The sequence below is a fragment of the Nomascus leucogenys genome, chromosome 9 (assembly GCF_006542625.1).
Source record: "Nomascus leucogenys isolate Asia chromosome 9, Asia_NLE_v1, whole genome shotgun sequence".
NCBI classification, from domain to species: domain Eukaryota; kingdom Metazoa; phylum Chordata; class Mammalia; order Primates; family Hylobatidae; genus Nomascus; species Nomascus leucogenys.
This window is the reverse complement of record NC_044389.1, coordinates 84,599,686-84,743,864: the sequence shown is the minus strand read 5'-3', so window position 1 is coordinate 84,743,864 and position 144,179 is coordinate 84,599,686. Positions and strand designations below refer to the sequence as shown.

At 39.3% G+C, this 144,179-nt stretch overlaps 1 protein-coding gene across 1 annotated transcript; it reads left to right on the top strand.

The window, feature by feature from the left end:
- The first annotated feature begins 31,410 nt into the window (after positions 1 to 31,410).
- Positions 31,411 to 122,917, top strand: SLC39A8 (solute carrier family 39 member 8). The gene is made up of 9 exons (XM_030819172.1): positions 31,411 to 31,560; positions 31,992 to 32,463; positions 67,356 to 67,518; positions 75,497 to 75,666; positions 77,990 to 78,112; positions 78,611 to 78,775; positions 117,429 to 117,636; positions 117,830 to 118,014; positions 121,383 to 122,917. The coding sequence occupies exons 2-9, from the start codon at positions 32,245 to 32,247 to the stop codon at positions 121,530 to 121,532; spliced, it is 1,383 nt and encodes a 460-aa protein (XP_030675032.1). The 5' UTR covers positions 31,411 to 31,560; positions 31,992 to 32,244; the 3' UTR covers positions 121,533 to 122,917.
- Positions 122,918 to 144,179: the final 21,262 nt, after the last annotated feature.

Below are 144,179 nucleotides of genomic sequence, written 5' to 3'. Positions count from 1 at the left end.
TGCATCAACTAACGAGCAAAATAACCAGCTAACCTCATAATGATAGGATCAAATTCACACATAACAATATTAACCTTAAATGTAAATGGGTTAAATGCTCCAATTAAAAGACACAGACTGGCAAATTGGATAAAGAGTCAAGACCTATCAAGGTGCCGTATTCAGGAAACCCATCTCACATACAGAGACACACATAGGCTCAAAATAAAGGGATGTAGGAAGATCTACCGAGCAAATGGAAAACAAAAAAAGGCAGGGGTTGCAATCCTAGTCTCTAATAAAATAGACTTTAAACCAACAAAGATCAAAAGAGACAAAGAAGGCCATTACATAATGGTAAAGGGATCAATTAAACAAGAAGAGCTAAGTATCCTAAATATATATGCACCCAATAGAGGAGCACCCACATTCATAAAGCAAGTCCTTAAAGACCTACAAAGAGACTTAAACTCCCACACAATAATAATGGGAGACTTTAACACCCCACTATCAACATTAGACAGATCAATGAGACAGAAAGTTAACAAGGATATCCAGGAATTGAACTCAGCTCTGCACCAAGCAGACCTAATAGACATCTACAGAACTCTCCACCCCAAATCAACAGAATATACATTCTTCTCAGCACCACACCGCACTTATTCCAAAATTGACCACATAGTTGGAAGTAAAGCACTCCTCAGAAAATGTAAAAGAATAGAAATTATAACAAACTGTCTCTCAGACCACAGTGCAATCAAACTAGAACTCAGGATTAAGAAACTCACTCAAAACTGCTCAACTACATGGAAACTAAACAACCTGCTCCTGAATGACTACTGGGTACATAACGAAATGAAGGCAGAAATAAAGATGTTCTTTGAAACCAATGAGAACAAAGACACAATATACCAGAATCTCTGGGACACATTCAAAACAGTGTGTAGAGGGAAATTTATAGCAATAAATGCCCACAAGAGAAAGCAGGAAAGATCTAAAATTGAAACCCTAACATCACAATTAAAAGAACTAGAGAAGCAAGAGCAAACACATTCAAAAGCTAGCAGAAGGCAAGAAATAATAAAATCAGAGCAGAACTGAAGGAAATAGAGACACAAAAATCCCTTCAAAAAATCAATGAATCCAGGAGCTGGTTTTTTGAAAAGATTAACAAAATTGATAGACCACTAGCAAGACTAATAAAGAAGAAAAGAGAGAAGAATCAAATAGATGCAATAAAAAATGATAAAGGGGATATCACCACTGATCCCACAGAAATACAGACTACCATCAGGGAATACTATAAACACCTCTATGCAAATAAACTAGAAAATCTAGAAGAAATGGATAAATTCCTCGACACATACACCCTCCCAAGACTAAACCAGGAAGAAGTTGAATCTCTGAATAGACCAATAACAGGCTCTGAAATTGAGGCAATAATTAATAGCTTACCAACCAAAAAAAGTTCAGGACCAGATGGATTCACAGCCAAATTCTACCAGAGGTACAAGGAGGAACTGGTACCATTCCGTCTGAAACTATTCCAATCAATAGAAAAAGAGGGAATTCTCCCTAACTCATTTTATGAGGCCAGCATCATCCTGATACTAAAGCCTGGCAGAGACACAACAAAAAAAGAGAATTTTAGACCAATATCCCTGATGAACTTCGATGCAAAAATCCTTAATTAAATGCTGGCAAACCGAATCCAGCAGCACATCAAAAAGCTGATCCACCATGATCAAGTGGGCTTCATCCCTGGGATGCAAGGCTGGTTCAACATACACAAATCAATAAATGTAATCCAGCATATAAACAGAACCAATGCCAAAAACCATATGATTATCTCAATAGATGCAGAAAAGGCCTTTGACAAAATTCAACAACCCTTTATGCTAAAAACTCTCAATAAATTAGGTATCGATGGGACGTATCTCAAAATAATAAGAGCTATCTATGACAAACCCACAGCCAATATCATACTGAATGAGCAAAAACTGGAAGCATTCCCTTTGAAAACTGGAACAAAAAAGGGATGCCCTCTCTCATCACTCCTATTCGACATAATGTTGGAAGTTCTGGCCACGGCAATCAGGCAGGAGAAAGAAATAAAGGGTATTCAATTAGGAAAAGAGGAAGTCAAGTTGTCCCTGTTTGCAGATGACATGATTGTATATCTAGAAATCCCCATTGTCTCAGCCCAAAATCTCCTTAAGCCGATAAGCAACTTCAGCTTTGATGAGTTGAGAGAAGAAGGCTTCAGACAATCAAACTACTCCAAGCATTTCTTTTTATTCTTTTTTCTCTAAACTTCTCTTCTAGCTTCATTTCATTCATTTGATCTTCCATCACTGATACCCTTTCTTCCAGTTGATCGAATCGGCTACTGAGGCTTGTGCATTCGTCGCATAGTTCTCGTGCCTTGGTTTTCAGCTCCGTCAGGTCCTTTAAGGACTTCTCTGCATTGGTTATTCTAGTTAGCCAAGCATTCTTGTACACCAATCAAGACAAACAGAGAGCCAAATCATGAGTGAACTCCCATTCACAATTGCATCAAAGAGAATAAAATACCTAGGAATCCAACTTACAAGGGATGTGAAGGACCTCTTCAAGGAGAACTACAAACCACTGCTCAATGAAATAAAAGAGGATACAAATAAATGGAAGAACATTCCATGCTCATGGATAGGAAGAATCAATATCGTGAAAATGGCCATACTGCCCAAGGTAGTTTATAGCTTCAATGCCATCCCCATCAAGCTACCAATGACTTTCTTCACAGAATTGGAAAAAACTACTTTAAAGTTCATATGGAACCAAAAAAGAGTCCGCACGCTACCTGACTTCAAACTATACTACAAGGCTACAGTAACCAAAACAGCATAGTACTGATACCAAAACAGAGATATAGACCAATGGAACAGAACAGAGCCCTCAGAAATAATGCCACATATCTACAACTATCTGATCTTTGACAAACCTGACAAAAACAAGAAATGGGGAAAGGATTCCCTGTTTAATAAATGGTGCTGGGAAAACTGGCTAGCCATATGTAGAAAGCTGAAACTGGATCCCTTCCATACACCTTATACAAAAATTAATTCAAAATGGATTAAAGATTTAAATGTTAGACCTAAAACCATAAGAACCCTAGAAGAAAACCTAGGCAATACCATTCAGGACATAGGCATGGGCAAGGACTTCATGTCTAAAACACCAAAAGCAATGGTACAAAAGCCAAAATTGACAAATGGGATCTAATTAAAGTAAAGAGCTTCTGCACAGCAAAAGAAACTACCATCAGAGTGAACAGGCAACCTACAGAATGGGAGAAAATTTTTGCAATCTACTCATTTGACAAAGGGCTAATATCCAGAATCTACAATGAACTCCAACAAATTTACAAGAAAAAAACAACTCCATCAACAAGTGGGTGAAGGATATGAACAGACACTTCTCAAAAGGAGACATTTATGCAGCCAAAAGACACATGAAAATATGCTCATCATCACTGGCCATCAGAGAAATGCAAATCAAAACCACAATGAGATACCATCTTACACCAGTTAGAATGGCCATTGTTAAAAAGTCAGGAAACAACAGGTGCTGGAGAGGATGTGAAGAAACAGGAACACTTTTACACTGTTGGTGGGACTGTAAACTAGTTCAACCATTGTGGAAGTCAGTGTGGTGGTTCCTCAGAGATCTAGAACTAGAAATACCATTTGACCCAGCCATCCCATTACTGGGTATATACCCAAAAGATTATAAATCATGCTGCTATAAAGACACATGCACACATATGTTTATTGTGGCACTGTTCACAATAGCAAAGACTTGGAACCAACCTAAATGTCCAACAATGATAGACTGGATTAAGAACATGTGGCATGGCCGGGCATGGTGGCTCACGCTTGTAATCCCAGCACTTTGGGAGGCCGAGGTGGGTGGATCATGAAGTCAGGAGATCGAGACCACGGTGGAACCCCATCTCTACTAAAAATACAAAAAATTAGCTGGGCGTGGTGGCGGATGCCTGTAGTCCCAGCTACTCGGAGAGGCCGAGGCAGGAGAATGGCGTGAACCCGGGAGGTGGAGCTTGCAGTGAGCTGAGATTGCACCACTGCACTCCAGCCTGGGCGACAGAGCGAGACTCCATCTCAAAAAAAAAAAAAAAGAAAAAAAGAAAATGTGGCACATATACACCATGGAATACTATGCAGTCATAAAAAATGATGAGTTCATGTCCTTTGTAGGGACCTGGATGAAGCTGGAAACCATCATTCTCAGCAAACTATCACAAGGACAAAAAATCAAACACCGCATGTTCTCACTCATAGGTGGGAATTGAACAATGAGAACACATGGACACAGGAAGGGGAACATCACACACCGGGGCCTGTTGTGGGGTGGGGGGATGGGGCGGGATAGCATTAGGAGATATACCTAATGTTAAATGACGAAATAATGGGTGCAGCACACCAACATGGCACATGTATACATATGTAACAAACCTGCACACTGTGCACATGTACCCTAAAACTTAAAGTATAATAAAAAGAAAAAGAAAAAGAGAAAAATCAAATAGACACAACAAAAAATGATAAAGGAGATATCACCACTGATCCCACAGAAGTACAGACTACCATCAGAGAATACTGTAAATACCTCTATGCAAATAAACTAGAAAATCTAGAAGAAACGAATAAATTCCTGGACACCTACATCCCCTCAAGAGCAAACCAGGAAGAAATTGAATCCTTGAATAGACCAATAACAAGTTCTGAAATTGAGGCAGTAATTAATAGCCTACCAATCAAAAAAAGCCCAGGACCAGATGGATTTATAGCCGAATTCTACCAGAGGTACAAAGAGGAGCTGGTGCCATTACTTCTGAAACTATTCCAAATAATAGAAAAAGAGGGACTCCTCCCAATCATCCTGATACCAAAACCTGGCAGGGACACAACAAAAAAAGAAAATTTGAAGTCAATATCCCTGATGAACATTGACGCAAAAATCCTCAATAAAATACTGGCAAACTGAATCCAGCAGCACATCAAAAAGCTTATCCACCATGATCAAATCCGCTTCATCCCTGGGATGCAATGCTGGATCAAGGTACACAAATCAATAAAGGTAACCCATCATATAAACAGAACCAATGATAAAAACCACACGATTGCCTCCATAGGTGCAGAAAAGGCCTTTGATAAAATTCATCATCCCTCATGCTAAAAGCTCTCAATAAACTGGGTATTGATGAAACATATCTAAAAATAATAAGAGCTATCTATGACAAACCCATAGCCAATATTATACCGAATGGGCAAAAGCTGGAAGCATTTCCTTTGAAAACCAGCACAAGACAAGGATGGCCTCTCTCACCACTCCTATTTAACATAATATTGGAAGTTCTGACCAGGGCAATCAGGCAAGAAAAAGAAATAAAGGTATTCAAATAGGAAGAGAGGAAGTCAAACTATCTCTGTTTGCAGATGACATCTTTGTATATTTTAGAAAACCCCATTGTTGGCTGGGCATGGTGGCTCACACCTGCAATCCCAGCACTTTGGGAGGCCAAGGCAGGCTGCTCACCTGAGGTCAGGAGTTCAAGACCACCCTGAACAACATGGAGAAACCCCATCTCTACTAAAAATACAAAATTAGCCGGTCGTGGTTGCGCTTGCCTGTAATCCCAGCTACACAGGAGGCTGAGGCAGGAGAATTGCTCGAACCCGGGAGACAGAGGTTGTGGTAAGCCAAGATTGCACCATTGCACTCCAGCCTGGGCAACAAGAGCAAAACTTCATCTCAAAAACAAACAAACCCATTGTCTCAGCCCCACAACTCCTTCTCTCAGCCCCAAAACTCCTAAAGCTGATAAGCAACTTCAGCATAGTCTTAGGATATAAAATCAATGTGCAAAAATCACAAGCATTCCTATACACCAATAATAGACAAGCAGAGAGCCAAATCATGAGTGAACTCCCATTCACAATCACTACAAAGAGAATAAAATACCTAGGAATCCAACTTACAAGGGATGTGAAGGACCTCTTCAAGGAGAATGACAAACCACTGCTCAAGGAAATAAGAGAGGACACAAACAAATGGAAAAAAATTTCCTGCTCTTGGATAGGAAAAATCAATATCATGACAATGGCCACACTGCCCAAAGTAATTTTTATAGATTCACTGCTATTCCCATCAAGCTACCATTGCCTTTCTTTGCAGAATTTGAAAAACTAAATTTCATGTGGAACCAAAGGAGCCTGTATAACCAAGACAATCCTAAGCAAAAATAACAAAGCTGGAGGCATCATGCTACCTGACTTCAAACTATACTACAAGACTACAGTAACCAGAACAACGTGGTACGGGAACCAAAACAGACATATAGACCAAAGGGGAGACAGAACAGAGGCCTCAGAAGTAACACCACACGTTTACAATCATCTGATCTTCAACAAACCTGACAAAAACAAGCAATGGGGAAATGATTCCCATTTAATAAATGGTGCTGGGAAAACTGGCTAGCCATATGCAGAAAACTAAAACTGGACCCCTTCCTTACACCTTATACAAAAATTAACTCAAAATGGATTAAAGACTTAAACCTAAAACCATAAAAACCCTAGAAGAAAACCTAGGTAATACCATTCAAAACATAGGCATGGGCAAAGACTTCATGACTAAGACACCAAAAGCAATGGCAACAAAAGCCAAAATTGACAAATGGGATCTAATTAAAGAGCTTCTGCACAGCAAAATAAACTATCATCAGAGTAACAGGTAACCCACAGAGTGGGAGAAAATTTTTGCAATCTATCCATCTGATAAAGATCTAATATCCAGAATCTATGAGGAACTTAAACAAATTTACAAGAAAAAATCAAACAACCTCATCAAAAAGTGTTGGAAGGATATGAACAGACCCTTCTCAGAAGAAGACATTTATGTGGCCAATAAACATATGAAAAAAAGCTCATCATCACTGGTCATTAGAGAAATGCAAATCAAAGCCGGGTGCGGTGGCTCACGCCTGTAATCCCAGCACTTTGGGAGGCCGAGGCAGGCAGATCACGAGGTCAGGAGATCAAGACCATCCTGGCTAACATAGTGAAACCCTGTCTCTACTAAAAATACAAAAAAAATTAGCCGGGCATGCTGGTGGGTGCCGGTAGTCCCAGCTACTCGGGAGGCTGAGGCAGAAGAATGGCGTGAACCTGGGAGATGGAGGTGGCAGTGAGCCAGGATCACGCCACTGCACTCCAGCCTGGGTGACAGAGTGAGACTTCATCTCAAAAAAAAAAAAAAAGAGAAATGAAAATCAAAACCATAATGAGATACCATCTCACACCAGTTAGAATGGCAGAATCACTAAAAAGTCGGGAAACAACATATGCTGGCAAGGTGCTGGAGAAATAGGAACACTTACGCTATTAGTGGGAGTGTGAACTAGTTCAACCATTGTGGAAGACAGTGTGGGGATTCCTCAAAGATCTATAACCAGAAATACCGTTTGACTCAGCAATCCCATTACTGTGTCTATACCCAAAAGATTATAAATCATTCTGCTTTAAAGACACATGCACACATATGTTTATTGCAGCACTATTTACAATAGCAAAGACTTGGAACCAACCCCAATGCCCATCAATGATAGACTGGATAAGGAAAATGTGGCACATATACACCATGGAATACTATGCAGCTATAAAAAAAGGATGAGTTCATGTCTTTGCAGGAACATGGATCTAGCTGGAAACCATCATTCTCAGCAAAGTAACACAGGAATAGAAAATCAAACATCGCATATTTTCACTCATAAGTGGGAGTTGAACAATGAGAACACATGGACACAGGGAGCAGAACATCACACACTGGGGCCTGTTGGGGGGTGGGGGGCAAGGGGAAGGAGAGCATTAGGACAAATACCTAATGCATGCAGGGCTTAAAAACCTAGATGATGGGTTAATAGGTGAAGCAAACCACCATGGCACATGTATACCTATATAACAAACCTGCACATTCTGCACATGTATCCCAGAACTTAAAGTAAAATAATAAAATAAAATATAATAAAATACACCTACTATAGAATTAAGCCATTCCACTCCTAGGTAATTACCCCAAAAACAAAAAACGAAAAACAAAAAAGAAAGCATGCATCCACACAAAGACTTGTATATGAATGTTAATAACCATTTCATTTGCACCAGCCAAAAATAGAAAAAAACCTAAATGGTCTCTTTTGCTGTTGCCCAGATAAAAAAATTGTTGGATATCCAAACAATGGAATACTATTAAGCAATAAAAACAGTGAACTTCTGATACATACAACAAAAATGAATTGTGTAATAATTATGCTAAATAAAAAAAGCCATAAAGAGTTTAAAAAAATCATACTCTTAATTTTTATGTGATAAAATGTCCTTCTCCTTAATGGAATACTGTGAAGAGAGATTATTTCTTATGGAATATTGTCTGGTTATATGTGTGTGTGTGTGTGTGTGTGTGTGTGTGTGCAGATACACATGTGTATGTTTAGTGTGCTTACTTGGCAAAGGAGGAGTGGAAAACTCTTAGTCTTCTCCCCTTAACCTTTTAAGGAAAATTTTATTGTTTCTAAAGTTCCAAAATCTGGGAATCACTGTTTTGTTCAGTATTAATCATAATCCTAAAATACATAGTCCCAAATATTGAAATCCTGAAAACTCAAAATCTGTAAAAATCGCTAATATCTAAATCGCTAATAACTAAAATCTTGAAAATTATACCCCTGAAAGATTAAATTCCAAATGTTTAAATCCTGAAAGCTGAATTCTAAGGAAGGAATTCGTGTGTTTTTGATTTTATGCAAGATAGATGCATTATGCTCGTTGCATCATGTTAGGCAGAACTATTACCTCGTTACTGTTGTTATTTGGAAATTAAGTATGGTTTAAGGAGATGCATATGGGTGCCAAGTTTTGTGGATTTAATTTTAGGTGTTAACTTGAATGGATTAAGGGATACCTAGAAACCTGGTAGGGCATTATTTTGGGTATGTGTGTGAAGGTGTTTCTGGAGAAGATCAGTGTGTGAGTCTGAATGGACTAGGTGGGGAAATCCTTCCCTCTGTGCTGGTGGACACCCTCTAATCGGCAGGGGGCACAGAGTGAACAAATATAGAAGGAGAATTGGTCTCTCTCTGAGAGCTGAGACACTTTTCTTTTTGTTTTTTTTTTGAGACAGAGTCTTACTCTGTCCCTTAGGGTGGAGTGCAGTGGTGCAATCTTGGCTCACTGCAACCTCCGCCCCCCAGGTTCAAGTGATTCTCCATGCCTCAGCCTCCTAAGTAGCTGGAATTACAGGCATGAGCCACCACGCCGGCTAATTTTTGTATTTTTTGGTAGAGACAGGGTTTCACCATGTTGGCCAGGCTGGTCTTGAACTCCTGAGCTCAAGTGATGCTTCTGTCTTGGCCTCCCAAAGTGCTGGGATGACAGCTGTGAGCCACTGTGCCTGACCTGGGACAGACTTTTCTTCTGCCTTGAACATCAGAACTCCTGGCTTGCTGACCGTTGGACTCCAGAGCTTACACCAGTGGTCCCCCAGCTTCTGACATTTTTGGCCTCAGACGAAGTTATAACATTGGCTTTCCTGGTTCTGAGGCCTTCTGAGTTGGACTAAGCCGCATTACTCACATTCCAGGGTCTCCAGCTTACAGACTGTTGGACTTCTCAGCCACCATAAATGCATGAGCCAATTCCACTATTAGATTCCCTGTCATGTATCTATATACATATCTTATTGGTTCTGTTACTCTGGTGAACCCTAACACAGATTCGATACTGGGAAAGCCAAATATTATTCCTTCTTACTGCATTTCTTGAAACACAAAGGAAGAGATCTGGGAAATTATCCCCATGCAAAAAGACTGTAATAAATTAAGTGTGCAAAGCTACTTAACTATGAAAGATATGAGTTTGAAAATTAATTATTATTGGTGTTGTGAAAGTAGAAAATTGTTTAATTGCAATGGCCAAGCAATAACCAGATTTTCAAATGGACAGCATATACTTACAAAATTTATAGGTTACAACCACTCTCTAAACACAAGTGCAGCAAGTATTTCGATCATAGAAGTGAAAACACAGAAGAAATCTCTTCTGCCAAATTATTCAATCACATATGACTTCTGCCACTTCCACATGGTGTCAATTTGCTATGCTACGTATCTTATCTTTGCATCATTTCCAATACTGGAGGTATAAATTGTGTAAAAACTTTTAGAGAGTGCTAATTTATTTTATGCATTTTTTTTTGCAAATTTGACTCCACAAAAGTGCATTGTCACAAGGTTCTTTCCATGTAAGCATGGTGTATGTACATAGAAATGTTGAAACTTCCTCAGTAAATGAAGAGATGTCCCTTTTGTATGTCTGCATTCGTGAAAGATAAAATTCTGAAGCTCTCAACTCTTTGGGTGACTGCATATGTGGTGATGACCCCATCATGGTCTTTGATTGATCTTATTAAAAGAATTAGGTTAGGGGCCAGGCACGGTGGCTCACGCCTGTAATCCCAGCACTTTGGGAGGTGGAGGTTGGTGGATCACGAGGTCAGGAGTTCAAGACCAGCCTGATCAACATGGTGAAACCCCGTCTCTACTAAAAATACAAAAATTATCTAGGCATGATGGCGCACGCCTGTAGCCCCAGCTACTCAGGAGGCTAAGGCACGAGAATCGCTTGAACCCAGGAAACGGAGGTTGCAGTGAGCCGAGATCATGCCACTGCACTCCAGCCTGGGCAACAGAGTGAGACTCCGTCTCAAAAAGAAAAAAAAAAAAGAATTAGGTTGTCTGATATGGTATTTCAGATGACTGCAGTTATAAAGCTGGGAGCTCACAACTACCAACCATAGTTACATGGGTTTATACATTTTGCTTTTGGCATATTTCTTTTTTAAAAAATAAACTTTTATTTTATGTTCAGAGGTACATGTGCAGATTTGTTATATATATATAAACACGTGTCATGGGGGTTTACTGTACAGATTATTTTGTCACCCGGGTACTAAGCCTAGTACCCAATAGTTATTTTTTTCTGATCCTCTCCCTCTTCCCACCCTGGCTCCACTCTCAACTAGGCCCCAGTGTCTGTTGTTCCCCTTTTTGTGTCTATGTGTTCTTATCATTTAGCTCCCACTTATAAGTGAGAACATGCAGTATTTGTTTCTGTTCCTGCATTAGTTTGCTAAGGATAATCATCTCCAGCTCCATCTATGTTCTGGGAAAAGACAAGAGCTTTTTTTATGGCTGCATAGTATTCCATGGTATATATTTACCATATTTTCTTTATCCAGTCTACCATTGATGGGAATTTAGGTTGATTCTATATCTTCACAATTGTGAATAGTGATGCAATGAACATTCAAGTGCATGTGTGTTTATGACAGAATGATTTATATTCCTTTGGATATATACCCAGTAATGGGATTGTTGGGTTGAATGGTAGTTCTGTTTTTAGCTCTTTGAGGAATCACTACACTGCTTTCTACAATGGTTGAACTAATTTACACTCTCACTAACAGTGTACAAGCATTCCCTTTTCTCTGCAACCTTGCCAGCATCTCTTATTTTTTGACTGTTTAATAATAGTCATTCTGACTGGTATGAGATGGTATCTCATTATGGCTTTGGTTTGCATTTCTCTAATGATCATGATATTGAGCGTTTTTTTTATATGCTTGTTGGCCTCATGTATGTCTTCTTTTGAAAAGTGTCTATTCATGTCCTTTGCCCACTTTTTTATGGGGATGTTTGTTTTCTGTCTTGAAAATTTATTTAAGTTTCTTATAGATGCTGGATATTAGGCCTTTGTCAGATGCATAATTTGCAGATATTTTCTCCCATTCTGTATGTTTGTTTCTGTATGTTTGCTTACTCTGTCGATAGTTTCTTTTGCTGTACAGAAGCTCTTAAGTTTGATTAGATCCCATTTGTCAATTTTTGCTTTTGTTGCAATTGCTTTTGTCATCTTAGTCATGAAATCTTTGCAGTTCTTATGTCCAGAATGGTATTGCCTAGGTTGTCTTCCAGGGTTTTTTTAGTTTTGGGTTTTACATTCAAGTCTTTAATGCATCTTAGTTGATTTTTGTATATGATATAAAAAAGGGGTCCAATTTCAGTCTTCTGCATATGGCTAGCCAATTATCCCAGTGCCGTTTATTGAATAGGGAGTCTTTTCCCCATTGCTTGTTTTTGTCAGCTTTGTCAAAGATCAGATCATTGTAGGTGTGCAGGTTTATTTCTGTGTTCTCTATTCTGTTTCACTGGTTTGTGTATCTGTTTTTGTACCAGTACCATGCTGTTTTGGTTACTGTAGCCCTGTAGTATAGTTTGAAGTTGGGAAATGTGATGCTTCCTGGTTTGTTCTTTTTGCTTAGGATTGTCTTGGCTATTAGGGCTCTTTTTTGGTTCCATACGAATTTTAAAATAGTGTTTTTCTAGTTCTGTGCAGAATGTCATTGGTAGTTTGATAGGTATTGCACTGAATCTGTAAATTGCTTTTGGCAGTATGGTCATTTTAATGATATTGATTCTTCCTATCTATGAGAATGGAATGTTTTTCCATTTGTTTGTGTCATCTCTGATTTCTTTGAGTAGTGTTTGTAATTCTCATTGTAGAGAACTTTCACCTCCCTAGTTAATGATATTCCTAGGTATTTTATTCTTTTTGTGGCAGTTATGAATGGAATTACATTCCTGATTTGGTTCTTGGCTTGGCTGTTGTTAATGTATAGGAATGCTAGTGATTTTTATGTGCTCATTTTGTATCCTGAAACTTTGCTGAAATTGTTTATCAATTAAAGGGCTTTGGGGCTGAGACTATGGGGTTTCTAGATATAGAAATATGTTGTCTGCAAACAGGGATAGTTTGACTTCCTCTCTTCCTATTTGGATGCCTTTTATTTCTTTCTCTTGCTTGGGCTTCCAATACTATGTTGAATAGAAGTGGTGAGAGAGGGCATCCTTGTCTTGTGCTGGATTTCAAGGGGAATGCGTTCAGCTTTTCCCCAAGACATATTTCTGTATGAATACAGTTTGTCTGTGTGTCTGTTTGTTATTTGTTTTTTGAGATGGAATCTCGCTGTGTCGCCCAGGCTAGAGTGTAGTGGTGCCATCTCAGCTCACTGCAAACTCCGCCTCCTGGCTTCAAGTGATTCTCCTGCCTCAGCCTCCTGAGTAGCTGGGATTACAGGTGCCCCAGCACCACGCCCAGCTAATTTTTGTATTTTTAGTAGAGACAGAGTTTCACCATGTTGGTCAGGCTGGTCTTGAACCCTGACCTCAGGTGATCCACCCATCTTGGCCTCCCAAAGTGTTGGGATTACAGGCGTGAGCCACTGCACCCAGCCAGTTTGTCTGCTTATAACTGCCACACTTGTGCAACTGTTGTTAGTATACCTGAATTCTATTCTTGCAAAAATATGTCATTATCATTGCCTATTTTATTTGCAAAAAGTGGCATATGAAGTGTTCAGCCATGTTTTTATGTGTTTCTCAAGTAAGTTTCCTTTTAAAAATGTAGGCTGGGTGCGGTGGCTCATGCCTATAATCACAACACTTTGGGAGGCCAAGGTGAGTGGATCACTTGAGGTCAGGAGTTTCAGACCAGTCTGGCCAAAATAGCGAAACCCCATCTCTACTAAAAATACAAAAAATTAGCTGGGCATGGTGGTGTGTGCCTGTACTTCTGGGAGTTTGAGGCACGAGAATCGCTTGTACCGGGAGGCAGAAGTTTCAGTGAACCAAGATTGAGTCACTGCACTCCAGCCTGAGTGACAAAGTGACTCTGTCTCCAATAATAATAATAAATAATAAAAATAAAAATGTAAACAAATGTCTTTTAAATAATTTTTTAAATTTATTTTTTCCAGAGTTTTATGTTTGGAATTTTGACTTTTCCGGATGGTGATTTTTGGGATTTTAAGGATTTTGATCTTTTGGGATTTCAACATTTGGGATTATGGCCTTCAGGACTGTGTCTTTTGGGGTTACGGCCTAAACCTGTATTATCCATGGGTTGAATCCTATACCAATGGAAAGTCAAAGTGAGAGAGTTCATCTTAGCCTATTACTTAAAAAATTAATAAATTCTATTTTAGAGCAGTTTTAGGTTGACAGAAAAATGAGCAGAGAGTTGCCGTAAACCTCCTTGTATCCCTCTACAAGTTTCTCTTAGTAACATTTTGCATTAGTGCAATATATTTGTTGCAGTTGATGAGCCAATATTGATACATTATTATTAACTAAGGCCCACTCTTTACATTAAGCTTCGCTCTTGGTGCTGTACATCAGGGTTTGATAATATATAATATATATCCACCACTACGGTGTATACTGAATAGTAGTACTGTCCTAAAATGCTCTGTGTTGTACCTGTTAAGCATCCCTGCCTCCCCTTGGCCTTTTGGCAACTGCTGATCGTTTGACTGTTGCCATAGTTTTGCCTTCCCTGGAAGGTCACATAGTTGGAATCATACAGTATGTAGCCCTTGCAGATTGACTTCTTTCATTTATCGATATGCACTTAAATTTCTCCATGTCTTTTTGTGGCTCGATAGTTTATTTCTTTTTATAATATTCCATTGTATGCCTATACTACCGTATAATATTCCATTGTATGCCTATACTACTGTTTATTTTTACATTCACCTACTGAAGGAGATCTTGGTTGCCTCCAAGTTTTGGCAATGATGAACGAAGTGGCATCTTACCCTTTTTTTTGCATTTAAAGATACATGATGTAGTATTAATTTGCTACCTATAATGTATTCATTATGAAATCTTAGAAAGCTCAGGAAGTATTTTAAAAAATACTATTGGTAATCTCATCCCAAATACAACACTAGTAGCTGTTATGTATATCTATGTTTTCTTTTCTTTTCCTAAATCAATATCTATGTCTGAAAGCTTATTTATGCCTATATATGCCTCAATTAATTGTTCTTATAAGCTCGAGTATTATACTCTGTAGTTTTGTATCCTTGTTTTTTTCTCCCCACTTAATATTATATGTACATCATGGAAGATGGGGTATTTACTCCCTCAAGCATTTATCCTTTGTGTTGCAATCTAATTATATTCTTCTAGTTATTTTTAAATGTGCAATTAAATTATTATTGATGATAGTCACCCTGTTGTGCTGTCAGATACTAGGACTTATTCATTAATTTTAAATTTTTTTTGTACCTATTAACCATTCCCTCTCCCTCTCCTCCCCACCCCCTGGCAACCTGTTTTGTTCATCGATGATTCTTCAGTACACAGAAGAGTGTCTACTAGGCACCCCAAAAATATCTGTTGAATAAGTGAAGGAATTGTATTTTTGAAATTTGCATGATCTCATTAGCTATTCCTTAGAATCAAACCAGAACTTACTTGTAGTAAAAGTTATTGCCTGTTAAAATGAGGATCAAAATAATCATGCAGTCTTACAGTGTTTTTAAGGACCTGATTTCTATAGTGGCTTTCTCATATAGTTAGTGATGACAATGTTTTTACCAGCTCATCATTAGCACATTGTGCAACTTGAGGGTTTTTCAGTGTTGGGGTAATATTGTTCCTGCCCTGCCCTTTCTCTTGAGAATAATGGCACACTGTTGCTAAGAGGCTGGTAAGGATTAAGCATTCTCTTGAGCAAAACAACACTGGTTTATGCTGGAAATAACTTTAACTTGGTGGTAGCAATGGGCTGCTGACAGGGTCCCAGCTAGAACATGCATTCCTCACCATCTTGAGGCTTCCTGGATGAGAACCACTCACTGAGAGCAGTTTGTAAGGTTCATCAAGGCTGTGCCTTGCCCTCCATATATTTCCTGTAGATTTCCTGGGAAACCAATCTCTTCACTTCAGCTGACCTGAAATCCCCACAGGTCCGCTCAAATGCTGTATTTGTTTGCATCCAACAAAGTGGAAGTACAGGGAGTGTCAGTGATAACATACTGTTTACATGGGTGATAGCTGGGAAGAGAAGTTCACCAGGAAATCCTGGTGAGACTCTTACATTCACCAAGGTGTGTGGCAGTGGGTAGACTCAGGAGTCTTCAGATTTCAGAGCAAGGACCTGCAGCATAAGCAGGAAGAGGAGAAAGGGTGCTGTCAGGATGAGAAATTATGGAGTCAAAGGCCTGGAACAGATGTTATGTACTTATCAGTCTTAGTGAAGGCTAGCCCTGTTCAACACCTTGCAGTTCTATTGGGCGAGTTCATAAATTAAAGCCATCTCCATAAAATGCCATTCCAGAGTAACGTATGGGACTGACTTAATTTTTCTATTTAAAAATGCCTGCTTTATAGTATAAGCTTTAAAATTGCTTTCTAAGTAATGGATTTAAAAAAATCTGAGTAGGCGTGTATCCATGGTTATAGCAATGATGACAGCAAAGATTTCTGAAGATAGAGTTTTTGTCCTAGATTTTTATAGGGTTTCTATTTATCAACCTTGCTTCTGTTTTCCTTCAGCTCTTTCTATATGATTTGAAAATTTGTTTGCCAGTTTTTTTGTTGTTAAAAAATTTAACATTATTTAACATTTTTATTTTACCCGTTAATTCATTTATTCTATCAGTATTTATTGAATACCTAAAATATGTGGAGTATTTTAGACACAATGGGAAATAGAAAACTTCAAACACTCTAATTGAATAGATGACATAAACAAATCTAGACAGGTAATTAAAATTCAGTGTAATGTTTTAAGAACACATAGGAGGGGCACCTAACCAAAAATTAACATGAGAAGATTTTCAAGAGTAAATGCAGTCTAAACTAGAAGCAGTAAGAAGCTGGAAGTGGAGATGAGGAATGAAGAAGAGCATTTCAAGAGAAGGAGGCAGCATGTGCAAAGGTCCTAAGGGGACAGACCACATGGCTGCTCAGAGACCTGAGAGTAAGTAGCTCAGTGTGATTAGTGTATCAAGTGAGAAGTAGGAATGGTGAGAGATGTGACTGTGGAAGAAAACTAGGTCTTTATTAGGACATACCTCAAAAATCATATTAAGGCACTCATATTAAAGACAATGGGAAATAATTGAAGGTTATTATGAGTGAGTAGGATTAGATAGTCCATTTAGAAAGCACACATTGACTTCCCCATGGAGAATAACTTGGTAAGGGACAATTTGCAAGGCAGGGAGACAGAAGATGGCAAATTATCCAGGTAAGAGTTGATGATAGCCTATCTTAGGATAAAGGCAGTGGACTTAAAGGGAGTAGATCAATTTGAAAACCATAGTAGAATTACTATTATTTGATAATTGATGGCCAGAGAGGGTATATAAAGGAGAAAGATAAGGGAATGATATCGACTCTCTTAGTGTGGTTTCTCCCTAAAAGCAAGTCTGTGTCAATAACTGGGATGCAGGAAGTTTATTTTAGAGATGATCCCAAGAAATAAGAGTGAGAGAATGAGGAGAGTGTGTTAGGGAGGGAGAAAATCTAATTCAGGGAAGGAAGGAAGCCAGTAAAGCGTGCATTATTGAACTATTTGTTGCTGTTAAAACCCTGGGGCACATATTGTAGGAATTCCCTGAGAAACCATCTTGAAAGCTTTTCAGAAGTCACCCTTTGAAAGACTGAAGACTGAGCCTTTCTTCTCTGACTCTTTGGTTTAGGGTTGCCTCCAGGGATGTTAACTCCTCTATGCTTTAAAGCTGCTGAGCAGGTTATTAGAATTCTAAAGAAAACCTGAGGTAAAAAATACGAGAGAATGACTTGTAGTGAAACTACAATTAGAGGTGGGCTAAGAGGATATGGTGTGGGGCACAAGTAGGGTCTAATACAGTGACCATGTTTCTGGCACAGGTAACTGGATAAGCCAGCATATGTTGAATTCTTGAAATAGTTTTGAGACATCCATGTGGTGAGATCTAGTAGGTAGAGGGATACAGTCTGGCATTCAGAGCTGGCACCACAGAAATGAGTTTAGGAGCCACAGTCTAATCAGAGGGAGTGTGTTAGTTTTCCAGGGCTGCCCTAACAAAATACCACAGGCTGGATGGCTTTAAAAACAGAAACATATTGCCTTCCAGTTCTGGAGGCTGCTGACAGGATTGATTTCTTCTCAGGTCTCTCCCACTGGCTTGTGGATGGCCATCTTCTCCCTCTGTCTTTACATAGTCTTTCCTCTGTGTGTGTCTGAATTTCGCCTTTTTATAAGAATGCCAATCATACTGCATTAGGGCCCACCCACGTGACTTCATTTTACCTTAATTACCTCTTTAAAGGCCTTATCTCCAAACAGAGTCACATTCTGAGGTACTGGGGGTTAGGAATTCAGCATATCAATTTTTTTTGTGTTGGGGGGGTGGGACACAACTAAGCCCATAACAGGTAGTAATCGACATAAAGGGAATACATAAGGTGTTCAAGAAGCAGGTGTAGAATGAGGGAAAGAACAAGGTTTGAAGGGATACCAACATTTAAAACGACTGGCATTTAACACTAACAAAACAATACAAAAAATGGAAGGAAAACTGGGAAAGTGAAGGCTGGTCTTGCAAGAAAGCATGGAAAATTCATTTGCTGTAACAGAAAAGAAGGCAGAGTTTAAGAATTCAGATAAGGTTGGGTTGTAGATTTTATGATGGCAAAATTTCTCTTTTCAGTGTTTGTATTTTTTAGTAAAGAAGAAATAAATTTCCTTCCTTCCTTCCTTCCCTTTCTTGCTCTCTCTTTTCTTTCCCTTTCTTTCTTTCTTTCTTTCTTTCTTTCTTTCTTTCTTTCTTTCTTTCTTTCTTTCTTTCTTTCTCTCTCTCTCTCTCTCTCTCTTTCTTTCTTTCTTTCTTTCTTTCTTTTCCCTTCCTTCCTTCCTTCCTTCCTTCCTTCCTTCCTTCCTTCCTTCCTTCCTTCTCTCTCCCTCCCTCCCTGCTCACACTCTCTCTCTCCTTCCTTCCTTCCTTCCCTTTCTTGCTCTCTCTTTCTTTTCTTTCATTCTTTCATTCTTTCTTTTTCTTTCTTTCTTTCTTGCTTGCTTTCTTTCTTGCTTTCTTGCTTTCCTTCTCTCTCTCTCCCTCCCTCCCTGCTCATGCTCTCTCCTTCCTTCCTTCCTTTCTCTCTCTCTCTCCCTTCCTTTTTCTTTCTTTCCCTCCTTCCTTCCTTCCTTCCTTCCTTCCTTCCTTCCTTCCTTCCTCTTTTTTCTTTCTTTCTTTCTTTCTTTCTTTCTTTCTTTCTTTCTTTCTTTCTTTCTTTCTTTTTCTTTCTTCTTTTCTCCTCTCCTTCCTTCCTTCCTTCCTTCCTTCCTTCCTTCCTTCCTTCCTTCCTTCTCTTTCATCTCTCTCCTTTATCTTTTTTTCTTTTTTTGTGATAGGATCTCTCTCTATTGCCAAAGTTGTAGTGTAGTGATACAATCTCAGCTCACTGCAGCCTCAGCTTTCTGGGCTCAAGCCATCCTCCCCACTCAGCCTCCTCAGCAGCTGGGATTACAGACGTGTGCTACCATGCCTGGCTAATTTTTTAAAAAAGCTTTTTGTAGAGATGACATCTCACTATGTTGTTCTGGCTAGTCTAGAACTCCTGGCTCAAGCAATCCTCCAGCCTCGATCTCTCAAAGTGTTGGGATTATAGGCGTGAGCCAGAAACCACAAATGTTTCTGATATGTAATTCAGACCAATGTCATCATCATCATTAGTATTCTTTTAGGGCATTGTGGGATATACTGGAAAAGGAAAGAAGTATATGAAAGTACAGCACCATGCTTGAGATACACATGCACATACTTTTATACATTTTGCATTTACTGAGCCTCTGCTATGTGGTTTTATGCTTGACACTTTATATATACTATCCACTTTAATCCTCACAATATTTCTTAATGGCATTCCCTGGCCAAAAAATCCCTCTTTTTCCATATATACTTATACTATCTAAATATTAAATAAGTTCACGTCATAGGCCAGAGGCTGATAGCACACAGTCACGTGAACAGGGCCTTTGAAGGTTGTTATGTAGTCAGCACAAAGTTGAGAATCATAGAGTTTTACAACTTTTTAAAAAGAAATATTTAGGCTATAGATTAAAGACCAATTAAAAAATAAAAAAGCAAGTATTTTAACAACTTAAAAATAATTGAAGGTAAAAATACACTGTGACCAAGCACACCTAGGTTCTTCATAACAAACTTCACGAGCTGATCAAACACTGCAGTCTCTTTGTACTTTAACCTAGGCTCTTGGCGAGAAGCCCGGTCAGTAGGCATTTTTTTGTTTGTTTGTTTCTCAAATGTAGATCAGCTTATTAATAGGTAATGGTCTTGATCATCTCTATCAATATTTATATCAAAAGATTATAAATTTGAAATATGTATTGCTTATGATTTTAAATTTTGACCTTTGTTTTAAATGAATCGACATTTTAAAACAAATTTGTTTTTCTGTATTTTGTCTATCTTTGATTTAAGTTCACTCCTAATATTTAAGAATATAGACCATATGCAAAGTGTTCTTGTCTGGTTAAGGCAATAAATTAATTTTCTACATATTCACATACCAGAATTGATATGTCAGATAGCAAGTCAAGCAGTTTATACAAGGAAATGAACATCTGTAAGAAAATGATGGCCTTTAGCCGATGACATGTTAATCTGAATGGTACAGTGAGAATACTGTTATCTTCAAAATAGGCTTCAATCAGTTCTGCCCCATAGACCTAATTGCTCCAGAGTGATTATGTCATCATAATAACTGTGGATTAGAGAGGATGATTATAGATATTATTTTTGTTGACGGTATTATTTCTATAGTCATAAACATTGAGTTCTACAGTGTCAACAGGGACATAGATGAGTTAAAAAAATATCAGTGATAAACATTCTCTATTTATCTCAAAACCCAGGCATCTCTGAACTAACTCTGCAAACAGGTTTGATATGATTTGTTCTGTGATGATGCCCAACTCCATTCTTCAGTTCTGTACCTATCACATAGGCCAGGTGTAGTGTTTGCAGACAGTAATTCTAAACATCCTGCTTCCTTTTCTAGTCCCATTTTTCTAATCTTACTCTCCAGCATTGGCTAAGATGGAGGACTTACAGGCTTCCCTTCAGATAAAAGAGCAGAAAGGACATTTGAGCTTATCGGCTTTGACTTTCTGTCTTACTCTCTGGATGGCAAATTTATTTTGGCTCCATGTTTGTTCCAAGATTTTTCTGAGTATTTTTAAAAGATTCAAATCCCAGAATCAGAAAATGATGAAGAACAAAACAGGCAGTGACCTAAAAGACATAATTTTGCATTTTAAAGATTGAAAACTTTGACATAACATTGGTAAAAGTTTTCTTTCTATTAAATCTCAGTAGTCTAAGTAGGAAGAAACAACTTGGAGAAGTTGCATTTTATTCCTATTTTAGATACTCATATGAAATATTTTTGGTGATTTTATTTTAGATTAAATATTTAAAGTTTATTTAGACATTTAGTAGCATTTTAGATTAAAACTCTCTAACTTAATTACTATCTCTATGAAATATTTTAGATGAAAATTCTGTAATGTGGTAGCTATCCAGAATTTATTAGGTCACCTATTACTCATTTGGATTTTAAGGTTTTAGTCTAAATTTTCCCTTTACATGTGGGAGGGTGCAGTTGCAGTTGGCAAGTTTTATGGAGCATAATAATTCTGGCCTTGGGGAATTTCTTTTCCTGCTAAATATAGGGTTTGCTTACTTAGTTCTTGCTTTTACAGCAGTAGGATTACAGTTCAAATATATAATAAGCCCTCTAGGTAGTTTGAAAATAAAAGTTTGAAAATTACAGTTTGAACATATGATTACACCTTTAATAATAAAACAAATCGGGAAATGTCAAAGGAAAGAAGAACTTAATTCAATATATAAAACATATTGTCAAACTCATCCTGTTATAGGATATCTCTTTTACCCTCCTTATTTCTTTCTCTCTTTCCCCCTCAAATTCACAAATGATAAATAATAAAATATTGAAAACGAATCCATATGAACTCCCTATTTTGCTGGAATTAACTCCATCGTAGCAATTTATTCTTCTTTTAGATGAGAGGAATGTACGCAATTAGGCAAATGGGACTTTGGAACAAAGCAAAGCACCTACTTATTCCTGTTTGTTGTTAACCTTAAAAAGACTCATGTACTTTTGTCTGAGTAAAGTTTTGCACTTCTTTTAACATAAAAAAATTGTTTCAAATCTAAATTAGTTCCAAAACTGCAGTGGAAAGTATATTTTTCATTTTTAGAAAGATAATAAACATGTTATGGTTAACTTGAATCAATGACTGAATTGTAGGGTTCACAGAAGACATACAAGGTCCATATGTTGCCCACAGACTTTGAGAAATACATATTTACCAAAGAAGGCAAAGTATAGTGTTTGGAGACTTCATAAGTCTGCAAGAATTAGGTCCTGGAACATAAAAATCATTGGACATTAGTAAATCTGTCATTTTTTCCATGGCACCAGACTTTATGTCTTGCGAATGTTTCTTCTATCTCAAATACAAATTGAACATTTCCTTATGGTTCTTAGGATATTAGGTATATTATTTTTGGACTGTAAGTTTCTTGTGTATTTAAACCATTATCTTTTCCTGTAATATCTATCCTTAGTTTTAGTTTATTTTTGTGTAAATCATACTTTATTTCAAGTGCATTGATCCTCATTAAGGCTTTAATACAAGAATGTCTTATATATAAATGTAAAACCACTGGTACCAAATATTGGTTTGTCATTTGTGCCCTCCCCAAAATTTTTTCTCTTCCTAACGCGTACCAACCAAAAGTATCAGAACAGGAAATAGAACTGGAAAATATTAAAACAGTCCATGGTAAAATGAAAAATTCCACACAGGTTTAAAAAAAAAAAGAGAGAGAGCAGTGTTGTCTGCAGTGGGTTCCCTAGACCTGCAGAGAACTAATTTTCCGTTCTAGAGGGGATGTGCTACCTAGCTTGTTTGATGTTGTTATGTGTGTACAGACGAACAAGTAGTGTCACAATGCTGTAAATCATGTTCAAAATGACTTCTCAACCTGGTTTGGCCAGTTTGAAATTTTAGATTTTCTCAAATATATAGCTTATAAAATGCTTTGATTTATGTCATCTTAACTAATTCTCGTAATAACCTCCTGAGATACACAGAATTGTTAAGGGACTCAAACTATGAATACTACAAAGCTGTTCACGTTGTTTCAGTTAGAATCAGAACTCAAATCTTCATTCTTATTTCACTGCTCTTTCCACAATACTGTGCTGCCAGGAAACCTTGGGTTAGGATAGTTGATGCTCATTCCTTAGAGAACATAAACCTCTTTCAAACAGGGCTTTATGATTTAACCACAAGTTACAGATGAGTACCTAGTAACAGTGAGAGTAAACACATCATTTCACAAAGGTGTTCTGCAGCAAGAATGTGATGTGAATAAATATCTGGAAAAGACTGAAACTAATCAAGAAAATTCTTATATAGATTTAAGCTCCTAGTAGTGCATATACTGAAAAGAGAAGACTTTCTCTGTTTGCTTTTTAAATTTCCAATAGTCTCACTTAAATTCTTAAGTTAAAGGTATTTGCAAATTACATAAACCAAGGATATCATTAACAAAAATAAAAAATAAAAAATGCAAATAGAGCTTCATCAGTTATCATTTTTGTTCTTAATTTTTAATATTTTAGCATGCGTAAAGTTACTGAGGTTAGGAGATTTGAAGGAAAAGAAGGGAAGGGAAGAAAGGGAAGAGAAGAGGCTGTAGGTTCCTGGTACTAAGGGGTTGAGAACCCAGGGGAGAAGAGTTCCTTGTCATAGTTTCATTTCATAAGTTTGTCTAAGGCTAGGCTTTGTACTAAGCTCTTATCTTGAAAGCAAAATTTTTAATTGTTCTCACATGATTACATTTCCCAGCAGCTCAATTTCAGTCAGGCTTTCGGACTCTGATCCTTAAGATTTGGGAGAGTGGAGATATGGGAAGTACTCTCGTGGAGAATTGTTCATGCCTGCTGTTCAGCTTACCCCATGCCGCATCAAAGACTTGGCGTTATGGAGAATTCGGAGTGAAAGGAGTTGGAGGCTTTTCAGGGCTTGGTAGAACATTTATTTTAAATAAATCTCTGCTTTTTGGTTAGCTTTCGGTGATAAAGAAGCATGCCAGCCATGCAGCATGGGATCTTCCTGTTTGCTGCTCAGGACTCTCTTCTCATCAGGTACGGGGAGACAATCTACTGAGCCTTACTCTCTCTGTCCGCATTTAGAGTCTACTCAAACTTCTTCCATCATCTACATTTTGATAACTTTTTATTCCTTTAAGTAAAACATGCCTTTTGAAAAAATGTTAAGTACCGGCTGGGTGCGGTGGCTCACACCTGTAACCCAACACTTTGGGAGGCTGAGGAGGGTGGGTCACCTGAGTCCAGGAGTTCAAGACCAGCCTGGCCAACATGGTGAAACCCTGTCTCTACTAAAAATACAAAAATTAGCTGGGCATGGTGGCACATGCCTGTAGTCCCAGCTACTTGGGAGGCCGAGGCAGGAGGATCGCTTGAACCTGGGAGGTGGAGGTCACAGTGAGCCGAGATCGTGCCCACTGCACTCCAGCCTGGGTGACAGAGTGAGCCTCTGTCTCAAAAAAAAAAAAAAAAAAGAAAAAAAAAGTAGGATATAAAGGAAAACAACACATTTTTCTCCACAGACAAAGGTATTGTTCTTTCCCCTTTGAATCACCTGTCCTCAGACCTACTTCTTAAAAGGAAAACATTGTAAACAACTTGGCACATATTCCTCAGACCTTTGTTAATGTACACACAAATACGCATGCACACAGCTGTTTACATTGTTTTAAAACATGTTCTGCCTCATATTTTTTTCATTAATTTACTCAGTATATTTCCATGTTAATATATATAAATTTTCCCAACATTCTAATAATAATTTTAAAATTTATAGAATTATAAAGCACAAAAACCATGCTAAGATAATACTGGGTGAGCTCAGGTGAAACAGCAGCGTAAAGGGTGGGGACACTTTCATTAGAAAATAATTAAAGAAAAGGGATGAGGAAGAAGAACTAGGAAGAACATAGGTTAGTAAAATTTCCAATTTCACTTTCTCAATCACATTAAAGTCATAAGGGTGTTATCCTTGAAACATTGACTGGCGTTTATTTTGTGATGGTGAAATGGAAAAAGACAAGTTTGGGCTTCTGTTCCGGTCTAAATGTGTTACTTGGCCATACTGCTTAACTCTCCTGAGCATTCTTTTCCTTATCCCCTAAATGACAAGATTAGACTTGGTGTAATTTATGGATCTTTCCATTTCTGATTAGCACTTTAATTTCCTAGAAAAAATCTGAGTTTTGTAAGGTATAAAGTAGTCTTTGTTCTGAGATATTCTTGATTGTTCTTGTCCGTTTCCCATTGGCCCTTTGCTAGGCCTATTACACGGGTCATGTTACCCTACCATTCCAGCATATATTAACACCTGCATTCTGCTTTACAGTTGATAAAGAGATTTCACATACTTTATCACATCTGATTTTCACAATTATTCAGTGAGGTAAATTGAGCAGGTATTATTTTAATCCCCATCTTAGAGATTAAGAATTAAGTTAAGAGGGGCCTTGCAGAAATCTGATTCCTACCTATACTGTTTCTGGTATGGATGGCTGAATAGACATAGATGGTCCAGATAGAATCATTATCTTGGTCTTATTTGAGCATTTTAGGTATGGCTTCTTTGTAATAATGAGGACTAAATATTGATACTGATAATACAGGATAAAGAGATTTAAATTCACTGAAGAGATTTTGTTGTTGTTGCCTCAGATGATCATAAGGAACCTTTGGGGACATCATTAGACAAAGACTTGGAACTTTGAGACTTTTCCTGATTCTGCCAGATGCTGCCTTTCTATTCCAGATTCTCCAATTCCAAGAAACCCCTTGCAGTTCTCTTTATTCTCTCAGGCCTCTCAGGGCATTTTATTTTACATTTTCTCGTCTTGGAATGTTCTTCCATTTTTTTTTTTTGTCTTTCTGTCAAACTTCTACTTATCCTTAAAGCTCAGGGTTTACTCACTCTGTAAACTATTTGCTCACTATCATCCCCAGACACTGGTGCTCCTATCTGTCTCCACCGCAACATTTAAAGTCTTCATTACAGCAACCATCTTTCACCTTTCTCCAACCTGTAACTACAAGCTACTTAAGAGTAAAATAAGGAGCATCTTTTCATTCTTGTATTCCAGACACAATGGACTGTGATGCTAAATGCTAAAAATATGTATTAATGAGTAAATTAATTTCACTGAAAATTATACTTTTTGTAAAATTTTAGATTTAATTTTAATGTAATTTTTTGCAGGAACTTTCTCCTTTCCTCATTAGTATTCAATGTTTAAATTTTAAAATTATGAGGTAGTTACAGAAAAGTGGCCAGCACGGTAAAAATACTTTTATTCCTTCTGATCCATTTTAGAGTAAGTTGCTAATCTCATGTTATCCTGGAATAATGTAACATGCATTTCTGCATTTTTGGACCATTCCCTTGCTTTCAGGCACAAGGTGATATTCCAGGTTCATCCTGTTCTTTGTTTGTCTGCTTCTGGAATCAGCCCTTTTTCTAAGGGGCTCTGGTTCCGTTTAGTAGAGAACAGTAATATTTAGAAGCCAAGCTCAGTGCCCTAGTTATGTTCTTTGCTATTAGTGTCATTGTTCTCAGACCCTGTCACTGGACAGAGCTGGTAATTATTTACAACTCTCTCTCTCTCTATATATATATACATATACACACACACACATATATATATCTGTTTCTACACTGCAAACCATGAATTGATACTGGTCTCTCCAATTCCAACCTAAGACCAGAGGGTTCGTTCATTCTAGTTTTCTCCCTCTCCATATTTGCAACTCCCTTCTGTGATAACGTGAAAACTGGCTATTATAATCTAATATATTTACTTATTTAATGAATCCCCTTATGTATCACTAATGTATTTCTGCTGCCATCCTCTTCCCCCTGATTCTTTCCTTATCCTCTTCGGGTTCTGACACACCATGCCAGGCTGCCATACTCACTGCACAGACTCCAATACCTCATGCTACTGCTCTTCAGGGTCACCTTCCTCCCCCTTGCCCATCTCTGACATTCTGTTATGGCCACCATCAGGCCTGACTGCCTTCATCACCTTCTCAGGCTCTGACTCACCACACTAGCTGACTCTTTCTTTCTCCCCTAGATCCATGGATCCTTCCTAGCTGTGCTCAGTCTCTGGCACCCAACACCTGGCCACTACTTTGGTGGGCACCCTACTCTTCCAGCTTGGGCTCCGACGGATCATGCTGGGAAGGATGCTCTGCTGATCATACTTGGGTCTGATAGTCAGTGCTTGTGCACATGCATACATCCTTATCCCATTAGTGATGCAGCTCTGATTTCCCATGTCTGTTCTCAAATCTGGACACCTTCAGGACCCTACTTGGGCTCTTACTGTCCACGCTATGTTCTCTCCTACTTAGATATCCTTTTTTTCTTGTTCAAGCTCCAACACCCCTCTTTGGGCCACTATGGCTCCCCTCCACGCAGACACTGCTATACTCTACCTAACGACTTCTAGGCTGGACGGTAAGGAAGAGAAGGGAAGAAGAAGAAGAGAAAGGGATGTGCCATCTTTTAGATTTCCTTATTAGTCCTTCGACAGAGAAGATGCATGCGTGAAAATGTTTAGAAGAGGCCAGTTTGCTTCATATTTGCAATAGTCACAAAAGATCTGAACTGAGAAAAAATGGAAACGATTAGAGAAAGTTAGGTTTGAAGTTAACTGTCCTTTCACTTGGGCAAGTGAAGTCTTATTTCTTTTTTAGGTGTTTCATGTTTTGTTCTGACAAGTGACTTCCAAATTAGACACTTAGAAATAAAAAGGCTGGAATGAAGACTTGATATTCTTCTGTCCCAATTATCTTGTTTTACAGACGAGCGAATTCATCCTGGTGAGGTCAAATGACTTTCCCAGGTTTCCTAAGTGCCTGAGTCAGAAACATGACATTTTTCAACACTCTGGCCAGTGTTCTTGGCATGCTACTCTCATTATCATTTAAAAGTATTCAACCTTTAAGGCAAATTTCTGAGAAAAATATATTTTATACATTGTACATTATATTTTAAATTGGAAGTATTTTTCTTTTGTAATAATATTACTTATAGAATGCCATATTCAGGGCCCTAAAGTTTATCTGGCTGGGTGCAGTGGCACAGGCCTGTAATCCCAGCTATTGAGGAGGCTGAGGTGGGAGGATCACTTGAGCCCAGGAGTTCTGGGATGTAGTGGGCTGTGCCAATCACTAAGTTTGGCATCAGTATGATGACCTTCAGGAGTGGGGTGGTGGTGACTGGGGACCACCAGGTTGTCTGAGGAGGTGTGAACTGGCTCAGGTCTGAATGGAGTAGGTCAAAACTCCGTGGTGGTCAGTAGTTGGATTGTGCCTGTGAATAGCCACTGCATCCCAGCTTGAGCAACATAGTGAGATCCTGCCTCTTAAAAAATAAATAAGTAAATGAAACATTAGTTGGTTATGAGTTGATTTGAAATGCTTGGGACCAGAAGTGTTTCAAATTTGGATAATTAAAGATTTCTGAATATTTACATATATATAATCAGATATTTTGGGGATGGGACCCAAGTCTAAACACAAAATTCATTTATGTTTCATATACACTCTATAAACATAGGCTGAAGGTAATTCTATGTAATATTTCCAATAATTTTGTGCACCTGTCAAATGAGGTCAGGTGTAGAATTTTCCACTGGTGTCATTTCAGTACTCAAAAAGTTTCATATTTTGCGGTATTTTGGATTTGGAATTTTTGAATTAGAGATGCCTAACCTGTAGTTCTTTTGTGATTATAGTTTATTAGACTGGATGATCTAGAAATTAGCCTTACCTATTTGGTAGTTAGTAACTTGAAATTTTCTGAGTACTTTCTCTTAATTGCATTATGTTAACTGGGCTTAGTAAAGTTGGCACGCAGGTTGGTCATTTATTTTACTGTTTCTTGTTTTGTGGAGTTGATGGGCTGGCAAAATGTATGTGAATAGACATGAATGACTGATAAATAGATAAATTATATATTCTAAAAATCCACAATGTAAGATTTGTATTTGTATTATTTTCTTTTTTGAGGCAGAGTCTCACTCTGTCACCCAGGCTGGACTGCAGTGTCCTGATCTTGGCTCACTGCAACCTCTGTCTCCTAGGTTCAGGCTATTTTCATGCCTCAGCCTCCCGAGTAGCAGGGATTACATGCACGCGCCACCATGCCTGGCTAATTTTTGTACTTTTAGTAGACACAAGGTTTTTCCATGTTGGCCAGGTTGGTCTGAACTCCTGATCTCAATCTATCTGCCCACTTTATTCTCCCAAATTGCTGAGATTACAGGCGTGAGCCACAGTGCCCAGCCAAGATTTGTATTTTTAAAAACCTTTTGTATTTGTTAAAATCTAACACTTTATGAACAAATTTAGTTTTACAAAAACTGGAAATAAACAACTTGCTGGGTATAGATTAGCCATTCAGAGCATTCATTAATTTCCAAAAATCATTTTGCATCACGGAGGTCCAAAGGAAAAATAGGCGACAAACTATATTTTAAAATCCAATGAAAGGCTTGAAGAGTCCCATGAGCTGGGTGATTTAAGAGCACAACTGTGATATTAACTTACTTCTGGCCCTTAGGTGAAATATTTGCCCTTTTAGCATCAACATAATTCTGTAAATTATTATTAACAAATGTGTAGATTTTATAATTGGAAAGAGCACAGTATTAAGATCATTTAGTTCATCTCCCTTCAGGCATGAATCCTCCTACCACGTACTATAGGCGGTCACCCAGGATCTGTTGATTTGAATCACTTTTGATCATGGAAAAATCACTATCTTCCAAGGCAGCCATGCCTTATAATTCCTCAGAAACCTTCCTCTAGGTGACTTTGCCCCATGACTGCTGCCTTCTGTCCTCTAAGTTAGATATATTATAGTTAACCCTTCTTCCATATGACAATCCTTCAGCTTCATCTGCCTAGAACCTTACCCTCTGGGAATGTTCTCTACCTGTCTCTTTCTTCCGCAGTTACGGCTTTAGGTTCCTCTTGTAAGATTAAGATTTTTTCCCTTTCCCCATCTTTTTTCCCCTTTGTCTAGACTTAATGTCTCTTTAAAATGTGCTATTTTAGGAGGCTGTGCATTCTCCTGATGAAAGGCAAGAACAGCACCTTGAATTCTTTTTATTGTCTGTAGTCACGTGAATGCAAAATATCGGAGACAGGTCTCAGTCAATTCAGAAAGTTTATTTTGGCAAGGTTAAGGATGTGCCCCTGACACAGCCTCAGGAAGTCCTGAGACATGTGCCCAAGGTGGTCGGGGGTACAGTTTGCTTTTATATATTTTAGAGAGACATGAGACATCAATCAATATGTGTAAGATGTACATTGGTTCAGTCCAGAAAGGTGAGACAACTGGAAGTGGGGGCTTCCAGGTTAGAAGTATATGAGACAAGAGACAAAAGGTTGCATTCTTTTGAGGCCATGATCAGCCTTCCACTGAATAGACAGTTTAGTCTGGCCCAGTGAATCTGCATTTTTTGCATAAACAATGGAGAAGAGAAAGCAATCAGATAGGCATTTATCTCAGGTGAGCCTCAGAGGGATGAATTTGAATAGAATGGCAGGCAGGTTTGCCCTAAGCTGGTCCCTGCTTGATGTTTCCCTTTAGCTTGGTGATTTTGGAGTCTCAAGATTTATTTTCCTTTCACAGCCACTAACAGTGAAGCATGGTTTCACTTTACACCCGAACCACTATATCCACCAGATACAAACTTTGCCTCAAACACCACACTCACTTTACAGAAACCTGTTGACATCACACCTAAGTCAGCTTTTCTTGAGCCCCCATATGAACAAATAAACATTCCTCTGATCTGCGGATATCCCGCCAGGAAGGGCCGGCTTGGGCAGTGCTGGCTCAGCTAGCCCGCCACCGCTACCATTGGATTTCCTCTTTCTCCTCTGATTTTAAGAAGTGAGAAAAAAAGCAATTCCTGTTAATCATGTAGACAATGCAAGGGTCTCCAGGCTCCATTTCAGGAAGCTGGTTTCATCAAGGTTACGAAAAAGTGCATGCGTCCCGGAGACCAGAGAGGAGTTAGGGACCCTGACACGGAGGTGGCATCAGGTAACCCTCAGGGGTGAGGGTGGGGAAGAGGGCACGGCTGATGCTGGGAATGAGCAGCGCCCGCGGAGGGAAGGCCGGCGGTCCTGCGCCCCGGCGTGGACGCGCGCGGGAGTTCAGGCTGGGGAAATGGGTCACCACGTGCTACGGAGGCGGGGACACGGCCCTCCTCCCCTTATTTGTAAAGAGCGCCAGAGCGGATCGCGGAGTTTCACCGCGGACCTGTCAGAGATACAGAGGTTGTGGGGGCGGGAGACAGAAAGAGAGAGATCCAGAGACCGAGTCTCACGTTGACACGCAGAGAGAAAGACGCAGAGACAGAAACAAACAGATAGGAGAGGTGAGAGGCCAGCGAGTGCTTCCGATTAACTTGCCAAGCCCAGAGAAGAGATCCGGGGAGAGGGAGGGTCCCGTTTAGACGCGCAATCCCCAGGACTCCGGAAGAGCCCTTTTCTGCAGCTCCTTGGGGACTGCACGTCTCACTTCTAAGTTTGCGGCGGAGAGAATAAAGCAGAAAGACAGGAAGAGGAGGTGGAGTTCTACAGTTAGTGTGGTTTTAGTTTTTCCTAAGAAGTGGCGTGGTTTAGGGCTTTATATCCGGGAGGAGCATATGTACGCAAATCCTGGGGCATTTGCAAACCCGGATCCGGGGCGTCTGGCCCCATGCCCGGCGGGGCGTTTGAGGGCTACTGCCACGCAGCGTTTCTGGAGCCGGCCGGCTGGTGCCCTGGTGGCCTTTATCTCTGTCCCCCTTTGTCCTCTTTATCTCAGGCTCTCCAGGAGACCGGGGGGCCCACTCCGCCTATCGCTCCCCGCGGCTACGCTGCCACTTCAATGCCCCGCAGGTCGCGAGCTGCTGTTCTTTCGAAGGCGTCGGAGAACCAGGGGCGTCCCGCGCCACCTCTGACTCGGAGCAGCGCCGAGCACTGACGCTCGCGCCCTTGGGCACGGACGCCAGTGCGCCCGCGCACGTCCCTCTGCGCGGCAGCCCGTCGCGGGCCCTCAAGGGGAAGCCCAGGCCAGGATGGCCCCGGGCCGGGCGGTGGCCGGGCTCCTGCTGCTGGCGGCCGCCGGCCTCGGAGGAGTGGCGGAGGGGCCAGGGCTCGCCTTCAGCGAGGATGTGCTGAGCGTGTTCGGCGCGAATCTGAGCCTGTCGGCGGCGCAGCTCCAGCACTTGCTGGAGCAGATGGGAGCCGCCTCCCGCGTGGGCGTCCCGGAGCCTGGCCAGCTGCACTTCAACCAGGTAAGGCCGCCAGGCCCGGGCGGCCCTCCGTACTGTGGGTGTCCCTAGACTTCACTTTGTATATGGGCCGTTTTTATTTGGGAAAAGTGCAGGAGAAAGAATCTTGTTAGGTTTCTCAAGTAGAAGGCGGTTCTGGTGACACTTGCTTTTCACTAGACGAGGCTGAAGGATTAAAAGGTTAACGTTGTTAAGGGATTTGGCAGCTAGAAACTGCAGTTTTACGCCTGATGAACTGAGAGGTCCGACTCTGGTGATTATAACATTTTATAGAAAAGTTTATGAAGTAGTTGAGGGTGTGACGCCACTTTAACAGATGCTTTTTAGATAGGAATGAGTTACTTAAATCTTCCCAGAGAGATAACGGCTCGGCTCGCACACTTCCTACAAGGTTAGCAAGGAAGATTATCACATGCCACCCTGGTTAACAGTTGCCCAGTGGGTAACCAGTGCTATTTGAAAACGAGATATAATGTAGTTCTGGCTCCTGTGTACATTACATGAGGCATTCAGGGCTGAAACAGGGGCGGCCTTGAGATCAAGATTCTAATTTGGTCATCCAGATGGTGGTAGACTAGGCTTATATTGTTAGTTCCTTGTCATATGTCAGGTCAAATATTTGATTCTAGTATTTATCCAAAATGATTTAAAAAAACAGTTTTTCAGTGCATAAACAGGGTACTACTAGGCATTTGGCAATACCTTGGGTTTAAGAACAAGCTTCGAACTACGTAGGAGCAATTAAACATCATACCTGTTTGTAAACATAAAATCAAATTATTCCTAATTATTTCTATAATAAATACTCTGTGATTGGGTAGTTCTTAAAATTGTGAAGTAGGCAAAGTGTAGTTTCTGCATCCTTCCAAAATTACTCTCCTTCTTTTAAAACTCAGTTAACTCAGTGCTTTGACTTGTTTTCCTTTACTCCTATCCCACTGACAACTGATACTGGAGGGCAGAATACAGTATTTTCCATATTGTTTGTCATTTTTGGACGATGTTAGTTTGTTACAAGAAGTTTTTGGGGTCCAAGATGTTTGGGAAATGCTGCATATTATACTCTGCTCTTGGAAATTTGGCGTTTCCTAATGAATATGACTTTAGATTACAGTTAGGGAAACTGTAATCAAATAAATTCCATGTTAATAACATTATAGGTAGATTGATATTCTTTTTGTTAGAAATATCTTACCACAATTAAAGTATACGGCTCTTAAGAAAAAGTAGAACTTTCTGATGCCATGGCATATCAGAGATGGTCTCTCTTTGACCTAGAAGGGTTTTGTGGTTCCCTTATGCATGTTCTTTAGTAAATTGTCTATAGTTCCAGTTCTGGGCATGGTATTATATTTGGGGTAATATCTGACAAATGATGTGTTGGAAAAATGGAAATACCCACAAATTATGCTAATATTTAAGAAAATAAAGTATTTGCTGGCTAGTTGCATTCTTTTCTTATCAAATAGGGGAAACAGCTGAGCTGACTCCAGTATTTCCAGGTAGGTATGGTCACGTGCTTGGAAAGAAGCTTAGAGGATTGACTTGAAGCTGCGTATCTGTAGCCCACACATTGTTTTGACGTGCATGACCTCCTTATCTTGCAGTGTCTGGAGGTGTTGATGAATTTTAAAGAGGCAAAAGACCTCCCCACACCACCTTTGCAAAGACATTGGAAAACATGCCTAAATTATTTAGGAAAATTGGTTAAGTGTACCAGTAATATGATGCTCTGTTTATTAGCAGGTAGGATGTCTCAATAGGTAAAATTATATGTATCTTGACACCTGTTTTCTCATTCGCATGTTTGCATATTTAACTGCCCTTATTATGGCCTCTGTGGGCATTAAAAAGAGACAGGAAGAAGCCCATAATTACCTTGGAAAGAAAAGGAAGCCAAGGAAAATTTACCACTTAATAAACTTAACAAACATCTCTTTGATGTTCTCTTTTTTTTTTTTTTTTTTTTGAGACTGAGTTTTACTCTTGTTGCTCAGGCTGGAGTGCAATGGCACGATCTCGGTTCACCACAACCTCCGCCTCCCGGGTTCAAGCAATTCTCCTGCCTCAGCCTCCCAAGTAGCTGGGATTACAGGTGTGTGCCACCACACCTGCCTAATTTGTATTTTTAGTAGAGATGGGGTTTCTCCCTGTTGGTCAGTCTGGTCTCAAACTCCCGACCTCAGATGATCCGCCAGCCTCAGCCTCCCAAAGGGCTGGGATTACAGGCATGAGTCACGGCGCCCTGCCTGATGTTCTAAAAAGTCTTAATGATAACAATAATCATTGGTTAAACGATGACAAATGAAATACCAATCCAAAAGAATCCATTGATTTGCTGGTAATTGATGGACTTGAGCCCACAGCATTCATGTATGCTCCAGTGTGAAACCACCCAATTCTGGAGTAAAATTTTAGGGTCATTAATGCTTACATATCCTAAGGAATACAACTTCAGTTTCCTCACAGGGTGGAATAAACAATGCACATGTCTATTGTGAGACACCGGTTTTTGGCTTTGAAAAAGGCTAAGAAGATAAAATTTGTTTCAGGGTCCAAGAATTTATTGAATCTTCTGCAAGACTTAGTTTTCAAATAACGTTGTTCTTTTGGTTGAGGGCTGTGATATTTATTAGGTCAGCTTTTCTCAGGTAATAGACTAATGAACTCTGGAGATTTGTTAGACAATTTTGGAAGGTTTTCTAAATATTTTTCTTCTGTATCCTTAAGTAAGTAGTATTAAATTGACTTGTTGCTTTGGGATATCAAAGAGGTCTGAGTTCAAACTGTAGACAGTAGAACAATTGAGCTAATAGTTTTGCTTCTTATAGCTACTGACAGTGCAAAGAGTTAGGTAGAAGCAGTGACCCAAACAACAAAGAGGAGGGAGCCCTTTTAGCCAAGTGGGTCTCTGGGGCCCTCATTTCTGGATAAAGGTCTGATCTATTGAGGGGAATTCCTAGAATACACAGGGAAGCCCCAAATATCTGGATACCCCTGGGTTATTAATCTAGGACATTTAAGAATGTCCTCAGTGCTGCCTTTTGTTTGTTCAGGTGTTCCTTTCTCATTCTTCAAATGTTCCTTTTCCTCATTTCCTCTTTCAAACACTGTATTCTGAAGTTCTTGTGTGTAGATAGTGGTTAAACAGCCTGATAAAAGGAAGATCCTATTTTCTAAATTATCACACTGAGCTGCTGGAAATGCCTCCATTCAGAGAGTTTCTTCTTCTGATATGTATTTTTTGATATATATATCTTGCAGCCCATCCCCTGTATTGCACATAGTTTTTTTCTTCTCACATTTCTACTGGCAGCCAAGTACTGTTTTTAACCTTTTTCAATTCATATTCAGTCTTCTCAAAGCAACACTCTTTCTTTCAAAAAGCCTCCATGAACTGTCTCTTAGCTGACAAACTCTAAATCTGGAGCCTAGCATTTAAGGCCTGATCCTCCTGTGTCAACCTACCTCTCCAGACCTAGCACCCACTAAACTAAAGTACTCACTGCTCTATGGATTCCCATAAGCTTTTGTTCAACCACTTCTTAGCTCATTATCTTCCTTGGACCCTTCCTGCCTTTGACCAAAATGTTCTTCTTTTCCTTGAATTGCCCTGTGAAAATCTATTCTCTTAAGCCCAGTTAAACTTCACCATAAAACCTTTCTGGGGTATCACAGCCAGCACTGATTTACTGATTTCTCTATTTTCTGAATTCCTGAAATATTTTTTACCGTGCTGATGTCACTTAACTATTCATGTGTTCAACAGACATTTTAAATGACTGCTGCACTCTAATTTGAATGGTTATTTAAAAATACAAATCTGAGCGTATCATTCATCCTGTTAAACAATTCAGTGACTTTTAGATAAACTACGAACACTTATAGTGGCTTCAAAGTCCTTTTCTGATTTGGTCCCTGTATGTTTCTTAAACCATATCCTTTGTCACAGTTCCAATCTTAATGGACCATTTACACTGCCTGGTTCTCTAGAAATACCTGATTATGCTCTGGTATCAGTTTAGACATTACTTCTTCTGAGAAGCCTTTCTTGATCTTCTCAAGAGTGTAGTCGAAGTCCCTTCAATGCAATCCTGTATTTCTTGGTGCTTGTGCAATTATAACATATTATATATTGCAATTATATTATAACATGTAAATTATTTTATATGTATTACAGTTTTCTGCTTATGTGGCTATAACCCCTGCTTCCTCCCTCTACCCTCCAAAAGATTTTTAACAAGTTGAAGGGCATGGTCTGACTCCTCTCTCTAGGGACTAGTGTAGTGCCTGGTTTATAACGTGTATTCATTATAATTTTTTTGAATAGATGGGTGAAGGTGGTTTAAGATGAGTTTGATAATTTGAGTCCCACATGACTTTACAGTCTATTGAAGGAGATATGACATATGCACATATAATTATAATGCACGATACAGTGATATGTCTGATTAAGGAACTAACCCATTTATGCCTGAGGTTGCAATTTTTTGAATTTTTGCAATCAGACCTTGGCAATGACCTTGAGCAGTGGGATATAAATAACTCCCACATGCTTAGTGTTCCAATAAGGGAACACTAGGAATAAATGTGTGTAAAAACCAAAGTGAGATAAGACCTGTGTTTTCAGAACATTAATCTGACATGGGAGTGTGGAATGTATTGGAGTGGGTCAAGGTGGGAGCTAAGGAGCCATCTGCAGTGGATTTCATGAGATGTAAGGACCACTTGAATCTGGAGAAAGTCAGAAGGTAATATAAAGGCTTTGCCTTCAGAGACTTCAAGAACAGCAGGCATGGCTGAAGAGTATGCAAAAGGCCCCAGAGATAAGCCTTTTCTATTTCAATATTTTGTCTGTAATTGTTATTTATTTAAGTGTTGTTAGATCTCTTCCTTCATTATCTTCTGGCCCTGTGATGCCAGAGGGAGAAAGGATAACTCTGGGCTCATATTAATGGATGGCCAGGCTAGTGGTATGTAGCAAAAAGGAGTGTATGTATATGTGTGGATACTGCAAATATGTTTTTTGCATTGCCTGTTGTCATCTACTGCGCTTTTTCCTGGGGTGGGGGTAATGATGGGTTAGATGAGGGTGTTTCTGGGAAGCACTGACTGTGGACAGAAGAGATAAAGAACATTTGTTCTTTTTTTTCCCCCTTTATGTGCTGAGAAATGGTGGGGGTAAACCTTCTAGGAATGCCTTCTAACCTGCTTGTTCAGGTGAGAAACTGGAAGGGCAGGACAGAGGGTGAGGTTACCTGGGTCTCTTGTCAAGAATCCTCCAAGACAATGGCCCCATTCTGATCTATTAGATCACTCTCACATAAGTTGATTGTGTACAGTATGTTGATTGTATTTCAAGGCTTTGGGAAAATGAGGGACATCCGTAATTCATTTGACTGTGATGTCAAGAGCTTAGTTTGCCTTGATGCCAGGTGTGATTGGGATCCATTAGGAAAATGCTTTTCATTCCTTTCATATCTAACTCCCAAAATCACATCTTTACCCACTATTTTAGGAGTCATATGAACCCTTTTATATGTAATATAATAATTATAGCTAGGATTTATTAATCTTTTACTGTGTGGCATTACTCCCTTAACCAATTTATTTGTATTATCGCATTTCATACTCATACCAACTCTATGATAAAGTTCCCATTATTATCTTCATTTTATGCATAAGAAAAATGTGGCACAGAGAGGTTAAGTAACTGGACCAACGTCACGAAAATAAGTGGTAGAACCTCAGGCAATCTTACACACTATGCTATAGTGCATTTTTTGAATTACAATCTAGAAAACCATACTTTCTCTAGCTAGAGCAACCATGACCTTAGATTTTGAACTACAGACAGAAGTTACTAGTCATCGACTGCCTATCTGGCTACATTGCTTAGTCACATTAAGGAAATGGTACTAGAGCTGTGGAGGCTACAATGATGATGACTTGTCATTGTCCTCAGAGATCTTATAATTAAGAAACAAGATGGAGGTTGGGCGCGGTGGCTAACGCCTGTAATCCCAGCACTTTGGGAGGCTGAGGGGGGCAGATCACGAGGTTAGGAGATTGAGACCATCCTGGTTAACATGGTGAAACCCCATCTCTACTAAAAATACAAAAAATTAGCCGGGCGTGGTGGTGGGTGCCTGTAGTCCCAGCTACTCAGGAGGCTGAGGCAGGAGAATGGCGTGAACCTGGGAGGCAGAGCTTGCAGTGAGCCGAGATGGTGCCACTGCACTCCAGCCTGGGTGACAGAGCGAGACTCCGTCTCAAAAAAAAAAAAAAAAAAAAAGAAATAAGATGGAAACTGTGAAAAGTGACTATGGAAGGCAAAGCTGCAGTAATCACGAAAGCAGACACTGTAAAACATATCACAAGGCCATATATGATTGTCACATGGATACTAGAAAACATCTGCTACTAGTTTAGAAAGGTGAGGGGTTTTTTGGGGTTGGAAATGCCTCATGGAAAAGTTATAACTCAGTCAATTCAACTTATCTGGTTTGGTTTTTTAAAAATTTGTTGATTGAACTCTTGCTTATACCAAATGTGATGAATTTTCATGTGAATTACATGAATTCTTTTTTAGAGGATGAAAATTTCTTTTATTGTTTCATATATAATGAATTTTTTTAAAGGACTATATTTTGAGCAACAATAGTACTTTCTTCTATGGATAGACTTCAGGCATGTCTAGTATGAAACCTTTCAGTCTATTTCTCACTTTTGTGCTAGAAGTTTTCTGCCAGTGAATCCACTGTCTCTTCTGGCAGTTTAGAATGGAAATCTTCCCTTATGATGCCTCTGAAGCAATTGCATTCTTAAGTGCACAACACTGGAGAAAGTGGTTTGTGCATAGGTGTTGGGGAATGAGTTGAAGCAAAGAGGGAAGAGTAGGTGAGCCGAGCCAAGTACTTCAACAGAATCACTGACTCTTAACTATAGGTAAGACAGTGCTGCTAGGAGGCAGTTTGAGCTTTCTCACAGTTATCAGGTGAACTTTCCATAATTGGGATAGATCTTTATTTCTCTCTAGGGATGTTCCCTCATCTGGGTGGGAGATTTGCAGCTGTTATGCTTTCCATGATTTATTCTTATCTTGGGATATATTGAGGGGCAGGGACTTAGTTTTCTGCTTCCTAGTCATAAAAACCCATTACTTTTCAACCATAATAATTGTTTAAAGGTGTTTTCTTTAAATTTAATATACTTTTGATTTTTTTTTTTTTTGAGAAAAGTGAATTCCTTTTGGTGGTAGTAGGGATTGGGGGAGGGAAATAGGAATATAAATAGAAATGGAAAATAAGGCCTGAAGTTGAGAAGGATCAGTGATCCTCAGGAAAAGAAAAGCAACCTCTAATGAAGGCAGTTTAATGTGGCTGGTAATGGGTTTGCAAGTTATTTGTATTCCAAGTGGTGTTTCCTCAAGGGATGTACACATTACTAAGTGCAAACAGCTAGTATTAGGGTCATTTACAATGCAATTTATTTTAAAAAAAGAATGTTACTAAACTCTAGACTACCTAAAAATCTACGTAATTTTCAGAATTTTCCCATTTCCAACTTTATATAACAGTAGATTCCTGTTTGTAATCAAAACTAATTAATTTGTTCTCAAACTATTCCCAATTTTCTGTTTCAGTAGTCTTGAGATTTATTTTATAAAGAAATGAACCTTTCATCGAATTGCCTTTGTGTTGATAGGATTTGGGAGCATAGAAAACATTCGGAATGGGGCCTTGTTTAATTTGGCTTCCGTCTCTTTCTAAAGATACTCTGTTGTTTTTCTTGGCCTGAAATTTAAGGAGAATAAAAACAAAAATCTGTTGAGTCTAGATTAAAGGTGAACCTGAAATGTAGCATTGTGCCCTCCAAGGCCAAATATTTAACACCTTGACTTTTTTTCTTTAAATAACTAATTGAATAGCTAGAGAAAAAAATCAAGTGAGCATTGATAATGCCTCTAAGTCTTTAATTCTTTGAACCTAATTAAAAAATAATCCATAATTGTAAACAATTTATTTGGTGAGCTTCTTAGACCTTTAACTATCTTAGAGAATACAGCATAATGGTTTACAATCTGGCTTCTGGAGTCAGGCAAGCTTGTGCTGAAATTCTAATTCTCTTGTTTACCACCAGGGAAATCACAGCCAAGTGACTTACCCTCTTTTTGTAATCCTTAGTTTTCACATCTGTGAACTGAGAAAAAAAGAGCCTTACTCATACGACAGTTTTTTGGACTAGAAAATAAGAACAATATTAACATTTATTGAGCATTTAATATATTTCGGACACTTATATATTTAGTATGTTATATGTGCCAACTCAACAAAGATATAAGACTTTTTTCCATTACCTATATTGCTTCCAATAATACATAATACAAAAGACAATTTATGTAAAATACTTAGCATTGGGCCTGGCTCAAATTATGTGCTCAATACATAGTTATTATCATCATAATACTATGTTACTCGATATAGCTACATTATCCTTAACAAAATTGTCTTCCATTGAAGATCTGAACACCCAAGGGTCTGTCAACTTAAAGAAGAAAGCACAGCCATGAAAAGACAGCAAGAATTAATTGAAAAAAAAGATCAGTGAGAAATAAGTCAGTCCAGTGCCTTTGATTTCAGTCTTGGTTTCCATGGTGACTCACCTTCAGAAAGGCTTTTACGGTTTACCTCCACTTCCCTTTCACCAAACACTGGTAGTAAATTCTTGAAAATGTAAACCTTAGGAGTAGAGACTAATAAAATAATTTGAGTACTTCAATATGCATTGAAATTATTACCTCCCTTCCAGAGGACTTCTGATGCTACATTTAGGAGTTGGCTCTATTTTATTATTTTTGCCCCAGATTGGCATCACCATTGAAATGTGAATGTTTGGGGAGCCATATAATACTTCCAGAAATGGATAGAATTGTGGTTTTAAATTGAGATCTACTTCTAAATCTGTATGGACCTCTATATGGGTTTTGCAAGCCAAAGAATCCAGGACCCTCTGCACATTTAGCTGAACCCTGTTGGATAGAAAACAGATAAGAGAATGAGAATTATTTTGATCTAACTGGAAGAAGTGAGAGATGTATCTCTTCAGGGGCAGGGAAACAGAAAGTTAGCCCAAACTTCAGCGAACAGTAAAATAAGTAGACTGATTCTGAGCTTCGCAAAAGTTCATGCTTTATATAAATATTCATCATATGTTCTATAAAACATGCAGTCCCTTATGTTAAGAGATGCATGCTATGATGGTACCAGGTAATAGAGTTTGAATGTTAAATCATAATGCTCTACAGTTTTCTTCAGGAGCAGAGTTCCCCAGAATGTAAGTATATTATTTGGTTACTTCACCTACACATTAGCATGAACAGCTAGACACTGGCTCTGTCTCTAGTCTTGGGATGAACACTGTTTAAGTAAATGTTGTGGGTAGGGCCTTTACTATGGCAGAGGAAAAAGGTCCTGTCCTAGTAAGAATATTTACTAACAATTATGGAGCACTTCTTGTGTTCCAGGCATCCTGCTCAGTTTTTCCTTATACACCATTCTGTTAAACCTCCTGATCTCATGGAGTAAACACTCTTGTTATTCCCTTGAGGAAACTCAACCTTAGGTGGGTTAAGTACCTCACTTTAAGTCAGATGACTCATATTGGCAGAGCACATGTTCCATTCCAGGGTGACTGGATTCTATAACCGATGCACTTTCTGCTGTTGCCTCTCATGCTGAAGAGTATCATCCCACAGAAGGACTTATTTTCCAAAAAGCCAGTGTCTCTTGTGTCATCCAAGTGCCTGGATGTCAAGGTAGAACTAATGCCATTTTCTTGAAGCCACTGGGAACTGTACAATCATTTATTTAAAGCAGGAATATGTTCTCTGCTGATGTTCTTCTCTTGTTTGAGTGAAAAGAGGGAAAAAAATGTCTTTTCTTCCCCTTGTTAAAGTTGTACTTGCAATAGTCAGGGCCGGCCCTAAAACTCATTATTACTTCCTCTACAAACTAGTTTTTAACCTTGCAAAGTTATTTCCTGACAATTAACATTTGGTACTCAAAACAATATTGTGAGAAAATTGGGACATATCAGTTCCCCCAGAAACTGAGATACGAATAAGTCATTTGGTAAAAGTTAGACAAAGTGCCCAAATTTTTCTGGGAGACCAGACATTCCAATTTTGAATCCTCAGTTCTTTTCCCTTGGGCTAACTTTAATCAGATGCTGTATTAGCAAGGCCACTGTGCTCTGACTAACCTGAATATTCCATGATCTTTGTGCTTCGTTTTCTGTGTATAACTAGACCACAGACAGGTGCGAATGCCTGTTCTGTTTTCTCACCTCTCAGTCACTATTCAAACCATTGGTTCTGGCTTTTTTCTTTCCCCACCACTTCCCTGAAATTTATACCAAGTCACATGGAACCACCTTATTGTTAGGTTCAGTGGGTGCTTCTCAGGCCTCACCGCTCTGATAATTTTGTTGGTGTTGATTACATCCTACTTGAAACACATTCTTACCTTGCTTGCAGCTGTTTGTGCCATGTTTTTCTTACTTCTCTGGCCGCTTCTTTTCAATTTTGATTTCCTTTGCTCATTCTTTAAGTATTAGTGCTCCTCAGTTTTCCATCTTGAGCCTGCTTTATTTTGATGTCTCACACTCTTTCTGTATATCTTCAAGGACTCATATGGCTGTGATTATCTATCTGTAGATGCTTTCTATGTGAGTTGGCTTACTTCAGATTTCTCTCTTGAGATTCAGCCTTGCGCACCCAGCTGACAATTGATGTCTAACTCTTTTCTTTTCCCCAACTCAACAGGTCTAAACTTGTCTCAAACTAAACTCATCAACTCCATCTCTTTCTCCATCAGAACCTTTTGGTATTCCTGTTTTGCCCATCTTAGTGATAGGTATTACTATCTGCTCACTGAACTAAGCTGAGAAACTGGATGTTAATATTGACTTCTCACTTTTTCTTTCCCTTTCCCGTATCAAATGCACATAAGTCTTGTCATAATAACTTACAAATATCTCTTAGTTAATCTCTTGAAGCTCCAACATCCTCTTTGTGTAATGGGGAAAATTGTACCTACCTTATGGGATTGTAGTAGAGATGAAATCAGATAGTATGTCTAGCCACTCTGTCTTTTGCCTGGCATGCTGTTAAGTATTCAATACACATACACTCTGTTATTGCTGCCGCCCTCTGCATCCAGTCTTGCCTCACAGATCTCTTTCCTCTACATTTCTGCCAGTCTTGAATATGTATATATATATATATATATATATATATATATATATACACTTTTTATTAGACTTCAAGTTCTGGGATACATGTGCAGAACATGCAGGTTTGTTATATAGGTATACACGTGACATGGTGGTTTGCTGCACTCATCAACCCGTCATCTACATTAGGTATTTCTCCTAATGCTATCCCTCCCCTAGCCCCCCACCCCCTGACAGACCACGGTGTGTGATGTGCCCTTCCTGTGTCCATGTGTTCTCATTGTTCAATTCCCACTTATGAGTGAGAACATGCGGTGTTTGGTTTTCTGTTTCTGTGTTAGTTTGCTGAGGATGATGGTTTCCAGCTTCATCTATGTCCCTACAAAGGACATGAACTCATCCTTTTTTAGGGCTGCATAGTATTCTGTGGTGTATATGTGCCACATTTTCTTTATCCAGTCTATCATTGATGGGCATTTGGGTTGGTTCCAAGTCTTTGCTATTGTGAAAGTGCTGCAATAAACATATGTGTTCATGTGTCTTTAAAGTAGAATGATTTATAATCCTTTGGGTATATACCCAGTAATGGGACTGCAAACTATCAATTGGTATTTCTGGTTCTAGATTCTTGAGGAATTGCCACACTGCCTTTCACAATGGTTGAACTAATTTATACTCCCACCAACAGTGTAAAAGCTTTCCTATTTCTCCACATCCTCTCCAGCATCTGTTGTTTGCTGACTTTTTACTGATCACCATTCTAACTGAGATGGTATCTCAGTGTGGTTTTGATTTGCATTTCTCTTTTCTTTTCTTTTTTTTTTTTTGAGACGGAGTCTCGCTCCGTTGCCCAGGCTGGAGCGCAGTGGCGCAATCTCGGCTCACTGCAAGCTCCGCCTCCCGGGTTCACGCCATTCTCCTGCCTCAGCCTCCCGAGTAGCTGGGACTACAGGCGCCTGCCACTACGCCCGGCTAATTTTTTGTATTTTTAGTAGAGACGGGGTTTCACCGTGGTCTCGATCTCCTGACCTCGTGATCCGCCCACCTCGGCCTCCCAAAGTGCTGGGATTACAGGCATGAGCCACCACGCCTGGCCGATTTGCATTTCTCTAACGATCAGTGGATGATGAGCTTTTTTTTCATGTTTCTTGGCCAAATAAATGTCTTCTTTTGAAAAGTGTTCATATCCTTTGCCCAGTTTTTGATGGGGTTGTTTGTTTTTGTTCTTGTAAATTTGTTTAAGTTCCTTATAGATTCTGGATATTAGCCCTTTGTCAGATGGATAGATTACAAAATTTTCACCCATTCTGTAGGTTGCCTGTTCACTTTGATGATAGCTTCTTTTACTGTGCAGAAGCTCTTTAGTTTAATTAGATCCCATTTGTCAATTTGGGCTTTTGTTGCCATTGCTTTTGGTGTTTTAGTCATGAAGTCTTTGCCCACGCCTATGTCCTGAATGGTATTGCCTAAGTTTTCTTCTAGGATTTTTATGGTTTTAGGTCTTATGTTTAAATCTTCATTCTATTTTTAGTTAATTTTTGTATGAGGTGTAAGGAAGGGGTCCAGTTTCAGTTTTCTACATATGGCTAGTCAGTTTTCCCAACACCATTTATTAAATAGGAAATTCTTCCCCATTGCTTGTTTTTGTGAGGTTTGTCAAAGATCAGATGGTTGTAGATGTGTGGCATTATTTCTGAGGCCTCTGTTCTGTTCCATTGGTCTATATATCTGTTGTGGTAGGAGTACTATGCTGTTTTTGTTACTGTTGCCTTGTAGTATAGTTTGAAGCCAGGTAGCGTGATGCCTCCAGCTTTGTTCTTTTTGCTTAGGCTTGTCTTGGCTATATGGGCTCTTGTTTGGTTCCATACGAAATTTAAAGTAGTTTTTTCCAATTCTGTGAAGAAAGTAAATGGCAGCTTGATGGGGATGGCATTGAATCTATAAATTACATTGGGCAGTGTGGCCGTTTTCATGATATTGATTCTTCCTATCCATGAGCATGGAATGTTTTTCCATTTGTGTCCTCTCTTATTTCCTTGAGCAGTGGTTTGTAGTTCTCCTTGAAGAGGTCCTTCACATCCCTTGTAAGCTGTATTCCCAGGTATTTTATTCTCTTTGTAGCAATTGTGAATGGGAGGTCACTCATGATTTGGCTGTCATCTGTTATTGGTGTATAGGAATGCTTGTGATTTTAGCACATTGATGTTGTATCCTGAGACTTTGCTGAGTTGCTTATCAGCTTAAGGAGATTTTGGGCTGAGACGATGGGGTTTTCTAAATATACAGTCATGTCATCTGCAGACAGAGACAATTTGACTTCCTCTTTTCCTATTTGAATACACTTTATTTCTTTCTCTTGCCTGATTTCTCTGGCCAGAACTTCCAGTACTATGTTGAATAGGAGTGGTGAGAGAGGGCATCCTTGTCTTGTGCCGGTTTTCAAAGGGACTGCTTCCAGCTTTTGCTCATTCAGTATGATATTGGCTGTGGGCTTGTCATAAATAGCTCTTATTATTTTGAGATACATCCCATCAATACGTAGTTTATTGAGCGTTTTCAGCATGAAGTGGTGTTGAATCTTATCAAAAGCCTTTTCTGCATCTATTGAGATAATTATATGGTTTTTTTTCAGAGGTTCTCTTTATGTGATGGATTATGTTTATTGATTTGTGTATGTTGAACCAGCATTGCATTCCAGGGATGAAACTGACTTGATCGTGGTGGATAAGCTTTTTGATGTGCTGCTGGAATTGGTTTGCCAGTATTTTATTGAGGAGTTTTGCATCGATGTTCATCAGGGATATTGACCTGAAATTTTCTTTTTTTGTTGTGTCTCTGCCAGGTTTTGGTATCAGGATGATGCTGGCCTTGTAAAATGACTTAGGGAAGAGTCTCTCTTTTTCTATTGTTTGGAATAGTATCAGAAGGAATGGTACTAGCTCCTCTGTATCCATGAATACCGATACAGAGCTGTGAATCCATCTGGTACTGGACTTTTTTTGGTTGGTAGGCTATTAAGTACTGCCTCCATTTCAGAACTTGTTATTGGTCTATTCAGGGATTAAACTTCCTCCTGTTTTAGTCTTGGGAGGGTGTACGTGTCCAGGAATTTACTCATTTCTTCTAGATTTTCAAGTTTATTTGCGTTGAGGTGTTTATAGTATTCTCTGATGGTAGTTTGAATTTCTGTGGGATAAGTGTTAATCTTCCCCTTTGCCATTTTTTATGTGTTCTTTTGATTCTTCTCTCTTTTCTTCTTTATTAGTCTAGCTAGAAATCTATCTATTTTGTTAATCTTTTCAAAAAAACCAGCTTCTGGATTCAATGATTTTTTGAAGGGCTTTTTGTGTCTCTATCTCCTTCAGTTCTGCTCTGATCTTAGTTATTTCTTGTCTTCTGCTAGCTTTTGAATGTGTTTGCTCTTGCTTCTCTAGTTCTTTTAATTGTGATGTTATGGTATTGATTTTAGATCTTTCTCGCTTTCTCCTGTGGAGATTTAATGCTATAAATTTCCTTCTAAACACTGCTTTAGCTGTGTCCCAGAGATTCTGGTATGCTGTGTCTTTGTTCTTAAAGAAATTACTTATTTCTGCGTTAATTTTGTTATTACTCAGTAGTCATTCAGGAGCAGGTTGTTCAGTTTCCATGTAGTTGTGTGGTTTTGAGTGAGTTTCTTAATCCTGAGTTCTAATTTGATTGCACTGTGGTCTGAGAGACTGTTTGTTATGATTCCCATTATTTTGCGTTTGCTGAGGAGTGTTTTACTTCCAATTATGTGGTCAATTTTAGAATAAGTGCAATGTGGTGCTGAGAAGAATGTATATTCTGTTGATTTGGGGTGGGAGTTCTGTAAATGTCTATTAAGTCAGCTTGGTCCAGAGCTGAGTTCACAGACTTAAATCTTTTTTTTTTTTTTTTTTTTTTTTTTTGAGACAGATTCTCAATCTCTCCCCCAGGCTGGATTGCAGTGGCACGACTCAGCTCACTGCAACCTCCCTCTTCCAGGTTCAAGCAATTTTCCTGTCTCAGCGTCCCAAATAGCTGGGACTATAGGCACCCACCACCATGCCCAGCTAATTTTTGTATTTTTAGTAGAGACAGGGTTTCACCATATTGGTCAGGGTGGTCTTGAACTCTTGACCTCAGGTGATCCGCCTGCCTTGGCCTCCCAAAGTGCTGAGATTACAGGCATGAGCCACTGTGCCCAGCCAACTTGAATCTTTAGTATGCAAATCTGAGCATGTCACTATCCTCACATGACTTCCCATTATTGTTAAAATAAACTCTAAACTATTTGCCTGGTATTTACGACAGAAGCATCTGCCCCCACTCCCATATTTCTCCAGCCTTATTTCTACTTTTTCCTTCACATTTCACCTTCAGTTGCTGCTTTCTCCAGGAAGCCTTTGACAGTCCCATTACTTCAGAGTTAGTTAATACCTCTGTCTTCTCCAAATTCATGGAGCCTACCTCCACACTTACCAGGCTATGCTGCAGTTATATATGTCTTTTTTTTTTTTTTGAGATGGAGTCTCTCTCTGTCACCCAAGCTGGAGTGCAGTGGCGCAATCTCGGCTCACTGCAAGCTCCGACTCCCGGGTTCACACCATTCTCCTGCCTCAGCCTCCCGAGTAGCTGGGACTACAGGCGCCCACCACCATGCCCGACTAATTTTTTTGTATGTTTTTAGTAGAGACGGGGTTTCACCGTGTTAACCAGGATGGTCTCGACTTCCTGATCTCGTGATCTGCCCGCCTAGGTCTCCCAAAGTGCTAGGATTACAGGCGTGAGCCACCGCGCCCGGCCCCTGCAATTATATATGTCTTAATATGGACCCTGCAATAGTCTGTATGGTCCATGAGGCAAAGGACTGGGTTTACCTGGAAAGCCTCTGCTATGCCCATAACTAGCATAATGTCTGACATTTAGGCGATATTCAAGAAATATTTGTTGAATGAATGAAATGCTTGATAAATAACTTCAACCTTTTTTTTTTTTTTTTTTTTTTTGAGACGGAGTCTGGCTGTCGCCCAGGCTGGAGGGCGGTGGCGCAATCTCGACTCACTGCAGGCTCCGCCCCCCGGGGTTCATGCCATTCTCCTGCCTCAGCCTCCCGCGTAGCCGGGACTACAGGCGCCCGCTACCTCGCCTGGCTAATTTTTTGTATTTTTAGTAGAGACGGGGTTTCACTGTGTTAGCCAGGATGGTCTCGATCTCCTGACCTCGTGATCCGCCCGCCTTGGCCTCCCAAAGTGCTGGGATTACAGGCGTGAGCCACCGCGCCCTGCCGAACTTCAACCTTTTTAACTGATAAATTTTTAATGATTAATTTTAAACCAAAATAACCTTCTAAATTAATATTCCTTTCCCTCCTCCTCATCCTCTAAAAGGACACATGAACTCTCTATTCTGCTGGTTTAAGCAGATGATCTAGGCATCAACCTAGATGCATGATTTAATTTAATTTAAGCTAAACCAGCAATTCCGTTTTTTGTTGCCGGCAATGAATTTAAAAAAAAAATTAACAGAAAGATAAGGCCTGAGAAGCACCCATTGTCTTCAGCAATAGGGAGGCTCCAGTGACCTTGTATAGAATAATTTCAAGGAAGTGGTGGGAATAGAAGCCAGACCACAGTGGGCTGAGGAATGACTGAGAGGTGAGGAAATGGAATAGGTATTCATGCATTTCCCTGGGTCCAATTACATACATAAAAAACATAAAAGTAATAGTACATTAAAATTTAACCCATGGGTCATCAAATAGAAGGAAATAAAGTTTTCATTACTTTTAGTTTATGAACTTTCCAGGAATTTTTTTCCTCATTTAGCCTGGGATTTTCTCCGTAGGCCATTACTATATTCTTTAGGGCAACTTAGAAACACTGATATCAGGATTAGTTTATTGGTAGCATCAGGGCCACATTGAGCTGATTCTAGGAAAGTTTCATAGAATGAGAAGAAAAACTTATGGCTGGAATATTTGCCTCCCCAGAGGTCCTGGTAGATGATTCCCAGGTTATTGATTTATATTTCTCAGAATTATATTCAAACACAGTGTGCTAGTTGGAAATCTCCTTTCATTCACCTCCTTTCCTTAATCTACAAAGTTAGCAATTGTTTATAAATTGAGTGTCTTACATGTCCAAGGACTTATTAGGGGTTGAAGAAGATATAAAAAGGAAGAAGTCCATCCTCTGTAGATTTTTATGATCTTATTGAAGAAATACCCATTTCATGAGAAGATAATAATACCTGGAAGCACACATTAAGTGCTAAACAAATAGATAACAGGGATGTCTGGAATCTGGAGAAGGGGTGGGTATAGCAATATTAGGCAGAGAAGATGGATTCCAAATGGGCCTTTCAGGACAGACAGGAGTTGGGTAGTTTGAGAGATGTATCGTATTCTAGGCAGGGGTCATGGGAGATGCAAAGTCACAGTGAAGTTAAAATATAAGGCTGATTATAACTGTTTGGTTAGAATAGAGTATTCATCTATCCTTTTACGGCCTGCTGAAGGGGGAAAGGAATATTAGAGACAGGCAAGTGAGGTTCTTAAGTGTTAGGCTTTAGACTCTTGGCATAAATGTGTACAATTTTTTTGAGACAGGGTCTCGCTGTGTCACCCAGGCTGGATTGCAGTGGCATGATCGTGACTCACTGCAGCCTTGACCTCCTGGGCTCAAGCGATCCTCCTGCTCAGCCTTCTGAGTAGCTGAGACTACTGGTGTGCGCTATCATGCTTGGCTGATTTTTATTTATTTTTTTGTCATTCAAGCTGGTTTTAAACTCCTTGGCTCAAGTGATCCTCTTGCCTTGGTCTCTCAAAGTGCTAGGATTACAAGTGTGAGCCACCATGCCAGGCCAGAAATGTGTAATTTTGAAGGTTTTTCTTTTTGTTTTTTTGGTATGTGTGTGTGCAGGGGGTGCATTTTGGGCAGAAGAAGAACATGCTGATGGTTGATGCATCAGTAGAAACAACCTTGTGGAGTTGCAGGATGAGAAGGGTGAGAAGGGTATGGATATGGATGAGAAGGGTATTGGATACGATTAGGTTAGAAGCTCCTAGCTCCTCAGTGAAGTGGTACCTAAGGGCTCTCTCTGTTGGTGTGTCATTCTTATCTGCTAGATTCTCAAACGTTTTGGTCTCAGGACCCCCTTGTACTCTTAAAGATTATTGAGAATACCAAAGAGCCTTAGCATATGTGATTTATATTTATTAATACTTACCATTATAGAAATTAATGTTAAGAAAACTTGAAAATATTTAATTTATTAAACACAACAATAAAACCATTCCATGCTAATTTTATTTTTTTATTTTTTATTTTTTTGAGATGGAGTCTTGCGCTGTCGCCCAGGCTGGAATGCAGTGGTGTGATCTTGGCTCACTGCAAGCTCCACCTTCCGGGTTCACCCCATTCTCCCGCCTCAGCCTCCCGAGTAGCTGGGACTACAGGCGCCCGTCATGAGGCCCGGCTAATTTTTTGTATTTTTAGGAGAGACGGGGTTTCACCGTGTTAGCCAGGATGGTCTCCATCTCCTGACCTTGTGATCTGCCCGCCTCGGCCTCCCAAAGTGCTGGGATTACAGGTGTGAGCCACTGCACCCGGCCAAGATGCACTCATTTCTTGTGACATCTCTTCAGCCCTGAGTTGAAGAAGCAGCATGCCCTCCACACTTTATCCTCGGAAGGACTGAGTGGGAGACCCTTGGTGCACAGCAAGGAAACAAAGGCTTTTGATCTTGGCAAAATGGGATAATGCCCATGGGATTCCCTGGCAGATGATGGGAAGTAGGGTGGCCTCTGCCCCCTGAAGACATGTCAGGGGTGGGAAGCCAAGAATCTAGACTGGGTGTCTGTGCTCTGACACTACACCAGGCTTTTAGGGATCTAAAAGAACACCTTCTCTTTTCAAGAGAAGACCTTGAAAAGCTGAATATGGAATGGGGCAGGGCTGGGAAACTTGTCCGTCACTATGACAAAGACAGAAAATGCTGTAAACCTCTTTTAAAAAGATTGTTGTAGCTTTCAACATTCTTTCTTTTTCTTTAGTAAAATCTTTAAAGAATTCCAGCCTGCCTTTTGTTTAGGGGAACCTGGAAAAGGAGATTTTAAACAAACAAATCACTTTATTTTTCTTAAAAGAAACTGAAATACAAGTACCTTGTTAAAAACTTTGGCTGATATAAAGAAGCAGAAAGGAAAAAAAAAATAAAACCACGCATAATTTTACCACTCAGAGATAAACACTGTTAACATTTGGAGCACAGATTTGTCCTTATTTATAGCAGCATTCTCTATATATTGTTTGATAATAATCTTTTTATCCCTAGCAGTGTATCATAAAACAAGGCATCTTTCTCCTTTAAATTATATATTCAGGAAAAGCACTCTTCATCTTCTCTTCAAAAAGAGTTTTGAGAGTGAACGTAAGTGTGTATGTATGTGTATGCATGTGAGTGTGTGTGTACATGAGTATGAGTGTGTATGTGAGAGTGTGTGTTGTGGGTGGCATCAGTGCCAGAGTGGCTTCAGTAAGAAGTGTAAGAAAACCCGAGGAAAAATGGAAAAATTAATCTTGGGGAAACAGAGTTGGGGTCACTTGACTGGGCACCTCTTAAACCTAGAGATTATTTTTAGAGTGTTCTTGGCTCAAACCTTAGAAAACTGTCTTTTATCTTGATAAAATAATAATGAGTAAACTTTGAAGAGGACTTTAAAGAGGGAAAAACTTCAAGAGAAGGTGGAGAGGGTGATTCAGCGTGCGTATATATGTATACATACATGATATATACATATATATGGGAGATTTGGAAGTGAAACTTGAGTGCCTTGTAATTGAGGCAGTTTCATTATTACAGGAAGAACAAATCTGGAAGCAATTTCCTCAGTCACTCCTGCTTTGAATGTTCCTGCTGTGAGTGTGGAACATGTAAGTCACCAATTCCATTGTTCAGTGAGCCCTAAAAGGATACATTAATGGGACTGTTCACTTGTTTCAAGGGTCAGAAGTGGCCTCCCAATTGTTAAATTCAAACTACCATTTTAAATTTATGTATTTCAATTGCTCTCTTGGGATCTTTGGCCAGTTGCCATATTCAAAACACTTTTAGGTATCCCAATGATTATTTAATGGGACAGAAACCTCTGGAATCCTGGAATTCATATCTAGTTTAGTATTTATTAAGATGATTACTAATATTACTATGTGCCTAGCATGCAGTAGTGCTCGGTAAATATGTGTTGACTGTGTGAATGAGTAAATAAATGAATGAACCTCTCACTTGTCTTCACAGCATATTTGGAGCCAACTGCAAAAATGGTTTAAGTTCATAGCTGCAAACTAAACAAAATTATGAAAAAGCAAAAGAAATGAAGTGCAGAAAGTGAAGTTTACCTAAAATTCTCACCCTGGTGAGAAAAGTTGGCTGATGTTTGAGCTGTAGGATTTTTTTTTTTTTTCTTGAGACGGAGTCTCGGTCTGTCGCCAGGCTGGGTGTAGTGGCACAATCTCGGCCCACTACAACCTCCTCCTCCTGGGTTCAAGCGATTCTCCTGCCTCAGCCTTCCGAGTAGCTGGGATTACAGGTGTATGCCACCACGCTCAGGTAATTTTTGTATTTTTAGTAGGGACAGTGTTTCACCATGTTGGCCAGGATGGTCTTGATCTCTTGACCTCGTGATCTGCCTGCCTCGGCCTCCCAAAGTGCTGGGATTACAGGTGTGAACCACTGCGCATGGCTGGATTTTTTTTATTTGTATAAATGTAAGTACGAGGGCAGTTTTGTTACATGAATATATTGGGTAGTGGTGAAATCTGGGCTTTTAGTGTAGCCATCACCTGAATAATATATATTGTGTCCATTAAGTAATTTCTTATTGTAGGGTTATTTTTGAAGTCAGTCTCTGAGTGGGATCCTAAATATGGTTTAATAGTTACTTTAATTGTGTGTTTCAACTCACTATTAGGGGCAACAAAGTACATTCTCTGGCAGGGTCTCAATGATTCTTTCACTGAATCTTTCTCAGTGTTGGACCAAGACATAGCAGCCAGAATATTGGCTTACAAGTCAAAAGGCATGAGAAGACATATATCTGAATTCTGTCTTTAACACTTATACGTTGTTTCATCTTGTACCGTTAGAAATTTACCTTTCTAGACAGGATTTCTTCATCCAAATTTAACCTAAAATCTATTTGAGTGGTTGATTAAAAAGGTTGTATGTGTTAAGCATATATTATGGTTTGCTATTTCTATAGTCCTTATATGCTTCCCAGCATACTCTTATGATAAGTATTGTTTATAACATTTATTCACCAAATAATTCCATACTCATTTGCATTACTGATCTCTCCATTAATTTTTTTGTGTATCATGTCTTATTTCCCCAAGAATCAGATGCATCAAAATAACAAACTTAGTGCATGTATGTCCTCCTCTAGGAAGCCTTCCCTGACCTCATTCCTTTAATCACATGGTATGTTTTGCATATTTTTATTTGCTTATCTATTTTATATGTATCTCCTTTCTATGCTGAATGATGAGATTGTTGAAGATGGAAACCATGTCTTATTCTCAACACCTACTAGAATACCTGACTCAGAGAAGGTGTGAGCACCCTGTTCAGTTAATGAATAAATGAATGAGAATGAAGGAGAAGTGGAATGGGCTTCTATAAGAGCAGAACAGATAAAGATTATAGGTGGATTCTTATTAAACCTCTTACTTGTTGCATCTCTTTAAAGAACAGGAGATCGCCATTTACTTGGGGTGGGGGAAGGATGGGTTTCATGGCTTTCATCACAGCTGCATACATGGCAAATTTCAGAAAGTAGCTGTAGTTCTTAATGAATAACAACAGCTGTAGCAATCACTGGCAGGGCAGGGCAGGGCAGGGCAGGGTAGAGGTGACTAAAATAAAAGAAGCTAGACAGAGCTCTTTCAGACTTGGATACTAACCCCAGTTCTGCTGCTGGCTTCCTCTGGGTCTTTGTAATGATATTTAAAGTTGATTGTCATTGAGTCTAAATGCATTACAGTAATCTGTCTCTCCCTGCCTTTACCTCCACAGAAAGAATACAACCACACCTAGCACTGTCCTTATTGGGAATGTGAGCCACTCAGCCTCCCACAGAATCTCAATCTATTGCAAAACAAAATCTGAAACCATTTCTGGGGTGGCTTTTGAATGGGATGATATTTCATTTCTGGTGTGGTGTGAAGGCTTTGGTATAATGGTACAGGATCAGATGGTCTTACTGTATTGTATTATTTAATGGGTGCCACTTGATAAGACAACCAAGCAGAGAAAACAGCCTGTGTGTGGAGAACAGAAAGAAGTGGGGAAGGTTTAAAGAGTGGAAAGGCTTATCTTTTTGTTTTCCTATAGGTTATGATGTAGCATTCATTCACTAGCTTTTAAAAGTGACTTTTAAATAATTACTTTATGTATCCATCAGTACTCTTTTATTTGTAAGAGTGAAAAAAAATCAACTTTAATTAGCTTAAGCTGAAAGGGAATTCATTGGCCCACATAACTTAAGAGTCAGGGTGCACATCAGCTTTAGGTGCAGCTTATCCAGGGTATTGTGATGGTATTGAAAATCTGTCTTTCTCCACTTCTTAGTTCGCCTTCTTTCACATGGCGGCAGAAATGGCTTAAGATGTCCCCAGACTCTCAGCAGAACTAGTGGAGAAAGAGTTTTTCAGTAGCACAGGTGAGTATAGGATCCAGACTGCTCCTATGCTTACCAAAATCACATCGAAGGGAGTTCCCATGGCAGTAAGGAGGTCTGTTACTAGATGATGGGACAGAAACCCAAGGGTTAAATGTCTTTCATCATTCCAGGAAGGCAAAAACCACAGACATCTACCAAATTTGACTGGCCTGGATTGTTTCTTATGTGTTGAGCTTAATTCACTAGGGCTTATATGCTGGCTCTTTTACGCTGGCTCTTTTTCTTGCTTTTGCACAAATTGTGTATGTATTCCCAAGCCTTTGTTCTTTTTATATGCTGATTCTCCTGATCTGCTCCACTACTCCCACTCAGCTATGACCTTTTTGCAGAAGAAGCCACATCCTTATCTCTGGTCTCTACCTTTCTCAGGGAAAGCTCACCAATCCTTTGCATTTGGGGTCTTAGGAGCATTGCAACTTGAAATGTCTAAAACCAAAGTTGCCACCATCCTGCCAAATGGGCTTCTCTTCCTAGGTTCCCTAATCACAGTGTGGCAGAACTTTGTTCCTTAGTTCAGCTTAAACTGGGTTCTTCTTACACGACCAGAAAAAATTAGGCACACAGACACATTGAAGGGTGAGGAGAATAGAATTTATTGGACGAAAAGGAAAAAAGAAAAAAACAACCTCTCAGCGAAGTGAGCAGAGTTCCTGCTAACAGGCCCCCATCTCACAGATTGGTTCCAGGTCACAAACACAGGAACTGAAGAGGGCAGGCTCCTCCCCCTTGCATGCAGGGGAACTTCCCATGGCTCCACCCTATTCTCCCACTGCTCAGGCAGGTAGAGATTCTCCGAGGACCCTCCCTTTTATCTGCCTCCTGCATCTATCAACAGCAGTAGCAGCATCTCTTTCTACTGTCCCAGCATTCTATCATCAATGTTGTTTTTGACTATTTCCTCTGCATATCATTTCTCTCTCATGTGAACTCTCATAGTTCTTTATTATTATGTTTTTCGTGAATTTATAATTTCCTCTCTGGTTTTATAGACCTTCATGTATCTAATTTCTTTCTGCCACAGTTATTTAAGTTTGCTGATGGAAGGCAGTTTTACTTATTTATCTTTGTACTATTTCCTTCCTGGTTGTCATCCTTCAGCTTTCCCCACTTTCTACTTCTCCCATCAATATTATACCTAGACTTTTATGGTTTGATAAATATTTGTAGAATAAAGGAAGGAGTTAATGCAATCTGTAGTATAACTACATGGCTATACTTGATAGTGTTAAAAAACCAGCGCCTAACAGCAGTTGAAGTGGTAAAAACAGATTTCACTCAGGAAACATTGCAATAGGGGTATGTTAGAGTTCTCCAGAGAAACAAAACCATATATATATATATGAGAGATTATGAGGAATTGGCTCATGTGATTGTGGAGGCTGAGAAGTCCCAGGATCTGCTGTCTGCAGGCTACAGATTGGGAAAGCCAATGCTTTAATTTAGCCTGAGCCTGAAAGCCCGAGAACCGGAGGAGCCAGTGGTGTAAACTCTAGAGGGAGGGTTGGAGAAAATGAAATCAAATGACCCAGTTCAAGCAGTGAGGAAGGAAAAAAGGGACAAATTCCTTCCTCTGCCTTTTATTCTGTTCAGACCTTCAATGGGTTGGACTCACACTGGGGAGGGCAATCTACTTCACAGAGTCCACCGATTCAAATGGTAATCTCATCTGGAACCACCCTCGCAGACACCTAAGAAATAATGTTTAACATCATAGAAATAATGTTTAATTTGGGAAGCCAGTGGCCAGTCAAATTGACACAAAATTAATGATCACAAGGGGAAAAGAGACCTCAGTACGGAACTTGGCTCAACTCCAAATACAACATGGACTAGTAGGGATTTACAGCCAAGGAGGAGCAGGGGTAGGAGTGGGGAGGGGGTCAGTGAATGGAAAATTACTAAGAGGAAACATTAAGGGTAGGGGGGATTTTGGTTAAACAGACCTAACAGGATTCTTGCTGAAGGCAGGACCAGGGTGATCAGACATGGAGGGTGAGGGAACTCTCTTTAAACTGAGTTAGAAAGTTTCTTGCTAACACCGGGTGTTGCAGGTCCTGTAAGGATGGATGCTAGGGTCGAGGCCTGGGCTCAGAGGAGCCTGACTGCAGTTTAGTCAAGGAGAGAATCTTTGTCAGTATTGAAGCTTTCAGATCTTGCCACTCTTCAGCATTTATTATAACCAGATCTCAGTTGTGTAAAATGCTAAGGAAGGAACTTGCCCTAATTCCTTGAGCTTCCTTCATCCTCTCCCTGAACCAGCCCCCTACTTTCCCATAAGGACATGTTTAGGAAAGAGGCAGAAAAACTTCTGACTCATAAAAACTGGTGAGGAAGAAGGAAGAGCAGAAGCGGAAGCCAAAATGCACAGAACTATTTGCTGAAACGGTTTTGAGCATACTTTGCGGGCTCTTTTGTAATACATACCTAGTCCCTACCTATAATGCTTCCTTACTTTGGTGTTTCACACATATAAGGCCCATTTGAGGTCACCCTAATGTGGCAAGAGACCAGTGAATAGGAGCTTAACTTCAAACTTAGAGTCTTTATGAAAAATGTCAACCCGCTGAACACGAGGACATCTGAAACCTTAAAAGGCCACAGAAAACATCAGGGCAGCATGCTTGAGAACAGCAGTGTCATAGATAGAAACATGAAAAGAAGTAAAGCTGTCATAAATGTGAAGGAGCTGGCGAAAGCACATGGAGTTTTATTAAGGCACATAGCATTCTGTACAATCATCCTGAATTGTTTTCTGAGGAGCACTTGATGATCCTACCCTTTCCGTAATTTGTTTGCTCGTTGTTTTGGAGGTGGAAGGGTGTGCTTGTGAGGGTGTTTGAGCCTCCTTGTCCATGGTGTAACCGGTTGGTTTTGTTGCCCTCACTCTTCAGGCGCTGGACTCTCATCCTGTTTGTTCCCGCTCTGGGAGGCACCACCCTTTCAAGACAACTGCTTTCTTTTGTTTTGGGTTCAACTTTGTTAAGTCAAAGTATAATAAATATCAAGATTGTTTGAAGCCAGAAATAGGCCACTGTCCAAAATTGTGTTCATTCCACTTGCTGGTAGATAGCTATTTTAAATAAGTCAGGCTTGCCGTTAATTCAGTTCTGCTGCAGTTAGTATTCTGTTCTCATTCTCTTATCACGAGGTGAGCTTTGAGTTTTATCATCTCCACATCTCTGTGTTCTTCGTGGTGATTGGATAGTTGCCACTCTCCATGATTACCGTGACTATCCCTGACCACCTGTCCAGCTAAAATTTCAACACAAATGCTGCACAGCTAAGCTATCTGATGGTATTAATTATATATTTATTTGACTGCACTGTTTCTTTTTTTCTAATTGTGTGTAGGAGGGTGTCTTTAATGACGTACAGTGGGCAATTCTGACATCCTTAAGGGTGGTGGCATTCAAGCTCGTGACTGCCATTCACAGCAAGAAATACATTTTACATCATGATCCAGTATACATGTTCATGTTATATATGATGTGTAACTAAAGTTTGGTTAAGCAACACTTACCCTATTATGTGTGATATAGTCTATAGTTTCTATTATTTTGTATTTTACTTCATTAAAAAATGTGGACTGTGCCTTAGCAAGTGGACGTCCTGATTCAGGAATGGGTTACAATTTGGGTCTGAAAAAGAACTGCTTGGTGGAGCCAAGATGGCCGAATAGGAACAGCTCTGGTCTACAGCTCCCAGCGTGAGCGGCACAGAAGACTGGTGATTTCTGCATTTCTGTTTGAGGTACCGGGTTCATCTCACTAGGGAGTGCCAGACAGTGGGTGCAGGACAGTTGGTGCAGTGCACTGTGCGTGAGCTGAAGCAGGGCAAGGCATTGCCTCCCTCGGGAAGCACAAGGGGTCAGGGAGTTCCCTTTCCTCGTCAAAGAAAGGGGTAACAGACGGCACCTGGAAAATCGGGTCAGTCCCACCCTAATACTGCGCTTTTCCAATGGGCTTGGAAAACGGCACACCAGGAGATTGTGTCCCGCACCTGGCTCGGAGGGTCCTATGACCATGGAGTCTCGCTGATTGCTAGCACAGCAGTCTGAGATCAAACTGCAAGGCGGCAGCCAGGCTGGGGGAGGGGCGCTGGCCATTGCCCAGGCTTGCTTAGATAAACAAAGCAGCCAGGAAGCTGAAACTGGGTGGAGCCCACCACAGCTCAAGGAGGCCTGCCTGCCTCTGTAGGCTCCACCTCTGGGGGCAGGGCACAGACAAACAAAAATTCAGCAGGAACCTCTGCAGACTTAAATGTCGCTGTCTGACAGCTTTGAAGAGAGTAGTGATTCTCCCAGCACGCAGCTGGAGATCTGAGAAAGGACAGACTGCCTCCTAAAGTGGGTCCCTGACCCCCGAGCAGCCTAACTGGGAGGCACCCCAAGTAGGGACAGACTGACACTTCACTTGGCCAGGTACTCCTCTGAGACAAAACTTCCAGAGGAACTATCAGACAGCTGAATTTGTGGTCTCATGAAAATCCATTGTTCTGCAGCCACTGCTGCTGACACTCAGCCAAACAGGGTCTGGAGTAGACCTCTAGTAAACTCCAACAGACCTGCAGCTGAGGGTCCTGTCTGGTAGAAGGAAAACTAACAAACAGAAAGGACATCCACACCAAAAACCCATCTGTACATCACCATCATCAAAGACCAAAAGTAGATAAAACCACAAAGATGGGGAAAAAACAGAGCAGAAAAACTGGAAACTCTAAAAAGCAGAGCACCTCTCCTCTTCCAAAGGAACGCAGTTCCTCACCAGCAATGGAACAAAGCTGGATGGAGAATGACTTTGACGAGTTGAGAGAAGAAGGCTTCAGATGATCAAACTACTCCGAGCTACGGGAGGAAATTCAAAACAATAGCAAAGAAGTTAAAAACTTTGAAAAAAAAATTAGATGAATGGATAACTAGAATAATCAATGGAGAGAAGGACTTAAAGGAGCTGATGGAGCTGAAAGCCAAGTTTCGAGAACTACGTGAAGATTGCAGAAGCCTCAGGAGCCGATGCGATCAACTGGAAGAAAGGGTATCAGTGATGGAAGATGAAATGAATGAAATGAAGCGAGAAGGGAAGTTTAGAGAAAAAAGAATAAAAAGAAATGAACAAAGCCTCCAAGAAATTTGGGACTATGTGAAAAGACCAAACCTATGTTTGATTGGTGTACCTGAAAATGACGGGGAGAATGGAACCAAGTTGTAAAACACTCTGCAAGATATTATCCAGGAGAACTTCCCCAATCTAGCAAGGCAGGCCAACATTCAGATTCAGGAAATACAGAGAATGCCACAAAGATACTCCTCGAGAAGAGCAACTCCAAGACACATAATTGTCAGATTCACCAAAGTTGAAATGAAGGAAAAAATGTTAAGGGCAGCCAGAGAGAAAGGTCAGATTACCCACAAAGGGAAGCCCATCAGACTAACAGCTGATCTCTGGGCAGAAACTCTACAAGCCAGAAGAGAGTGGGGGCCGATATTTAACATTCTTAAAGAAAAGAATTTTCAACCCAGAATTTCATATCCAGCCAAACTAATCTTCATAAGTGAAGGAGAAATAAAATACTTTACAGACAAGCAAATGCTGAGTGATTTTGTCACCACCAGGCCTGCCCTAAAAGAGCTCCTGAAGGGAGCACTAAACATGGAAAGGAACAACTGGTACCAGCCCCTGCAAAAACATGCCAAATTGTAAAGACCATCGAGGCTAGGAAGAAACTGCATCAACTAATGAGCAAAATAACCAACTAACATCATAATGACAGGATCAAATTCACACATAAGAATATTAACTTTAAATGTAAATGGGCTAAATGCTCCAATTAAAAGACACAGACTAGCTAACTGGATAAGGAGTTAAGATCCATCAGTGTGCTGTATTCAGGAAACCTATCTCACGTGCAGAGACACACATAGACTCAAAATAAAGGGATGGAGGAAGATCTATCAGGCAAATGGAAAACAAAAAAAGGCAGGGGTTGCAATCCTAGTCTCTGATAAAATAGACTTTAAACCAACAAAGATCAAAAGAGACAAAGAAGGCCATTACATAATGGTAAAGGGATCAATTCAACAAGAAGAGCTAACTATCCTAAATATATATGCACCCAACACAGGAGCACCCAGATTCATAAAGCAAGTCCTGAGTGACCTACAAAGGGACTTAAACTCCCATACAATAATAATGGGAGATTTTAACACCCCATTGTCAACATTAGACAGATCAACAAGACAGAAAGTTAACAAGGATATCCAGGAATTGAACTCAGCTCTGCACAAAGTGGACTTAATAGACATCTACAGAACTCTCCACCCCAAATCAACAGAATATACATTTTTTTCAGCACCACACCACACCTATTCCAAAATTGACCACATAGTTGGAAGTAAAGCCCTCCTCAGCAAATGTAAAAGAAAAGAAATTAGAACAAACTGTCTCTCAGACCACAGTGCAATCAAACTAGAACTCAGGATTAAGAAAGTCACTTGAAACCGCTCAACTACATGGAAACTGAACAACCTGCTCCTGAATGACTACTGGGTACATAACGAAATGAAGGCAGAAATAAAGATGTTCTTTGAAACCAATGAGAACAAAGACACAACATACCAGAATCTCTGGGACACATTCAAAGCAGTGTGTAGAGGGAAATTTATAGCACTAAATGCCCACAAGAGAAAGCAGGAAAGATCCAAAATTGACACCCTAACATCACAATTAAAAGAACTAGAAAAGCAAGAGCAAACACATTCAAAAGCTAGCAGAAGGCAAGAAATAACTAAAATCAGAGCAGAACTGAAGGAAATAGAGACACAAAAAACCCTTCAAAAAACTAATGAATCCAGGAGCTGGTTTTTTGAAAAGATCAACAAAATTGATAGACTGCTAGCAAGACTAATAAAGAAGAAAAGAGAGAAGAATCAAATAGATGCAATAAAAAATGAAAAAGGGGATATCACCACTGATCCCACAGAAATACAATCTAGCATCAGAGAATACTACAAACACCTCTATGCAAATAAACTAGAAAATCTAGAAGAAATGGATAAATTCCTCGACAAATACACCCTCCCAAGACTAAACCAGGAAGAAGTTGAATCCCTGAATAGACCAATAACAGGCTCTGAAATTGTGGCAATAATCAATAGCTTACCAACCAAAAAGAGTCCAGGAACTGATGGATTCACAGCCGAATTCTACCAGAGGTACAAGGAGGAACTGGTACCATTCCTTCTGAAACTATTCCAATCGATAGAAAAAGAGGGAATCCTCCCTAACACATTTTATGAGGCCAGCATCGTCCTGATACAAAAGCCTGGCAGAGACATAACCAAAAAAGAGAATTTCAGACCAATATCCTTGATGAACATTGATGCAAAAATCCTCAATAAAATACTGGCAAACCGAATCCAGCAGCACATCAAAAAGCTTATCCACCATGATCAAGTGGGCTTCATCCCTGGGATGCAAGGCTGGTTCAACATACACAAATCAATAAATGTAATCCAGCATATAAACAGAACCAAAGACAAAAACCACATGATTATCTCAATAGATGCAGAAAAGGCCTTTGACAAAATTCAACACCCCTTCATGCTAAAAACTCTCAATAAATTAGGTATTGATGGGATGTATCTTGAAATCATAAGAGCTATCTATGACAAACCCACAGCCAATATCATACTGAATGGGCAAAAACTGGAAGCATTCCCTCTGAAAACTGGCACAAGACACGGATGCCCTCTCTCACCACTCCTATTCAACATAATGCTGGAAGTTCTGGCCAGGGCAATCAGGCAGGAGAAGGAAATAAAGGGTATTCAATTAGGAAAAAAGGAAGTCAAATTGTCCCTGTTTGCAGATGACATGATTGTATATCTAGAAAACCCCATTGTCTCAGCCCAAAATCTCTGTAAGCTGATTAGCAACTTCAGCAAAGTCTCAGGATACAAAATCAATGTATAGAAATCACAAGCATTCTTGTACACCAATCACAGACAAACAGAGAGCCAAATCTTGAGTGAACTCCCATTCACAATTGCTTCAAAGAGAATAAAATACCTAGGAATCCAACTTACAAGGGATGTGAAGGACCTCTTCAAGGAGAACTACAAATCACTGCTCAATGAAATAAAAGAGGATACAAACAAATGGAAGAATATTCCATGCTCATGGGTTGGAAGAAACAATATCACGAAAATGGCCATACTGCCCAAGGTAATTTATAGATTCAATGCCATCCCCATCAAGCTACCAATGACTTTCTTCACAGAATTGGAAAAAACTACTTTAAAGTTCATATGGAACCAAAAAAAAGCCTGCATCGCCAAGTCAATCCTAAGCCAAAAGAACAAAGCTGGAGGCATCACGCTACCTGACCTCAAACTATACTTCAAGGCTACAGTAACCAAAGCAGCATAGTACTGGTACCACAACAGAGACATAGATCAATGGAATAGAACAGAGCCCTCAGAAATAATGCCGCATATGTATAACTATCCGATCTTTGACAAACCTGACAAAAACAAGCAATGGGGAAAGGATTCCCTATTTAATAAATGGTGCTGGGAAAACTGGCTAGCCATATGTAGAAAGCTGAAACTGGATCCCTTCCTTACACCTTATACAAAAATTAATTCAAGATGGATTAAAGACTTACATGTTAGACCTAAAACCATAAAAACCCTAGAAGAAAGCCTAGTCAATGCCATTCAGGACATAGGCATGGGCAAGGACTTCATGTCTAAAACACCAAAAGCAATGGCAACAAAAGCCAAAATTGACAAATGGGATCTCATTAAACTAAAGAGCTTCTGCACAGCAAAAGAAACTATCATCAGAGTGAACAGGCAGCCTACAGAATGGGAGAAAATTTTTGCAACCTACTCATCTGACAAAGGGCTAATATCCAGAATCTACAATGAACTCCAACAAATTTACAAGAAAAAAACAAACAACCCCATCAAAAAGTGGGCAAAGGACATGAACAGACACTTCTCAAAAGAAGACATTTATGCCGCCAAAAAACACACATGAAAAAATGCTCATCATCACTGGTCATCAGAGAAATGCAAATCAAAACCACAATGAGATCACATCTCACACCAGTTAGAATGGCCATCATTAAAAAGTCAGGAAACAACAGGTGCTGGAGAGGATGTGGAGAAATAGGAACACTTTTACACTGTTGGTGGGACCATAAACTAGTTCAACCATTGTGGAAGTCAGTGTGGTGATTCCTCAGGGATCTAGAACGGGAAATACCATTTGACCCAGCCATCCCATTACTGGTTATATACCCAGAGGACTATAAATCATGCTGCTATAAAGACACATGCACATGTATGTTTGTTGCGGCACTATTCACAATAGCAAAGACTTGGAACCAACCCAAATGTCCAACAACGATAGACTGGATTAAGAAAATGTGGCACATATACACCATGGAATACTATGCACCCATAAAAATGATGAGTTCATGTCCTTTGTAGGGACATGGATGAACCTGGAAAACATCATTCTCAATAAACTATCGCAGGGACAAAAAACCAAACACCGCATGTTCTCACTCATAGGTGGGAATTGAACAGTGAGAACTCATGGACACAGGAAGGGGAACATCACATTCCAGGGACTGTTGTGGGTTGGGGGGATGGGGGAGGGACAGCATTAGGAGATATACCTAATGCTAAATGATGAGTTAATGGGTGCAGCAAACCAACACGGCACATGGATACATATGTAACAAACCTGCACATTGTGCACATGTACCCTAAAACCTAAAGTATAATAATAAAAAAAAAACTTGTACAGATTTAGACAGAAGAGTATAATAAATCTGTGTGAACTGATCACCTCCTTCAAAAAAAAAAAAAAAAAAGAACTGCTTAACAGTCATCAGGTGTTAGGGAGTCTTAGAATGCTAATTCTGAAAAGTCTTTGGAGATTATCTACAGGCATCTTTCCTTTTTCCTCCTATTTTACAGTTGGAGGAATTTAAAGTCCAAGTAGGGCAAGTCTTCCTTGCAGGGAAACAGTGGTGCTCTCTGTGTGTGCTATCATGTGCTATCACACCTATTTATTCTTGGAAGCACACAGTGTCCAGTTGAACCACAAGGGCTGTCTACTTTTTGAGTCTAGCAATTATGCTTCTGGATTCCTTCCTGGTGATGAATAAACTGCACACTTTCCCTTCCCCAATTAAATCTTGAGGTATTTTCTCCCTCCATTAGTTTATTATACATCATTCTGAGGTAAAGGGAAGACTGTTAACAGGGCATTGGGTGTGGTATATCCTCTTCTATGGATGGCATGCAGCTATCATTAATCATAAACTCAAGAGAGTGGGTTGAATAAGGAACAATTTTAGGTACATACTTAGACATTAAAAAAATCTAAATATGCATTTTCTGTAAGGTAGTTGTAATCTTAGCTTTGGACAACTGCATAGATATTGATGTATTTGATTATTTGATGTTTTTTCGTTTTTCCTTTATAAACAGTAGTGATCTCCTTGTATCAAAATACAACATTTTAAATTTCATTGTTTCTGTCGTAAAGGGAATTACAGCATCTTATGGTCAAACAATTAACATCAACTTTTGAGTTATTGATACCATTCATAGTGTATTAGTCAGCTCAGGCTGCCATGACAAAATGCCAAAGCCTAGGTGCCTTAAGCAACAGAAATTTATTTTCTCATAGTTGGAGACTTGAAGTCCAGACCAAAGTGCCAGAATGGTTGCTGTCTGTGAGGGCTCTCTCCTTGGGTCACAGAGAGCATTTTCTCGCTTCCTCATATAGCAGAGAAAGAGCAAGTGAGCAGGCTCTTTGATGCCTCTTTTTATAAGTGCACTAATCCCACTGGACCAGGGCCCCAACTTCATGAACTCATCTAAACTTAATTACCTCTCAAAGGCCCCATCTCCAAGTACTATCACACTGGGGATTAGGGCTTCAACATGTGAATCTGGGGAGACATAATTCAGATCATAGTACATAGCTAAGGTCATATTGGGGTTTAAGCATTGGCTGAAGCATGCAAATAACTTGCCTAAATTACATTTATTAAAGACAGACTCTTCCGTTTGAGTGAATGGATATTTTTCACACTATAATTCATATGACATTCATTAGCATTTATTTGATATTTTTCTTAATAATGCAAGTACTGTATATGGAAGAGAGCTTACAGTTAAAATGTGAGAACAACATTATACCTTTAAAAAATTATTTTTGCAGTTTTTTTCCTAATGTAGCTTCTAGTCCTCGTTAATAGTTAATGAATTTCTAAACAGCCCAGCACTATTTTCAAAACTTAATATAATATAGAAAAGCTACCCAAAGTCATTGAGAATAATGCATATTTTAATGAAAAACAGTTTGTGCAAAAGACATATTTTAAAACAACTTTTTATATTTATATTTATTGCAGTGTAGAGAAGAGAGGAATTTCTTAGCACGAAACTGTAGGGAGCCAGGTATTTGTCTACAAGAAATGCTATAGAGAGCCATGCCAGTGACACACACAAAATATCCATTCAAACTGAAGAAAAGTAAACTAAGAGGGGGTACTGACAAAAATTTGTTTTAAAACCCTTTGTTTGAATGGTGTTGGTGCACCCCTATTTTAAATAAAGTCCTTGGATATGCCCAAACCAATTTTTATCTTTTTTCTGCTGTAGGAAGGCTGTTGATTAAGAAGGGATTTTTTTTTTCCTATTTTTCGTGTTTCTAGGTTTAAACTGGTGTGGGCTGTTTTACAACTTTAGGGGCCTTTCAATTTCTGTGGTGGGCTTTTGTATAAAGAGTGCTGTGCATCTAGATGAAATAGTCTGTGTCTCTTTATAGCATCTTCGCTTATGTGCTTTTACACATTATTAACACATTTTTTTTTGTTTATTCTATTTCAGTGTTTAACTGCTGAAGAGATCTTTTCCCTTCATGGCTTTTCAAATGCTACCCAAATAACCAGCTCCAAATTCTCTGTCATCTGTCCAGCAGTCTTACAGCAATTGAACTTTCACCCATGTGAGGATCGGCCCAAGCACAAAACAAGACCAAGTCATTCAGAAGGTATATCGGAAGCATTTTTTCTCTTTTATTTGAAAAGTCTATGAACCATTGTGAAATGAAGTTAATATGCCTCTTTTTCTGCTTTCTTGCTTTTAATTAATCTACATAGAACTTCTTAGAATAATACTTATATTCTGAAAGTATTTAGAATAAGAAGAATTATAACTCATTTAAGCTTCGTAAGTTATGCTCTTCTCTTTGTTAAATCAAAATTACATTTAGTACACTTAAAAACTTTATAAAATCCAGTTCTTGATTTTAAACAATATATATTTTATGCTGTGCATATTGGATTTGCATTTTATTTGGCTTATAAATGATCATTTCATTTCCATTATCTTTTGCTTACCATATTATTTTAAAGCTTATCAGTTTATCTGCAGTTACCAATGAAGAGATAAGAGAACTAGCATGCTTCTAGATTAAATTTTCAGGGACCAAATTATTAGTTTTAATTTTCATAGGTGAAAGAAAATACCAGAGACTATTTAAGTGACTATAATGGTATTGCCATGAATATGGTACTTTAAAGGTATGATCTGATGCAAAGAAATTTTAAACCATAATAAAATGTATGTATGCTTAATATACAGCTCACATGCTTAAATGTGTAGAAGAGTAACTTTCACCAATGAGATAAACCAATTGTTCAGGGAGTCTGTTTGAAAATTATGTTGGAATTTTTAAGTTTCATTCATTTGTTCATTAAGCAAATACTTATTGAAAGACATACCAAGCATTGTTCTGTGCACTAAGGAGTCAATAGTAAACAAGAAGAAAAATTATCTGTCTTATTAGGGCTTACAGTGTAGTGGAGAAGAGAGATAATAAACATTTAAACAAACAAGCAAATAAACAACATAGTTTCAGAGTGAAAGGTGCTATGAAGAAAATAAAATATTAGTAGGTGAGGGATAGAAGGTGATGGTGGGTGAGTGTCATCTTAGATAGATCAAGGAAGCCCTCTCTGATGAGGTATCATCTGAGCAGAAGGAGAGGGCCACAGCAAGGTCTTCTCTAGGGAAGAGCATTCTTAATTAAGGGCACAGCCAACATAGCTTGGCAATGAGCTTGGCATGAGTGAGGAGCAGCAAGAGGCTCCTATGTGTCTGGAGCCTAGTGAGTTGGTGGGGAAGGTAGAAGGATATATGTCCTGGCGGGAGATGGAGGCCAGGTGAGGAAGCCTTGTGGGAGGTGGTAAATTGATTGGGTTTTATTCCGAATGTAGTGTGAAGTCACTGTACCATTCTGAACAGGAGAGTGCTGTGATCTCATTCAAATCTGTAAAAGGGCATTCCACCTGCCTTCAATCTGAAGAACAGATTGTAATGGGGCAAGAGTAGAAGCAGGGTGATTGGTCAGGAAGCGATTGCCAGGAGCTGATGCTCAGGATAATGGGGACTTGGACTAAGGTGGGGGAAGTAGAAGTGGGGAGAAGCAGTAGATTTGGGATAAGTCCTGGAGATCATGCTAAATGGTTTGCCCTGGATTGATTGTGGGAGAGGGAACAATGAGTCAAGGCTTGAGCCAGAGAAACTGGAGAGATCGTTATACCATTTCCCGGGATGGAGAAGACTGGGAAGAGCTGTTTATTGTAGAGGAAGGGAGTGGTGAGGATAAAGAGTATAATTTTTGGCATGGTTGCTTTGAGACATTGACATACACAGGTAGACAGGGAGGTCCGGTAGGCAAAGGCACACAGACATTTGGAGAGGAGATTGCTTTCAGAGGAGAGGTCAAGACTGGGGATTTGCCAGTCTAGAGATGATATTTAAAGACACTGGGGCTAGGCATGGTGACTCATCCCTGTAATCCCAGCACTTTGGGAGACCAAGGTGGAGGACTGCTTGAGGCCAGGAGTTCAAGACCAACCTGGGAAACATAGTGACACCCCATCACAACAAAAATTAAAAGAATTAGCTGGGCATGGTGGCACACACCTGTAGGCATAGCTGCTTGGGAGGCTGAGGCAGGAGGATCACTTGAACACAGGAGGTCAAGACTGCAGTGGGCTATGATTACCCCACCGTACTCCAGCCTGGTTGGCAGAGGGAGACCTCATCTCAAAAAAATAAAAATGAAGATGCTGTTCTGAGTGAGCTCATCTGGCATGAGTATAGATAGATAAAGAGGGTAAAGATAGAGAAGAAAAGGGAAGACTTAACAAAGAAAGTGCCTGTTTTCATTTCTAGATTCCTTTGTGTATGTACACTTCAATCTCCCTCTATATGAATAAAAGAGGTAAGAACAATGACAAAAATAACGATGATAGCCAATTCTTTTGTAGTACTTACTATATGACAGGCACTCTTTGAAGTACTTTACACATTAATATATTAATCTCATGCAACCATATGATGTAGGCACTACTATTCCCATTTTACAGCCAAGAAAACAAAGGTACAGGGAGTTTAAAGTCATTTGCTCAAAGTTACACAACTTGCATGTTGTAGAGCCAGATTCAGCCCAGGTTGTCTTGGCTTCAGAACCCATGTTCCCATTGATATTCTGTATTTATATATACAAAGCATAGAAATCATCAAGTATCATTTATCAATATAATTTGCAATTTTGTGAATAACAGTAATTTCAATTTTGAAATATCAGTAATTTTGAATTGCTAATTGTTCAAGCAAATATTTTTGCTAGAGTATATTTATATTTCTACAAGCCTGTTTAATACAATTTGCACTTTACATTCAAAAGTAAATTCAGCAAATGTTTTAGGATGCTACCCTTGACTAATAGTATTGCACAGTGAAAGCACAGACTCTGAAGCCAGTTTACCTGGGCTCAAATCCCAGCTCTGTAATTTTCCAGCTATGTTGGGAACATGACTTTAACCTTTTCCTGCCTCAGCTTCCTCATGTAAAATAGTACCTTTCTTATGGGCTTGCTGTAAAGATTAAATGACTTAATATTTGTAAAGTACTTCAAACATTATTCATTACATAGGTGCTGTAGTAGGCCTGTTAGTTAGGTCTGCTAAATAACTACATCTAACATGTGCATAACTCTAGGTACAGGAAGTGAGGTTTCAGAAAAAGCAAATACTCTACTCTGTGCAGGTTAATTACTTATATTCAAAAGTAATTTTTTAACCTCAGTTGCTCAGTGCAAGTTAATTACTCATATTCAAAAGTAATTTTTAAACCCCAGTTGCCTAGGTTACTCTGTTTCAGGAACCAGGAGTTGAGAACTGGGAAGTCAGAAGCAGGGTGCGAGAGGTAGAATTCTAGGGGTAACACTACAAAGTCATAAAATGGAAAAGTCAGCAATTCTAAGTTATGAGATCATTAAGGCACCAAATATTCAGACAGATAACCCAATAAAAAGAGAAATGCCTCTTAGGGTGCATATTGTCTTAGAAATTGAAATGAGGCTGGGGTGAAGTGGGATAGGGTGGGAGAAGATATGAAATGTTTCTGGGGGAATTTAGGGAAACTAGTAGAGTGCTTGTTACTACTCATCTAAGATGTTTAACTTGGCACTCTTGCCTTTTTGATGTGATATCTTGATTGTTTTATTTTAGTGCAGCTGTGTGATTATTTAATATCTCTATGGGTCAGTTACTTTAACAGTACCTTGATAGAATTGTTGGGAGTATCAAATGAGTTAATATACATAAGTGCCTAGAACAATGCCTGGCACAGAGGAAGAAGAATGTCTTTGTTCTTATAGATGTGTTCATAGGTTCACCACATTCCCTGGCCCCTGTGTAATCCTATTGTTTTTCTCACTAAGAGTCAAGTCTTTAGCTCATCCAAAGCAATAAAAAATCAATATAAAAGCAATCCAAATGATACAAGAATTTGAATACATTTATGTTGACATTTCAGTGGGCAGATAAAATAACAATTTCTCAGAGGCCTCACGTTTTATTTTTGAAAGTATTTCATGTGCTTTATAAAATTATATTGATGAGTACAGTAAACTGATGATAAGCTAAATTCTCTAGGAGAGAAATTAATTGCATTTTAGTAATAATTTAATTGTCTGAAATTGCCTCACCTTTTGATGAAGTTACAGAATAGTATTTAATTCAAATAGTAGATAAAATAAAGAATATTACTCGAAGCATTCTTGAAGATCATATTGTCCAACTCTATAATACAACCAGTGATGTAAGTCTAAGTTCCAGAGAGGTTAAGTGGCTTCTTGTAGGCGTAGTACCTAAGGTGAGATGAGAGCTCCTGATTCTTAGTTTGTTATTCTTTTCACTGAATACCAGTGAATTAAATGAACTAACATTTATATCATGGTCTACTTACTAATTTTTTAAACATAATAATAATCAACATTTATTAAAGGCTTGCTATATTCCAGGGACAGCATTAACTGGTTTATTTTATTCTTGTAAAAACTCTATGAAATAGGAGCTATTTTAATCTGCATTTTAAATATGAGAAAATTGAAACTTAGGGAAGTCAAGGAACCAACCTATGATGCCAGTGAGCGGATGAGCTGGGATTTGAACACAAATCCCCTGGCTCCAGAGTTCACACTGTTAAACACCATTCTATACAGTTTCGCAGTTAAATGGGGCCAGACAAAAATTGAAGCCTGGACGGTATGCAGATCTGCAAAATGGGGATCATAATAGAACCATATTTCCTCACTAGTAAAACGGGAAAAATAGTAGTACCTATCTCATAGGGTTGCTGTGAGAATTAAATGAGTTAAAATAGGTAAAGTTCTTAGAAGAATCTCACACAGTGGACATTCAATAAATGTAAACTATCATGACTATATTTCTTCGAAATCTATTACAATCTTTCAGGGTTCACTTATAAGGAGATTTGTCCCTCTCTGAAACAGATCATTTGAGAAAGTCCCATGTATATATGGAGGTGTCCAAGGAATAGATTCATACCAATGTATTCTTTTGGTGCTTCAGTTGAGTGGAAACTCCAGACATTTTTTCTGAATAATGTTCTAACAATACAAGAAGGGGAAGCTATGCAGTGTGCCTAGAATGTGATGAATTACACTCCCACCCCCCCCCCAAGTTGTGCTGATAAATGTGCAAGGACAAAGAAAGTTAGAAAGTTGGGTAAGCAGATGGATTGGTATTTCCTTTTGACAGAGTTCTGCTGCACCTTGAAATGGGGAATTTATTAATTCATTCAGCAAGGAATGTGTGCTTTTTCCTGGACAATTTTCTAGGCACTGAGGATGAATAAAACATAGCCCTTCTCATTGAGAATCACACAGTTATGATGTAGGCAAATATATCAGTGATAAAATTACTGTAGCACACAAGAAGTGGTAAGTGAACCAATTAGTTTCAAACAAAGAGTGATGGGAATCCTGACCAGCCAGGAAGCACTGCCTGGAGAGCAGGGAAGCTTCATAGAGGAGATCTTTGTGTTGGCTTGGAAGGCCACGTATGAGTTTCTTAGGCAAGGAAGATAGGAAAGTGCTTTCAGACAGAGAACCACAGGTAAAGGTAAAGCTCGATAGGGAAAACATGGTGTTTGGGTAAAGGCTGTGTTGAGAAGGGGGTAAATCACACGGGAGAGGCTGTGCAAGCATCAGTTTATGAGGGGTGATTTCAAATGGGGGCATTAGATTGATCATTTCTGTGATTTAATATAAGTCTGTAGGCCATGTCAGCTAGTAGGAGGGGCACCAGATCGATAACTGTCACATTATATAAGATGAGGGAGTGAGAGGTGATGAGGGTCTGACTTCAAGGCACTGGCAATGAGGATGGAGAAGCTGAAGGTGAGAGATACCTGAAGCAGAATTGGTAGAGTTTGATCACCAGTTGTCTATGGAATTAATTGGTGGAAAGTGAAAAATTGAAATGGATTCTACTGTTCTTGTTATTTATGTAGGTAGTGAACAAGGATAATGGAGCAGATGTTTGCAGGGAAGCTGATGAGTTTAACATGTGCATGTGGCTTTGCTTCTGTTGGCACTTAACAATTTCTTTGCCTTTTAATTTTAGTTTTCGACATGTATAAATCTTGTCTACCCAATGAGATTATAAATATTTGTTGAATGAATGAATGAATGTAGGCTAGTGATGGATAGAAGTATGTTTGTGTTAAGAGAACTTCCATGTAGATATACCACGAAAATAGGTGTGGAATTGAGAACTCTCTCCAAGTGGAATGTCTGTGGGGACTAGTAGTATTGTTTAAGGTAATAAGGTAATAAATGGGAATGAAGTGGGCTGTTAGGTGAAGTTGTAGGGCATGGCCAGGACCTGAAACTGGTAGGAAAGTGTCTGGAGAAGATGCAGTTATCATGGTCAGTGCTGTGATGATTCTTGGGGTCACATAGTATCATTTATAATCTGACCTTTTCATTTAGTACTTAGCACATGACTTTGTGTCACTCTGTGTCTGTTTGCATGTGTGTGTCATGGCAGGAACCATGCTTTGGTCTACATCATCTAGGCTGAATGAACAATTACTAAGTTTGTTTATTTGTACATAGAAATTCTAGACTAACAATAATTTTAGTGAACAATCTTGTGTTAATGAAGTATGTGTAATTCAGGATAACATTTTTACAGTTTTGTTGAGTCCTTTGGGCTTTTTAAAAATGAAATTACCTCTAAGGGAATAATACAGCATATTACTAAAAAATGTGGGCCTGGGAGCCAGACTGTCCAGGTTCAAAATCCAGTTTTCTATCTGTGTGACCCTGGCAGCTTACTTGAATTCCATATGCTTTGGTTTCCCCAACTGTATGAAGGAGGCAGTAATATTTCTCTTACAGGGTTTTGTGAGGTTCAAATAAGTTGACCCATGTTGATCACTTAGCACAGGGCCTGGCACATGGCAAATGCTCCCTGAGCTGTAGGTGTTACTAGTGTACTCCACTGACAGTGCCATGGAGAAAAGTGGCCCACCATTTAAACACGCTTTCTGGATATTTTAAAGAAGTGGCTATACAGAGGCAGCTTTCTCCTCTGTCACATTGTACTTTGTCTACAGCGTGTGGGGCCAGAGGCAAAGTCACATGTTGCACAGCCTTGAGGCCAGGTTGTATCTCAGCCTGCACCCACACATAGGTGACTGTCCTGGGTATGTTTCACTTGTGTTCCCATTTTGTCCTTATACCAGCCCCTCTAAGATAGAGAGAGGGAAATTGAGGCCCAAAGGTAATAGGTCACACATGCCATTAGCTATAGAGCTTAGGATAGAATTCATTCATTTTATTCTAAGCAACACTTATTGTGTGCCTACTGGGTGCCAGGCCCTGGGTCTTGAGAGATGAAAGATGCACCACCTTTTTCTGTCCAGCATCTCTTCTGTATGGAACATTTTTGCCTAATTTGTGTCTCGCAGGGTGAGTTATGTAATGCAGCCGCTCTCTCCTGCCCCCATGTGCTCACTTCCTGAGGGCTTATTGCATCAGACTAACTTTAGTTCCCAGGAGGCTCCAGCTGTGAAGCTCAGGTGCTGCTGGTGCCACCTTCTCTGAGGAGGTGCTGTCCTCAGGAGTCTGAAATCAAATGATTGTGACAACCTCAGTGTTAGCAGCTATGGTCACCTTGAAGCTAGCCCACTGTGACCCATCTCCATCCCTGCCCTCCACCCATCATCCCATACCTTTGTCCTGAGGCTCACACTGCCTCTGTTTTTTTTTTTTTTTTTCTCTCCAAAATGCTGTTTTAATCTATTCCTTGAGCCATAGATGAAACTAGGTGGCTTGGAGCCTGTGGACCTCAGATTGTCACTATTCTAGATGTTCTCCAATTTCCCTGCAAGCTGTAAAACTCATTAATCCCATAATGATTATTTAGGGCTGATTAAAACATAAACTGTATTGCTATTAACGCTTGCTATGCCATATTTATATTCTCAGTTCTCTATATACTTTTCATTGAGTAGATTTTGTTCTTTTAAAGAAGATATGTGTCTTAAGCTTTGGAAGACACTTTTAAGCTTAATGTACAGGAAAACTTCATTTGGTTCCTTGCTCTGATTAATTTGTACTCTCTTTTCTCTCTGACCCACAGTTTGGGGATATGGATTCCTGTCAGTGACAATTATTAATCTGGCATCTCTCCTCGGATTGATTTTGACTCCACTGATAAAGAAATCTTATTTCCCAAAGATTTTGACCTTTTTTGTGGGGCTGGCTATTGGGACTCTTTTTTCAAATGCAATTTTCCAACTTATTCCAGAGGTAAGGATGTTGGCTATTCGTTTCTGTGAATAATTGTTTCTTTTGAACGTTTTAGCACTTTGTATGTTTTTAGCCTCCATAATTCTTACAGCATTTTATGGTCTGGTTTATAGTGTCTTGGATAAGAGAAAGCTGAATCACAGCAATTTTAAAGGCTTGTCCCAAGCTGCAGTGGATATCGGTATCAGAGACAAAATTAATATTCTAGGAGGCCAGCCACTAGGACGTGCTCAGACAGCTCTGGGACACCTCAGAAGGCCTTAAAACTTTATTCTGCCTTGCACTTGGCAAATTTAATTTTTCCACACACTGTTTCATTGTTTATTTATTTATTTTTCTAAAGAGCTTGCAATGTCAAATGTACTGCAAATGTCAAATGTAAATTTATAATTTTTTTAAAGATATACCACTAAATTCCCTCATATATTTACTACAGCTGTAAGTGACTAGAGAGTAAATGAGAGCATGGTTGACAAACCTTCTAATTTTTTCCAACTATGGAAAAAATATCAGTTGAGGACTAATAAATAAATAGCAACTTATTTTTTTCCTTTGATAAAATGTGTTATTGATCTGATCTTGACTATAGTGCACACTATTCAATTTATTTCAAATCTGTGTTGTGCCCATATAAGGAAGAGAAATGGAGGAAGGAAAATAAATGAAAGGAAAAGAGAGGCAATGTTGAAGAGGAAGGAAAGGAGAAAGAGACTTTCATAGAAGGGATCCACAAAGGGGAACTAAAGAAATATATGTATACATGGACTATATCTGCCACCCACAATGCACACACACAGGGAGAGACAAACCCCATACAGAAAGAAAATACTAATAGTATTTCAGGGAGTACCACCCTCATCTCATAATTTTTAGAAAATTATAACTAAAGCTTCCTTTAATTTTTTGAGCTATACGTGAAAGTGGGTATATAACTTTTTAGAGTTATAGATTTATTATCATTATTTGATCTAGCACCTAAGATAATACCTATTTCAAAGCCTCAATTGTAGAGATAAAAAATATTAAAATTTAGGGTGATTAAATAATTTGATTATAGCTTTACAGTCAGCTAGTAACAAAGCTAGGATGACAATACAGATTTTCTGATTTAAAAGAGTATTAGATACATAATATATTTAATATGATATAATATATGTATTTATTATCTCATCTGCTTTACGGGTCAGATTAAATTAAACAAACCAATACTGTATGAGGACTAAAGACTCTACATTTATGATGTTAAGATTTTCTATTTTATTGAAATTTAACAATATGAAGAATCTGTCTTTGTTATAATATCTCGAATTTCCATGGAGTTTTTTTGTAGCAAAATGATTTTCGTTTTCTTATTTCACTTTATTCTCATAACTTCAATGTTAGGTAAATGGAACAGGTATATATATATATTGCCATTTTTGCATTGTATAAACTGGCACAAAGAAGTTATTCAAATGAAGATGCAGCCATGATGTCTCCCCAGAGGCAAACACAGGACAAAAACCCAGACATCTTCTATTCTGGTTCAGAGGGGAGATTCACAATGTGTGGAATGGTGTAAAGTTGTGGCTTTTCACCCATTAGTCTCTCCTCTGATTCTATTTATTTGAAGTTTATGTGTCTTGTCTGTTAGGAACATCTTGACTCTTTATAACTTCAAACTCTAACTCCAGTTCTTTGTCCTTTAAACAAAGAATTATTCCATTCTTATTGCTGTGTGTGTGTGTGAAAGAGAGAGAGAGTGGTGGCAATTTTAAATCTTCTTTTTGCTTTTATTCTTGGGCCTAGGCCTTGATTTATTTACCTTTTTAGAATTTATCACAGTTCTGTGGGTATAAGAGGAATTCTCTTGGGAAAACAGTACTCCAAGTGGCCTGCCATATTTGTTTTAAAAGTTTGACTCTGGATATCATGGACTAATACATTACTTTTAGAGACAGTAGGTAATCAATATCTCATTTATCTTCATTATCTAGACCTAATATTGTATTCTAAAGATGAGAATCAGTGCTCGTGCTTTACTGCCAAAAGTTTACTCTTTCAAGGCAAATATTGCTGTAGGTGTTATAGGTGGGAAACTAAGATTCTCTGGTGGCTTTATTTAATGAGACTTCTAGTTGTAAGATTTTTGTGCCATCTCATACAGTTTTGTCGTTCAAATTTCAAAGTTTTTGTTTTGTGATTTTTGGCAGCTAAGTTTCCAATATTACTTGGATGTGAAGAGAGACTTAGAACTTTGGTGAGAATTGTATTCTGGTGTTATTTTCCAGAAATCAAGTTAAATTTCTTGGTTTTACTTGAATTGCCCTTTTTTCTCCCTTAGGCATTTGGATTTGATCCCAAAGTTGACAGTTATGTTGAGAAGGCAGTTGCTGTGTTTGGTGGATTTTACCTACTTTTCTTTTTTGAAAGAATGCTTAAGATGTTATTAAAGACATATGGTCAGGTAAATGGACTTTATTTAAAACATCCAATATTTTACCCCCTAAAGCTACTTTATATACGCAAATAAAGACAGGAATTTTATTCTTAGAATTATGAGAATGGTCCAGTTATTAGGCTTGTGAGTTTAAGGAGAACAAAGAGTCAATATATTGACAAGTATAAGATAAATACTTGATTCATGTTGTAAAATTTGGAGTTTTTTTTTTCAAGTACCAGCAATTTAATATTGAATAACAGATGTGCATAATTCATATTCTATTCATATTCATCAAAATAAGAATGTATACGTGTTCTAACATGAACAAACAGTAACAGCAGAATCTAATAAATGAAAATACATGTAAAAAAGAGAAATTTTATATATCTAAAAGACTTCTTTACATACAGAATAGACATATAATTTTCCTCTTATAAATAAAAAGCAGTAAACTCTATTTCCTTGTCTGTATGAATCATCTTTTTTCTTCTTATAATCTCTTTGGTTTTTGTTCCCATATAGAATGGTCATACCCACTTTGGAAATGATAACTTTGGTCCTCAAGAAAAAACTCATCAACCTAAAGCATTACCTGCCATCAATGGTGTGACATGCTATGCAAATCCTGCTGTCACAGAAGCTAATGGACATATCCATTTTGATAATGTCAGTGTGGTATCTCTACAGGTATATGTTGATTCCATTTTTCCTTGATTATACTGCATTCTTTATACTGTGTAAACATGACTGTGTATGCAGCTAACTCAGTTTTTGTATGTTTATATATGTCAGACTTATTCCTATATATGTGGGGTAACTGGAATGTAAGTCTGCATTGTTTTTCCACCTTCCCTCTATATGTTTACTCTAAACAAGTGAGTTAAGAAAGAAATTGTGGATCACTGATCTGGGCTTCATTATTCTCTATTCTCTAAGATTATTTACTATATGAGAGTCTCTCAATTGCATTTATACAATACTATATAGCAAAATTAATTCAGAGCATTTATTTTGCAATTCTTTGAAGATCCAGAATCAAATAATCCTTTGATTGATTTTGAAATTGCAAGAAGAAAGATTTGCAAATTATTAAAATTGTTTTTATTGACTGTTTGACTTACAATTTATTTTTATATCCACATCTTCTAAATAATATTAATAGGCACAATTTCTTGAGCAAGTATCATATACCAGGTAATATGCTTAGCACTTGATTATTTGATCTCATTTACTTTTTATAACAACTACTCAGTGTAGGGATTATTTCTTATGTATTAGAACTATATTGGTTTCAAGCGATAGAAATCAAACCAAATTATATATGCACAAAGGAGAACTTACTGGAAAGATACTAGATGACTAATGGAACAGCCAGGCTACAGGAAAAACAAGAACCTAGGAACCACTAGAACCACTAGGACTCTCCCTCCTTCTGTTTCCTGCCTCTTAGTATCATTCTTTTCTTTCACTGTAGGCCATCTTTTCCATAAGTGGGATACATAGCCACTAGCAATTCCTGAGATTTGTCTTATAATTTCAGCTACTAGAAGGAAATTGACATGACTCTTTCAGTCCTAAATCCAAAATCTCTGGCAAGTGTCTTCCTGGTCCAGCTTGAATTAGATGATCACTTCTAGACTAATCTAAGTGCTTAGAGGGCTGGGCCCCTTTAATGGTATCAAGAGAATGTGGATGGAGTAGAGGAGTGGTTATCAAAAAGGGATGCTGAGAAGATAGTATCACTGGTGTCTACAACAATTCTCATTTGACAGATGAAGAAAGTGGAACTTTAGATGTTAAATAACCCCTCCAGGTTTACTCAGCTAGTGAATGGCAGATCCACAAACTATATAGTTAAACATGATATAAAAGTGAACAGTTAAAAACAAAATAAAAAGGAAAGCCAGCTAAGGGGAAAAAAAGCAAAAAAAAAATAGAGCAATCTGGAAGAGATTATTATGGCAAATACCTGAGTTTCCTTCTGGAAAGAAAACATAATTGGTCTATGCTTCTCTCCACCTGATTAAGGAAAATCTCGTGTATTTGAAGAGCCAAATTCTGTGTTAGCACTAAGCTAAGAGGAAATTATTTTTTGCAGTGTAATGAATGATGCTTTCAGCCAAGAGTTTGCAAAGAATCTGGAAATGTTCAAGTATATAATTTCTTACAATAATAATTACAGCTAACATTCATTAAATGCTCAAGGACTATGCCTAGAACGTTAGATGAATTACTTCATTTGATCTTCCTAATAACCTAGGGGGCAAGTGCTGTTGTGATTAGGAGAGTATGACTTAGAGAGGTTAAATAGCAAACCCAAAGATGCATAGTTCCTAATGGCAGAGCTTGGATTAGTACCAAGGCTGCCTTATACCGAAGCCTGTGTTCTTATGTACTTCGCTGGACTGCCTTCCTTATGTTGCTGCTCTACTGTAAGCAAGATGACAACATCAACTCTTAAATATTTATTTTTTGTAGTGGGGAAAAATAATTTGACCCAAGGATATTGCTTTCTGAGGATATATTATTTTAATGCAAGGCACAGCAGAGAAAGCCTAAAGAATAGTAGTTAAAACCCTTCCTTATACCATGTGTCTAAATTCTAGTTGCTTTTTGCAAGCTTTTGGCAAATACTGGATTATAGTGAGATTGTGGTTGAACTCTGACAAGTCATTCGAGAGGTGCCGGTCAGCTATTTTGCTCATTTAAACACTGATTAATAATTCTTTAGAAACCAGATGGCAGAGGGATAATCTGCCATGAAATTTGGAGCCTAACTTGAATTCTTGCTCTGATGGAAGATTTTCCTGTATCTTTCCAGAGTTAACAAGATAACTTTAGGTAGGGCTACACTTCTACAGAGGAGGAGCTTTGAACCTGGTCCAACCTTGAACAAGTTCTCCCCTGGGATCCTCAAGTCCTGTAACACAAAGCACGGAAGAGATACAGTTTGAGATTTAAAATTTTTAAAGGGCTGATCACCTCCTTGACCATACTAGAAACTCAGTGTGACCTCTCCTGATTTCAGGAAAGTTCCTTCTGATGAACCTGCTAGGGTAAACTAGCTGCTAAATGTGCCTTGAGTATCAGAATGAGCTGATAGGAATATTTATATTTAGAAAGGAAGATGGCTGTCAAAGCCTTCAGCTTTTGTGAGAGGCTAAATTTTTTTTTAAATCATAATTAACAAATAAGTTTAACTTCTCCAAAGTTATATTTTAGTTAAAGCTTTAAGGCTTCTGATTTAGGATTAGCTATGGGCAGAAGACATGTTTGCAGGAAATCTAAGCACCATGACAAAGATGAGGCCCTCGACATGATCCTGTTTTACATAATTTTGAAATACAATCAGAAGGCTGTTTTTACTCCACTTATGACAGTAATGCTTTCATTTACTTATTCAATCAACATTTATTGAGTTCCTGTTCATTGTCCTAGGCACTGGAAATTCAGAAGCAAATTCTCAAGGCGCTTACAGTTTATTCAATGGAAACACAAAACATAGAAATGAGCAAAACAAGGAAATATCATATAGTAATAACCTACTTTGATGAAACTAAAGCATGGTGATGTGAGAGTGATGTGTGGGAGCTTCTTTTGATTGGTCAGAAAAGGTCCCTCAAGATGTCAGCAGGGAATTGTATAATGAGAAAGAACCAGTCATGCAAATGTCGGGGAAGAAAATATGCTAAAGACTTTGAGAATAATCAAACAGGTCACACACAAGGGACCTGGAAGCTGAATGGTAGTGGACTTCCCCACATCAACGCTGGAGATCAGTGGCACAATTCCTTCAATATTCTGAAGGAAAACAACTGTGGAATTGTAAACCTAGGTAAACTACCTATCTAGCGAGAGGGAATAATGGAACTAAGATTCTGGAAATACACTTCCAGGAATAAGAAGGCAGCTGAAGAAAGAAGAGAAGGTGCGTGCCAGGGTGACAGCCCTGCACCAGGCCTTGAGATAATAGTTTTGACGCTAATTTCTTATGGGGATTATTTTCTCGCTATTTTGGTTGAAGGTATAGTCTCAAATAAATAGACATTTAAACAAATTGAGCAGGAAACTGCAATTTTCAGTTTTGTTTACATTGCACAAAAAATCAAAAGAACTGAAATTTAAGAAATAAGTAGGTCTGGATATTGCTTTAAGAGAGTAAGTATTACAATATAAGTGATAGTGATTTTAATAATAAAATTAAAATACTTTATAATATTTTATATTATAAAAATAATCTAACCTAGGTGACCCCATTAAAAGGATTGAACATGATAATATAACTCAGGGTTCAATTTGAGTTACAAGTATGGATTTAAGAATTTGGTTGACAATCCCAGTTGTCACTGCTTCAACAAAGTTTTTCCAAATTGAAAATAATAAGGAACTCTCTAAAAATTACAGTGAGTTAAGAAAGGTGGTCTAATTGACATTACTATCAATAGAATGTAAATTATGTGAAAATCTAGATTATAAAAGCATAATTTTTGATCTTGCTGAAATGTAGAAAGAACAAAGACATGTTATAGAATACTTAAGCTGTATGACTTAGGAATGTATTTATTATTCATCCAAGCAATTCTGGCTCATTACAGAATACTCAGCTAAGCAATAATATTTAAATTTAGAAGTCTCTGGTGTTTTATCTGTGTTTAGTCATATAAAAATCATAGTTTTACACATATGTTTTTATTTTGTTTTCATGGAAGCATATTTATCACAGTGAAATAATAGAAGATATTAACATTTAACAGTTAGCTTGATTATAACTTTTAAATAGTTAGATGAAATGATTTGAGAGTTCCTTAATACCTTTGCTCCAGGCCTAGTAAGTGTGAGGCACAACAGTCTATGTGGCATGTGTGTGTGCACCTGCATGCTTTTTGGGGAAAAGTGGGGGTCATAGAGGGGTAAAAAGGAAGATGTAGGAAAAAGAGGGGTGCACAAGATGCTGTTTCCCCAGTTATTCAGTTATTGTTACTAGGTAATGTGTCACATGTCACCTTGTGACATGCTTTGTGTTTTTCTCTTTGACGTTCCTGTGTAGCCAAGTGTGGAGTCATTTCAGTATCTGTGCAGCCGGGTGGGGCTGCCCAGCCCAGACACAGCCTTGGTGTTTGTTGAATGTTGGTTGCTGAGGAATGTTTGGTACTTTGGGGAGGGTGTCAGCTCTTCAAGGCCACTAGAGGGCCCCTGGAGCTCGTTCCTCCAGCTCTCTTTTTATGAAATTTCTTGTGCTTTCATTTAAGAATAGATACTATTAAATATAAAGTGATTTTTAGAAGTTGATTATTGTGAATTTTATGTGTAAAGTTGAGGTGCAATAAAATAGAATTTAGCTGCAAAGTGTGGATATGTTAGGGAGATTTTCTTTGCTGATGACTGATATGAAGTGACACTGTATGAATAGAATGCTAACATTTCTGAGGTGGTTGGGCCTCCATGAGAGTTTAAGTACACACGATTCATTCAACAAGTATTTTTCCAGTACTTAACATATACTTGGCACTGTTCTAAGTGCTGGCACAGAGGGGACAGTGGAGAGGAGATGAGGACCCAGAGCAGTTTTCAAGAAGTAACAGATGAGGTGAGACAGCAGAGTTCACAGATTCCAAACTTTCCACCCTTCCATAACATGACTGAAATATTACACATTTTGCACAGAAAAATGGAAAGCACTCTTTTTTTTTTTAAAGTATGAAATACAAAAAAACTGACTGGATGCTCTGTGTGTACATATATGTCTACCAGTCTTTTGGGTGGTGTGTTTTTCTCCATTCTTGCCTGGTGGTGGGAAGAAGGGTAGAATATTACTGGCTATCACTTGGGAAGTGGAGTGGGAGGAGAAGGGGACTGGGGCACTAAGGATATTTGACATAACACCCCTTTCTTTAGTACTGTACTTCACAACAGTCTTCAGTTTGCTCTGTGTCCTTGAATTGAGGGTCTCTCTGGTTCACTTTCCCCAGGGGTAGATCTCCAGTCATCATTTGGGGTGGCTGCCTTGCCACATTGGCTTGTAAGGAAGGGCTTGAGGTTCTACTTGTTCCGTAAATAGACTTGCAGCCACTTCTCTTATGTTTAGTTCCGGTCTTTGCCCTCTGCCTTCAGAAGTACTTGGTGCCTCTAATCCCTGAACTTTTTTGAGGTTCTGGGTCCTGCATCACTTTGCTTCTTGTTGACTTTCTTCCTCTGTGAAGTCAGTCAGAACTTGCCTTCCTCTTTCTGTCTTCCAAAACACAAATCTCAGTGCTGTCATGTTGTCTCTCATTCCTCCTGTCCTTGCGGCTTTATGTCTTCTTTATTCCTTTATAAGGACATAGCTTCAGGAGGGCATTTCAGGAGGGACTAGAGATAAATATGTATATCTGGTCCGCACTATTTCACTAAAAGACCATTTACTATTTTAAATCATATAGTTCTTGAACATCACAAGATTTAAAAACAGAAATTAGTTAATTTCCCCTATAACAATTAATTAAAATAGAAAACTATACAAATAATAAAATGACATAAGAAATTATTTCCACTGATCTTGATTGACTAGTACTTACATAAAAACAATAACTAGAGGCAGATGATATAGCCAATCATGAGGAGAAATTCTGGGTTGTCTTTGCTGTTAGTGGAATTTCTCTCTCACTGGGTCTATCTCAGGGCATCCCTGCCCTGGACAGGTCATTTTATCTGGCTTTACTCTATGTGTTGCTAAGGTCATGAAAATTGGTACCTGAATCCACTGAATTTAGCCTACTTTCATTGATATGAAGTACACTTTTATTCATGAAAAACTGTTCTAAAGTTTTTTTTTATTCACAAAATTCTTATTTCTTATTTTCTTACTTTAACAAGGAGACTGAGATGATTATTTGGAATCTGTGAACTCTGCCATCTCACCTCATTACTTCTGTTACTTCTTAAAAAAACTACTCTGGGTCCTCATCTCGTCTCCACTGTCCCCTTTGTGCCAGAACTGGTGTCCTTTCTCCTTTTTAAGGCCAGTTCCTCTAAATATTCTCATCTTTCGCGTGGCCTCTTCCAGTTTTGTTTCGTTTTGTTGTTTTAGGGCAGGGTCTCACTCCATAACCCAGGCTGGAGTGCAGGGCTTAATCAGAGCTCACTGAAATCTCAAACTCCTTAGCCTCAAGGGATCCTCCCATCTCAGCCTCCCAAGTAGCTGAGACTGCAGGCACATGCCACCATGCCGGCTAACTAAATTTTTTTTTTTTTTTTTTTTTTTTAGAAATGAGGTCTTGCTATGTTGCCCAGGCTGATCTTGAACTCCTGGTCTCAAGTGATCCACCTGCCTTAGCCTCCCAAAGTATTGGGATTACAGGTGTGAGCCACCACATCTGGCCTGTTTTCATTTATCTTTCCTGAATCTCTCCTTTTCCCGTGTCTACAAACATGTTCCATCTTTTCTAACTCAAGGTATTGTTTTTTTCCTCAATCTGCTACTCCCCAAGTTTTCTCAAACCTTCTTTCCCACACTGTGCAACTTTTCTAAAGATTGGCTAATTCTGAAATAAGACTATATATGTTAGACATATTCTTAAATGCTTTACATATATTAAGTCGTTTAATCCTCACAGTAACAACCCTGTGAGGCAAGCACAATTATTATTTCCATCTTGCAGATTTGGAAACTGATGTACGGAGAAGGTAAGGAACTTACCCAAGGTCGCACAGGTACCACATTAGGATTGAAATGCAGGAATCCTGTTTCCTGGTCTGTGTGGTTAGCTGTTACCTTACACTATGCTGCCTATTGTTTCCATTTGTTAACCAGCCTTCCTCATCATCTCCTTACATGCTTAATCATGTACAGTTTCTAAACTCACTACCTATTCTCTGAACTTTCTTTTTAGAATAATGTAAGTGGTTGTTCTAGGCAGCATGCGATATTCCTCTTTTTAAAATTAAATTAAATTAAATTATTCATTTTTTTTGAGACAGGGTCATTGTAACCTCAGACTCCTGGGCTCAAGCAATGCTCCCACTCAGCCTTCAGAGTAATTAGGACTACAGGCATGGGCCAGGAGCTATGTTCCTAATCCTCATTCACTCTTTCTTCCTGAGCCATTCCTATAGTTTAACACGTAAGTGAGTACCTATTATGGGCTAAATGCTAGAAATATAAAGGCAAGTTTTTCACTGGAGCCCCTCCGCTCCCTGCTGAATTACTTATGAGGTGGTCTTGGTGACATGATACCATCCTTGCTCTGTCACCATTTTAGCTGCCGTAATACTTTCCTGGTGCTTCTTCTGAGTCTCCTTTTCTTGCAAGGCAGTTGGATGTGGAAGAGAAGCATAGGCTTTGGAATTGCACAGGCCATTGTCTGCGTCTTAGGATTAAAATATGTTGTGTGATTTGGGAAAAAAGTAACACCTTTGAGCCTTTGCTCATCTGTTAAATGAGGAGCAAAGATTCTTAATTTACTGAATTTTTATGAAAGTGAAATAATTTCTTACGGGTCAACTGTGCAACATTGTGTCTGATACATTGTACACTTGTGATAAATATACATCTCCCTCCCTCTTCCTTTTGCCATTTTTGTCTTTTCTTAGTTTTTATCATAGTCATCTTATCAAGTCATATCACTTCATCTTTTGCACCTTTGGGAATAGCTTCTAAATCTATACGCTTAATTATGTAAAGATCATCACTTAAAAGATGACTTCTTGTAATAAACCATATAGGTGTTTGAATCTATTTGTATATGTTCCCTCTAGGTTAGGGTAACAAAATGAGAAGATAAAATGTATAGAATTCCATGCTTTCTCATTTTTCTTGTCTACGTTAAAATTTGAGTAGATTTTCTAGAAAGTAAAGCTGGACTTTAAAAGCTCGTAGGTAATTTAGTAATAAAGACAACCTTCTGAATATAAATGGCCACAAGCCCGCCTTTGACCTGTCAGATAAATTAAGAGAATTTGGAACATTTACTCTCTCTTAATGGAAGAGAATCTTAAAGTCCAATATAATTTGCTATTCAAATGACGATTTATCAGGCTTTGCACCACAGATTCTCTGTTAGAGCCTTGAAATACCAGCTAGAGCCACTTGCCAAGGAAGGAAAACACTACGTTAAGAACTACTTACTTTTCCAGATAAAAGCACGTCCAAGTTATGTAAATTTGACAAAAGCATTTTATTTGATAGCTAATGTCAGGAGGGATCTAGGGTTATCTGTTGTGGCTCCTTATATTAGCTAATCATTTGGCCAGCTAGTGTATTCCATTCTTGTGGAGGCTGGTGGCATCAACATTTACATAGAAAGTTCATTAAAAAATAAAACAAACATTGGGCCAGGCACTGTTGGCTCATGCCTGTAATTCCAGCACTTTGAGAAGCCAAGGCAGGTGGATCACTTGAGTCCAGGAGTTGAAGACCAGAGTCCAGGAGTTGAAGACAAGCCTGGGCAATGGTGAGACCCTATCTTAAACAAACAAAATGTTGATATTGCCAACTCTTAGGTCAGCTACTATAATCAAATAAGATTAGGTATGAATGTGCTTTTAAAGGTACAAAAATCTGTACTATTTACTCTATTTGAAGAACAATCAGTTGCTTATGGGTGTCAGTCATGGACTACTTTGATATCCATATGAAAAGATAACATTCTCATTAATTGTGTGATAAACATTTAAATAGTCAGCATTTTTGTTGAGTTTATAATTTTAATCCTTTGGAATGTGCTTTCAGGTCCATGCAAACATAATTCCAATGTTATGAAGTTTTGAGCTCTGGAGATAATCTGTAGACTTATAGGTTTTTCTTTTCCCTCTGTGTATAGTTTTTTATATACATATATAATATATATATTTACATATGTACACATATAAACACATATAAAGTTTTATATTCTATATTAATATGTATTATATACATATATTATTATCTAATAAATAGATGTGTAAAAATGGGTCATGGAGTATGCACACATTTAATTTTGCTGAATAACAACAAAATGCTCTCCAGCCTCTTACGTTTGTTTACCTCCTCATGAACAGCAAACAATAATTCCTGTTTTCTCTTTGTCTTTAGCAATACTTGGAAATTTCAGACTTAAAAAGATTATTGCCAATTTAATAAGTTTGAAGTGGTATCTTTTTCTGATTTGTCTTTCTGATTATAGTGCAGTTGAGCATCTTTTCATATGCGTTTTGGTCATAAGTTTACTTTTATGTTTCCTATTCATCTGTTTTGCACATTTTTAGTTGAGTTTTTCTTCTTAATGATTTGCATTAAAGAAAAATCTATTCTGACACTTGTTAAAACAGTAAGGAAGAGTTTATTCAAGACTGTTGCAATAAGGGTTGCCTCTATGGTAACAGCGGTGAGAGATTGGGTTCAACTCTAAATAAAGTAAAGACAGGTTGGCATTTATAGCCAATTAGCAGAGAGAGGGGAAGAATGCATGGAATATTATTATTAAGAGAAAACATCAAGGGTAGGGGGATTCCTACTAAACCAACTTAACGGAATTCTTGCTGAAGGCAGGCCAGGGTGATTATATATCACTTCGGGGATGGTAGGGAGTGAAGAATTTTTTAAAAATAATTTTTGATTTTTCCCTGAGTCAAAGGGAATGAGGAATTTGATCAGATATTAAGAGTGATCATATATAAAGGATGAGGGGATGCTTGCTAAACTGACTTGGCAGGATTCTTGCTATGACTGAATTCTGCAAAAATGGACATAGAAGTCGAAGGTAGAGGTCTGGTTGAGAAGAGATCTCAGAAGAGCCTAACTGAAATTTGGTCTAAGAAAGAGTCTGTCATTTGTAGGAGTTTTACATATATTCTAGATGTTAATTTTCCTTGATTAAATGGTTTATAAATGTATTCTCCAAATCTATGGTTTCTCTTTTCACTAAGATTTCCTTCCATATTTTCTTTCAAAAATTTTAAGTTTAATTTATTTTTGTATATGAGGAGCCAGTTTTTTCCTGTATAGGTAAGCAGTTATCCTCGCTTCTTTTGCTGAACAGATCATTTTATTCCTGCCATGTATCAAGTTTGTATGTATTAATGTATCTGTATTTTGGCTTTCTAGTCTCTTTCACTTGTCTATTTGAAAAAAACAAAACAAAACAAAACTCTGACCTACTACCACACTGCCATAATTAGTTTTTAGTCAGCTATAAAGACAAGGTCTGCTCCTCACCTTGTTTTTTCACTAAAAGTTGTCTTTGTTCTTCCATATCAATATCATTGTGGAGATTTTCATTGACATTGCATTGAATTTAGAGATTAACTAGGCGGCAGCTTACATTTTTATGATATTTAAGATTTTTTGGTTTGGTAATTTACTATATTAGAAATATTTTAAAAATATTCTGTTAGATTTGTTCCTAATTACTTTATAGCTCCACAGATATCACAAATGATACCTTTTTTCCTACTGTTTTCTAGTTGATTATTACTGCTATGTAAGAGTACACTGATTTTAGTACACTGGTTTTACGTCCTGCAGTAGTGCTGAATTCTCCCAGTATTGTTTTGTTTGTTTATTCTTTTGGACTTTCTGCATCCATATTGAAGAGCAAAGAAGCCCTTTTTAATTTGTTTTCTAATTGTTTTAACTCTTATTTTTCTTGTCTTGTTTTATTGGCAAGGGCTCATAGGACAATGTTGAGTAGAAGTGGTGATAGGTGGTAATTTGTCTTGTTTCCAACTTTAATAGGAATGCTTCTAAGCTCAGTAGGTTGCTTTCTTTAGTTTTCTTTTTCTTTTAAATAGCCTTAATTCGATTAACAAACATTTTTCTCAATGTTGAATTTCATTGCAACTTTTTTCTTTTTCTATATTACAGCTAAATATAGGTACTTTATATTAGCTATATTATATTAGCTATATTATAGCTAAATATAGGTACTTGGCTGATTTTTCTACTTTTAGAATTAGGGAGGCTTAAAGCAGAGTGAAAAATTAAATGAATGAATAATTATATTTTCTCACAAAATTTGTGTCATTTTTGAATTATACATTATTCATTAGGTGTTAATTAGTAACATGAACATTAGAGCAACTTATCTTTGTCAAAAGTACTTGAGTCAGGTAGATTTGAGTTTAAATCTGACTCTGATAACTAATCGGGTTACTTCAACTTCTAAAACTCACTTTCTTCATCTGAAAACTGGCAATAATATCTACAAGGCAAGATTATTATGAGGATTAAATGAAATATTTTTAAAGTTATGACTAAGAGGAGGTATGCATTAAATACTAAATCTTGTTATTTCCGTGTCTACCATACAACCATACATCACCATCATGCTCCTGAGAAGTGAGGGTGATGGGGATTAAGTAAGAGAAACAGCATCTAACATTATGTATAGATGCAAAGCCACAAATTCCTCTATTTCAATGATGGAATATTGAGCAGCTGTTGAAAGAGTAGGAGACATGGTTCAAAGCCGTCGAATCATATGCCAGGTTTATAAGCACTTATCAACTGGAAGGAGGAAAGCATTTTATGCAGTGGGGTTTCTTGAAGACATAATGGGGATCATTTTGAAGATTCAAAAATAGATGGATTAGTTCATATAAGAGCAATTTATAGCCAAGAGTGATATTTATGAAGGCTTCCAGAATTGACTAAGAGAACAGGGCCTCCATGGCAGTTTGCAGAGAACAAAATCAAATAGCAAGTTTGAGCAAAGGCTATAAAGGCAGTTGGATTGAATTTTTAGAAGTTAATTAATTAAATTGACAAATAATAATTGCATATATTTATAGGGTATAATGTTATGTTTTAATATATGTACACATTGTAGAAAGATTAAACTAATTAACATATTCATCACTTCACCTATTTTTCATTTGTGGTGAAAACATGTAACGTCTACATTTTTTAAAGCAGTTTTGAACTATACATTATGCTATCATTAACTATGGTCACCATGCTGTGTAATAGAGCTCTAAATCTTATTTTTCCTTTCTAAGTGTAACCCTGTCCCTTTTGACCAACATCTCTCCTCCTCCCAGTCCCGAAGCCTCTGGTATCAAACATTCTACTTTGTTTTTATGAGTTCAACTTTTTTAGATTCCATGTGAAAATGAAATCATGCAGTATTTATTTCTGTGCCTGGCTTAGTATCCTCCCAGGTTTTAAAATATGCAGCCTTTAAAAAGAAGGAAATGACAGGATTTCCTTCTTTTTAAAGGCTGCATAATATTCTCTTGTGTGTCGACACCACATTTTCTTTGTCCATTTGTCTGTTGATGGATTGAATTTTGATGGTTTGCTTCTTCCTGAGAACACATTTCCTAGTGTCAGGTTCATTAGAAGAGAGCTTGATGGACAAAGTCCCATGTGCTAGGCAATCCCATCCTTAGGGGCATAACAAAGAAAAAACAGAAGAAACAGAAGAAAATGACCAGGGGCCAGAGTGGAATGGAGTGGTGAAAACCTTCAACCTCCATAGAGGTTGAACGTTCAAAAGAGAATGGAATATTTTTAGCTGTGAATACAGGAACCCCTGTGGACCCTAGTATATTGGATCTTCTTTGAGAAGTTGTGTCTTTATTTGCATTGCCCTGGCTCAGACAAATGAATGAGAATAATAGATCATCTTCCATAATATGTTTATCTGAAGATAGAGAACTGGTGTGGGGTAGGGAGAGAACATTTTGGAATAATTTTCAAGAAAGAGGAGATTGGGAAGATCTGCCATGGACAGCAGAAACTCTGTGGGTAAGGTGAGAGGTCCAAAGTATATTTAGGAAATGTTGCTGTGTGGTGTGTATGTGTGCTGAATAACTTATTCCTTGGTTTAAAAAAGGCTTTGGCAAAGAATGCATAAATTTTCAATGCTTCTAAAGTTACAGGTAGCTGCTCTGGGGAACATTATTGTGCTGCAAGTAGCTGAAGGAAGAGGAAAGGCTGGATCTGGTAAAGAGATATAGGAAAAGACTAGAAAAGTAAACTATTTCAAGGAGTGTGTCATTGAAGTGAAAAAAAAATGAGGGAGAAGAGCAGTTCAGTGGAGTATCAGGATTTGGGATTGTGTTAGATTTAAGACAGAGAGAAAAGGCCAGGCAGACAGGGAGAGGTTGAACGTTCAAAAGAGAATGGAAGTCATGGTAGGGATATCTTATGGAGCGCATTTCTAGAGAAGAAATGAAAATAGAGTACAAGTGGAGCTGTTCACAATGAAAAGGAAAAGCGTTCTTATTCTAAGATGGGATGGAAGGTGGAGAAAGTGTTTGTGGGTGGACTGTGTGTTAGATATTCTCAATTTCAGGCAGGTGGGAAGTAGGAATGAAGGACTGTGGGGTTGGGAAAAAGTGGGAAAGGCTTTTAATAGGCTGTCTCTTAGTGTGGTTCACGTTGACTAGCGATGATAATACATTGCTGAGTAGAAAGTCAGAATCCTCAGCCCTGAGCCAGTGTCCTCATTTTCAGGGACCAAATTGTTGACTTTTACCTTCTTCACACCTACAAACTCAACCATGTACTACAGCTGTGAGATACAGAGTGGTGGCCCATCTAGTTAGAATCACACACTGTTGTAGACAAGGAGAACAGTATGCCTTGAAACTCTGGAGTGCACTGGGAGCCAGGTGATCACTTGAAAGTAGTCTGCTTCCTTGTATGAAGTTCCAGAAACATCATTATGTTCTTTACTTCCTGGAAGGCTGTCCCTGCTCAGATATTCTCTGAACCATAGTCAGTGTCAAAATCAGGTGAATTTGGTTCCAGACCACTGCAATAAAGTAAATATCACAATAAAGCAGGTCACATGATTTCTGGTTTCCCAGTGAATATAAAAGATATGTTTTCACTACACTATAGTCTATTAAGTGTGCACTGGCATTATGTCTAAAAAATGACATTGATATCTTAATTTAAAAATACCTTATTGCCAAAAAGTGCTACTGATCATCTGAGCTTTCAGCAAGTTCTAATGTTTTTGTAAGTGGAGGGGCGTGCCTCTGATGTTGACAGCTGCTGACCAGGGTGGTGGTTGCTGAAGTTTGGAGTGGCTGTGGAAGTGTTTTAAAACAATGAAGTCTGCAACATCGATTGCTTCTTTCATGAAAGATTTCTCTGTACATGTGATGCTGTTTGACAGCATTTTACCCACAGTAGAACTTCTTTCCACATTGGATGCCATCCTCTGAACCTCTACCACTGCTTTGTCAACTACATTTATGAAGTATTCTAAATCCTTTGTTGTCATTTCAATGTTGTTCACAGCATCTGTACCAGCAGTAGATTCTGTTTCAAGAAACCACTTTGTTTGCTCATTCATAAGAAGCAACTGCTCATTTATTCAAGTTTGATCATGAGATTGCAGCAATTCACTTCCATCTTCAAGCTTAACTTCTCACTGTAATTCTCTTGCTATTTCCACTACACCTACCGTGACTTCCTTTACTGGATTCTTGAACACCTCAAAGTTATCCATGAAGGTTGGAATCAACTTCTTCCCAACTCCCATAAATGTGGATATTTTGACCTCCTCCCATGAATCATAAATGTTCTTAATGGCATCTCGAATGATGAATCCTTTCTAGAAGGTTTTCAACTTCCTTTGCTGAGATTCATTATGGGAATCACTACTATGGCAGCTACAGTCTCACACAATGTATTTCTTAAATAATATGACTTGTAAGTCAAAACTACTTCTTGACCCATGGACTTCAGGATGGATGTTGTGTTGGCAGGCATGAAAACGACATTCATCTCCTTGTACATCTCCGTAAGAGCTCTTAGGTGACTAGATGCACTGTCAATGAGCAGTAATATTTTGAAAGGAATTTCTTTTATTTTTCTAAGCTGTAGGTCCAAACCGTGGACTAAAAATATTCAGTAAACCATGCTGTAAACAGATGTGTTACCATCCAGGCTGTGTTGTTCCATTTCTAGAGCACAGACAGAGTAAATTTAGCACAATTATTAAGGGCCCTACGAGTTTTGGGATGGTAAATGATCATTAAGGGCCCTAGGAGTTTTGGAATGGTAAATGATCATTGGTCTCAACTTAAAGTTACCAGTTGCATTAGCCCCAAACAAGAGAGTCAGCCTGTCCTTTGAAGCTTTGAAACCAGGCACTGACTTCTTCTCTCTGGCTATGAAAGCCCTGGATGGCATCTTCTTCCAACAGAAGGCTGTTTTATATACATTGAAAATTTGGTGTTTAGTGTAGCCACCTTCATCAATGATTTTAGTTAGATCTTCTGGGTAACTTCTCCATCAGAACTTGCTGCTTCACTTGGCACTTTTATGTCATAGAGATGGCTTCGTTTCTTAAACCTAATGAACCAATTCTGCTACCTTCCAACCTTTCTTCTTCAGCTTTGTCACCTCTCTCAGCCTTCATAGAATTGAAAAGAGGGGCTTGCTCCTACTTTAGGGTATGTTGTGGGTGGTTTGATCTTCTATCCAAACCACTCAAATTTTACTCATGTCAGCAATAATGCTGTTTTGCTTTCTTATCATTTGTGTGTTCATTGGAGTAGCACTTTTAATTTCCTTCAAGAAGTTCTCCTTTGCATTCGCAGCTTGGCTGTTTGGCACACAAAACCTCGCTTTTGGCCTATCTTGGCTTTTGCCATGTTTTCCTCACTAAGTTTAATCATTTCTATCTTTTGATTTTAAGTGAGAGACATGCAATTCTTCCTTTTACCTGATCACATAGAGGCCATTTTAGGATTATTAGTTAGCATAATTTCAATTCTCTTGTGTCTCAGGGAATAGAGAGGTCCTACAGAAGGGAGGAAGATGGGGGAATGGCTGGTCATCGGAGCAGTCAGAACACATACAACATTAATTGGTTAAGTCTGCCATCTTATGGGGGCACAGTCATGGTGTCCCAAAACAATGACAATAGTAACATCAAAATCACTGATTACATATCACCATAATAGATATAATAATAATGAAAAAGTTTGAAATATTGTGAGAATTGCCAAAATGTGGCATGGAGACATGAAATGAGCACATGCTGATAGAAACATGGTGCTAATAGACTTGCTCAATGCAGGGTTGCAACAAACCTTCAATTTGTAAACATCACAATATCTGAGAATCACAATAAAGTGAAGTGCAGGAAAAAGAGGTATGCCTGTACCTGTCACTCCTGAATAACTAATAGAAATAATAATGGTGGTAGTTGGTGGTGTGATGCTGGTGGTACCTGTCATGTGCAAGGAATATACCAATACTTTGTAAATATTATTCATATGCAACATTCATTTAGGTATAATTATCTTGATTTTACAGATAGGAAAGCTGAATTTCAGGGAGGTTTAACATCAGAGTAACGATTTGAACTTAGATTTGTTACACTCAGAGTTCTTTTAAAAAAGCAAAATTACTTCCTGATTCGTATGCTTCTCGTCAATTAAAATGACTAAATTAAATCTAAGTATACATTTATTTTTGTGAAAAAATTCATATTTATTTGACTAGAAATTTTTGAGCATGTAAAACTAGAACTTACTGACATAAAAAATAGTTATTGTGTAGTGTGATGAGTACTAGAGTAGAGGCATACGCAAGTTACTGTGCTGAGAGAGATGTGGTGTGTGTTGGGGTGGGACGTGATGCAAGTGGAGTGGCGCATATTGGGATGGAACATGATGAAAGCAAAATGGTCAAGGATGCTCTTCTGAGAAAATCATGCTTGTATCCATCTTTACCTTGTATCCATCTTGACAGATATGTAAGACTTTACTGGGATAATACGGTTGGGCAGAACAGCAACTTAAGTGCAGAGAGTGCTTCCAGTCATTGTTTTCAAACATTTGTCATTTTCTAATTTTGAAACATTCAAGAAAGTGGCTATAGAACAATGGTTTTTAATCATTCCCTTAGACAGCCGCTTGATGAAGCCCATTACCTGTTGCAACAGACCTACCAAATTTTGCATACAATTTAAAGGGGTTCATAAACTCACTGATGCTCCTCTATGACCTGCCAGCCAATACTCTCTGATATAGAGAAATACTTGAAAAAGGAACATAAATGCCTATGGGTAAGAGTAGAGGGCACTGGGGTAGCTTTTTAGCTATTATTATATTAAATTCCTACAATAGCACCATGAAATTGGTATTAAGTCAACTTATGGCTGCATAAATTAAGATCCAGTTAAATACAGTGACTCCCTCAAGTTCACACAGATAATAAACAGCAAAACTATGCTGAGGTTCCCTTCTGGGGTCTTGCATCCCAAGCTCATGTTTGCTCCATATACATGATACTAATTTCCTAATGAGAATATTGCTATAATAAGTTATGATTTCTAACAATTAGCTTACAAATGAACTTTTGTAAAACAACTTGTAGTGAGTTGAGGATTGCCCACATAGTGAAACCTTGTTAGTTTTGATTACCAGTCTGTCATAGCTGATAATTTATGATTTTTTTTATTGTACTTTAAGTTTTAGGGTACATGTGCACAATGTGCAGGTTTGTTACATATGTATCCATGTGCCATGTTGGTGTGTGCACCCATTAACTCATCATTTAGCATTAGATGTATCTCCTAATGCTATCCCTCCCCCCTCCCCCCATCCCACAACAGTCCCCAGAGTGTGATGTTCCCCTTCCTGTGTCCATCCACGTGTTCTCATTGTTCAATTCCCACCTATGAGTGAGAACATGCAGTGTTTGGTTTTTTGTCCTTGTGATAGTTTACTGAGAATGATGATTTCCAGTTTCATCCATGTCCCTACAAAGGACATGAACTCATCGTTTTTTATGGCTGCATAGTATTCCATGGTGTATATGTGCCACATTTTCTTAATCCAGTCTATCGTTGTTGGACATTTGGGTTGCTTCCAAGTCTTTCCTGTTGTGAATAGTGCCGCAATAAACATACGTGTGCATGTGTCTTTATAGCAGCATGATTTATAGTCCTTTGGGTATATACCCAGTAATGGGATGGCTGGCTCAAATGGTATTTCTAGTTCTAGATCCCTGAGGAATCGCCACACTGACTTCCACAATGGTTGAACTAGTTTACAGTCCCACCAACAGTGTAAAAGTGTTCCTATTTCTCCACATCCTCTCCAGCACCTGTTGTTTTCTGACTTTTTAATGATGGCCATTCTAACTGGTGTGAGATGGTATCTCATTGTGGTTTTGATTTGCATTTCTCTGATGGCCAGTGATGATGAGCATTTCTTCATGTGTTTTTTGGCTGCATAAATGTCTTCTTTTGAGAAGTGTCTGTTCATGTCCTTCACCCACTTTTTGATGGGGTTGTTTGTTTTTTTCTTGTAAATTTGTTTGAGTTCATTGTAGATTCTGGATATTAGCCCTTTGTCAGATGAGTAGGTTGTGAAAATGTTCTCCCATTTTGTAGGTTGCCTGTTCACTCCGATGGTAGTTTCTTTTGCTGTGCAGAAGCTCTTTAGTTTAATTAGATCCCATTCGTCAATTTTGGCTTTTGTTGCCATTGCTTTTGGTGTTTTAGACATGAAGTCCTTGCCCATGCCTATGTCCTGAATGGTAATGCCTAGGTTTTCTTCTAGAGTTTTTATGGTTTTAGGTCTAACATTTAAGTCTTTAATCCATCTTGAATTAATTTTTGTATAAGGTTTAAGGAAGGGATCCAGTTTCAGCTTTCTACATATGGCTAGCCAGTTTTCCCAGCACCATTTATTAAATAGGGAATCCTTTCCCCATTGCTTGTTTTTGTCAGGTTTGTCAAAGATCAGATAGTTGTACATATGCGGCATTATTTCTGAGGGCTCTGTTCTGTTCCATTGATCTATGTCTCTGTTGTGGTACCAGTACTATGCTGTTTTGGTTACTGTAGCCTTGTAGTATAGTTTGAAGTCAGGTAGCGTGATGCCGCCAGCTTTGTTCTTTTGGCTTAGGATTGACTTGGCAATGCGGGCTCTTTTTTGGTTCCGTATGAACTTTAAAGTAGTTTTTTCCGATTCTGTGAAGAAAGTCATTGGTAGCTTGATGGGGATGGCATTGAATCTATAAATTACCTTGGACAGTATGGCCATTTTCAAGATATTGATTCTTCCAACCCATGAGCATGGAATGTTCTTCCATTTGTTTGTATCCTCTTTTATTTCATTGAGCAGTGGTTTGTAGTTCTCCTTGACGAGGTCCTTCACATCCCTTGTAAGTTGGATTCCTAAGTATTTTGTTGTCTTTGAAGCAATTGTGAATGGGAGTTCACTCATGATTTGGCTCTCTGTTTGTCTGTTATTGGTGTATAAGAATGCTTGTGATTTTTGTACATTGATTTTGTATCCTGAGACTTTCCTGAAGTTGCTTATCAGCTTAAGGAGATTTTGGGCTGAGACAATGGGGTTTTCTAGATATACAATCATGTCATCTGCTGTATTTTGCTATGGGCTTGGCTGTAGAGTATTTTGGCGGCATCTGTAAAAATTTCTTTTGAAACAATTTTTTTGGCAAGATTGCACCTGAAGCTTCTAAATTATCTAGAGAAATTCCAAGTTGTTATTATGTGTTTGATACATTGTGTTAGTCTTATCCATACATTGTGGCAGGTTTTCTGAAGAACCTCAACTGTATCTCGCCTTTGATGCTGGAGAGCCCAGTTTGTTAGTGTTAAGTTCTGGAAAGCAATAAAAGTGCATCTATCTAAACATGTTGTATACTAAATTGCTTTCACTAATCAAGCAGGACTTATCCCTATTTAGAAGAATTAGTGAGGTTTTAGTCAATTAGGCTTGATGTCAAGTTAATTTTTCCTCCATTAGTGTAATGAAGAATTGCTGTGTTGTTCTGTCATGCATGCTGATTGATAAAAAAAAGTTAATAATGAATGCCAATACATTTTTGTCTTGAAAAATGAACCAATAATATATGAGGTTCAAGTAAATTATTCTGCTCATCAGAAAGAATTGCTTATTCTACTGTGTGGAAAGCCTAGTGGCAAACCAGGGGAAGCAATGGAATATTTAAATACTTATTCTATTGCTGGTCAGTCTTTAACGTCAACTTTTTAAAAGATTGCCTTATAAAGGATGTCCATTTCATAATTGTTGGATGACTAAAATAGACCACTTTGTTTTCTTTGGCTTCTGCTATTTGCTTGTTTTTATTTTATTTTATTATTATTATACTTTAAGTTTTAGGGTACATGTGCACAATGTGCAGGTTTGTTACATATGTGTACATGTGCCATGTTGGTGTGCTGCACCCATTAACTCGTCATTTAGTATTAGGTATATCTCCTAATGCTATCCCTCCCCCCTCCCCCCACCCCACAACAGACCCCGGAGTGAGATATTTGCTTATTTAAAAATGTTTATATTGTGCTCTATTCTTTGCATGCTGCATTCTGCAGTTTGGGAATACTGAATCAAGACCTGGTGAGTAACTTTTACTCAGTGGATTGCATGATGAAAGATTTGCCAAACCGTAAGGTGCTTCATTGTAATAAATGAAATCCATCTCCCTTGAAGAAGCACTTGCAGAGGCAGTTTATTCTACATTTTATTATTCCATTTTATTTATTCTATATATTCAAAATAAGGATTCTAAATAAAAAAGATACCAAAGCTAATGCATCCTGCAAATGAAGTGTGGCCTTGTCAAACTGCTTTTTGAGGTTGAGGTTACTATATTATATAGTAATTAGCAGACTAGCTTATGCACACATACACACATGCACACACACACACACACACACACACACACACCCTCACCTATAATATTTATTTGTCTCTACAATCATATCTATTCAGTTTTGTGTCTGAGGTAAATTTCCAGATAACAAATTTCACTTTTATAACTATTCATACTTCACTAATAATCTTAGTGAATAAAAAAAGAATTGAAGGCATTTGAAGAACAATTTAAGTGCTCACTCTTAATAAAAGTATTAAGGGTTAGATTTAGGGCATCGACTAGGTGGTGAAATTTGATTCTACTATGTCTGCTTCTTAGATAGAGAATTTCAGTCCTGTTCTAAGGCTCTCAATTCAATTAATAACTCTTCATTTATTTAAATTAAGTGGTGACATTCTCCTGCCTTTAACTTTGCTCTCCATGCTAATTATTGGCTCAATTTATTTAGAAGTATTATTATAGAAGTTTTGAATCCTAATAAGTAGAAAGGAGAGACCAATGTGTGAGCCTAATTCTTTTTCGAAGTGGTTAAGGTATTATTACGTTTTATTTGTTATCAGGTATCAGAACTTTAAAAGTACAAAAAAAGAACAGATTTTATTTTACTGAATCTCTTTCTACTTAGGAATATCAAAGTGCTTAATGAACATGACTTTATTGAACCTTTATACCAACTTAGTGAAAGTGGATAAAAGTCAGAAACATTTAGTAGCAGAGGAAACACCAACAGAGATTACATTTGAAGGTTCCATAAGACATTCTGGCCTCTGGTCTTATGCTTTCTAGTGTATCCTCCTCTATTACTAGGTTACAAAATATATATTGGAAAAAATAAGTGAGGGATCAGCCATCATTAATAGTTTCCTGGGTTGCAAACAAACACCCAAATCTAGAGATTGTTTCCATTTAGAAAGTAGACTCTCAAAAATTCTTTTTTGGACAAACATCACTTTTGCAAAAATAGTCTGTATTTTTTCTGTAATTTTAATAGTGTTTGTAACTTTGATCAAAATGCCAGAATCGTGTAACTTTTATATTAAAACAATAATGGCAATCTTAAACTGGGCCTCTGTGAGATATCAGGCTACTTTTGTGACAACATTTTATATTCTGAATGATATCCTGGTCCATACATTAAATCAGTGATGCTATATTAAAGCATAGGAAGATGGTATTCAGTCATTCATTCTATCATTTATTTTCTTCTCATGTATTCAGTGATCACCTGCCAAGTGCCAAGCTCTGCTCTACACCCTAGAAGTTCCATGACAAACTAGACAGAAAATGTTCCTGTGCTCTGGCATTCTGGTTCATTCTAGTGGGACACACAGCCCAACATCATAGAGTTACAAATGCCATGCAGGCACTTATAAGCAGGAGCTAACTAATGTGTACATGTGGACATAGAGTATGGAATGATAGACAATGGAGATTCAGAAGGGTGAGCAGGAGGGAAGAGGGTGCATGATAAGATATTACTTAATGGGTACAATGTACTTTATTTGGGTGATGGATACCCTGACATCACCACTACTCAATCTATACATGTAACAAAATTATACTTGTACCCCATACATTTATACACATAAAATACAAAAATAAATTTTAAAATGTCCTGCAGGGAATTAAAATGTGATATGATGATGTCTGGGTCACTATGTTAGTGTGGGTGGTCAGGGATGACTTCCTCAAGGAGAACACATTTAAGTTAAAATCAGAATTGTAAGAAGGAACCATCCATGTGAATATCAGAGAGAATAATGTTATGGCTGAGGAAACAGCCAGTGAGAAACCTCTAATGTAGGAAACAGTTCAGTGGGTTTTAGGAACAGAAAGATGAACAGAGTAGGTAGGCACAGTGGATGCTTGTATAAAATGACATTGAAAAACATTCTAGATAGAAATTCTTCTTCAAAGTAAGCATTCCTGTGTTCTAACACTTAAACAGTGTTAATAATACAAGCCATTGGCTCCAAAATTACATTTTATTAAATGTTATAAACTAAGAACGGGCCAGTCAGGAAAACAACTGTCTTTTGCAATCAATTTTTGCAATCTGTAAACAATAGATTATATGTAGTGGATTTGAAAGCTCTAGGATGGTGTTTTTTTTCTCCTCAACGATTGGAAGTATTATTTTAAGTGTGTGTGAAGTGTTAGCAATCCTCAGAACACCTCAGCACATTAGTTCAGTGTCTTCTACTCAAAACCAGAGGTACTTGAATCCTGGAGGTACTCCACCTTCCAGGATGGAGACTGGCAAACAGCAATAAAATAATAATTTCTTACTTTATAGCAACAAGCTACTTAATTCAGAAATTCCTCATCTGAAAAACTCAATTCTCTTGAGCAGTCTCTTGACCTCTTATTGCATAGGCTTAGGAGTCAAATAGTCTGGGCACAAATCCTGACTTTCCCATTTTCTAGCTCTCTCGTTTTGGGCAAGTCCCGTCTTCCAGTGTCCTCATTTACATCCTCTGTAATCAGGATGATGTACTCATCACAGGCATTTAGAAAAGCATCTTGCAAACAATAAATCTTTAACAGGTTATCTGCTTTCATTGCTAATATTTTTACTTTTATGCCCTCCCTTTCCAAACGATCTTCTGAAAAAATGTGTAAGTCCACAAAGTTAGGTGCAAGATGGCCAATAACAGTCTTCTGCCTTGGGGGCTGGGTGTGGTGGCTCACGCCTGTAATCCCAGCACTTTGGGAGGCTGAGGCAGGCGGATCATGAGGTCAAGAAATCGAGACCATCCTGGCTAACATGGTGAAACGCTGTCTCTACTGAAAATACAAAAAATTAGCCAGGCGTGGTGGCATGCGCCTGTAGTCCCAGCTACTTGGGAGGCTGAGGCGAGAGAATCGCTTGAACCAGGGAGGCAGAAATCGCAGTGAGCCAAGATTGCGCCACTGCATTCCAGCCTGGACGACAGAGCGAGACTCTGTCTCAAAAACAAACAAACAAACAAACAAACAAACTGCCTTGATCACTAGAATAGAGGGGGAAGCCTCTGAGATCCATTGACTGAAGTGTATTTTGATATTTCATTTCTCTACTTAATTCAGCACCCCCTCACCATTTAATTAAAAATACTATTTATTGAACACCCATTAAATGCTAAATTCTCAGCTAAAAAGAAAAAAAAATCTTGTCCTGCCAGGAGATTTTGATCCAGTTCTTCAACTCTCAGTAGCTAAGAATTGGCAAACAAACAACAAAAGCATCTCTGCACTGAATTTTATGTTATATTGATGAACCAATTTGGAATTGATTAATGAACTTTTTTTATGCACACCCTTTCCATGTTGTGCGTAAATGTCCATGTGTTTGCTCTTTGGAAAGACTGGGATACATGCTTCATGGGACAATGATTTGTGAACATGTCATGAGAGAAGATGTACTTTTACTATTACTACACCTTTATTTAGTCAACAAACACTCACTGAGTGCCTACAGTGCTACATTCTGGGTGAACAGGAACCAACAACACAGAAAATAAAATCCCGTATCTCCTAGGGATAACAGGCTTAGCTTTGGCATGGAGGCTCAAATCCTGTTTCTGCACATTTCTAGAGGTATGACTTTGGTTAATTTACCTAACCTTACTATACCTCGGTTCCCTCATTTGTAAAACGGGGATAGTATCTATATAGGGCTGTTGTGAAGATTAAACGACGGTATATGTAAAATGCGTAGGACAGTACCAGGAGCATAGTGAGAATGCAGCAGGAGGCTCTGTTATTACTATAAATATTATTATCACCACTGCTCTGTGCTCCAGTAGTGTATTCTGTATATTTCATGCCCAATTCTTCTTTTCTTAAATGGGTCAGCACATCTTTAGAGTGGCACAGTGACAGCTTTCAGAGGGAATGTGGTCCTGGTACCCTTATCCTGTGTGGCTCCTACTTCTCACGCTGCATGTACAGAGTAGAGACAGCCTCTGTTTTTCTGAACTATTGAAATATAAACCAGGGTGCCAGTTGCCTCTTGCAGAGAATAGCTTTATATTTGCCTCTCTGTTGGCACCTTGCCTATTCTTTATCACCCCCACTTGGTCCTCAGTGCCTGTTCTGTCATGATGGTTGCAGTTCCCACTGGCTCTAATCTCTCTTCTCATCTATTTCTTTGCCTCTTACCACTTTCCCTAAGCTGCTTGACCGTGTGTTTCTAGATCTTCTCTGCCACAGAAAGCAGCTCTCTTTTTTTGCAGGTGAGTCGCATGTAGTATACTGAGTGGGATCTTGAATATTTCAGTTCTTGACGTAATTCATGTCAAATGTTAAGACATGACAGGCAGCTGCTGCACGGGATTGGTTTCTCCACGGCATCCCATCCTACCTCTGTTTTCTCATACGAATTATTCTGAAAGCCTTGATGCTGATCAGTGTAGATATTCCTATATTTTGGAAACACTACTTTTAGGGATCTTAGCAACTGATTTCTCCAACTTACATTGAAACTTAAAAAATTTCCTGGTGCCTCCTGAATCCCTTTAAGATGTTGCAGTAAGAATGAGAGTTGTGTAGGCGGGGAGGTACATTTTATGGGCTTTTATAAGAAATGATATCCTGTGTCCTGAATGTACCAGTGCATTAATGCCATCCTCATCTGTAGCAACAGTAAGCAGCCTTTTAGAGTGGTATAAATAGTCCATTAGGATAACCATAAATATTTAACTATTATTTACTTTAGATTCCATTGGCAAAGTAGTAGCAGTTTTCTTGAAAACCTCTCAGGTTTCTCCTAAATTGTTCTTTTCAAGGCAGTAAAAATGCTATGGTCCCAAACTGAAAATAACTGATTATTAATTAAACTACTAAAGACCAAAACAACTTTACTCACATTCCACAGAAGGATTGGAGAGACAGGAAACAACTTGCGAGGTTTCTAGAAATTGTTATTTTCTTGTTAATGGTTATTTTAATTAGCAAAGAGAGTTTTGGAAATAGTTTTGAGCTTTACCTGAAACCGAATGACTGGAAGGTAAGTGCATTTGAATTATATTTGGTTACATGCATTAAAGATAAATAATTTCTCCTTTCTCACGTGAAGCTTCATTTTGGTTGTAGTTAGCTGACTTTTCAGGGTGAGGAGAAGGACCAAGTAATCACCAGCTATAAAATACAAACATTTATCACTGGAAAACCTAGTAATAAAAGCAAAGCCTATCAAAACTTTATATTTATAGAATGCATTTAACTCTTTTTAATATATTCATGTCTATGTAATCCTTTTGTTACTTTTTTCATGAAAACTTATTTAACAGTATATATAGTTCATAGTATTGTGTTGTGGAATGAGCATTAGACTTTGGATATGTCAAATCCTTTCCAGAGAGAGAGATGGCCCACTCAAATAAGGATAAATAATAAATAGAGGAGAGACAGTTTATAAAATTCCGAGCAGGGTGTAGGTGCACCACAGGGCAGTAACCTGAGGCTAGTAACAGTGGAGCTGTCAACAACCCATGTCCAAAGGGAAAAGAGAAGAAAGAAGGTTCTCTAGAACCTGAAAAGAGCTAGTTTTGTATAGAAAGCTACTGTAAGTGGAACAGTGATCTTTAGTTGTGGACATAGCCAGCCCAAGTTAACCTTCAAGGAGGGAGCCAAGGGAATAAATATCCCGATACCCAATCCTCCTTCCCTCCAATTTTGTTAGAGCTCACTGTCTGGAACCTGCTGAGCACCTGGACGTGAGGGCCTTTGATAGAGTGCCTACAGGTCTTATGGGGAAAGAAGAGCAGAAAGTGGATCTGGAGGGAGAAATGAAAGATACCTTGAATACTCTACCACTTTTCTCTCTATCAACCTCCAATCTTGTCCTCCATGTGGTTGACAAATGCATGTTCCTAACACAGGGGATGCACAAAATCCCATCAACTACCATATCATTCCGGTGATGTCTTTTACTAATACTGCAACCTGACTAAAATATTGGTCCCCAGCAACACTCTTCATATAAAATATTGGGAGAAGAGGATGCAATTAAGGAACATTAATTATAGCTGCAGCTCACTTCTGGAGCTGGTCATGAGGCCTAAACTGCTCATTATAGGGCCCCGCATCGACAATACCTTCTGTATTTACCTTGCTGTCTGACATCACCTTGACTGGATGAGTCATTTTCCAGTTAGGGCAATTGAAATCTTCATTTCTCTAAGATCTGAGTGCTTGGTAGTCTTGTTTTTATTGGGGTATCGTTGCTATTTTCCCTTGACCAGGACTATCGGGAAGCGAGTACTAAGAGTCATCCCACTGAATTCCCTGACTTCTTAGTACTGTCCTTGTCTTCATTCTGTAGCAGAAAATCAATTCCCCCTGATCATTAGGTGTGATTACCCTAGCTAGTTATAGTGACTTTCTCATCTCTATTGGTTCAGGGCCATAAAGAAATTTAAATTGCCAGGAGTTAGTCTCTACTTCCAGTGAATCAGAAAATGACCATGTTTCCTGGTATAAGAATTACTGCCTTGGACAGTAGGGCCATCAAACTCATCAAGTCCAAGGTTTTGGGGACAGGAGTCAAGAATTCTTTATTATTATAATTAAAGTTTTGGGATACATGTGCAGAACGTGTAGGTTTGTTACATAGGTATACATGTGCCATGGTGATTTGCTGCATCTATCAACCCATCATCTACATTAGTTATTTCTCCTAATGCTATCCCTCCCCTTGCCCCCCACCCCCCAACAGGCCCCAGTGTGTGATGTTTCCCTCCCTGTGCCCATAAGTTCTCATTGTTCAACTCCCACTTATGAGTGAGAACTTGCGGTGTTTGGTTTTCTGTTCCTGTGTTAATTTGCTGAGAATGATGGTTTCCAGCTTGATCCATATCCCTGCAAAGGACATGAACTCATCCTTTTTTATGGCTGCATAGTGTTCCATGGTGTATACATGCCACATTTTCTTTATCCATTCTATCATTGATAGGCATTTGGGTTGGTTCCAAGTCTTTGCTATTGTAAATAGTGCTGCAATAAACATACGTGTGTATGTGTCTTTACAGTAGAATGATTTACAATCCTTTGGGTATATACCCAGTAATAGGATTGCTGGGTCAAATGGTATTTCTGGTTCTAGATCCTTGAGGAATTGCCACACTGTCTTCCACAATGGTTGAACTAATTTACACTCCCACCAACACTGTAAAAGTGTTCCTATTTCTCCACAGCCTTGCCAGCATCTGTTGTTTCCCGACTTTTTAGTGATTGCTATTCTAGTTGGCATGAGATGATATCTTATTGTGGTTTTGATTTGCATTTCGCTAATGATCAGTGGATGATGAGCCTTTTTTCATAAGTTTGTTGGCCACATAAATGTCTTCTTTTGAAAAGTGTCTGTTCATATCCTTCACCCACTTTTTGATGGGGCTGTTTGTTTTTTTTCAATTTGTTTAAGTTCCTTGTAGATTCTGGATATTAGCCCTTTGTCAGATGGATAGATTGCAAAAATTTTCTCCCATTCTGGAGGTTGCCTCTTCACTCTGATGATAGTTTCTTTTGTTGTGCAGAAGCTCTTTAGTTTAATTAGATCCTATTTGTCAATTTTGGCTTTTGTTGCCATTGCTTTTTGTGTTTTAATCATGAAGTCTTTGCCCATGCCTATGTCTTGAATGGTATTGCTTAGGTTTTCTTCTAGGGTTTCTAGGGTTTTAGATCTTACATTTAAATGTTCAATCCATCTTGAGTTAATTTTTGTATAAAGTGTAAGGAAGGGGTCCAGTTTCAGTTTTCTGCATATGGCTAGCCAGTTTTCCCAAAACCATTTATTAAATAGGGAATTCTTTCCCCATTGCTTGTTTTTGTCAGGTTTGTTGAAGATCAGATGGCTGTAGATGTGTGGTGTTATTTCTGAGGCCTCTGTTCTATTCTATTGGTCTATATGTCTGTTTTGGTACCAGTACTATGCTATCTTGGTTACTGTAGGCTTGTAGGATAGTTTGAAGTCAGGTAGCGTGATGCCTCCAGCTTTGTTCTTTTTGCTTAGGCTTGTCTTGGCTATACAGGCTCTTTTTTGGTTCCATAATAAATTTAAAGTAGTTTCTTTTCTAATTGTTTGAAGAAAGTCAATGGTAGCTTGTTGGAAATAGCATTGAATCTATAAATTTGGACTGTATGGCCATTTTCATGATATTGATTCTTTTTATCCATGAGCATGGAATGTTTTTCATTTGTTTGTGTCCTTTCTTATTTTATTGAGCAGTGGTTTGTAGTTCTCCTTGAAGAGGTCCTTCACATCCCTTGTAAGTTGTATTCCTAGGTATTTTATTCTCTTGGTAGCAATTGTGAATGAAAATTTGCTCATGATTTGGCTTTCTGTTTGTCTGTTATTGGTGTATAGGAATGCTTGTGATTTTAGCACATTGATTTTATATCTTGAGACTTTGCTGAAGTTGCTTAGCAGCTTAAGGAGTTTTGGGGCTGAGATGATGGGGTTTTCTAAATATATAATCATGTCATCTGCAAACAGAGATAATTTGACTACCTCTCTTCCTATTTGAATACCCCTTATTTCTTTCTCTTGCCTGATTGCCCTGGCCAGAACTTCCAATACTATGTTGAATAGGAGTGGTGAGAGAGGGCATCCTTGTCTTGTGCTGGTTTTCAAAGGGACTGCTTCCAGCTTTTGCCCATTCAGTATGAAGTGGGCTGTGGGTTTGTCATAAATAGTTCTTATTATTGTGAGATATGTTCCATCAATACCTAGTTTATTGAGTGTTTTTAGCTTGAAAGGGTGTTGAATTTTATTGAAGGCCTTTTCTGCATCTATTGAGATAATCATGTGTTTTTTGTCATTGGTTCTGTTTATGTGATGGATTATGTTTATTGGTTTGCATATGTTGAACCAGCCTTGCATCCCAGGGATGAAGCCGACTTGATCATATTGGATAAGCTTTTTAATGTGCTACTGGATTTGGTTTACCGATATTTTATTGAGGTTTTTTGCATCGATGTTCATCAGGGATATTAGCCTGAAATTTTCTTTTTTTGTTTTGTCTCTACCAGGTTTTGGTATCAGGATGATGCTGGCCTCATAAAATGAGCTAGGGAAGATTCCCTCTTTTTCTGTTGTTTGGAATAGTTTCAGAAGGAATGGTACCAGCTACTCTTTGTACATCTGGTAGAATTAGACTGTGAATCTGTCTAGTCCTGGGCTTTTTTTGGTTGTTAGACTATTAATTACTGCCTCAATTTCAGGACTTGTTATTGGCCTTTTCAGGGTTTTGACTTCTTCCTGGTTTAGTCTTGGGAGGGTGTATGTGTCCAGGAATTTATCCATTTCTTGTAGATTTTCTAGTTTATTTGCGTAGAAGTGTTTACAGTATTCTCTGATGGTAGTTTGTATTCCTGTGGGATCAGTGGTGATCTCCCCTTTACCATTTTTTTATTGTGTCTATTTGATTCTTCTCTCTTTTCTTCTTTATTAGTCTGGCTAGCAGTCTATCTATTTTGCTTATCTTTTCAAAAAACTAGCTCCTGGATTCATTGATTTTTTGAAGGGTTTTTCATGTCTCTATCTCCTTCAGTTCTGCTGTGATCTTAGTTATTTCTTGTCTTCAGCTAGCTTTTGAATTTGTTTGCTCTTGCTTCTCTAGTTCTTTTAATTGTGATATTAGGGTGTCAATTTTAGATCTTTTCCACTTTCTCCTGTGGACATTTAATGCTATAAATTTCCCTCTAAACACTGCTTTAGCTGTGTCCTGGAGATTCTGGTATGTTGTGTCTTTGTTCTCATTGGTTTCAAAGAACTTATTTCTTTCTGCCTTAATTTCGTTATTTACCCAGTAGTCATTCAGGAGCAGGTTGTTTGTTTCCATATAGTTGTGTGGTTTTGAGTGAGTTTCTTAATCCTGAGTTCTAATTTGATTGCACTATGGTCTGAGAGACTGTTTGTTATGATTTCTGTTCTTCTGCATTTGCCGAGGAGTGTTTTACTTCCAATTATGTGGTCTATTTTAGAATAAGTGCTATGTGGTGCTGAGAAGAATCTATAGTCTGTTGATTTGGGGTGGAGAGTTCTGTAGATGTCTATTAGTTCAGCTTGGTCCAGAGCTGAGTTCAAGTCCTGAATATCTTTGTTAATTTTCTGTCTCATTGATTTCTCTAATATTGAAAGTGGGGTGGTAAATTCTCCCACTATTATTGTGTGGGAGTCTAAGTCTCTTTATAGGTCTCTAAGAACTTGCTTTATGAATCTGGGTGCTCCTCTATTGGGTGCATATATATATATATTTAGGATACTTAGCTCTTCTTGTTGCATTGATCCCTTTACCATTATGTAATGCCCTTTTTTGTCTTTTTTGATCTTTGCTGGTTTAAAGTCTGTTTTATCAGAGACTAGGATTGCAACCCCTGCTTTTTTTTTTTTTTTTTTTTTTTTGCTTTCCATTTGCTTGGTAAATATTCCTCCATCCCTTTATTTTGAGCCTATGTGTGTCTTCTTACATGAGATGGGTCTCCTGAATACAGCACACCGATCGGTCTTGACTCTTTATCCAATTTGCCAGTCTGTGCCTTTTAATTGGGCCATTTAACCCATTTACATATAAGCTTAATATTGTTATGTGTGAATTTGATCCTGTCATTATGATGCTAGCTGGTTATTTTGCCCATTAGTTGATGCAGTTTCTTCATAGTGTCAATGGTCTTTACATTTTGGTTTGTTTTTGCCATGGCTGGTACTGGTTGTTCCTTTCCATATTTACTGCTTCCTTCAGAGCTCTTGTAAGGTGACAAAATCTCTCAGCATTTGATTGTCTGTAAAGAATTTTGTTTCTCCTTCACTTATCAAGCTTAGTTTGGCTGGATATGAAATTCTGGGTTGAAAATTCTCTTTTTTAAGAATGTTGAATATTCGCCTCTACTCTCTTCTGGCTTGTAGAGTTTCTGTAGAGAGATCCGCTGTTAGTCTGATGGGCTTCCCTTTTCAGGTAACATGACCTTTCCCTCTGGCTGCACTTAACATTTTTTCCTGCATTCCAACCTTGGTGAATCTGACGATTATGTGTCTTGGGATTGCTCTTCTCAAGGAGTATCTTAGTGGTGTTCTCTGTATTTCCTGAATTTGAATGTTGGCCTGTCTTGCTAGGTTGAGGAAGTTCTCCTGGATAATATCCTGAAGTGTGCTTTCCAACTTGGTTCCATTCTCCCCATCACTTTCAGGTACACCAATCAAACGTAGGTTTGATCTTTTCACATAGTCCAATATTTCTTGGATTCTTTGCTTGTTCCTCTTCATTGTTTTTTCTCTAATCTTGTCTTCATGCTTTATTTTATTAAGTTGATCTTCAATCTCTGACATACTTTCTTCTGCTTCATAGATTTGGCTATTGATACTTGTGTATGCTTCACGAAGTTCTTGTGCTGTGTTTTTTTACTTTATCAGATCATTTATGTTCTCTAAACTGGTTATTCTAGTTAGCAATTCCTCTAACCTTTTTTCAAGGTTCTTAGGTTCCTTACATTGGGTTAGAACATGCTCTTTTAGCTCAGAGGAGTTTGTTTTTACCCACCTTCTGAAGCCTACTTCTGTCAATTCGTCAAACTTATTCTCTGTCCAGTTTTGCTCCCTTGCTGGTGAGGAGTTGTGATCCTTTGGAGGAGAAGAAGCATTCTGGTTTTTGGGATTTTTAGCCTTTTTATGCTGGTTTTCCCTCATCTTGGTGGCTTTATCTACCTTTGGTCTTTGCTGTGGGTGACCTTCGGATGGAGTTTTTGAGTGGCCATCCTTTTTGTTGATGTTGATGCTATTGCTTTCTGTTTGTTGGTTTTCCTTCTAACAGTCAGACCCCTCTTCTTCAGGTCTTCTGGAGTTTGCTGGGGGTCCACTGCATCCCCTGTTTGCCTGGGTATCACCAGCATTGGCTGTAGAGCAGCAAAGATTGCTGTCTGCTCTTTCCTCTGGAAGCTTCGTCCCAGATGGGCACCCGTCAGATGCCAATTGGAGCCCTTCTGTATGAGGTGTTTGTTGAGCCCTGCTGAGAGGTGTCTCCCAGTCAGGAAGCACAGAGGTCAGGGACCCACTTGAGGAGGCAGTCTGTCCCTTAGCAGAGCTTGATCACTATGCTGGGAGATCTGCTGCTCTTTTCAGAGCTGGCAGACAGTAACGTTTAAGTCGGCGGAAGCTGCGCCCAGAGCTACCCCTTCCCCTGGGTGCACTGATCAAGGGAGATGGGAGTTTTATCTATAAGCTTCTCACTGGGGCGGCTGCCTTTCTGTCAGAGATGCCTTGCCCAGAGAGGAGGAATCTAGAGAGGCAGCCTGGCTACAGTGGCTTTGCCGAGCTGTGGTGGGCTCCACTCAGTTTGAACTTCTGGCGGCTTTGTTTACATTATGAAGGGAAAACTGCCTACTCAAGCCTCAGTAACGGCAGATGCCCTTCCCCACACCAAGCTCGAGTGTCCCAGGTTGACTTCAGACTGCTGTGCTGGCAGCGAGAATTTCAAGCCAGTGGGTCTTAGCTTTCCAGGCTCCGTGGAGGTGGGACCTGCTGAGGAAGACCACTTGGCTCCCTGGCTTCAGCCCCCTTTCCAGGGGAGTGAATGATTCTGTCTTGCTGGTGTTCCAGGCACCACTGGGGTATGGAAAAAAACTCCTGTAGCTTGCTTGGTGTCTGCCCAAACCACCACCCAGTTTTATGGTTGAAACCCAGGGCCCTTGTGATGTAGGCACCGTATGGAATCTCCTGGTCTGTAAGTTGCAAAGACCTTGGGAAAAGCATAGTATCTGGGCTGGAGAGCCCTGTCCCTCATGGCATGGTTCCTCATGACTTCCTTTGACTCTGGGAGGGAGGTCCCTGGCTCCTTGCACTTCCTGGGTCCTCACCCTGCTTCTGCTTGCCCTCGGAGGGCTGCACCCACTGTCTAACCAGTCCCAAATAGATGAACTGGTTACCTCAGTTGGAAATAAAGAAATCACCTGCCTTCTGCGTTGGTCTGGCTAGGAGCTACAGACCAGAGCTGTTCCTACTTGGCCATCTGGCCTGTCAGTAAGAATTCTTTAAGTGGTGTATTAGGCATAAAAATAAGATAGATTATTTATCTGTTTATTTATTTAGAGACAAGGTCTAACTGTCACCCAGCTGGAGTGCAGTGGCGCAATCATAGCTCACTGTAACTCTCCCACCTCAGCCTTTTGAGTAGCTGGGAACATAAGCTCATGCCACCATACCTGAGTAATTCCCTTTCTTTCTTTCTTTCTTTCTTTCTTTCTTTCTTTCTTTCTTTCTTTCTTTCCTTCCTTCCTTCCTTCCTTCCTTCCTTCCTTCCTTCCTCCCTCCCTCCCTCCCTCCCTCCCTCCTTCCTTCCTTCCTTCCTTCCTTCTCTTTCTTTTCTTTTCTTTTCTTTTCTTTTCTTTTCTTTTCTTTTCTTTTCTTTTCTTTTCTTTCTTTCTTGATGGAGTCTCGCTCTGTCACCCAGGCTGGAGTGCAGTGGCGCGATCTTGGCTCACTGCAAGCTCTGTCTCCCGGGTTCACGCCATCCTCCTGCCTCAGCCTCCTGAGTAGCTGGGACTACAGGCACCCACCACCACTCCCGGCTAATTTTTTTATTAGTATTTTTAGTAGAGATGGGGTTTCACCATGTTAGCCAGGATGGTCTCGATCTCCTGACGTCGTGATCCGCTTGCCTCGGCCTCCCAAAGTAATATATTTTTTGTAGAGACAAGGTCTAGCTATGTTGCTCAGGCTGGTCTCGAACACCTGGCCTCAAGCAGTCCTCCCCCTTGGCATCCCATCGTGCTGGGATTACTGGCAGGAGCCACTGAGCCTGACCTATACCCCTTTTACTCTCACCTCTTGGTTCCTGGATTTGTGCATTCTCTACAGCAGAGATGACACCATATACTTGGCTGCCCAACCTATGGACAGAACTCAACCTCTCAGGGTGTTATCTCTTGGCTTGCACCCTGGCTGAGGCTTCATCAGGACATTTCATCATTCTGCCAAACTGGTTGCTACTAGAGGGTGCAGGTAATGTGATCCATGAATTATATGGATTGAGCCCACTGTCTCACTTCCTTTGCTAAAAAATGGTTAGGAGATAGTTTTCACAGGAAACCTTGGCAGTATATCAGGTGCACTATAAGTCCATGAATGATGGTGCTTGCAGAGGCACTGAAGGCAGGGAAGACATATTGTATATGTCTATCTTTGTGAGTCCAAGAGCATCCCATTATAATGGGAGGAATCCAGTGGAATCATTCTGCTACCACATACAGCCACCTGGTCCTCTTGCCCTGTTGGACAGTGATATCTTTTTGGGGGCTCAGCATCAGCTTTGGCTTTTGAAGTTTGGGACTTCTTTCGTGCTGGAAAGCCAGATCCCCCTTGGTAGGAGAAGAGAATGCTGAACCTATATATAGCCTCCCTCTGCACCACTCTGGCACTTTATATGTGGGTCCATTAAGGAAACATTTGGATGGTTGATGAAGGATACCGAGTGACAATCACATCTTGTTCACTTTATTACTGAAGCTATCCTCTGTGATAGCCTTTTATAAGATTTAGTGGAATAGAATTAGATTCACATTCTGTACTTATTCAAAGAAGCTCATCCATATATTCTTCACCTCTTCCTCTGTGTCCTTCTTGTCTATGTCCTTATCTTTCTCTTCCTTTTATTCCTCTTCCTGCTCCTCCTTCTCATGCTTGCTCATTTCCTTCTCCTTGTTCTCCCTGTTTTCTTTTTTCTCCTTCTCCACATGCTCCACCTTGTCCTCCTCCTAATCATCCTTCTCTTCTTCCTCTTCCTCATCCTCCTTCTCATCTTCCTTGTAATTGTCTTCCTCCTCCTCCTCCTCCTCATGCTACTTCTCCCTTTCCTTGTGCTTCCTATTCCCCCAGGCCTCCTCCTCCTCTACAACTTTCTTCTTCTTCCTTAAACTGTTCTGCAATAAGCCCATTTGTTTTCTCCATTTTAATTTCTAAGTATTTTTTTTAAAAAATTTTTGTTTTTTGCCCTCCAATTTATGTTGGGATTCAACATAGTCTCCCTCTATTTTTTTAACTTTGGTGCATGATATTCTTTCTCCCCCATTCTGATAACACTACACATTGCTTTGACTTTCATCCCCATTAATAACTAAGTGAAAGGTGTTACAAGTCTTGTTGAAGATTACACGGTAATTCTTCTCAGAGCCAAGCTTGAACTCAGTTTTAGATTCCAGACTTAGTGTCTTTTCACTAGGTTGAATTGCGTCATCATGGCTGAGGATAGAAATAGCCTCTTATTTAGAATAAAACTCAGACGAGAAAGCAAGCAAGTGAACAACAATAACAACAGAAAACAAAAATTTAAAAAGGAAAGAGAGAGATAGGCATATTCACTAACTTAACTACAGGAACTTGAATTTAGTGTTCTCTCTGCTCAGTGATTTAATTCTAGGTGAATTAAAAAAGAAGTTTCTGTGAATGTTTGCTGACTTTGGTTTGTTCCAAAACTATTAAAAATGTATAACTCTTACCCTGCTCAACAGTATCATTTGGGACCAAAGCTCATAGAACTAATATGAGGCATAATAAATAGAGTCAATAATATCTGTACTTAGAGGTAAGAGAATCACTCCTGATATATTAATTTAATTTCTTCTGTAAAATTAAAGGTGTTTGTATACAGACTCTGTATGTGATATCAGGTAGTCAAGACTTGGTTTTGAAGTCTTCTTCTGAAATCATCACAATAAGGAAATTTTAAATATGTAATTAGATAAATTAGATTGGAAGATGAAAACAACTGCTTTAATTCAAAATAATCTCATTAAGTATATCACGGCAGTAAGTTTTACAAAGCCCAGGTCACTTCCTCTGTGGCTTTCCCTATGACCACCTTTGTTTCTCCTTCAGCTATAATTGCTTCCCGCTCTGGGGCATTTTTTATGCAAACTACCCGATCCACCTGTGCTAAATTATGATTTTTTTTGTGTTGTGCATTTAAGATATAGCTATAAAGTAAAAAAACCCACATTTTAAGAAAAGATAGAATTTTTTTGTGTGGATAAACTTTGTTTCTTAAAATAAAAAAGATTTGATACTTATTCAATGTTGTGTCAAGCGTTCAGAAGAGTTTTCTGAGAGGTGGGGAAGTCTCCTTGCGAATTACCTTCAGATCCTATTACAGAGAAGAATCCCCATCCCCGATATGTTTGTAGTAGTAAAGCACTGTTGCCAAAAATGCCCATTCACTCTTTTTTTGTATCCCTGGGTAAGTTTACCAACCTTTTTGTGCTTTAATTTCCTAAATGATGGTAATAGTTGTACTTTCCTCATAGAATTGTTCCAAATGAATTCGGTATTTGAAGTGCTTAGAACAGTGCCTAGCACATTATAAATGCTATGTGCCTTTGCTGTTACTATTTCTACTATGACCACATTGGTGATGACAATGATGATGAATCCTATTACTAACAGTTTCCCATTCGTTTCATATTAATTAAAAAAATATTTGCTCCAAATGCTTTTGTCTGTGCCTACCAACAAACAAAAATCCAAAGGTGCAGATTTGCTACTAATGAAATAGTGAAGAGATGTATTGCAAGATTTAAGATTGATTCTGAAAGTGTTGGTCCCCAAAGTGTTTGGAGTAGTGAAGTGACATTGGAGTAAATGTAAAACCTCTTAGATGGTTGCTCTGAAGTAAGCCCCTTTCTGTTGGATATATATTGCATGTTTTTTTTTTTAATGTATCCATATATATTATGACTTGTTTCTCCAATGTAAATACACCTCTTGAAGACAGAAGCTGTGTTTTCCATTTCCATGTATTTCCCATAGCATTCAACAGAGTGTTTTACACATTTCAGAAGTGAATAAATATAATGATTAGCTGCTTAGGTAGAGGTGAGAGGAGGAGAATTAGGAATAAAATGTTCTCCAGTTAATTGCAAACTGCTTTTGTACTTAAAAATGAATTTGCATTTTATCTTTTTCTACAACTTCTGGAAAGTGTTTCAGTTGGCATTTGTCATTTGATTTTGTACAATTTTATAAATTTTCTGGAAATCTAAATTCCTACAAAGACTCCATCACAGGATTTTCTATTTTTATTATTGTTTATACATGAAAGGAAGTGTTAGTTTAAAGGTTAGCCTATTCCATTTACACTTCATGCAATTTGTTAAGAAAATAATTAAGCTTTGGAGCTGGTAGGGACCATATTGTTACAGCCTAAACCCTCCACAGGGTACCTGGAACAGACTGGAAACTCAATAAGTTGCTGATAAATAAACGAATCATTTAGTACAATGTCTTCATTTCACAGTTGAAGGAGCTCTGTGATAACTTGCTCCCTGTCACATGGTGGCATAGAAGGGATTAGAACAAATGTTCCTGATGTCATCATGCTCTAGTTGTGGATTTCATATTTAAATTGTAACATGAAAAAGACTTTAAGTTTAGTCTTTGAATAACTTCCTTCATTTTAAATCTTGTGTATGAATAAATTTATTAGGTTAGTATCTGCTACATTTTAGAAAGGCAGTAGGAAGAAGTTTATACAAGTCAAAAGAATTGTTTTAAAGGGAAAGTAAAGGAAAATATCTGTTAGTGGCTTATTCAAGTTGTGTCAGTTGATTAATTTCCTTTCTCTCAACCATAAGTTTTCTTTGCTCTGTTATATATTATTAGGGTTTCCTAGTTACTCTAAAAGACTTTCTGTTGGAACAACTTGTTTTTCTCAAGACATAACCCATCTCCAACTTGTCTGTATTTCTGAGACTTTCAAGAAATGTTGGTTATCATTTTAATTGATTTTCTGCTAGGATGGAAAAAAAGAGCCAAGTTCATGTACCTGTTTGAAGGGGCCCAAACTGTCAGAAATAGGGACGATTGCCTGGATGATAACGCTCTGCGATGCCCTCCACAATTTCATCGATGGCCTGGCGATTGGGGCTTCCTGCACTTTGTCTCTCCTTCAGGGACTCAGTACTTCCATAGCAATCCTATGTGAGGAGTTTCCCCACGAGTTAGGTAAGGAGCTCTGCTCATATTTTAAAAGTCTGCTTACTTCTTGATTTCAGTGGAATGAGACTTTTCAGGTGACATGCTCTTAAAATCCTTCTAATGCACTAAAATGAAGACCTTGTTGGACATTGATGATTATCTTTGATCTCATCCAGAAATAAAAAAAAACTATTCACTTGATATTTTCTTCTTCTTCTAGGAGACTTTGTGATCCTACTCAATGCAGGGATGAGCACTCGACAAGCGTTGCTATTCAACTTCCTTTCTGCGTGTTCCTGCTATGTTGGGCTAGCTTTTGGCATTTTGGTGGGCAACAATTTTGCTCCAAATATTATATTTGCACTTGCTGGAGGCATGTTCCTCTATATTTCTCTGGCAGATATGGTAAGAAGCTTAAAATTTGTATTTTGTTTTAATTTAAAATTTGGAAATGAGTATCTGGATTATAAGTTAACTAAGGGTGGCCTTCTGCTTTCCACAGTGTGGAAGGCCTTTCTGTTGTAATTAAGAACATTCCCATTTCAACAGCTCATTCTACTTGAGTAGTTTACACTAATAGTAGTTTGAAACTGATGCTTCTTGGTTCTTTAAAACATAATCGTATTGTTTGAAGGTGAAATGATTTGTTTTTGCTGAAATAGAGATATTTTCCTCTATCTCTATTCCCCTTGTGGTTGGTACATCTTGTCTTATATTACAGTATGTCCCTATAGGACTTTTTCTCCTTTTTCTCCCTCTTTTGTGTCTATGTCATATTTGGAAAAGGAATAACTTATTAGAGTAAATAGCATTTTGTTATTTCAAAGTTCTAAACAGTGATAGCTTTTTGGGTTAAACTAAAACTGGTACACTAAAATTGGTGAAATTTTAACAATATTTATTTGACATAGTATATATTTATATCTGTTCAATGTCTGTGTCTTTGTATCTGTATGTGTGTGTGTGCTCAAAAGAGTGTGCATGGCCGGGTGCGGTGGCTCATGCCTGTAATTCCAGCACTTTGAGAGGCCGAGGTGGGCGGATCACAAGGTCAAGAGATCGAGACCATCCTGGCCAACATGGTGAAACCCTGTCTCTACTGAAACTACAAAAATTAGCTGGGCGTGGTGGCAGGCGCCTGTAGTCCCAGCTACTTGGGAGTCTGAGGCAGGTGAATTGCTTGAATCTGGCAGGCAGAGGTTGCCGTGAGCTGAGATCATGCCACTGTACTCCAGCCTGATGGCAGAACGAAACTCTGTCTAAAAAAAAAAAATTAAAAAATTAAAAAATTTAAAAAAGAGTGTGAGTGTGTGTGTGTAAGAGAGAGAATATCCTGTGCATTTTCAAATAAATCATGGACATCTTTCTAGAAAATGATAATATGGTAGTGTATGAAAATCAAGGAATATTTCTTTTGCATTTGGAACTGGATGTATTACAAACATAATTTAATAATTTGATTTTTTTATTTGCATTCTTACCTCCAAATTATATTTGTCTAGCTCTGTTCGTTGTTCTCTGCAGACCCTCAGAAGAGCAAGGATTTCATCTCTTAGAACCAATGCTACATTTATAACTTTTTTCACAAAATTAATGTCTCATACTATCTTATAGTCATTTTGATATCACTTTCTGATATAAGAATGGAATCTTATTAGAGTTGTTCAGTTTAAAGGAATAATACTAAGAAATAATACTCATCCTGGAGTGAGAAAATAGGCACAGTTCAAGGGGCTTTTCCATTCATGGGGCTTTTCCTCTAGAAAGAGGGGATCCTTAAATTAAACAACAAAAAATCACACAGATGACTAAATAATTACAAATAATAAAAAATGCTATGAAATAAGAGAGAAAGTAGAATATGAGAGATGACAATAAAGGAATCTAGAATAAACTAGGATTGGCTAGCAAAAGTGTTTTAGCAAGATATAAGGTGAAACGTGAAGGATTTAGTCCACTGAAAAATGAGAGAAATACAAGTTCTGGTACAGGTGATGGTAGGTGTGAAGATTTTGCTGGGTAAACTTGAGGTCATGAAAGAATGGGATGGGTGAAGCACAGAGAGCAGGTAATGGAAAAGGAGAAAGAGAACATAAAATGAGGTAAATTCCATCCCACTGATTGATTCAGTTGGGGAAAAATACTACTTCAGTACTTTTACTCTTGTTGATGCCTGAAAGAACTAGATATTCCTATTAAGCTATCTGTACTAAAACCTTTAAACATCCAAAGTAAATGTTCATACCACCCCTCCCAGCATTCTATTACAGGAGCACATTGTTTTATTGCACATTGCTTTGATGCACTTTGTAAATGCTAGGTTTTTTGCACATTGAAAGTTTTTGGCAACCCTGCCTCAAGCAAGTCTGTCAGTGCCATTTTTCGAATAGCATGTGCTTATTTCCTGTCTCTGTCACATTTTGTTAATTTTTGAACTATTTCAAACCTTTTCATTATTATCATAATATCTGTTATAGTGATTTGTGATCAGTAATCTATGATGTTACTATTATGTTTTGGGGTGCCATGAACCACATTCGTATAAAATGGTGAACTTAATTGACAAATGTTGTGTGTGTTCTGCCTGCTCCCCTGATCAGCCATTCTTCCATCTCCCTCTCCTTGGGCCTCCCTATTCCCTGACACCCAACAATGTTGAAATTATACCAGTTAATAATCCTACAGTGGCCTCTAAGTGTTCCAGTGAAAGGAAGAGCTGCACATCTATCATATTAAATCAAAGGCCTGAAATGATTAAGCTTAGTGAGGAGGGCATGTTGAAACCCAAGGTAGGCCAAAAGCTAGACTTTGTTTGCCAGATAGCCCAGGTGTAACTGCAAAGAAAGGATTGATGAAGGAAATTAAAAGTGCTACTCCAATGAACACACAAATAATAAGAAAGCAAAACAGCCTTATTGCTGACATGAATAAAATTTACATGGTATGGATAGAAAGATCAAACCAGCTACAACATTCCGTTAAGCAACAGCCTATTTCAGAGCAAGGAGTAACTCTCTTCAATTCTATGATGGCTTACAGAAGTAAAGAAGCTGCAGAAGAAAAACTGGACATTAGCAGAGGTGTATTCATTAGGTTTAAGGAAAGAAGCCATCTCTATGACATAAAAGTGTCAGGTGAAGCAGCAAGTGCTGATGGGAAGCTGCAGAAAGTTATCCAGAAGATCTAACTAAGATCACTGATGAAGGTGACTACACTAAACTAATAGATTTTCAGTGTAGCTGAAACAGCCTTCTGTTAGAAGAACATGCCATCCAGTACTTTCCGTACTAGAGAGAAGTCAGTGCCTGGTTTCAAATCTTCAAAGGATAGGCTGACAGTCTTACTGGGGACTAATGCAGCTGGTAACTTTAAGTTGAGGTCAATGATCATTTACCATTCCCCAAATCCTAGGGCCCTTAGGAATTAGGTTGAATCCACTCTGTGCTCTAGAAATAGAACAACACAGCCTGGATGATAACACATCTGTTTACAGCATGGTTTAGTGAGTATTTAAAACCCACTGTTAGGTATATACACTGCCTTTTTAGATATTATGCTATTGCACACTTAATAGTGTACATTATAATGCAAATATATCTATTATATGCACTGGGAAACCTAAGAATTCATGTAACTTGCTTTATTGAGATGTTTGCTTTATCACACTGGTCTGGAACCAAACCCACACTATCTCCAAGGTATGCCTCTAAGTGACTGTTTTGTGGTTTGCCACAAGATGGCAACAGTTATCTAACAATATATCTGTCTTCTAGTTTCCAGAGATGAATGATATGCTGAGAGAAAAGGTAACTGGAAGAAAAACCGATTTCACCTTCTTCATGATTCAGAATGCTGGAATGTTAACTGGATTCACAGCCATTCTACTCATTACCTTGTATGCAGGAGAAATCGAATTGGAGTAATAGAAAATGGAAGATGGTGTTGTTAATAAAGGCATTTAATAGATAAAAACATCTCCAAAAGGGATTTTGAAGCTGATCCTATTTAGTTAAAAAGATAATTTTGCTTTTAACTGTAGGTCAAGAAAACTAATTATTGGCATCAGTCTGTGAAATAGTCCATTATTTGTTGTTAAAAATGCTTCAAAAGGTTTTCAATGTCAGTCTGAGATGCCTGGTATATAGGAGTCTTTGGGAAATACCTATTTTTCAGTATTTCATGCATATGGGATATCACCATGAAGCAAGAGACATGCATTCTATAATCACGTAGACACTCAGACTCAGGGGAAATACAAGTTATATCCTGAAAGCCTTTAAAACTCTATGGTAGGATCAAAGATTCAAGTGGTTTCAGAGAGGTTGTATTGCAGTTAATTTGTTCTAGTGCTTTCAAGAGCAAGTAAATCAAAATGTAGAAGGTAAAATGTATGCAACACTAATATAAATGATTCCAAGTCTTTACGGAGCCAAAGGAAAAAAAAGATTTCTCACAGCTTTTTGTTCTGTTTTGTATTTCAATTAGGAGCTTGCAGTATTATTTTGAAAACCATTCTAAAATAATAGGAGTTAGGAAATTAATAAAGTTTTGCTAGCCCTGCTAAGTTCAGGCTTAGAGGCTTATCGCTAAGTGTAAACTTCACCAGATTCCACGAAAAGCTGGATAGCTTTTTTTCTGACTTATGTTGTGGTTGCACCCCTCACAAATGGCAGAACAGTATGTGAAGCTGGTAACACCTCGGTTTCAGTGCACCATGTGTTTGCTTTGTGAAGGTGAAGAATATGTTGGTTTAGAGAAAGAAATTGGATGTAATTTTATGCAATTTACTTTTAAAGACGAACATAATTATTTAGCAGAGAATATTTTAATAAATACAAAACAACAGCTGGACTGCTGTACATCAAGGACTGATTAACTGGAAAACATATGTTCCTTATGTGTGATCGAGAGCCGTTCAGAAAAGACTTCTTTTGTGTTCAGCCTACACTTTTCCATATGGTATACCTTGAAAAAAATTAGCACACCATGGTTATTTTTCTACCTTTTATAAAAGATAGAGCCTGTTTACACTCATTTAGAATATAGAGAAAATTGGTCTAAAATTGAACATCCTAGATTCACACTCCCAAGTCACTTAAGGAAAGATGATTTGATGGTGAGGAAAATGATTGACAAAGCTCAACAATGATCTCAGGAATTACATTTTCCAACAGACCAAAAAATGTTTTCATGTAGCAGCAATGCAGATTTGGTGAATATTTAATGTATATTTTAGTATGTATTTCACTTTATGACTGACAATTAAAAAATATTGTTTGACCAAATAGTAAACACCCTTTTGAAACCATGTATTGTGTCATTTGTTATTTAATATGTGTCCTGTTGAGTGACTACCATGTATCTGGTATTATGGGGGACAGATATAAATAGGAAATCAGTGATGGGCTCAAACTGTAAATCTAACCCCGCCATGGCTTATTTCTATACCAGTTGCTTAGCATGGCTAACCCGAGAGTCGACGATTTTAATAGTCCCTGAATAGTATTATGATGATCTCTTGTTACTTAGTAGGGCCCTACCTAGTAGACTGTTTCTGCTTTACCACATCTAAAAGGGTTTCTTTAATGAGGTGCTTAAATAAAAAGTGAACTAGTTGAGAAGAGCCAAAACAACACCACGAGTTTATCAGTTAACATAGGCGTATCAACAGCTGATTACTGATGGCCTGTGCCAGGGGAACATTAACTTCCAGTCTGTCCTCCATGCTCTGGTTGGCATCATCTTCCTTTAGGTCTCACTTTGGAGACCAGACTTCTGTGCTCATTTAAGGTCCATTACAGTACAAGAGGTTAACCCTATAATAAATAGATTCTCCAACACTGATGTTACTACAGCTTCTTTCTCACTGATACTTTGCCTTCCATACAACTGTGGGTGGCAATGTCTGTGTTGGATTGCTTTTCCTTAGCTTCCTTTCTGTGCCAGGTATGCACAAGGCATTCTCTCATGGCCATTTCTCTTCCACATTGAGAATTTCCAGCTTCTGGATGGTCCCAGAATCAGTGAGTTTACTAGTAAGATTTCAGGCAAGCTAAGGCAGCTGGATAAACTGAAGACTCTAAATACCTGTTTCATTAATTCTAAGACATGCATTTCCCCAAATGGTATGCTGTAATCACCAACAGCTGGGTAGCATTGTGGAGGTAGTTATATTTGCCTGAAAATGAAAATCATCTGTTGCAATCTGGTAAGGCTAAGAAAATGCCAGTAGCACTGTGTTTAGGATTTGATGGTGTATAATAACAGAGGATTATCTATGTTAGGTTTACTTTCCTTCTTATAAAACAAGTGTGGAAGGAGCAGTGCAGGGTTGGCATGGCAGTCCCATGGTGGCTGGGAACCCAGACTCCTTTGATCTGTTAGCTCTGCCATCTTTAACTTGTGACTCCCACCTTCAAGATTGCTTCATGCTCTAAGATGGTTGCTACAGATTCAGCCTTAAGGTCTAAATTCTACATAGACAGAAGGAGGAATGGGTAGAAAGGCAAAAAGTTCACACCCAGCTCTTCATCCCTCTTTAAGGAGCCTTTTCAGAAGTAACAGCCAATAATCTCCACTTGTATTCAATGACCAGAATTAGTCACATGGCCATAACAATCTTCAGGAGAAGCTGAGAAACATTGCTTTCAGCTGGATACATTACCAGCAACAAAATCAGAATTCTCTTACGGAAAAGAAGCCCAGACTGGATATCGGCTATCTCAGGTACAGACACGCTTATATCAGTTAAATTCAGAAGCTTATTACTCCAGATGGTTCTTATGCAGCCAGTTTAGGGAACTGCTTTTTGTAGGGATTCTCATGACTTGTTTCAGATCAATCCTTTGTCACTTTAACTATTTTAATTATACTGGCCCATCTGAGCAGTCTTTCCTAATAACCAGTATTTTTCTTTACACACTCGAACTACTTGTCTTTATAGTTTCTCTGTCTTAGCCTCTTGTGAGTACTATTTATTTACCTTGAAGAAATCCTATGTTTTTCACAGGATGATCTAAATTCTAAGGAAACGGAAACAAAACTCTTTTCCATGGACTTTGATCTTTCTATTTAAAGCTCTTCTGATTACTGGAGCGATATCCAGAACTATGAAACTAAGTACTATTAACACATACTGGCAAAAGTAAATTTAAAAAACCACTTATTTCTCCCCCTGCCCCATATAGGTTATTATGGCTAGTCAGCGCAAGAAAAGTTGGATCTGAACAGTTTGTTATCTGATTCTTGTAGATAATTAAATGGGCTACTGGTGACATCAAATCTCAACTTCATTTACTTTGGATATATACGGTAAGAGTACCAAGGAACAATTTTAATGGGTAGGGCTTGCATGTTTTAAAGTTTATACAATGGCTTAATTCCTTCTGCAGTGACTGTGCATGTTATCCCCACAACAGTACAGACCAACTGGTAGTAAAACCCCAGTGAGACAACACGTGGATAATTTATTGCCATGCTTATGGTCACCAACAGGATGTTTGCTTAGGGGTCATAGGAAAGAAAAATAAAGATGAAAAGTTATGAGTACAGGGGGAAATCTCCTTGGAAGAATTCAAATGGGAAATTCTTCCCTCTCTCAAAAAGCTGAGAAAGTTTATAAAATTTGTTTCAGTCTGTATTTTGTGGCAAGCTGCATTAACAGACCTCACAGGCACTGCGGTGGTGTCTGACTTCCAGGAAATAGACAGGCTCAGAGGAGGGCTGGCAAGTGCCTTTGCAGGTGAAGTGAGGAGAGTTGCTGCTACCTCAGCTTGACCTTCAGTCCTAGAGTTTGTTGGGACAAAAGGTAGATGAATATTCCCTTGGTCTAGTGTGAGCTGAGTGGTGTGTAAGATCTGGTTTGGAACAATTTAAAATCTTGTGTATGAGGGGTACTATCTTGAAAATAGAAGAAGGTCAGTACTGAGTGAACTTCTGGAAAACCAAGGACTAAGTCATGTGGGGCAATTGGAGAACTAGAATACATCACTTGGGAGGAACCCCTCTGAAGAATCCCAAAAGTGCCTATAAAAGAAAGGTTAGTCTTAAGCGTCTGTCAGACAGACAGCATTAAGCCACATTTTGATGGTATCCGTCAAGTATGAACTTTTCTATCCCCTTTTCTTTCCTTCATCTAAGCACTTAACCCTGGAAGGGCCAAAAGCCAATTAGTGAACAGTGGGGTGTAAGGAAACAAAAGAGAAGGATTCCTTCTCAGAAGTCTTACCTTTGAATACAAATTGAATTACTGATTGATGCACTGGATTGGACACTTCAGTAACTGACTTGAGACTATGTTTGTGTCTTGAAGTAATTGTAGGATTTTACATTCCCTCCAAAGTCCTGTGTGAGAACAGCCATTGTGCCACCCCAAGTTTCATCCAGGGGTAGGAGAAGGGCTAGCCAGTCCTTCACTCCCAAGCAGACAGTGAGGAATAAAATTAAAGTTGTTTAGTTACCCCTGTGAGAACTGCATGTTAATATACTGATTATATCTGCCCTTTAAAAATTAGTACTTACATGCCTGTAGTTCCAGCTACTCGGGAGGCTGAGGCAGGAGAATGGTGTTAATCAGGGAGATGGAGCTTGCAGTGAGCCGAGACTGGGCCACTGCACTCCAGCCTGGGTGACAAAGCAAGACTCAGTCTCAAAAAAAAAAAAAAAAAGTACTTACAACAAGCCTGTGAAATGGGTTCTATTTTTAATGCTAGGCCAGGCTGCAGCTGAGAAGTTGCAAAGGAACCACATGCTCAGGGATGCAGCCAGGGAAGAGTATAACAAAAGCCCTCCCACCCACACTGCTGACCTCTTGCAGCAGCTGCAAACAGCAAGAGCTCTTTCCTCTTGCAGTATCCCTCCAGCGCCCTCTACTGAGACAGCTCAATATCATGCTCACTGTAAAAGATGAGTGCTAAAGAAATTCTGTTCATTATGACAGAGCATGTATTTAGAATGAATTTGGAGTTCAGTGTTAGTAAGTTGATAAGTGGCACAGGGAGACATCACTCCGTGTGAAATTACATCACTCTGTGGTGATGGGACTTCGTGCATTTCCAATGTTGGGGAAAGACTTTTCAACTGTACAGGATGGGGATCTACTCTCCACCCTTCTGTATCCTGATTTTGCCTTCAGAGACTGACCCAAATGGGCCTCAGTGGGTATAGCCAAATGGAGAACTCCAACAAGAGACTGGAGGAAGTGAGGCGAGGAAGGATAGAGTGTCAATTTCCTTGACTATCCTCCTACTAGGTATCCTTGGGCTGCCTGTTTTGCTCAAGAAGGCCTTCTCCAGAGAAAAGCTTCTTACCGTATCTGTGGCGAAGGCCCAGCTTGTTTTCCTTATTTCCAATTTATCAATAGCTGGCACTTCTGTAAATAGATAGAATTCAAAGAAATTACTAGAAAAATGAAATACAATTAAAAATAAATAAATAAATTAGCCGGGGGTGGTGACGGGCACCTGTAATCCCAGCTATTCAGGAGGCTGAGGCAGGAGAATTGAACCCGGGAGGCAGAGGTTGCAGTGAGCTGAGATAATGCCACTGCACTCTAGCCTGGGTAACAGAGCAAGACTCCATCTTGGAAAAAAAAAAAGGACATAGAAAATCCAACCCCATTTTTATTATTAGATAAACTTCATTTTTTATGAGACACAATTATTCTATGGAATTGCTGTTGAAGTTTATAAATGCTTATTCTCAATTTCCGTACCTAGTTCATCTAAAAAACAGTTGCTGGGCCAGCACCTGCCTGTGGATTCCCCTCATTTGGTTTTGGTGCCCACTATCTCTCTGTCCCTTTGGCCTAGGGGTAGTAACAGCTCTGCTGTCTTCAGCACTGCGTCCATGTAGCATCACTTGTGGTTTCCCTGCACCCCACTTACATGTTTGTAATTAGTCCCTTTGTAAATTAATGGACCTGCCTCACCTTATCCTCATTGGAGCATGGCAGTTGTTTGTTTCCCTTGTGGCTGTGATTGATCAGAAGTAAACGTCTTATCCTGGAAGAGGAGGTGACTGTGTGAATTTGGCAGGAGAAGGAATACACAAGTGCATATATAGGAGTGAAGTTGCTACTCACTGAAAGCAAGGAGAGAATTTATGGGGATGAAAGATGATAAGCCATTATCATTAAATGTTTTAGGGTAACAAGATGGAATTAGTTTAGATTAATTTGTATGATTAACTATGCATACAGAGAAAAATATCTAGGATGTTTTGAGAGACTAGTTATAAGTGGACTTATCACATTTCTGGCAGATAATCTTTTGACTAGATAAAAGAGTGTAACCAACTGTCCAACAACACGTCCTTAAGCATGAATCATCACGTATTTTTAAATAAAGACATAGATTTCTAGATGGGGAAGAATGAATATATTTTTATGATTGTTTATTGAACGGTTTATGCATTATGGGAATCCTTCTCATGTAGATGTATCTATAGGTCACATTCCCTCACTTAAAGCATACTATGAAGTGCTACATGGAATATCTGAGTGAGAACACCGGGACTGCTGCTTGTGACCATATTGCTGAGACTTTCCACCCATTCACAGCGACGCTTATAAATAGACAATGTTTTTTCTTTGGGAGTCATTGTATGTGCTAACCTTAATGGTGTTACTCTAATAATTACGTACGAGCTTGTTAATGAACTGGGAAACATTGATTTTAGAAGCTTAGAAACTGTGGAGGAAGGTGCTTCATATGAATCTTTCTACTTTTTGTGTCTTTTGTGTTTCCATGAAAAAATCTTTTAATTTGTGAAAAGTAAGCCTCAGAATTCATGTCTAAGCATTTTGTAGAAGGACACATGTGAGAAAAAGCACCTGCACTGTCATAGCGATCCTTCGGTGTTTTAAGATGAAAAAGTTCAAAGCATTTTAGAATAGTCATAAAGATGACATTGTATAAGTTAGGAGCTGGGTTGTCCTGTCACTTTGTGGTGACAAAACTGGTGGAAGTGGTATTAAAATCATTGCCGGATATGTTTGGAGTAATGCACTTCTGTTGATTGTTTCTGCATACCTTGACTTCTGCACTTGTCCATGTAAAAGCTTCACTCTTCCTTTTAGAAACTGGTTTCTCCCAACCCCTACTGGAGATTGTCAACCAATGCACTTAACCTCACCCGTTTGCCACAAGCTGGGCAAGTCACCCAGTCTGGGTCAGTTGTAATCTTTACACAGAAACTTCTAAGGATGTGGAGAGCTAAAGCCCTTGCCTCTTGTATTTGACCCCAGAGCTGCTGGTGGTCATGTTCCCGGCACAACGAGAAACCCGGGAAAATGAGACGGATGCTGAGAAAAGAGTAGAAGCTATGGGGACTGATTGGAGAGAGTTGTGTTGTCCTTGGTTCTAGTTCCTGACATCCTTAGTACTTTTCGTGAAGTTATTTTTCTTTAGTTCCTTCAATTTTGTAAGTTACCCAAGTTATTCTAGTATCTCAGTAAGTCCTTTTTGGCTTTAGCTAATTTGATTTGGGTTTCTGTTTCTTGCAATAAAATTTTTCTAATTAATACAGCAGTTAAGTATTGAGATATTTATTTCAAACAAAATTCCCAGCTCTTGAATTTAGCAAAGTTCCTCAGCACTTTCTGGAACTTCACTATCAATGTCAGGAGTCAACTTTCTAGGCAGAGTATAGTAAAATCCCTATTATGTTCCAGTAGTGGTGAGCAAAAATCTTTCAAAACTCATGGATAATTTCTATTTATTTTTATTTCACTTTGGAATACATAGAAACATTGTACATATTATACTTTTTTTCACTTAGCACAATTAATACATCAAAAGTGAAGGTTGTTCCTCAGTGACAACTATGAGAGGGTAACTAACATTTGATGCCACTGAAAAGTTTTGGAGCCAAAAGAGGCCTCAATCTATAACCTAAACAACCTTGAGTTCAGAACAGATAATGGTGTTGAAATAATATTCTATGTGTAGAACCATATGATTTTTAAGAGCAGCAGCAGGATAACTGAGGGAATAACTTATATACCTTGACAAGCCATGCAAAATCAGACTTCATAGATAACTCCAAGGAAGATGTTTAATGTAAGATATGAATCTAGGCCACACTTCATACATCACGTGTTCACAGAAAAATGCAGTTTCTTAGCAACCATCACCTGGTTGTCAAGTTATTATTTGATTGTTATAGACATCTGGCTTTTTAAGGCACATGCCTCACTGATATTTAAGCATAATATCTAGGTTAGTGTTGAAATAATTATATTTCACTTTCTTCCAAATAATACTTAAAAAGTAATTGTTCAAACTTATGATAAACCATTGTAGGGAACTATGGTAGAGAATAAGGAAAAAAATTCTGAGCTTGTTCTTCTGTGAATGAATGAATGAATTCATTTGTTCAATAAAACACATATTCAATGTCTATTGATGCTAGGCCTAGAGATATAAAGATAGATCCGCGCTCATCTGTGCTCTCAAGGGTATCATAGCATGTGGAAAACCAATGATATCACAAATCAGAGTGTTATGTTAGAGAACATGGACAGTCAGCTCAATAGTAATTGTGCACAAATGGGAGAATTCTCCTTAGGTTGGAGGAGGAGTCAGTGAAAAATGCTTCACAGAGGAGGAAACATTTGACTATTTGACTTGGGTTTAATGAGTAACGTCGAATTCATTTCTGATCAGACCTCTTCTCTCCTCCCATGACTGGAACCAAGAGCCTTTTCCTGTGATTTAACTTGAGCTGGAACTCTTTTGCAATTAATGATACCAAAAGAGGACTGTACCGTGTAAATATGTGTTGGGGGTAAGGTGTTCCAGATAGTTGTGATTAATAACATTACCACAAGGAGAAAGGAAATGCAAACAATCAAATTAATACTAACTGAAGAAAGGCAGGCTACTCAGTGGTATGCACACTATAGCCACACTTTTTGTTATATATGTATGTATGTATATATAACATATACATATGGGAAAAAGATTTTCTAGTACATTAGTAGGGGATATCTCTATGGGATTATGAATCATTTTAAATTGTTTCTTTGTAAAATATTAATATTGTCTCAATTTTTTTCAGTAAACACGTACTTACCGGTAAATTAGAAGAGAATTTAGAAGAAGTCTTGGTGGGATTTTTGAATTATTCAAAATGTATTATTTTTAATACTTTCCAATTTTCTTCAATGAACATGTATTCTAAAAAAGCTAATAGATGTGAGTAGGAAAAAGGAGAAAAGCTAACAACTTAGAGGACTGAAAGATCAAGGAAACGTGGTAACTCACATGCTTAAAACTTTACTATGTTCCTTCTCTTTGTCTGTCAGGCAAGGTAGTAACTGCATTATCTGGAGTATTTCACCTCCACAGCTCTGCAATACCAGCACCTTCAACAGTGATTGGTTAGAGGTTGGTATATGACGTAGTTGTGACCATTGAAACATGATGCTGTGTGTGCTGTGAAGTTTCTCAAAAGGAGTAAGGAAGATACAGCCTCTTCTTTCTAGGGACTTTGTTTGTAGGTGTGACACCTGGAGCAGCCATTTTGCTACTGTTTTGTTTCTAATTGTGTTCCCCGCCGCCCTTCCCCTCCACCCCTGAAAAACGATATGTTTGAGTTCTAATCCCCAGTATCTCGGAATGTGACCTTATTTGGAAATAGAGTCATTGCAAATGTAATTTGTTAAGATGAGCTCATACTGGAGTAGAGTGGGTTTCTAATCTAGTATGACTGGTATTCTTATTAAAAAGAGAAATTTGAATACTGGCTACACCATGTAAAGATGAAGGCAGAGATCGTGGTGATGCATCTACAATGTCAACAATTGCTGGCAAATCATCAGAATCTGGGAGAGAGGTATGGAATGGGCTCTCTCTCGCAGCCCTAAGAAGGAACCAATTCTGTGCACACCTGAATCTTGGACTTCCAGCCTCCACAACTGTGAGACAATACATACATTTTTGTTATTTAAGCTACCCAGTTGTGGCACTTTATTACTGCAGTCCTAGCCGACAAATACAGCTACCTTGAGAGGAAATAGCATGGGGATGAAGGTGATGTGCTGAAGAAGCACAGCAGGAAGTGGAAAGATGGTCCATGAGGACATCCTTAGCCACTGAATTGACAAGCCTCTTCCCTGGAGTCCCTCTTCCTTGGGATTTTTTTGGTATGTGCAATAATCACTTTTCCTAATGGTGTAAACCATTTTGAATTGCCTTTGACTACTAGTAATTAAAGCAAACTAACCAAGTCAGCCCTCCCCAGTATTCCTTTTTGCAATCTAAATTCTGATGTCCAACTCCTCCCTGGGCCACTCTCTGTCCCCAGATGTCTCTCTGTAGATCTAAAGAAGAAAAAGAAGGATAAATCCTTTTTCTCCCAAGAGATCTCCCTGCTTTTGTGAAAAACACAAAGAAGGGCATTATCTAACTTTTCTCATCATTAGAAGTCAAGCCCGGCTGTGACTCCCATTATGACATTTTGATGGCCACATTTTATGAGAAAAGCCCAGAAAGACAGACCTGTCTGTAAATTCTTTCATCCTTTGCATTCTTTCCTTGACCACACCCTAGGAAGTGTTTGATTATTGCAGGGTAGATGGAACAGAAGCAGGTTCTGGCCTATGCTCTAGTTCCTCACTTTCTGGAGTTATCTTTTGGGCCTGGAGTCTCTTGGAGTGAGGAAAGGAAGCCATTTTTATACTTCACTTGTGGTAGAGATAAACTTCATACTCTTAGGAGGCTGCATGCAACCTCCAAGAGGAAGAGAGTGAAGAGGTTAAGAATTATGCCATCAAAATGTGCTGCTCTGGCATATTGACTATTTTGAATTACAGATATTTTAAGAACATCAGACATGAGGAGGTCACTCTGGTCTTAATTCTGTGTCTTAACAGCAGGAGATGAAATTCCCACATGGGAGATGGCCTCCCTGTCACAGAAGGAATACCATTCTCCCTATCACTGATGAGAAATTGAAACAGAGAATTCTGTATAGACCTTGTTCAAGTAATTCTTATATTTTCAGCCTCCCCACATAACTTAGCTGCCTTTTCAAAACTTACTGTCCTTTTGTGTCCAGAATTGGTGGGTTCTTGGTCTCACTGACTTCAAGAATGAAGCCGCGGACCCTCGCGGTGAGTGTTACAGCTCTTAAGGTGGCGCGTCTGGAGTTTGTTCCTTCTGATGTTCGGATGTGTTCGGAGTTTCTTCCTTCTGGTGGGTTCGTGGTCTTGCTGGCTCAGGAGTGAAGCGGCAGACCTTCTTGGCTAGTGTTACAGCTCTGAAGGTGGCGCATCTGGAGTTGTTCGTTCCTCCCGGTGGGCTCGTGGTCTTGCTGGCTTCAGGAGTGAAGCTGCAGACCTTCGCGGTTATTGTTACAGCTAATAATAGCAGTGTGGACCCAAAGAGTGAGCAGTAGGAAGATTTATTGCAAAGAGCGAAAGAACAAAGCTTCCACAGTGTGGAAGGGGACCCGAGCAGGTTGCCACTGCTGGTTCGGGCAGCCTGCTTTTAGTCTATCTGGCCCCACCCACGTCCTGCTGATTGGTAGAGCCCAGTGGTCTGTTTTGACAGGGCACTGATTGGTGCGTTTACAATCCCTGAGCTAGACATAAAGGTTCTCCACATCTCCACCAGACTCAGGAGCCCAGCTGGCCTCACCCAGTGGATCCTGCACCGGGGCTGCAGGTGGAGCTGCCTGCCAGTCCCGCGCCATGCGCTCACACTCCTTAGCCCTTGGGTGGTCAATGGGACTGGGTGCCGTGGAGCAGGGGGCGGTGCTCGTCGGGGAGGCTCGGGCCGCACAGGAGCCCATGGAGGGGGTGGGAGGCTCAGGCATGGCGGGCTGCAGGTCCCGAGCCCTGCCCCACAGGAAGGCAGCCAAGGTCCGGAGAGAAATCGAGCGTAGCGCCAGTGGGCCGGCACTCTTGGGCAACCCAACACACCCTCTGCAGCCACTGGCCTGGGTGGTAAGTCCCTCATTGCCCGGGCCTGCAGGGCCCGCCAAGCCCACGCCCACCCGGAACTCCAGCTGGCTCGCAAGTGCCGCGCGCACCCCTGGTTCCCGCTAGCGCCTTTCCCTCCACACCTCCCTGCAAGCTGAGGGAGCCGGCTCCCACCTTGGCCAGCCCAGAAAGGGGCTCCCATAGCGCAGCGGTGGGCTGAAGGGCTCCTCAAGTGCTGCCAAAGTGGGAGCCCAGGCAGACGAGGCGCCAAGAGCCAGCGAGGGCTGTGAGGACTGCCAGCACGCTGTCACCTTTCACTTTGTGCAACCAGTATAGAAGCGATTGACTCTCGCCGCATCCTTGGGTCTTCTTTTCCCTGTATGTGCTCTTATGTCCTGTGAAACATGTCTTAAATAAATTTGTATGCTTTTCTCCTGTTAACCTGTCTTACATCAATTTAATTCTTGGGCCCAGGTAGAACCCTAAGAGGACAGAGGTTGAGTTTTGCCACCTCTGCAAGAGAAAAGAGAGATGCCCAGACCACCAGGCCTGGGAAATCAAAGATTTCCCAGGCTTTGAAGTGGGCACTGTGTCTGAACCTGGCCCTCTGAAACTTCCTGTTCCTGGACATCCCAGCTGCTAATGTGAGTTGCCCTTGCACTGGCTCAGGGCTGGGACATTAAAGGAATTTCCCTTTTGTTGACATAACAGTAGGATGGCTATAGCTAACAACAATATATTGTTTAGTTTCAAATAGCTAGAAGGAGGATATGAATGTTCCCAACAGAAAGAAATGGCAACTATTTGAGATGATGGATATGCTAATAACCTTGATCTGATTCCTATACATTATACGCATCACATATACATACATTATATGTATAACATCACTATGTACTCCATAAATATGTGCAATTATTGTCAATTAAACAAATAAATTTAAACAAAGATTCCTATGGTTTTCTCATTTTCATGTGGCTTCCCTGTGTCTTTTAAGCTGCTAAAGTAACTCACACTTCCACAGAGGAAATGGATCTGTGGGGAGATAATAATTATTTATACTCACATGAAGTCTCCAGCCCCTGATCACCAGGCAGAACTCCTAACTGGTATTCTGCTTCCATTTGTGTTGCAGATCATGGTGAGAGGTGGCATCCTGGTGGCATCCCTGGCAGCCCTGGCTTGCTCTTGGTGCATCCTCAGCCTCGGTGCCCACTCTGGCCATGCTTGAGGAGCCCTTCAGCCTGCCGCTACACTGTGGGAGCCCCTTTCTGGGCTGGCCAAGGCCGGAGCCTGCTCCCTCAGCTTGCAGAGAGGTGTGGAGGGAGAGGCGCGGGCGGAAACCGGGGCTGCTTGCACGCCAGCGCGAGCTCCGGGTGGGTGTGGGCTCTGCGGCCCCGCACTCAGAGCCTCCAGCGAACCCCACCGGCCGTGGGCAGTGAGGGGCTTAGCACCCCAGCCAGCAGCTGCGGAGGGTGCACCGGTCCCACAGCAGTGCTGGCCCACCTGTGCTGGGCTTGATTTCTCACCTCGCCTTAGCTGCCTCCCTGTGGGGCAGGAGGACCTGCAGCCCACCATGCCTGAGCCTCCCCCAGTGATGGCCTCCTGCATGGCCGCAGCCTCCCCTATGAGCGCCACCCCCTGCTCCATGGTGCCCGTCCCATCCACTGCCCAAGGGCTGAAAAGTGCAGGCGCAAGGCTCAGGACTGGCAGGCAGCTCCACCTGCACCCTGGTGCAGGATCCACTGGGTGAAGCCAGCTGGGCTCCTGAGTCTAGTGGGTACTTGGAGAACCTTTATGTCTAGCTAAGGGATTATAAATACACCAATCAGCACTCTGTATCTAGCTCAAGGTTTGTAAACACACCAATCTGCACCCTGTGTCTAGCTCAAGGTTTGTAAATGCACCAATCAGCACTCTGTGTCTAGCTGATCTGGTGGGGACTTGGAGAACCTTTATGTCTAGCTAAAGGATTGTGAATACACCAATCAGCACTCTATATCTAGCTCAAGGTTTGTAAATGCACTAATTAGCACTCTGTGTCTAGCTCAAGGTTTGTAAATGCACCAATCAGCACTCTGTGTCTAGCTCAGGGTTTGTAAATACACCAATCAGCACTCTATATCTAGCTCAAGGTTTGTAAATGCACTAATTAGCACTCTGTGTCTAGCTCAAGGTTTGTAAATGCACCAATCAGCACTCTGTGTCTAGCTCAGGGTTTGTAAATACACCAATCAGCACTCTGTATCTAGCTAATCTAGTGGGGACTTGGAGAACTTTTGTGTCTAGCTCAGGGATTGTAAATACACCAATCAGCACCCTGTCAAAACAGACCAATCAGCTCTCTGTAAAATGGACCAATCTGCTCTCTGTAAAATGGACCAGTCAGCAGGATGTGTGTGGGGCCAGATAAGGGAATAAAAGCAGGCTGCCCACCTAGCAGTGGCAACCCGCTGTTGTCTCCTTCCACACTGTGGAAGCTTTGTTCCTTTGCTCTTTGCAATAAATCTTGCTGCTGCTCAATCTTTGGGTACTCACTGCCTTTATGAGCTGTAACACTCACTGCAAAGGTATGCAGCTTCACTCCTGAAGCCAGCTAGACCACGAACCCACCAGAAGGAAGAAACTCTGAACACATCCAACATCAGAAGGAACAAACTCCTAACACACGGCCTTTAAGAACTGCAACACTTACCGCGAGGGTCCGCAGTTTCATTCTTGAAGTCAGTGAGACCAAGAACCCCCCAATTCCGGACACAATGGGTTTGAGGGATCTCCTGAAAAAACTTTGGAGTTTTTACCCAGGAATTCTCATCTGGGTTCTCATCTTATTTACTCATTCATTTAAGAAATGGTGATGGATTGGCTAGGTGTGGTGGCTCACACCTGTAATCCCAGCACTTTGGGAGGCCAAGACTGGTGGATCACGAGGTCAGGAGATTGAGACCATCCTGGCTAACATGGTGAAACCCCGTCTCTACTAATAATACAAAAAATAAAAAAATTAGCTGGGTGTGGTGGCAGGCTCTTGTAGTCCCAGTTACTGGGAGGCTGAGACAGGAGAATGACGTGAACCCAGGAGGCGGAGCTTGCAGTGAGCCGCGATAGCACTACTGCACTCCAGCCTGGGTGACAGAGAGAGACTCCATCTCAAAAAAAAAAAAAAAAAAAAAAAGGTGATGGATTCAGAGAAAGGTATTTTTGAAGCTGGTGTTTTTCTGCTGATGAATAAAGAATGGGAAATATCTTCCTTGAATGCTGTGTTTATCAAAGTTGAAATTAATGATTGTGAAGTATCCTTACAAAACTTGTGAGAGTAAAAATGTTTCTTAAAAGTATGCAAAGAAACTAGATCATTCCTCAGCCTAGTTATAACATACAGAACTTACTATTTCCAGATGAGTATAAAAATAGGTAATATTGATCAGAGAACATTTTATTAAATATAACACATGCTTTTTAGTGCTGACTTATTGTCAATCAATAAGTATCAGCCACTAAGTGCTTCTTCTATTTAAATTATATTATTTACTTCATTTACCACTTACACTGTCACTTACTAAGTAAGTATTACTTGTGTTAAAAGTAATTTTCCAGGCTGGGTGTGATGACTCATGCCTGTAATCCCAGCACTTTGGGAGGCGGAGGTGGGAGGATCACTTGAGGCCAGGAATTCAAAGAAGCCTGGGCAACATAGCAAGGGCCCGTTTCTACAAAAAATTTTTTAAAAAATTGGCCGAGTGTGGTGGTGCTCACTTGTAGTCTCAGCTACTCAGGAGGCTGAGACGAGAGGATCACCTGAGTCTAGGTTCTAGGCTGCAGTGAGCTATGATAGCACCACTGCACTCCACCTGGGTGACAGAGGGAGACTCTGTCTCTAAAGAAAAAAACTAATTTTCTTTTTGAAATTTCTTGTATGTATATAATTATAAAAATACATTTCTGAGATGATCATAGAAATATTTTCCTATTTAAAATTATTTTCAGTTATTAAATGTAAATTTATTTTCAGTTATTTAAACTTTTATATTGGATCTTATATCACTCAAAATAATTCTTTACAGTTTATGTATTTATTTATTTATTTGAAATTGGAGTAGCAGCAGATGTGTTGAAAGGAAAAGTGTTTTGGAATCAGAGAGACCAGACATTAAATTCTACTGCTGATACTTTCTGTGTGAACTGGATCACATCTCTCTCGACCTCAATTTCCTCATGTGTAACATAAGGATAATAATTTCTATCTCACTGAATTAAATGTGACCAAGGATGAAACACCCGGTATGTAGTAAACACTCAACTTTTAAAACCCGTATATTCTCTGAATATAGGCACTTAGGAAGTGCAAATGGTTGATATTTCGTGGTTTTAAGGCCATAGAGCTATTATCAATTATAAACAATATTAATTGATGCTATTTTTACAGTGCCACCACTACCCTAGATTTGTTTCCTTTTAACGTATGTGTGTGTGTATAGCAGGAATATTACTAATACACTGAAATGCCATTTTCACTGAAAATGTTGGTGTTTAACCACAAGTATGTAAGATCAGTAGGATTCCTGCCTGGATTCAGATGGATTCATTACATGACTTGTCATCTTGAGCTTGTCCAACAGAGAGATTTGTTTTGATTTTAGTTCTCCTTCTTTGATGACTTCCAATTTCTTTGTAGTTTGTGGTTTTAAAGCACACATTACTAATCTCCAAATGCCACAGATGTTTTTCCTTTCCTATATTGCATCTGTTGGAGAAAATATGATTTAATGTTACTGTAGCAATAATAATTCTAATATTTGCATAGCACTTGGAGCTAAGCATCTCTTTATTTCTTATATAATTTCATATTCATATTAACTCTGCATGGTACATAAGAAAAAGAATATTGTCTTCATAATTTAGATGAGGAAACCAAGCTCCAGAGAAGCTGAGATTTGTCTGAAATTGAAAGCAGGTTCTGGAATTCAGTGTTAATATTACCTTTGCAAGACTGTTTTTTACTGTGTAAGGAACAGTTGGTTCTTAAGCTGTTCATATCCCATTCTCCACAAATTCTTTAAATCTCTGATGAATGTGATGGCGTCTCCCTCCATGTAACAGCAGAAATAAAAATATCTACACACATTTGTCTACTGTTCATCCTACCTTCCCAACTCATCTAGTAAAGTGAACTTCAGTTTAGTAGCCCTGCTATGGATGACATTGCAATTCGCCTAACAAGACAACCTGTTTTTGCTGGTTTATGACACTGTTCTAGCTGTAAGTGTGAACACCCAAGGCAAACGCTTCTCTCAGCAATGCACTCTGATAATTTTCACCACAGATTGAGTAATTCATTCAAACTGTGTTACATGAAAAATGAATAATCTACAAATGTTAACTTCTTTAAGAAAAAAGAATATTGTGTTCAAAGAAGTTTAGGGAATGCTGCATATCATAGTCTCCTCATAGAGGTTTACTTTAGCATATGAAAGACTCTAGAAGTCCTGCACTGACAAAAATTGTGTAACTCTTTTTGACCCAGCTTCTCCCCATATCATCAAACCACATAGCCATATACCCCCTCCTATTTGGGGTATTCTTATGAGCATCACATAGAATACAATTTTGGAAATGGTGACCACTTTCATTCAATCTTGTGATCCTTAATATCTGCCATTCTTCTTGCAACCTGCTGACAATGTTATGGTTGCGTCACTGTGTCCGGAATTGGTGGGTTCTTGGTCTTGCTGACTTCAAGAATGAAGCCGCAGACCCTCGCTGTGAGTGTTACAATTCTTAAAGATGGTGTGTCCGGAGTTTGTTCCTTCAGATATTCAGATGTGTCCAGAGTTTCTTCCTTCTGGTGGGTTCATGGTCTCGCTGACTTCAGGAGTGAAGCTGCAGACCTTCTTGGTGAATGTTATAGCTCTTAAAGGCGGTGCGTCTGGAGTTGTTCGTTCCTTCTGGTGGGTTTGTGGTCTCGCTGGCCTCAGGAGTGAAGCTGCAGACCTTTGCAGTGAGTGTTACAGCTCATAAAGGCAGTGTGGACCCGAAGAGTGAGCAGCAGCAAGATTTATTGCAAAGAGTGAAAGAACAAAGCTTCCACAGTGTGGAAGCGGACCCGAGCGGGTTGCCATTGCTGGCTCGGGTGGCCTGCTTTTATTCCCTTATCTGACCCCACCCACATCCTGCTGATTGGCCCATTTTACAGAGAGCTAATAGGTCCATTTTACAGAGAGCTGATTGGTCCATTTTGACAGGGTGCTGATTGGTGCATTTACAATCCCTGAGCTAGACACAGAGTGCTGATTGGTGCATATACAACCCTCCAGCTAGACATAAAAGTTCTCCAAGTCCCCACTTGACTCAGGAGCCCAGCTGGCTTTGCCTAGCGGATCATGTGCCAGGGTTGTGGGCGGAGCTTCCCACCAGTCTCGCGCCATGTGCCTGCACTCCTCAGCCCTTGGGCGGTCGATGGGACCTGGTGCCATGGAGCAGGGGGCAGTGCCCGTTGGGAAGGCCCAAGCTGTGTGGGAGCCCACTAGGGGTGGGGCTCGGGCATGGCGGGCTGCAGGTCTCGAGCCCTGCCCCGCCAGGAGGTGGCTGAGCCCTGGCGGGAATTCGAGTGTGGCGTGGGTGGGCCAGCAGTGCTGGGGGACCTGGCCCACCCTCTGCACCTGCTGGCCTGGGTGCTAAGCCCCTCACTGCCTGGGGCCAGCAGTGCTGGCCAGCCACTCTGAGTACAGGGCCCACTGAGCCTGTGCCCACCCAGAACTCACACTGGCTTGTGAGCGCCGCATGCATCCCCAGTTCCCGCCCATGCCTCTCCCTCCACACCTCCCCACAAGCAGAGGGAACTGGCTCTGGCCTCAGCCAGCCCAGAGAGGGGTTCCCATAGTGCAGCAGTGGACTGAAGGGCTCCTCAAGCATGGCCAGAGCAGACGCCAAGGCCGAGGAGGTGCTGAGAGCAAGTGAGGGCTGCTAGCACATTGTCACCTCTCAATCCCCCCTCTAAACAGGACATCCCAACTGCTGTTGGGAGTTTGGCTGATGTCCGCTCTAGCTACTTCCTGGGGGTGATGAAGGGGCTCTGCAGTTGTAGTGTTCTCCAGAGGGGAGCTCTCTAGGCCAGTGAAAGTGCCAGCAGGTTGGTCCAGGGGTCATCGGTAGAAGTTGTTAGTTGAACTCATTTGGGGTTCCATTTGTAAGACCATCTGTAGCTTGATGGCCTTGATTCTAGAGGAAACAAATTTAACAAGGAGGTTAAAAATACAGGGCCCAAAGGTGAGTAACAGCAAGATGGTTGCCATGGGACCTAGAAAGGGGAGAAGCCATGTTGCCCAACTCCAGAGGTTGGTATAAGAGTTTGAAAGGCATTGTCTGATTTCAGAAGCCTTTTCCTGTAAATGCTGCGTGGCATCTCATACTATCCCTGACTGGTTAGTGTAAAAACAACACTCTTCCGCTAAGAAGGTGCAGAGTCTTCCTTTCTCAGCAGTGAGGACGTCTAGGCCTTGGCGGTTTTGGAGAGTCACTGCTGCCAAAGAGTCTATTCGGGATTGTAAAGTAAGGATAGATTTCATTATTTCTTGCAAACTGTCTGAGAAATCCTTTGAGAGTGTGTGGTAGTGGATAATGAAGTAGATAAACCTGCTATTCTGGTTCCTGTAGCAGTAGCCATTCCTGACCCTATAAGTAGGGCTATTAGTTGTATGGCTCTGCGCTGACGGACTTGAGCTTTGAGGGGTGCTGATAAGGTCTGATTTCCTGGGGCAATGTTAATGTTGGGACTTAGAAAGACTAAGGTGCAGGTGCCTGTCCAGTTAGTGGGGAGGCAGATATAGGTCGATGTTCCACATAAGAAGAATATACCTTGGCTGGGTAGGCAGAACTGGTTATGTATGATAAAAAAGGTGTGTGAGTTTGTTGTTTTCATTTTCCCATACTCCTAGAGTACTTGCCAAGGTAGCTCCAGCGGGCGGCTGGAAAGGGGTGTTGGGAGCAAACTGAGTGGCTCCCTGTGTTCTATTTTCCCATTGGAGAAAAAAACATTTTGTATCCACTAGGAACCATTCGAGAGAGTGAAAGAGGGGATGAGGAGGCATTCACTAGTGGTGGGGGCGCTGCTGCAGGGGGTCTGGGGTGAATGGTCATGCAGGGAGTATATTTGCCATTACAAAACCTGGACTTTTTGTCAAGCAGGGAGGAGGTGATGATTTTGGGGGTCCTGAGAAGTGGACAGGCTCTCTGAATGGAGCTGTTTGGGTGACTCGGAGGTTACTATGATCAACTGGGGCTTGAAGTTGTAGGGAGTAATTACACTGATGTGGTAGTAGGTGCCCCAGGGGCAAGCCCGATAACAGGTTGCGCTGGATGCATAAAGGGGCTTGGAAAGTTAAGATAGTATTCATGGTTACAGGGCCTTGTATGGGCTTTTCATTGCTTGTGTAATAGGTGAGGTTGGAAACGTAAGAATGTAAAAGTTGGATTGCACGTCCTGTTAGGGTATTCTTGGTCCTATCAGATATGGGGAAGTCAGCTAATGATTGCATATTTAGAAATTGGAAAGGGTCTTTTCCTTCATAATGAGGGTGGTAAGTTAAGTTGGTAAAGACCCAGTTTTTTTGTGGTAATGGGAGTGGCAACGTAGGCAGAGGTTGATAGAGACATACAAAGCCAACAGTCATTTGCCAGGAAAGGATTGGACTGGTTTAACAGAGAGTGGGTTAAGTTGAGAGTCTTGTAGAGGTAATTAGGAGCTAGTGGAAGGGGAGGGGTGATTGTATGAGGTATCCAAGGAAGCAGGAGGGATACGTAGGCAAAGAGCAAATAGGAAGGTAAAGAGGGTGCTCTGGAAAATGAGATCATTTTATCTAGTCTGAATTAAAGGTAGGAGTAAATTGCTGTCAAAAGGAAGGAAGATAGAAAGAAGGTTGATGTGATTAGGATTTTCATCCTGGCAGGAGCTAGAGTATATAGTCCTATCACAAAGAGTGTGATTAGTATGTTGTTTTCACTTACCTTTTTTAAGGAGGAAGTGATCTTTCCTTAGGATCAGTCATAGGGGCCTTTTTAGTCTCAGATGTTTCCTTCCAAAATAGGAGGTGCAAGTCCTCCAACGGTTTGCAGGTGTATCGAGGCTGGTCTGGCTGATCTTGGGACTCCTGAGCTGATGGTTCTGCAGGTTCCTCAGGGGATGTCCAAAGTTTAACTCGGGTGTGGTGAATTCAAGATTCCACTCCTGCCACCTTAACTGCAGTGGGAGTAGAGAGGATTACAGAGTATGGCCCTTCCTACAAAGAGTCCATAGATGGGGAGGTAGAGGGGAGAGATTTGACCAACACTAGATCTCCTGGTTGAAACAACTCTGTTCCCTTTTCTCTGTGACATCCTTCAGGTAGGTTTTTAAGGTTTTTTGATATTTTGCCAAAGAAGTTATATCTTTGACCAAGTTGGCTGTTTCCTGATCAAGTAAGAGGTCATTTGTGAGAAAAGGTCATCCATACAGCATTTCATATGGACTGAGCCCTATTTTGTGAGGAGAATTTTGGATTCCCAACAGGGCCATGGGCAAAAGGGTAGGCCATAGGAGATGAGTTTCTTGTGTTAGTTTCCTTAAGTGCCTCTTGAGTGTTTCATTTGCCTTCTCAACCTTCCCTGAGGATTGTGGCCTCCAGGAGCAGTGGAGGTGATATTGTATCCCTAGCGCTCTGGAAATTCCCTGAGTTATCGTGGCTTTAAAAGCCAGATGATTGTCACTCTGTAAGCTTTGGGGAAGCCCAAATCTAGGAATTATTTCATGAATTAGGACTTTAATCACTTCCTGAGTCTTCTCTGTCTTGCAGGGGAAAGCTTCTATCCAATTTGTAAAGGATACAGACCAACAAGTATTGAAATCTCTTTGACTTAGGCATATGGGTGAAGTCTAACTGCCAGTCCTCTCCAGGACAGTGACCTATTCTTTGTTTCCCCAAAGGGGCCTTACGATGAACCAAGAGATTACTCTTTTGGCACACCTCACAGGCTTTGACTACCTGTCGGATGGTACGGAGGAGATTTGGCCCTGTAAATAGGGATTTGGCCATTTGATTAGTGTTTTCAATACCCATATGAAAAGTTTGGTGGGGGGTTTTAAGTATTTTCCACTGGCTGGCTTCGGGTACCTTTCTTTCTTCTGTCACCAACCACCCCGAGGGGAGAAAACTATGCCCCTGTGAAAGTCCCCATTCTGCTTCGGTCAGGGAATACTGGGACTTAATCTCTTGGAGGGGGTTGTTCCATACCAAGGGTCCTTCCGTAGGTATTTCTAATGGGGAGTTCCACCTCACAGCAATTTTGGCCTCAGCATCTGCCCAAAGGTTTCCTTCTGCCTTTTCTCCTTCACCTTTCTGATGGCCTTGGCAGTGTAAGACTGCCATCTCCTTAGGTTTTTGCACTGCGTGCAATAACTCTATAATTTCCTTGTGGTATTTAATGGGGGTTCCCCCAGAAGTTAGGAACTCCCTTTCTTTCCATATTGCAGCATGGGCATGTAGGATTAGATAAGCATATGTGCTATCTGTATAACAGTTTATTCTTTTTCCCTTCCCCAGTTCTAAGGCTCGGACAAGTGCCACTAGTTCTGCTAACTGGGCATTGGTCCCTGGGGGTAGAGGCTTACTTT

Bases quoted from the DNA above. Each gene is read 5' to 3' on its own strand.
- SLC39A8 (XM_030819172.1), top strand. From the start codon at position 32,245: ATGGCCCCGGGCCGGGCGGTGGCCGGGCTCCTGCTGCTGGCGGCCGCC. The intron at 32,464-67,355 runs GTAAGGCCGCCA...ATTCTATTTCAG, and splicing joins GCCAGCTGCACTTCAACCAG to TGTTTAACTGCTGAAGAGAT. The intron at 75,667-77,989 runs GTAAGGATGTTG...TTTCTCCCTTAG, and splicing joins TTTTCCAACTTATTCCAGAG to GCATTTGGATTTGATCCCAA.